Source organism: Ranitomeya variabilis, chromosome 1, assembly GCF_051348905.1.
Source record: "Ranitomeya variabilis isolate aRanVar5 chromosome 1, aRanVar5.hap1, whole genome shotgun sequence".
NCBI classification, from domain to species: domain Eukaryota; kingdom Metazoa; phylum Chordata; class Amphibia; order Anura; family Dendrobatidae; genus Ranitomeya; species Ranitomeya variabilis.
Window position 1 is genome coordinate 1,013,582,561 of NC_135232.1, and position 144,179 is coordinate 1,013,726,739.

General features: G+C 44.3%; 1 long non-coding RNA gene across 1 annotated transcript; it reads left to right on the forward strand.

Moving 5' to 3' along the window:
- Positions 1-27,805: 27,805 nt before the first annotated feature.
- LOC143783120 (uncharacterized) lies at positions 27,806-108,515 on the forward strand. Its single transcript, XR_013217100.1, has 3 exons — positions 27,806-27,895; positions 82,062-82,296; positions 108,340-108,515. It is a non-coding gene; the product is annotated as an uncharacterized LOC143783120 (long non-coding RNA).
- Positions 108,516-144,179: the final 35,664 nt, after the last annotated feature.

Below are 144,179 nucleotides of genomic sequence, written 5' to 3' on the forward strand. Positions count from 1 at the left end.
CGGCGGCTGTGGGCGGCTGTGCGTGGCTGTGGGCGGCTGTGCTGGGTGCGGCGACTGTGGACGGCTGTGCTGAGTGCGGCGGCTGTGCTGGGTGCGGCGGCTGTGGGCGGCTGTGCTGGGTTCGGAGGCTGTGCTGGGTGCGGCGGCTGTGCGTGGCTGTGGGCGGCTGTGCGTGGCTGTGGGCGGCTGTGCTGGGTGCAGCGGCTGTGCTGGGTGCGGCGGCTGTGCGTGGCTGTGCTGGGTGTGGCGGCTGTGCTGGGTGCGGTGGCTGTGCTGGGTGCGGTGGCTGTGCGTGGCTGTAGGTGCCTGTGCGTGGCTGTGGGCGGCTGTGCGTGGCTGTGCTGGGTGCGGCGGCTGTGCGTGGCTGTAGGCGGCTGTGCTGGGTGCGGCGGCTGTGCGTGGCTGTGCTGAGTGCGGGCGGCTGTATGTGGCGCGGCTGTGAGTGGCTGTGCTGGGTGCGGGCGGCTGTGGGTGGCTGTGCTGGGTGCGGCGGCTGTGGACGGCTGTGCTGGGTGCGGCGGCTGTGCTGGGTGCGGCGGCTGTGCGTGGCTGTAGGCGGCTGTGCGTGGCTGTGCTGGGTGCGGCGGCTGTGCTGGGTGCGGTGGCTGTGCTGGGTGCGGCGGCTGTGTGTGGCTGTGTGTGGCTGTGCGTAGCTGTGGGCGGCTGTGCGTGGCTGTGCTGGGTGCGGCGGCTGTGCTCGGTGCGGCGGCTGTGTGTGGCTGTGCTGGGTGCGGCGGCTGTGCTGGGTGCGGCGGCTGTGCTGGGTGCGGTGGCTGTGGTGGGTGCGGCGGCTGTGGGTGGCTGTGCTGGGTGCGGCGGCTGTACTGGGTGCGGCGGGTGTGGGCGGCTGTGCGTGGCTGTGGGCGGCTGTGCATGGCTGTGCTGGGTGCGGCGGCTGTGGACGGCTGTGCTGAGTGCGGCGGCTGTGCTGGGTGCGGCGGCTGTAGGCGGCTGTGCTGGGTTCGGCGGCTGTGCTGGGTGCGGCGGCTGTGCGTGGCTGTGGGCGGCTGTGCGTGGCTGTGGGCGGCTGTGCGTGGCTGTGCTGGGTGCGGCGGCTGTGCTGGGTGCGGCGGCTGTGCGTGGCTGTGCTGGGTGCGGCGGCTGTGCTGGGTGCGGCGGCTGTGCTGGGTGCGGTGGCTGTGCGTGGCTGTAGGCACCTGTGCGTGGCTGTGGGCGGCTGTGCGTGGCTGTGCTGGGTGCTGCGGCTGTGCGTGGCTGTAGGCGGCTGTGCTGGGTGCGGCGGCTGTGCATGGCTGTGCTGGGTGCGGTGGCTGTGGTTGGTGCGGCGGCTGTGGGTGGCTGTGTGTGGCTGTGCTGGGTGCGGCGGCTGTGGGCGGCTGTGTGTGGCTGTGGGCGGCTGTGCGTGGCTGTGCTGGGTGCGGCGGCTGTGCTGGGTGCGGCGGCTGTGGGCGGCTGTGCGTGGCTGTGGGCGGCTGTGCTGGGTGCGGCGACTGTGCACGGCTGTGCTGAGTGCGGCGGCTGTGCTGGGTGCGGCGGCTGTGGGCGGCTGTGCTGGGTTCGGCGGCTGTGCTGGGTGCGGCGGCTGTGCGTGGCTGTGGGCGGCTGTGCGTGGCTGTGGGCGGCTGTGCTGGGTGCAGCGGCTGTGCTGGGTGCGGCGGCTGTGCGTGGCTGTGCTGGGTGTGGCGGCTGTGCTGGGTGCGGCGGCTGTGCTGGGTGCGGTGGCTGTGCGTGGCTGTAGGTGCCTGTGCGTGGCTGTGGGCGGCTGTGCGTGGCTGTGCTGGGTGCGGCGGCTGTGCGTGGCTGTAGGCGGCTGTGCTGGGTGCGGCGGCTGTGCGTGGCTGTGCTGAGTGCGGGCGGCTGTATGTGGCGCGGCTGTGAGTGGCTGTGCTGGGTGTGGGCGGCTGTGGGTGGCTGTGCTGGGTGCGGCGGCTGTGGACGGCTGTGCTGGGTGCGGCGGCTGTGCTGGGTGCGGCGGCTGTGCGTGGCTGTAGGCGGCTGTGCGTGGCTGTGCTGGGTGCGGCGGCTGTGCTGGGTGCGGTGGCTGTGCTGGGTGCGGCGGCTGTGTGTGGCTGTGTGTGGCTGTGCGTAGCTGTGGGCGGCTGTGCGTGGCTGTGCTGGGTGCGGCGGCTGTGCTCGGTGCGGCGGCTGTGTGTGGCTGTGCTGGGTGCGGCGGCTGTGCTGGGTGCGGCGGCTGTGCTGGGTGCGGTGGCTGTGGTGGGTGCGGCGGCTGTGGGTGGCTGTGCTGGGTGCGGCGGCTGTACTGGGTGCGGCGGGTGTGGGCGGCTGTGCGTGGCTGTGGGCGGCTGTGCGTGGCTGTGCTGGGTGCGGCGGCTGTGGACGGCTGTGCTGAGTGCGGCGGCTGTGCTGGGTGCGGCGGCTGTGGGCGGCTGTGCTGGGTTCGGCGGCTGTGCTGGGTGCGGCGGCTGTGCGTGGCTGTGGGCGGCTGTGTGTGGCTGTGGGCGGCTGTGCGTGGCTGTGCTGGGTGCGGCGGCTGTGCTGGGTGCGGCGGCTGTGCGTGGCTGTGCTGGGTGCGGTGGCTGTGGACGTAAGTGGCGTAAGTAACAAATAGCTGTGGCATGAAGTGCCACAGCCTCATGGCACAGCAATTTGTTACTTGCGGAGGGTGAGTATACTTACCTGTCCCGTTCCACCGACGCCATTCCGGGCCATGAATATCCCTCTGCTCCCGGAATCGGCGCCTGCGCAGTCCGCGCTTTCCGGCGCCATTTTCTTGAAGACACATTGCAGTGTGTCTTCAAGAAAATGGCGCCGGAAAGCGCGGACTGCGCAGGCGCCGATTCCGGGAGCAGGGGGATATTCATGGCCCGAAATGGCGTCGGTGGAACGGGACAGGTAAGTATACTCACCCTCCGCCTCCTGGCTCGTCCCTGTTTCTCTGTTGGAGATCGCGGTGTGCGTTCAGCGCTTACGCATACCGCGATCTCCTGGGAGCGTCGCTCTGTGGGGTCCAGACTGCGCCGGCGCTTGCGCTTGCGCAGTCTATAAAGGCTTCGGGCAGAGTGACGCTCCCAGCGTTATATTATAGATTTCAAGGGGAAAACAGGATACCTGAAATCTATAGGTACCGTCACATTAAACGACACTGCAGCGATATCGACAACGATGCCGATTGCTGCAGCATCGCTGTGTGGTCACTGGAGAGCTGTCACACAGACCGCTCTCCAGCGACCAACGATGCCGAGGCCCCCGGATAACCAGGGTAAACAACGGGTTGCTAAGCGCAGGGCCGCGCTTAGTAACCTGATGTTTACCCTGGTTACCAGTGTAAATGTAAAAAAAAAAAACCCACTACATACTTACATTGCCGTGTCTGTCGTGCCCCCCGGCGTCCGCTTCCCTGCACTGTGTAAGCGCCGGCCCTAAAGCACAGCGGTGACGTCACCGCTGTGCTTTGCTTTACGGCCGGCACTGACACAGTCAGTGCAGGAAGTTCTGAGCAGCAGCGCGGACGCCGGGGGACGTGACAGACATCAGAGGGTGAGTATGTAGTGTTTTTTTTAACTTTTACAATGGTAACCGGGGTAAATATCGGGTTACTAAGCGCGGCCCTGCGCTTAGTAACCCGATATTTACCCTGGTTACCATTGTAAAACATTGCTGGCATCGTTGCTTTTGCTGTCAAACACGACGATACACGGCGATATGACGACCAAATAAAGTTCTGGACTTTCAGCAATGACCAGCCATATCACAGCGGGATCCAGATCGCTGCTGCGTGTCAAACACAACGATATCGCTATCCAGGATGCTGCAATGTCACGGATAGCTATCGTTATCGTTGTTAAGTCGCTCAGTGTGAAGGTACCTTATTGTAATTAAGGCGGGAGGTGGGTGTAAGATTATATACCTGAGAGGGACACGTGTCACGGTCACAGTAGAGCCCTGTATAGGCCCTGTACCAGATAAGGGAGGGAGTGGCATCGTCTTGGGGTAGTCTTTCTCCTGTCCGTGAAGCTGGCACTTGGGATCTCTCAGACTGCAGAATTTGTATTGTGTGGTTTGTGGCTGTTGTGGCCCATATTTTGTTGAGAAGTAAAATCCTGTTACCTGTTGAACAAGTTATAAAGAGAAGCTGGTTTGGTATCAAATCATGGTCAGTCATTTATAGCAGTGCCGTATCCCATTCTCAAACAATGACCGGCGTACCGGTCACTAAAATAGGACCCATCAGAGAAGTGTCATCTGTTCATACTATATGGAGGTGCAGGTCAGTTTTTTGTTCTATGCAGTTATCCATTGGAGGTTGTTACCTCCTCCTTTCTGACTCTGCACCCGACCCATCAGCCCAAGGGGGTTTATAATCAACTCTGGTTCCTACCAGCTTACTTTAATGTGCAAGTTTGTAACCCAGGAGAGGCATGTTTGCCCATTCACACTGTAGACTTTTATAGCACAAGAGAAGCATTTATTAGATGATAGGACCCATCAGAGAAGTATCACTTTGTCGCGGTTGATAGGCTCAAAATTGGCCAATTTATGCTCTAAGAACCTTCACTTTTGTAAGTAATTTAAAAAAATGTACTTTTTATTACAGTTTACTCAGCAATTATGATAGATTTTGGTTTCGCATGTGTATTGGTCTCTACAGAGTGCTGCTGCGTTCCTCCTTTGTGCAAGTTATGTATTCATTGCAGTAGGCAACTGTTCATACTATCTAGAGGTGCGGGTCAGGTTTTGTGTTCTAAACAATAATTGGTTGTATAACAGTTTTCATTAGTTTATGAAGACTAGGTGTGGGCTGAGATCATCCTGTAACTGTTGAAAGCAATTTTCAGAAATTACTGGATTGAAGTTACATAAAGTTATTTACGAGCTAGGATTCTTGTTATTCATTGCTTGATTTCCTCTTTGTGTGCCAACAAATCAGTGGAGGCTAAATCATTCCTGTGTACAGAATTTTTTGAAACGTGGCCAAGCTTGAGCAACAAATTTAGCATCCTTTAAACCACAAAAGTGGCCTGAATAAGACATACATTTACTCCAGTTGCTGACTGGAGTAAATATCTTACAGTAGTACATGTCAACTAAATGATGCACCATTGTGCCACAGGCTGGCTTTCTTAGAAGGATAAGAATGACAGCTACAGGGTCTTCTGCAGACTCTCAGTTGTTATGACAACCCATCTGCACCCTGTGATCATGGCAGAGGTGCACAAAGTGGAACAATGTGCACAGGTCGGTGAGTGTTAAATGTTTCTGTCAGACATTGACAGCAAGATTTAACAGGTTAACAAGCAACGACGATGCTTCACTCCACCTGCAGCTTTTAGAGGCACATGATTCCTGATTAAATCAGCCATCATGTGAAGGGAAAGATGCAAGCTCGGCTTGTGAACCTGCATCAAAGTTAGGGAGTCAGCTTATGACTTACTGGTATGTCATTTTTCAGAGGTTAAAGGGCATCTGACATCAGAGTTTTACTATGTAATCTGAAGACAGCATGATGTAGGGGTTAAAACACAGAATTCAACTATGTGCCCCTTATTAGTCTGTGTGCTGTTATTTACTTGCAATGAAGGTTTTATCACTAGGACATTATTATTGATGTGACTAGCTGGCCACATGAGCACTAGCTCATAGCGCCTCCCCTGTCAATAGACTATGTACATACAGAGCCTGGTGTGGGCAGGGTTAGCTTTCTCAGCTCTGCTGCATGTTAAATCTAAAAGCTGTGATTGTGTCAGAAAGTCTGCACCCAGTAAACTGAGTGATACATCATTAAAATCAAGTTCTCTTTGCCTTCATCATGCTGCTTTCAGATGAGATAGCAAAATCCTGCTGACAGATTAATTTTAAATAAGTTGTCACTATTAAACCAGTGTCAATTTTAGGATCAATGTTCTTTGCTCAATATTTTTTCAATACTTCTTTATAGCATAGGAAGCTTATTTTTTTCCTTGACAGAACATCAAATCACTAGATAAACATCAAATATTGTTTCCAAATATTCAAAACATGAGAGCAGCACCAGTGGTCCTTATTTCTCCAACTAAATTGCATAAGATTATTAATGTTGGTCAATCTTCGCCCATTATTAGTCACACAAAATACAAAGTAAAGATCTAACTCAATAGTAAAACCGTATGCCAGAAGTTTCAGTGCTCCCTCTATAATCCGGCTCTATAGATAAAGTTCTGTAAAATATGAAAAAGGTGTGAAATTCCAGATTGTAAGTCAAGTCTTTGAATCCTTTCTGTTATTGTATAGAACTTTGAATAAGGAGCCAAATGAAAGAAAGAGCTTATTATTTATGCAATGGTGCTTCATTATTGAGTGCAATCATTAGCATTAAAATGGTTGGTCACTTTATCTTGTTAGTGCAGCTTTACCCATAAAGCGCACACACATTTTTGTCCATAAAATGACTGCTGGTGGAGGAGCATTTGACCACACAAGTCCATCAGCGTCCTCCAATTGCATGACACTTAATAAGTAAATGCTGCTTTCCTATTGGAGGATACTAATGGACTGTCCTGGTAGAATGCACTGTACTAACTGCAGAAAGTGGCGAACCCCTTTAAATATGATTTTAAACTCTGTTGTGGCTAGTATCAGACAGGGTATGTACACAGAGAGCTGTTTTGTGGGCTGGGTTACCTAGTGACATAGTTTCCTGGTGACAGTTTCTCTTTAAATGGTATAAAGTGTTAGGTTTTTTTTAGCTTAACCCCTTCACCCCCAAGGGTGGTTTGCACGTTAATGACCGGGCCAATTTTTACAATTCTGACCACTGTCCCTTTATGAGGTTATAACTCTGGAACGCTTCAACGGATCCTTGTGATTCTGACATTGTTTTCTCGTGACATATTGTACTTCATGATAGTGGTAAAATTTCTTTGATATTACCTGCGTTTATTTGTGAAAAAAACGAATATTTGGCGAAAATTTTGAAAATTTCGCAATTTTCCAACTTTTAATTTTTATGCCCTTAAATCACAGACATATGTCACGCAAAATACTTAATAAGTAACATTTCCCACATGTCTACTTTACATCAGCACAATTTTGGAACCAAAATTTGTTTTTGTGACGGAGTTATAAGGGTTAAAAGTTGACCAGCAATTTCTCATTTTTACAACACCATTTTTTTTAGGGACCACATCTCATTTGAAGTCATTTTGAGGGGTCTATATGATAGAGAATACCCAAGTGTGACACCATTCTAAAAACTGCACCCCTCAAGGTACTCAAAACCACTTTCAAGAAGTTTATTAACCCTTCAGGTGTTTCACAGGAATTTTTGGAATGTTTAAATAAAAATGAACATTTAACTTTTTTTCACACAAAATTTATTTCAGATCCAATTTGTTTTATTTTACCAAGGGTAACAGGAGAAAATAGACCCCAAAATTTGTTGTACAATTTGTCCTGAGTACGCTGATACCCCATATGTGGGGGTAAACCACTGTTTGGGCGCATGACAGAGCTCGGAAGGAAAGGAGCGCCATTTGACTTTTCAATGCAAAATTGACTGGAATTGAGATGGGACGCCATGTTGCATTTGGAGAGCCCCTGATGTGCCTAAACATTGAAACCCCCCACAAGTGACACCATTTTGGAAAGTAGACCCCCTAAGGAACTTATCTAGATGTGTGGTGAGCACTTTGACCCAACAAGTGCTTCACAGAAGTTTATAATGCAGAGCCGTAAAAATAAAAAATCATATTTTTTCACAAAAATGATCTTTTCGCCCCCAATTTTTTATTTTCCCAAGGGTAAGAGAAGAAATTGTACCCCAAAAATTGTTGTGCAATTTGTCCTGAGTACGCTGATACCCCATATGTGGGTGTAAACCATTGTTTGGGCGCAGGGCAGAGCTCGGAAGGGAAGGAGCGCCATTTGACTTTTCAATGCAAAATTGACTGGAATTGAGATGGGACGTCATGTTGTGTTTGGAGAGCTCCTGATGTGCCTAAACATTGAAACCCCCCACAAGTGACACCATTTTGGAAAGTAGACCCCCTAAGGAACTTATCTAGATGTGTGGTGAGCACTTTGACCCAACAAGTGCTTCACAGAAGTTTATAATGCAGAGCCGTAAAAATAAAAAATCATATTTTTTCACAAAAATGATCTTTTCGCCCCCATTTTTTTATTTCCCCAAGGATAACAGAAGAAATTAGAGCACAAAAGTTGTTGTGCAATTTGTCCTGAGTACGACGATACCCCATATGTGGGGGTAAACCACTGTTTGGGCGCAAAGCAGAGCTCGGAAGGGAAGGAGCGCTATTTTACTTTTCAATGCAAAATTGACTGGAATTAAGATGGGATGCCATGTTGCGTTTGCAGAGCCCCTGATGTGCCTAAACATTAAAAACCCCCACAAGTGACACCATTTTGGAAAGTAGACCCCCTAAGGAACTTATCTAGATGTGTTTTGAGAGCTTTGAACCCCCAAGTGTTTCACTACAGTTTATAACGCAGAGCCGTGAAAATAAAAATTCTTTTTTTTTTCACAAAAATGATTTTTTAGCCCCCAGTTTTGTATTTTCACAAGGGTATCAGGATAAATTGGACCTCAAAAGTTGTTGTCCAATTTGTCCTGAGTATGCTGATACCCCATATGTGGGGGGGAACCACTGTTTGGGCGCATGACAGAGCTCGGAAGGGAAGGAGCGCCATTTGGAATGCAGACTTAAATGGATTGGTCTGCAGGCGTCACGTTGCATTTGCAGAGCCCCTGATGTACCCAAACAGTACAAACCCCCCACAAGTGACCCCATATTGGAAACTAGACCCCCCAAGGAACTTATCTAGATGTGTTGTGAGAACTTAGAACCCCCAAGTGTTTCACTACAGTTTATAACGCAGAGCCGTGAAAATAAATTCTTTTTTTTTTTTTCACAAAAATGATTTTTTAGCCCCCAGTTTTGTATTTTCACAAGGGTATCAGGATAAATTGGACCTCAAAAGTTGTTGTCCAATTTATCCTGAGTATGCTGATACCCCATATGTGGGGGGAACCACTGTTTGGGCGCATGACAGAGCTCGGAAGGGAAGGAGCGCCATTTGGAATGCAGACTTAAATGGATTGGTCTGCAGGCGTCACGTTGCATTTGCAGAGCCCCTGATGTACCCACACAGTACAAACCCTCCACAAGTGACCCCATATTGGAAACTAGACCCCCCAAGGAACTTATCTAGATGTGTTGTGAGAACTTTGAACCCCCAAGTGTTTCACTACAGTTTATAACGCAGAGCCGTGAAAATAAATTCTTTTTTTTTTTCACAAAAATGATTTTTTAGCCCCCAGTTTTGTATTTTCACAAGGGTAACAGGATAAATTGGACCCCAAAATTTGTTGTCCAATTTGTCCTGAGTATGCTGATACCCGATATGTGGGGGGGAACCACTGTTTGGGCGCATGACAGAGCTCGGAAGGGAAGGAGCGCCATTTGGAATGCAGACTTAAATGGATTGGTCTGCAGGCGTCACGTTGCATTTGCAGAGCCCCTGATGTACCCAAACAGTACAAACCCCCCACAAGTGACCCCATATTGGAAACTAGACCCCCCAAGGAACTTATCTAGATGTGTTGTGAGAACTTTGAACCCCCAAGTGTTTCACTACAGTTTACAACGCAGAGCCGTGAAAATAAAAAATCTTTTTTTTCCCACAAAACTTATTTTTTGGCCCCCAGTTTTGTATTTTCACAAGGGTAGCAGGAGAAATTGGACCCCAAAAGATGATGTCCAATTTGTCCTGAGTACGCTGATACCCCATATGTTGGGGTAAACCCCTGTTTGGGCACACGGGAGAGCTCGGAAGGGAAGGAGCACTGTTTTCCTTTTTCAACGCAGAATTGGCTGGAATTCAGATCGGATGCCATATCCCGTTTGGAAAGCCCCTGATGTGCCCGAACAGTGGAAACCCCCCAATTATAACTGAAACCCTAATCCAAACACACCCCTTACCCTAATCCCAACAGTAACCCTAACCACTCCTCTAACCCAGACACACCCAACCCTATTCCCAACCGTAAATGTAATCCAAACCCTAACCCTATCTTTAGCCCCAACCCTAACTGTAGCCCCAACCCTAGCCCCAACCCTAGCCCTAACCCTAGCAATAACCGTAGCCCTAACTGTAGTCCTAACTCTAGCCCTAACCCTAATGCGAAAATGGAAATAAATACATTTTTTAATTTTTTTATTTTTCCCTAACTAAGGGGGTGATGAAGGGGGGTTTGATTTACTTTTATAGTGGGTTTTTTAGCGGATTTTTATGATTGGCAGCCGTCACACACTGAAAGACGCTTTTCATTGCAAAAAATATTTTTTGCGTTACCACATTTTGAGAGCTGTAATTTTTCCATATTTGAGTCCACAGAGTCATGTGAGATCTTGTTTTTTGCGGGATGCGTTGACGTTTTTATTGGTAACATTTTCGGACACGTGACATTTTTTGATCGCTTTTTATTCCGATTTTTGTGACGCAGAGTGATCAAAAACCAGCTATTCATGAATTTCTTTTTGGGGAGGCGTTTATACCGTTCCGCGTTTGGTAAAATTGATAAAGCAGTTTTATTCGTCGGGTCAGTACGATTACAGCGATATCTCATTTATATCATTTTTTTAATGTTTTGGCGCGTTTATACGATAAAAACTATTTTATAGAAAAAATAATTATTTTGGTATTGCTTTATTCTCAGGACTATAACTTTTTTATTTTTTTGCTGATGATGCTGTATGGCAGCTCGTTTTTTGCGGGACAAGATGACGTTTTCAGCGGTACCATGGTTATTTATATTAGTCTTTTTGATCGCGTGTTATTCCACTTTTTGTTTGGCGGTATGATAATAAAGCGTTGTTTTTTGCCTCGTTTTTTTTTCTTTTCTTACGGTGTTTACTGAAGGGGTTAACTAGTGGGCCAGTTTTATAGGTCGGGTTGTTACGGACGCAGCGATACTAAATATGTGTACTTTTATTGTTTTTTTATTTTATTTAGATAAAGAAATGTATTTATGGGAATAATATATATATTTTTTTTCATTATTTTGGAATATATATATTTTTTTTTTTTTACACATTTGGAATTTTTTTTTTTAACTTTTTTACTTTGCCCCAGGGGGGGACAATACAGATCGGTGATCTGTCAGTTTGCATAGCACTCTGACATCACCGATCTGAGAGAAGTGCAGGCTACTTCACAGTGCCTGCTCTGAGCAGGCTTCTGTGAAGCCACCTCCCTCCCTGCAGGACCCGGATCCGCGGCCATCTTCGATCCGGGTCTGGAGCAGGCAGGGAGGGAGGTAAGACCCTCGCAGCAACACGATCACATCGCGTTGCTGCGGGGGGGCTCAGGGAAGCCCGCAGGGAGCCCCCTCCCTGCGCGATGCTTCCCTGCACCGCCGGCACATCGCGATCATGTTTGATCGCGGTGTGCCGGGGGTTAATGTGCCGGTGGCGGTCCGTGACCGCTCCTGCCACATAGTGCCGGATGTCAGCTGTGATATGCAGCTGACACCCGGCCGCGATCGGCCGCGCTCCCCCCGTGAGCGCCGCCGATCGCGCTGGACGTACTATCCCGTCGGCGGTCATACGGGCCCACCCCACCTCGACGGGATAGTACGTCCGATGTCAGGAAGGGGTTAAATAAACAAAATAGAGTTGCAGGATAAGCATTCACATTTAAGTATCCTTACCATATACCACAATCTGATATCATGGGGATTGTGAGTGTTCCGTATCATTGCAGTGGGATGTTATGAATAGTCGTTGGTCAAAATTTATCCAAATAGTATTAATTCTTACATAAATTTTTACTTAACCTCATAAAACCAGTAATTGCAAAAAATGGAAAGATTTATAATATATAGATTACTTTTTAGCCAACGGTTCCTTACTCATTAGTAGAAAAGATCCTACATATGCAGAATTCATTAAAATGCAGATTTCAGAGAGTATTTAATTGTTCCTGACACCAGTCTCAGGTTCACTCTAGATTTACATTTTTTCCTTTGAGGACATTGTACTCAGCAGGTTATTCTATGTAAAATGTTCCTAAATTATAAGTAGTTAGTGCAGGGTCAGAAAGAGTTTTCACATCAAATATTTAAGTTACAACTAAAAATTCCACCCAGAGTGGAAAAAAATCACTTTATTTTGTAGGCACATTTAACATTAAAAAGATGATGCCATAATAAGGGATAGTCATTACATTGAAATTTACAATAGGAATGTTTGAGTATTTCACTTAAAGTCATTTCAACAGAATGTAATAACTCAGTGTTCTAAGGTGTGATTGTGAATCACAAATATCAATTATCATGTTTTCTGTGATCTTGCAAATATATGCAGATGGGTATCTTAATTACATGAGCTTTTTAAAGTGAGATTTATCAGAATCCCTCCTGACAAAAAAAAGAATTAGCTTTATTGGCTGTGTTGCTGAGACAAAATATAGGGACTCTAACAAATGTTATCTGACAAAAACTTTAATTTGCAAGTAAGTCTTAAATCCTCTTGGGAAATGTCACTCAGATATTAAATACACACTCACAGTTTGTTTTTCCCAATTTATATTTTTAATTTCAAAAGTTGTCTTTCATGGAAGGCACCAAATTCTTCTTCCACCTTGATGTGGGGTTGACTATGAGTGGTAAGCACTAGATGTCATTGCATCGATCCGCTATAAATCGACAAAAAATTCTCAGGTCCTGGAAAAGTTGAACAATTTGCGTTTTGATTGTCGAATAATTCAAAAAAAGAAAAAGGCCAAGAACCATTTCCCACATTGTTGATATCTGAATCAGCCAAAAACTGCATTCATAATACCTGTGCAAGCTTTCCCATAATGTATATCAGCTATCACATCACTTAGTTTATTGCAGCCAACTAGTATTGTCTACCATAAGGACTATAAACAATGAGGGCAAGGAATGAAGTCACCATTTTAGTGTATTACAGCTTTGAAATAAGAAATTAGAGCACACAGCTTATTATTAGAGAGTGGAGAGATGATCAGATTGATTTGCAGAGGATCAATTTTAAAAATTCAGACACTTTGAGATTTGATTCACGTTTTGCAAAAATAAAAACTTTGCCAGCATCATTTCCCCAACTGATGAAGCATCAGAGAGCTGTGTTAATATCCTAGTGATAAAACATTCATTGTATGTAAATAGCAGCATTAGAGATGGGCCAAACTGAACAGTAAAGTTTGGCGTCCATAACGAACACCTTCTGTTCAGGCATGGACATCGAAAATGGACTTCACTAGGAAGTCCATGTTATTGTTCTGGTTTGGCTCCCCTAACCCCGGGAGGGGGGTGTTTGTCACGCTGTCACGTGCAGCATGGCAAACATGGCTTCAGATTGGTGGTAAAATCATCACCACTGGTCATACAGCCGTGTTCTTACGCTGTCAAAAGACAGCGTGAGCCTGGAGCTATAATCGGAGGTATAAAGTTTACCTCCGGTCATTGTTGTCGGATGATGGGACTACTGCTCCCAACAGCCAATGGCTGCTGCCGCTAATAACAGTGACAATAGGAGACTGTCCAGGCTGAAAACCACCAGGGAATGAGCTGCTGTGAGCTCAGCCTCAGTGACTAGCGGTATCGTCATTGAGGTTACTGTCGGTCACTGAGGCTGCATTCCCAGCTGCAAATTAACTATAGTGACCTCAGTGAGATTACCGCTAGCACAGTGAGAAAAAGTCTTACAGTGCAGAGACGAGTTCACTGCAGTTCAAATTCACTGCAGTGAAATTCTCCTGGTGAACTGCAGTGAACTTGCCTCGGCATCGTGAAACTTTTTCTCACTGTACTGGCGGTGATCTCACTGAGGTCACTGCAGTCCATTTGACGGCTGGGAATGCAGCCTCAGTAACCTGCAGTAAACTTGATGATATCACCGCTAGTCACTGAGGCTGTGCTCAGAGCAGCTCATTCTCCAGTGGTTCTCAGCCTGGATGATCACATCTTGGCACAGTCCAGGTTGAAAACTATTTATCCTACAGACAAGGATTACAGCATGGGACAGAATGATGGACAGGTGATGGATATGGTTGTTTTTTATTTTTGTTTTATTACCGAAGACGAGGACTTCGGTGGAATAGGTGTTAGGTGAGTATAACTGTGTTTTCTATTTTTAGATAAGAATGGAAAAGTATGCTTTGTTTAATTTCAAATAAAGGACTTTATTTTTTATTTACATTACAACTATAGGATTAGTAATGGATAGATGTCTAATAGACAGCTCTCCTTTACTAAGCTGAGGGCTTGATGTCACCAGACAATATAAAGGTGACATCAACCCCACAAATATGAATCACAATTGCCATCGCTGCAGGGCAATTGGGGGCCAAAATCCATGGCTTCTTTGCAACACCCCAGGAAGCCGGCTGTTACAGTGGTGTTGCTTTCCTTTCGGGGAGGGTGATGCCATGACTGGAAGTGAGGAGGATCCCTTTAACAGGTGGTACATACATGCAACATGTTCCAATTCCAGGTTAGAAGGGGAAGCTGTAGACCCGGTTTCAGGGGAGCTTCCCTAGATATATATTCTGGCTTGGAGGAGGAGTTAGTTAGTTCAGTCTGGAGTTTGAAACAGACAGTGAGTGGTAAGAGAGAGGAGCTAGGGCCATGCAGCCACATGGTGCAGCAGCTCCAGGCCAGAGAGGAGAAGCAGACAGTGTTAGATCTGTAGAACGTACCAGACAGAATGAGCACAGAATAATTAAGGAGCTGGAAAGGAGCTGCAACTAAGCTTCTTCTATGCTGAAGCACAGGAACCAGGCACCGGGAGCCCGAGGCTGTGTGGAACTGTATGTCCCATAGCAGAACCGGAGGGCAGAACACTCCAGATCATCTGTCCGCACCCACGCCTGAAGGTACAGACACTTACAGAGCCCGGAGTCATCTGATAGACACCTGTAAAAAGGCTCATGTTGCCTACCAAGCGGGTAATGTCTTAGGACAGAGAAAGAGAAAACGTTGTGTGGATCTTTAGGTAGCAAGTGACTTGCCTTAAAGCGCAAGAAGGAAGGCTTACAACCTCACCTGGAAAGGAGGATCTGTAATCACTTCCAGGCCAACCAGACCTCACCAACACATGTTACCAGTACCCTTGACTGTGGCTATGAATCACCAGTAAACAGGTAAAGAGACTGCAACCTTGTGTCCTCTGATTATTTCTGGCACCACACTATCCCTGCCAAATACACTGGGAGCCCTGGAGACCCAGCTTCACCTGTGGAAAGCCATACCATCTTTGCTGCAGTGCCATCACTCCCCAGAGGACCCCTTTAAGCAGCGTCGGTCATCCCTGACCGAACACCACAGGTGGTGTCACGAATATTCTTATTTCTAACAACCCCTTTAAAGACCTTCCCTTTTACTTGGACACCCATGGCCACAGACTGGGTCGCTGCCACCATGACCACCCCTTTAATTATGAACCCTGTACCGAGTACCGCTAGGCCCTGGTGGGCACTCCAAACTTGGCCTCACTATCAGGATGGACTGACCCAAAAAATCTGGTCCTGTGCACCATGGACTGTGTTAGATCGCTTAATGGCCGCCATTGTTGCACCACGGTGCGGGTAAAGAGCGGAGAAGATTTGCTGTCATGGGTGCATCTCAGGAATGGGCATGAAAGCTGGACCTGCCCACTGTAGAGACTTTAATGTAAAAAGGACATGTCCGTCAAGAGGACAGATCCCCCCCAGAGATGGCCGGCGGGAAAGTGGAGCAAGGACCGCCACGAAAGAGAGAGTAGAAAGGCACGGGAAAGCATGCAGCAGAGATGGCTGAGCACTACCCGATGAAAGCGATGGCAGACAGCAGTGGAGAGCCGCCAGAACCTGCTGATGGAGGAGTGGACTTCCCCGGACCGCTAGTAGAAGCTCCGGACCAGATGAAAGTATTGGATCCGGAGCTCCTCGGCGCAGAGATGGAGGAGCTGGCCCGACAACTCCTGCAGACCCAGCTGGCAGCAGTGACTGCATGGAAAGAGTCCCTGCTGAAGAGTGATGACCGCGCAGCACCAGACCTGCCACCAGCACTCACAGCCCCAGCAGAGGCGGAGAAAGAAACCCTGCAGAAAAGGATGACAACACCTCAGAAACCGACCCTGTCACCAGCGCTCTTGACCCCAGCGGAGGCGGAGAAGGAGACTGGTGTCATGATCTCTGCAGGCAGAGATCATAGCAAGCCTATAGAGGGACAAGCTCTCGGAAGATGGAACTATACTGACCATGAACTAAGCCTGCCGCGCAACTAGAAATAGCCAGGTAGCATTTCCTATTTATCGCTAGATGCCCAGCTCTGGCCTAAGACCTAAATAGCTAGCAGAGGGAAATATAAGACCTGGCTCACCTCTAGAGAAATATTCCAAAGAAGACAGTAGCCCCCCACATATAATGACGGTGAGTTCAGATGAAACAACAAACGCAGCAGGAAAATAGTCTTAGCAAATTTGAGGTCCGCTTACTAGATAGCAGAAGACAGATAGTATACTTTCATGGTCAGCAGAAAAACACTAACAAAACACCATCCAGAGATTACCTTAAACTCTGGCATTAACTCATAACGCCAGAGTAGCAATCCCTGATCAACGAGAGCTTTCCAGACACAGTAACAAAACTTCAGCTGTGAACTGGAACTAATAGGCAAAACAAAACATGGACAAAAGTCCAACTTATCTAGTAGTTGTCTAGAAGCAGGAACAAGCACTGAGAGGCATCAGATAACATTGTTGACCGGCAAGAAACCACCAGAGAAATGAGCTTAAATAGCGACACCCACTACTGATGGAATCAGGTGAAACAGGAAAGAGGATGACAAGTCCAATTCCACAAGCGGCCACCGGGGGAGCCCAGAATCCAAATTCACAACAGTACCCCCCCCTCAAGGAGGGGGCACCGAACCCTCACCAGATCCACCAGGGCGACCAGGATGAGCCCTATGGAAGGCACGAACAAGATCAGAAGCATGAACATCAGATGCATTGACCCAAGAATTATCCTCCTGGCCGTAACCCTTCCAGTTGACCAGATACTGGAGTTTCCGTCTGGAAACACGAGAGTCCAAAATTTTCTCCACAACGTACTCCAACTCACCCTCAACCAACACCGGAGCAGGAGGCTCAACTGAAGGTACAACAGGTACCTCATACCTGCGCAATAACGACCGATGAAAAACGTTATGAATGGAAAAGGACGCAGGGAGGTCCAAACGGAAAGAAACAGGATTAAGAATCTCCAATATTCTATAAGGGCCGATGAACCGAGGTTTAAACTTAGGAGAAGAGACCCTCATAGGGACAAAACGAGAAGACAACCACACCAAATCTCCAACACAAAGCCGAGAACCAACACGACGATGACGGTTGGCAAAACGCTGAGTCTTCTCCTGGGACAACTTCAAATTGTCCATAACCTGCCCCCAGATGTGATGCAATCTCTCCACCACCGCATCCACTCCAGGACAATCCGAGGATTCCACCTGACCGGAGGAAAATCGAGGGTGAAACCCCGAATTACAAAAAAACGGGGACACCAAGGTGGAAGAGCTGGCCCGATTATTGAGGGCGAACTCTGCCAATGGCAAAAAAGCAACCCAATCATCCTGGTCAGCAGAGACAAAACACCTCAGATATGTCTCCAGGGTCTGATTAGTCCGCTCGGTCTGGCCATTAGTCTGAGGGTGAAAAGCAGATGAAAAAGACAAATCTATGCCCATCCTAGCACAGAATGCCCGCCAAAATCTAGACACAAATTGGGTACCTCTGTCAGAAACAATATTCTCAGGAATACCGTGCAATCGGACAACATTCTGAAAAAACAGAGGAACCAACTCAGAAGAAGAAGGCAACTTGGGCAGAGGAACCAAATGGACCATTTTAGAGAAACGGTCACAGACCACCCAGATGACAGACATCTTCTGGGAAACAGGCAGATCTGAAATAAAATCCATCGAGATGTGTGTCCAAGGCCTCTTAGGAATAGGCAAGGGCAACAGCAGTCCGCTAGCCCGAGAACTACAAGACTTGGCCCGAGCACAAACGTCACATGACTGCACAAAGACTCGCACATCTCGTGACAGAGAAGGCCACCAGAAGGATCTTGCCACCAAATCCCTGGTACCAAAAATTCCGGGATGACCTGCCAATGCAGAAGAATGTACCTCAGAGATGACTCTGCTGGTCCAATCATCCGGAACAAACAGTCTATCAGGCGGACAACGATCCGGTCTATCCGCCTGAAACTCTTGCAAGGACCGCCGCAGATCAGGAGAAACGGCCGACAAAATTACTCCCTCCCTAAGGATACCTGTGGGTTCAGAATTACCAGGAGAGTCCGGGTCAAAACTCCTAGAAAGGGCATCTGCCTTAACATTCTTAGAACCCGGTAGGTATGACACCACAAAATTAAAGCGAGAAAAAAATAAAGACCAGCGCGCCTGTCTAGGATTCAGGCGTCTGGCAGTCTCAAGATAAATCAAATTTTTGTGGTCAGTCAATACCACCACCTGATGCCTAGCCCCCTCGAGCCAATGGCGCCACTCCTCAAACGCCCACTTCATGGCCAAAAGCTCCCGATTCCCAACATCATAATTCCGCTCTGCGGGCGAAAATTTGCGAGAAAAGAAGGCACAAGGCCTAATGACGGAGCAGTCGGAACCTTTCTGCGACAACACTGCCCCAGCTCCGATCTCCGAAGCGTCAACCTCAACCTGAAAAGGCAGATTCACATCAGGCTGACGCAACACAGGGGCAGAGGCAAAACGGCGCTTAAGCTCCTGAAAGGCCTCTACAGCATGAGGGGACCAATTAGCAACATCAGCGCCTTGTCTGGTCAAATCAGTCAGTGGTTTAACGACATCCGAAAAACCAGCAATAAATCGGCGGTAAAAGTTGGCAAAGCCCAAAAATCTCTGAAGACCCTTAAGAGAGGAGGGCTGAGTCCAGTCACAAATAGCTTGCACCTTGACGGGATCCATCTCAATGGAAGAGGGAGAAAAAATATACCCCAAAAAGGAAATTTTCTGGACCCCAAAAACGCACTTAGACCCCTTCACACATAAAGAATTAGACCGCAGAACCTGAAAAACTCTCCTGACCTGCTGGACATGAGAGTCCCAGTCATCAGAAAAAATCAGAATATCATCCAGATATATTATCATAAATTTATCCAGAAAATCGCGGAAAATATCATGCATAAAAGACTGGAAAACTGAAGGGGCATTAGAAAGACCAAAAGGCATGACCAAATACTCAAAGTGGCCCTCGGGCGTATTAAATGCGGTCTTCCACTCATCCCCCTGCCTGATCCGCACCAAATTATACGCCCCACGAAGATCAATTTTAGAGAACCACTTAGCACCCTCTATACGAGCAAACAAATCAGTAAGCAATGGCAATGGGTATTGATACTTAACAGTGATCTTATTCAGAAGCCGATAATCAATACATGGTCTCAAAGAGCCGTCTTTTTTTGAGACAAAGAAAAACCCAGCTCCCAAGGGAGAAGAAGATGGACGAATATGTCCCTTTTCCAAAGACTCCTTTATATATTCCCGCATAGCAGCATGTTCCGGCACAGACAAATTAAACAAACGACCCTTTGGATATTTACAACCCGGTATCAAATCTATGGCACAATCGCACTCACGGTGCGGAGGTAACGACCCAAGCTTGGGTTCGTCAAAGACGTCTTGATAATCAGAGAGGAACTCAGGGACTTCAGAGGGAATGGACGACGAAATAGAAACCAAAGGTACGTCCCCATGAATACCCTTACATCCCCAGCTCAACACAGACATTGCTCTCCAGTCCAAGACTGGGTTGTGAGACTGCAACCATGGCAATCCCAGTACCAAATCGTCATGTAAATTATACAGCACCAGGAAACGAATAATCTCCTGGTGATCCGGATTGATACGCATGGTTACTTGTGTCCAGTATTGTGGTTTATTATTAGCCAATGGGGTGGAGTCAATCCCCTTCAGAGGAATAAGAGTCTCCAAAGGCTCTAAATCAAAACCACAACGATTGGCAAAGGACCAATCCATAAGACTCAGAGCGGCGCCAGAGTCAACATAGGCGTCCGTGGCAATGGATGACAAAGAGCAAATCAGGGTTACAGACAAAATAAACTTAGACTGAATGGTGCCAATGGAAACAGACTTATCAAGCTTCTTTGTACGCCTAGAGCATGCCGATATAACATGAGTAGAATCCCCACAATAGAAACACAATCCATTCTTCCGTCTAAAATTCTGTCGCTCGCTCCTGGACAGAATTCTATCACACTGCATACTTTCTGGCGTCTTTTCCATAGACACCGCCAGATGGTGCACCGGTTTGCGCTCCCGCAGACGCCTATCAATCTGAATAGCCATTGTCATGGACTCATTCAGACCTGCAGGCAAAGGGAACCCCACCATAACATCCTTAACGGCATCAGAGAGACCTTCTCTGAAAGTTGCCGCCAAGGCGCACTCATTCCACTGAGTAAGCACAGACCATTTACGGAATTTTTGGCAGAAAACTTCAGCTTCGTCTTGCCCCTGAGATAGTGCCATCAAAGTTTTTTCTGCCTGAAGTTCCAAATGAGGTTCCTCATAAAGCAAGCCCAAGGCCAGAAAAAACGCATCCACATCGCGTAACGCAGGATCCCCTGCTGGCAATGAGAAGGCCCAATCTTGAGGGTCACCCCTGAGCAAGGAAATCACAATCCTAACCTGCTGAGCAGGGTCTCCAGCTGAACGAGACTTCAGGGACAAATAAAGCTTACAATTATTTCGGAAATTCTGGAAGCTAGCTCTATTCCCTGTGAAGAACTCCGGCAAAGGAATTCTCGGCTCAGATACCGGAGCATGTACCACAAAATCTTGTAAATTTTGTACTTTCGTGATGAGATTATTCAAACCCGCAGTTACACTCTGGAGATCCATTATTGTCAGGTGCACACAGAGCATACAGAGATTAGGAGGAGAGAGAGAAAAAAGACTGCAGCAAGGCAGACTGGAGGAAAAAAAAAAAAAAAAAAAAATTCCAGCAGACTTCTTATAACTCTCCTTTCTCAACCTGGGTCTTTAACACTTTATTGGCCGGTCAAACTGTCATGATCTCTGCAGGCAGAGATCATAGCAAGCCTATAGAGGGACAAGCTCTCGGAAGATGGAACTATACTGACCATGAACTAAGCCTGCCGCGCAACTAGAAATAGCCAGGTAGCATTTCCTATTTATCGCTAGATGCCCAGCTCTGGCCTAAGACCTAAATAGCTAGCAGAGGGAAATATAAGACCTGGCTCACCTCTAGAGAAATATTCCAAAGAAGACAGTAGCCCCCCACATATAATGACGGTGAGTTCAGATGAAACAACAAACGCAGCAGGAAAATAGTCTTAGCAAATTTGAGGTCCGCTTACTAGATAGCAGAAGACAGATAGTATACTTTCATGGTCAGCAGAAAAACACTAACAAAACACCATCCAGAGATTACCTTAAACTCTGGCATTAACTCATAACGCCAGAGTAGCAATCCCTGATCAACGAGAGCTTTCCAGACACAGTAACAAAACTTCAGCTGTGAACTGGAACTAATAGGCAAAACAAAACATGGACAAAAGTCCAACTTATCTAGTAGTTGTCTAGAAGCAGGAACAAGCACTGAGAGGCATCAGATAACATTGTTGACCGGCAAGAAACCACCAGAGAAATGAGCTTAAATAGCGACACCCACTACTGATGGAATCAGGTGAAACAGGAAAGAGGATGACAAGTCCAATTCCACAAGCGGCCACCGGGGGAGCCCAGAATCCAAATTCACAACAGACTGGCACCAGAGAAGCAGGTATGGAAAGTACCTCAGTAGCTGAGGAGACCTTGGTGGGACCTTTAGAACCCCCGTCAACCTTAAAACCTGGCCAGGTAGTTAGAGCAGTAACCTGGGACCTCATGGCAGACCTGGGGGGTGTACTGACAGACCCGCTGATACCCGAACCCTTGTCCCTGGCGGCATGCAGAAAGGAGGAAGCAATATACTGGTGTTATAATTATAGGGGATTACTCAGGAGACTCTTTGCATGGAACAAGACAACTACAGGACACAGTTTTATAAGTGGCAAAGTCTATATTATCACACGGTGATTCAAACAGGTGCAGAGAGAAACTCAAGTCCACAACACTTGGTGTAAATATTAAATGCAGCTTAACAGTCTATGGGAAACTTCAGAGGAAAATGCAATCACGCAGAAAGTCTATGAAGCACAATTATTCTTGAGGATACATGACACGAATAAGTCCTTGGTAGTCCAAACACAGATAGATATGCTTATAAGGCAGTTCAAATAATATCTTAGCACAACCAGGGAGGCCTGGGTAAAAGTCTCAGGATTAAGCAGAGCAGCAACAGCTTACATGTCCAGCAAATGCAGATGGAAACAAACACAAGCAGCCAGATGGAGGATTACTGGAAACCGATGTATGCAGCAGAAACTCAGAGCTGAGTAGCAGGATCTCCACACAGGTTCACAGGAGCAGGTGCAGGTGCAGGTGCAAAGCCAGGGAGTCATCAGGAGCTGGATGCAAGGCAGAATACTCTAGCACAGACTAAAGGCTGGGGTGGAGTTATATAGCAGGAAGACACAGTGCACATGAGACCAAAGACGCCATCTTGGAAAAGGGCAGTAATGCACAAAAGGTAATCAAAATGTTCAGAGTCCTGACAACTGGAGGCACCCAAAGACAGACCTTATGGAATTCCCTGAGGACGCCTAAGCAGGCGCAAACAAGTAGAGATTGTGGAGAAGGAGGAATACTGCCGTTGGCAGATACTGAAGTTAGAGTTGGAAGGGTGGGAGCACAGGGCTCAATGGGAGGCTATGGAGGAGCGCTACATGCTGGCCAAGGCCCGGACCCGCAAAGTTAGTCCTGCTGATCAGGGCCCGCTGAGGCAGGGCATTGTGGTCTCTTTTAATCTGAAAAAGGGCTGGGGATTTATCAGGGCGTCTGGAGAGTACTCGGAACTCTTTGCAAACTGCCAGGACATTGAGTCACACCTCTTAAAGGTACACCCGTACCGTGACCTTTACCCTGGAGATCAAGTGACATTCACCTGGTACATAGGTGAAAGGGGATGGTATGCCTTTAATGTAAAAAAATGCACAGGAGAGCATGCTGATTCAGATGTAGCAACTGAAACTAAAGTACAAACCCAGGCTACACAGACCCCAGTTTCTGGACTGTCTCCATTTAAGTCACCTGTTGTGACATCTGAAAACAACTGTTCCCAATCAGGAGGTTGCAGATCTGAGGATCTACCCTGGAAGAGGAAATAAGTAAATGAGGATTCAATGAGTTAATAATTAGTTTCCTGGTTAGAAATGTTTATTAATGTTTATCAATGTTTATTAAAGTTTAAAGGACAGTGAGGTAATGAATGGTGAATAACCTGAAACTTTCCATTGTAAATAATTTGCACCTCTTAAGGTGCCCCTTATTGGTTTTACCACGCACTGACAGCGTGAGTAGAACCTGTTTGTTCAAAGACCAAAAGAGAAAACGTTTGGCAAGGCCGAAGACAAGGTCTATATGTGTATGCCTTGCCTAAGCCTACGTTGGGGGTTTAGAACGGGTCCCCCGCATCATTGCAGTTGGTGCACAAGGACACCCTGTCATTTAAATGTTTGCACTTTTGATATGCTTAAAATGTTTGCACTTATGTAAATTTTGTTTAGCAATGTTTAAAGAAAAAGAGCCTCCCATAAAGGGAAGAAAAAGTTTTGTACCTGTTTAACCTGTTGAAATGCATTTCCAAAATGTTTGCACATTTCTAACCTGTTATTGTTTTTGTTTCTTTTCCCAGTCCAGAAGTACTGGATTTAATGGGGGGGGAGGAGGAATGTAACACCCCAGGAAGCTGTTACAGTGGTGTTGCTTGTGCAGCGCCCCCACTGCCGCAGGGCCGAGGGGTACCCGGTACCGGGCCTGTGAGTCTCTGCTCTGGGGTTGTCACGGAGGCTAGGCCCAGTCCGTGACCCTGCCGAGGGGCGTACAGTGATAGATATGATGGATGATGGTGGTGGTGAGGCTGTAGTGGTGCGGTGCAGTAAATAACGAGGACACCAAGTTGCAGTCTCTTTACCTCTTTACTGAAGATCTCTGGGTCCTCAGTCCAGAATCTGGATAACCAGGCTGCGCAAGTCCGGCCGGTCTAATGGCACCTCCAGAGTTCTCTTAGCAGGTGGAAATCTGAGCCTTCCTTCTAGCACTATGTGTTGCGGTCCTTCCCTGCTGTGCTTACAGAAAGTCCCCACAACTGTTGTGTCTGTTTCTTAAGTTCCCTCACAACTCGATTAGATGATGTTCTGCTAATCCTCCGTCCCTCCCTGATGTTCTGGTTGGGACGGCACCCATTTGACGGGTAGGCTCGGAGCTCTTCCGGGACCCTAGAGTCGCCCCTCTCCACAAGTTGCCCCCCAAGACTGCATAGGTGATTTAAGTTAGACAGCCCGCCTTAGACTGACTGTCCTGCCGCTGTTTAGAGTATTGCTTGAAGCTGGATGTTGAAATACTCTCTCGGCGTTCCGGCCACCGGTAGTGCGCCTCAGTAGGGTGTTGCCTCGGTCTTACGGCACGACCCCTACTGGTATTCTCCTATTGCTTGATCTCGTTTCTCACTCAGCACAATCTATCTCGCTTCTGATCCTTCCTTGGGCACCGCCGCTATCCTGAGCAGGCACGGTCCCGTTACGTTCGTTCAAGTTGCCAAGCCTCTGTCAGGATCCCACCCCTGACAGAGACCCTACTGTATATTCCCCCACAACACCCTCTGCCACAAGGTGTTGCCTGGTTCCAACCCAGTCAGCTTTCTGATCTAACTTCCTGCCTGACCCCCAGTTTACCCACTATGGTGGGGAGTGGCCTAGTGAATAGAACCCTTAGCTTCCCCCGGAGGCCCGGCTGTGAAATGTATTGGTGTCTGTGATACCTGATCAGATGAACTCCTTCAGTGCCATCAGACGCACCATAGCTCCCCATAGTGGCGGAGCCACAGTACTGCAACGACCAGGACTCTGGGGCGCTGCACTTGCCTTTCGGGGAGGGTGATGCCATGCCTGGAAGCGAGGAGGATCCCTTTAACAGTTGGTACATACATGCAACATGTTCCGATTCCAGGCCAGAAGGGGGAGCTCTAGACCCAGTTTCAGGGGAGCTTTCCTATATATATATATATATATATATATATATATATATATATATATATATATTCAGGCTTGGAGGAGGAGTTAGTTTAGTCTGGAGTTTGAGACGGACAGTGAATGGGTAAAGAGAGTAGCTGGGGCCGTGCAGCCATGTGATGCTGCAGCTCCAGGCCAGAGAGGAGAAGCAGACAGCGTTGCATCTGTAGAACATACCAGAGCTGCAAAAAGAGCTGGAAAAGAGCTGCAACTGAGCTCCTTCTATGTGGAGGCTGTGTGGAACTGTATGTCCCATAGCAAAACCAGAGGGCAGAAGACTCCAGGTCGTCTGTCCGCACCCACACCCGAAGGTACAGCAACATACAGAGCCTGGAGTAATCTGAGAGACACCTGTAAAAAGGCTCATGTTGACAAAATGTGGGTACTGTCTTAAGACAGGGAAAGCGAGAACCTTGTGTGAAGCCTTAGGCAGCAAGGGACTTGCCTTACAGCGCAAGACGGAAGGCTTACAACCTCACCTGGAAAGAGGGATCCGTAATCGCTTCCAGGCCGACTGGACCTCACCAACACCTGTTACTGGTACCCTGGACTGTGGCTGTGAATAACCAGTAAACAGGTAAAGAGAATGCAACCTTGTGTCCTCTGATTATTTCTGGCACCACACTATCTTTGCCAAATACACTGGGAGCTCTGGGGACCCAGCTTCACCTGTGCGAAGCGATACCATCCTTGCTGCAGTGCCATCACTCCCCAGAGGAGCGAATACCACAGCTGGCGTCACGAATATTCTTATTTCTAATAACCCCTTTACAGACCTTCCCTTTTACTTGGATGCCCAGGGCAACGGATTGGGTTGCGGCCACCATGGCCATCCCTTTAATGACAACCAAACCCGGTACCAGTACCCCTAGGCCCTGTCGGGCACTCCACCTTACCAGCCTAAGAATACCAGCTTTCAGCTGTCTGCTTTAGCAAGGCTGGTTGCCGAAAATGGGGGGGACCCCATGCCATTTTTTTAAAATAATTTTAAAAATTGGGAGTGGGGACCTCTCTATTCTTGATAACCAGCCTTGCTGAAGCTGGCAGCTGAGGGCTGCAGTCCCCAGCTGTGAGTTTTCTCTGTCTAGTTATCAAAAATACAGGGGAACCCAAGTCTTTTTATTTAAAAAAATATTTATTAACAGCTCAGGCACCGGCAGATGAATTCTCCCATCAGTCTCGGCCTGCTCTTGCTGTTATTAGCGACAGCATGTGTTTGCTGATGGAAGCGATAGTCCTATCAGCTGACACCAGTAACCAGAGGTAAACTTTATACCGCCGATAATAGCTGCGCACTCACGCAGTGTTTTGACAGTGTGGGAACTACGGATGTTTGACTGGTGGTGACGATTATACCACTCATCAGAAGCGTTGTTTGCTGCGCTGTCATGCCTAGAGTGAATGAGGTCCAGGTTCAGGTTCGAGTACTGTTCGAGTACTGTTCTACTGTAGTAGTCTCACTTTGGGAATAATAATACACATATTCAAGTGATAAGGAGGTGCAGTACCTGCAGAGTCTCTGTCACTTGGGACTTGATTTATCGGTGATATACTTCAGTACAGCACATTAAAGTGACATAAGTAGTGGACAACCCCTCTAAGGTTGTCAATTTAATAACCACAATAATACCACTGGGTGTGGCTGCAAGTTATTTTCCATGTGTGTGCTTACCAAGTAAAGTAGGAAAATAGATTAGAAGCAGCAGTCCAGTGGAAATTAGTGAATAAAGTGGTCTTTATTCATACTAATATATGCGACATTTCAGATTCTCATTTGAAGCCTTTCTCAAGCATAACACATAATACCTAGTGCACATATTTAAGTGCCAGTGCAATTAGAGCTGAATTGATTGCAAGTAAATATAAATAATGCAATTCATAGTGATTTGGATATACCATATTTTGTGGACAATAAGATTAACTTTTTAACCCAAAAATTTGGATAAGAGTGGGGTGGGTCTTATACTTTGAATGTTCCTTATAGGCCGGTTGTGGCTGTGGGAGGGAACTGTGGCAGAGGAGCTGGTCACAGGAGGCAGGAGCCGGTGATTGTGGCTAACATGTGTGCTCACTATTAAAAAAAATGAATATTCACTGCTCCCCACGCCCATAGTCGCTCTCACCTCTGTGCACGGAAGCAGGTGGCGAAAGGTGGGTGGGACTATGCTAGTGGGGAGCAGTGTATATACATTTCCAATATTAGTGCCTGTAGCTGTTGAAGAAGACAGGCAGCCCCCAAATTTAAGAAGCATCATTGTCAGAAGCTCCCTGTCCTCTCCAACAGCTACAGGAAACTTTCCCTGCAACCAGAAAAAATGTAATATCTGTCCATTTATAATGACCACGGATGGGATAAAGATCCCCAACTCACATCAGGACTACTAGATCCCGGGTACTTTCATCTGCATGACATCTAATGTGGTGTACTTAATTATTTGTACTAAATGTCCAACTGGGGGTCTGTATGTAGGACAGATAGGGCAAAAGATTAGAACAAAGATGAATTGTCATTGCCACACAATAAAAGAAAAAAGAATAGATTTACCTGTGGCCAAACAACATTTTTGTATCCCTGATCATAGTACCATAACCATGAAATTATTTGTATTAAAAGGTATCTTCAAATCCCCTGACGAAGGAACAGCGCTTCTGAAACGCGCTTCGGGGTGCACGCTATCAGGCATTTGGCGGTCCCAGTACAACTCCCCCATCTTTATAAGTAAGTGACTCTAGAAAGCATTTACATACTGCACTTTAACATAGCACCTTATTTTAAGCACATTATGCACTTTTTATGATCTCTTGGGGTCCGGATGATTTTTGCTGATTAAGTGGCTCATTGTATGCACTTTTCATTTGTTTTTCTGAATTTTTGAAGCACCTTTTCGTTTGTGCAATATGGTCTTATATAAAAAATATTGAGTCCTTGGGGGCATTAATTACTTATTATGATAGATAAAATGGAGTGACCTGCTATATAATTACCTGATACGTGCATATTGTCTCTCTCTCTATATATACATATGCACATTTATTAAATATAATGTTTGTATATTTTAAAGGTCTTTATTTTGTCACTGAATAAATAAATATATATATATTTTAAATAATTCCTGCTGTGTCGGTCCTGGTTCTGGTTCTGGTTGGAGTACGGTCCTTTTAAATCGTCTTTAGTGGGTACACTATTGTTTGCACATGTGGTGACCTCCTGGTATATATTTTTTTATATATTTTAAATATTTTTTTATGGTTACATACAAAAAAATTATTTCATAGAACTGTGGTGTCGCTTCTGTGGTTTATTAATTTTAAATCTCAGAGAGACATAAGGATCTGGCACTATAAACTTATGACAAATGTTGACACACTCTGTGCAGGAATGAAAGTGTTGCATGGATTTATGTCTTTCTACATCAACTAAGGAATTTGTTCCTCAGACCTTGTGGGGGCATCACAGCACAGAAACAGAACCCAAGCAGAGGACAATAAAACTTTCACACTCCTTATCTATGAACTGTTCCAAAATTTACGGCCACAACTGTTTATCTCTCTCCCATAATGATAGTTTTGCTTCACGTTACTTGTCTTACCTATTGCATTATTTCTGTGCCCTTTTGTATATAAATATGTGATTCTTCAGATTTTGTATTATTCTATGCCTGATGAACAGACCTGAGTATTCTCGAAAGAAAGAAATTTGTTGCGATCATTTCAGTTAGCCATTAAAAGGTATAAACCACTGAGGATTCAAATCTAAATATTTTTCTTTCTACTGGCTAACACGGGACAAAGATATATATCTTTCCCGTATTATACAACAGTAGTTTGCTAAGCTGATATTTTTGCCACCTGATTGCAGCTAGCAGAAAAACAGTTTGAGCTGGTGCATGAGATATCAGGACTCCCAGCACAGCAATCCTACACCTGTCCCTCACTCACCTCTTAATTTGAACTTAAATTCAAAGCTGTACATGCTAGCCCAGATCCTGGCTCATAAATAGTCCATGCCTGACTGCTTCTGTGTCATTATAAAGTTTCTACTATGGGTCAATTTATGCCACTTTTCCTGGTGTCTGCCAATAATTTTTGGAAATGTTTGGACTCCAAGTTGGGTTTCTGTCATGTGTGTTGCTTGAATTTTGCAGGTCTCTCTGAGTATCAGGCCTACACCTTTCACTCATCCATACTGATCAATGTTTAAGCTAGAAATGCTTGTCCAAGCCCTTTTACAGGCCCTGTCCTATGCATCCATGATGTGATATTATACTATTTGTTCTCTGGGTGAGTTGGGTGGTTGGAGAGTTGTGATGCAGGGGGAAATAAGGGTAATTTGGGTTCCACCTCTGAGTATTGTACTGTGTGTTAAGGTAGTGTTATGGAAATTTGGTTTGGGATGAATCTATCCCTGTGTGTGCTGCGGCCATTCCCAATCAGATATAGATGAGCGCTCAAGGAAGAATGACACTGTTCACGTGGGTGACAGAATAACATTCCACTATATCAGGCGGTTTATTGTTCGTACATGGTTTTATAGGTGCATACAGAAAAGAAAAGGGGTGGTTAGCTAACATACAATTAAACTGCTATATTATTGGTTGTATACTGTAAATACATAAAATATTCTGGCTAAGGCCTACCTAGCAACAAGCTGATTTAGCACTCTGAAAGTAGCTGTCACATTTCTCCTGCTATTTCAGCAAAAATCTAGACATTAGCTTAAGACATCTGATGTTGATTCCTGTTTTTGGTGTCTAGAAGGTACCAAGGAACTGTCTGGTTTGAGCTGGTCTGGCTCATGGGGTCAAGTTAAGCAATTGATTATAGTGTATATATTAGCTGTGGGTATATATGAGTATAAAGAGTATATATGCAAGTGAGATCTATTTGAAATGTATACATTTCCATCACAATCCCCCTTAGATATCACTTGCCCTAAGCCTAACCTCCTGTCACAACTCTTTTGTGCTGACGGTGAGCTGATGCATGCCTAGCGCATACACCCCACTTGGTACAGTCTTTCGGAAATGGGTGGTCAGGAGATCTGTCCCTAACGGGGGTTTGGCGCAAACATAGTCTCATATTCAAGAGCCTGTTCAGTCAATGACACGTATTCGTCATCAGGTTCGGAGGAGTCATCAGGCAGGCGAGGTAGAATCTGTATTCGGATAGGTTCAGAATCCAGGAGAATGAGTGGCATCAGATTTGTCGTCTCGTGGACTGTCTTTTCCATCATCCTGTGGATACAAGGGATTACACAGCAACCAGAAAATATCACAAGGACAAAAACAACAAGTATGGCTGCCCCAACCTGCGCTAGCATTCTTTGCCACCCACTCATCCACCCAAAGTATTGGTCCCAAGGATCTGTAACCCCTGAATTCTGTTTCAATTCTTCAGACAACTCAGTGAGTTTCTGTATTGCCACTGTGACTTTACCATTTGGGCCAGTATTGTCAGGGATGTAAGTGCAACAGGTGTCTTTGATCTTCTTGCAGACACCTCCTTTCTCAGCTAAGATCATGTCTAAGGCCATTCTATTCTGGAATGCCATGATGGAAGTGGGGCCCAACTGGTCCGCCAGACCTTTCAAAGCATCTCGGGTGCAGTTGACAAATCTCTGTTGATTATAATAGATGTAATTTATCCAATCAACATTTTTGTTTTCAGTTATTATCGGCAATAATGACTCAAATCCTGCCTTGACCTGGTCTCTGGCCTTATATTTATCAGGCACCCCCTAGGCACACCTATGGCATCTATATATACATGCGGATCAAAACTGCCTTTAGGAGCACTTTCTCTTTTTCGTCTCTTCACCGCAGTGCTGGGTGAGGACTCATGGGTGTAGGGAAAAAGGTGGAAGGGCATCAGGAGTTTTGCCAGAGCACATTGGCCTACCCAAAAACCTTCTAGTCTACTACGTATTTTCATATCACCACAGATCCAGTATATGTCACCCAGGGAAACCACATGATTGACTAGGTTAACAGTGGTGGTACTGTATTCTGAGCAGAACCCCTGGGTGAAGTTTTTTACATTTCTGCCAATCCCTGTGCGTGCGTAACAGGTGTAATTACCAGGGTAGATTGTTATTCCTGTCCCTGGGGGTGTAACTTTAGTCATGAGTGGGTACTTAGACTTCCAGTCTTCACAGGATGCAGAATCAGATGAGTTAGTGTATATACTGAGGAAACAGGCCTGTTGGGATTCTGGGATATCAAGTGGCACTGTGCCCAGGTGGGGTCTGACTCCAGCACATGCATAACAGCTGCTCCCATTATGCTGTTGGGCTGTATGCTTCACTCATTCTAGCCAGTAATTGGTTTCAGCATACCTTGTCTCTACTGCTAGAGTTTCCTCATAAGTTGGATTTGTCAGTATCATCACGTTACTGGGTGTCTGTTGAGTTACATTGGGCTTGTCAGCTATATTTGCCAGCTTGAATTTTCCAGAGTACTGAACGGGGGGATGATGCTCATCATTTGACTAAGTACTACTCAATACATAAGTTATGGCATCGCCTGGATGTGGATTTTCAATGCTAAGTATGAGTCGGTTGCATTCTCCCTTGGTGTTGCACCCTCTCCTATAGGCCTGCTTTGTAAGGCGCATGCAGTCAATTAGTGATTTACCATCTTTGTCTTTCCTGGCTAGGGCTGATGGGGGCTTGTATCCCCAACTTTCTCCAATGTTCCATGCTACTGTCCCCCAGTAATCACATTTGTCTCTCCAATAGTTATCCACAACACAAATATGCTGATTTTTATTTCCCATTTCCATTTTCAGTATACTACATCACAGTAATCAAACAGGTATGTGATTATGTGGGCTGAGGTATCAAACCAGAAAATAGTGTAGGCTCCATCTTTGGTGATGTCTCCCATATGCGGTGCACGGAGTGCTCCCACCCCCAGAACCTGTATCACGCAGAGAATATACAGGATAATTCTGGCGTAGGTGTGTCTTCTGGTACGGGAGCCTTCTTGCAGTGCAATGCGTGGATCCAAGTGGGTTTTCCCTCTACTTTCACAGAGGTTGGAGTCATCAGCTGCACTTTGAAAGGACCGTCAAATCTGGGGTCAAGCGTTCTCCTCACAAACTTCTTCACCAACACCCAGTCTCCTGGCTTCAAGCAGTGCATACCGGGGACCGATTCTGGATCTGGCAATGAAGTGAAAACTCGAGAATGGACATCAGCCAGTTTTTTAGTCAGTTGAATTATGTAAGCAGACAAAGTATCATACTGCATAGTCAACTGCTGGAGGAAGAATACACCCAACCTAAGGCTAGACACAAACAGAATCTCAAATGGTGACAGCTTTTCTGGGCATCAGGGAGTGTGCCTTACACTAAACAGTGCGATTGGGAGTGTCTCATGCCATGGTTTGCTTGTCTCTTGGGCAACTTTCAACATCCTGCTCTTAAGTGTCCCATTCAGTCTTTCCACTTTTCCGCTACTCTGAGGGTGGTAGGGAGTGTGTAGGCCTAAGTCTGACCCTACTGCTGACCAGATCTCCCGTGTGAGGTTTGCTGTGAATGCGGGTCCCTGATCACTTTCTATCACCTCTGGGACCCCATATCTGCACACTATCTCTGAGAGTAGCTTCTTTGCAGTAGTCTTTGCTGACTGGTTTCTTGCTGGGAAAGCTTCTGGCCATTCTGAGAACACGTCCATGACCACAAGGGCGTATTCAAAACCTCCACTTGGCGGCATCTGGATGTGGTCAATCTGGTTCCTCTGGAAGGGGTACAGTGGTCTGGCAAGATGATGTGTGGGAACTTTCTCCATTCTTCCAGGGTTGCATTTGCCGCAGGTCAAACAGCTGCTAGTGAATCTGGCTGTTAGGGTGGAAATCCCTGTAGCGAACCAGTAAGCACAGATCAGATCATCCATCTGTGTCTTTGATCTGTGTGTGGGCCCATGTGCCCATTGAACCACCATAGGGTGCATGCTTTGGGGTAAACAGGGTTTGTAGTCCATTGAGTATACCCTTCCTTCTTGATTTGTTGCCCCCTTCCGCATCCAGCTTTCCTTCTCCTCCTTTGGAGCTTGCTCCTGCAACTTCTTAAACAGGTCTCAAGACGTCATCTTGTCTGATGTCTTGTCCTCAGTTGCCATGTAGTAGCCGTCCGGCTCTATGACCTCTCCCACTTCTCCATATTGTCTTCCTTTGGCTGCTTCTTTGGCTGTCATATCCACCATGTTTTTGCCCCGTGCCTCTACTGTGTTCAGTTTTCCATGTGCTTTAACTTTTAGTACTGCCACCATTTATGGAAGTTGGAGTGTGTCCAGCAGGTCCTTAATGGCTCCATGATGCTTCACGGTTTTCCGCTTGCTGTGATGAAGTCCCTTGCAGCCCAGATGGGTCCAAAGTCATGTGCTATGCCTTGAATCGGTATATATGTTCGCAGTTTTGCCTTCTGCAATCTGGCAGGCCTTCGTCAGCGCTATCAGTTCTGCTTCCTGGGCTAACAGGCTAGGTGGCAGACTTCTGGACTACAGGGTTTCTTGATTGCTGGTCACTGCACATCCTGTGTGGAATCTTCCTTCATCATCTGCAAATCTGGAGCCATCTACGTACAGCATCAACTCTGGGTTGGTCAGTGGCTCATTTGCCATGTTGGGTAGTCCTGCTGTTTCCTGTTGCATGATGCTGAAGCAATCATGGTCATCAGTCCGGAGCAAAGCCAGATCCTTGTGAAAGGTATCACACAGATTTTGATCTGAAGGGTCCATATCCGCATCCTTCCTTGGGAGTGGGCGTAGAGTGGCTGGGTTGGGGACTGTGCATCTGGAGATGGTGACATTGTCAGGCAAGAATAGAGAGCACTGGAGATGAAGATGTCTGGCGGTGGAGAGATGTTTTGGCTGGGTATGGTTGAGGATTGTTGAGATGTCATGCGGAGCCAGGATTTCCAGTGGACAGTGGATGTCCAAGAATGATGTCAGAAGTCTTGTCCAGGAGGGCGTGTGCTGCAAATACTGCTCTAATGCAGGAGGGGGCTCCCCTTGCAACTGGATCCAAGTGAGCTGAAGAGTAGCCTAGAGGTCTCTGCTTTCCCCCGTGAATCTGCATCAGGACTCCTGTAGCATGACCTTTTTTCATCAGGTAGAGACGGAATGGCTTCTCGTAGTCAGATAGGCCTAGAGCTGGCGCTGAGACTACTGAGTCTTTCAACTTCTTGAACAAGCTGAAGGCTGCATCTGACAGGAGGAATGGGGTTGCATTGACGCAATCGTACAGAGGCTGCGTTAGGACTGAGGCAACAGGGATCCAGGTCCTTCAATACAAAACTAGACCAAAGAAGGCCTGTAGCGCCTTTGGAGTTGTTGGGGGAGCCATCTTCTCCACTGTGGTCTTCCGGCAATCTGTCAGGTGTTTCGTCTGGTGAGCAATACAGTGTCCCAGGAATGTAACTCGCTTCAGACACCACTGGACTTTGTTATTTGAGACCTTGCAGTGCTGCTCCACCAGGTAGAGTAGTAGAGACACGGAATGGGCTTTACACATGTCAAAGTCAGCTGCACAAAGGAGTATATCATCCACATATTGTAAAAAGGTTACTTCTGCATGTTCTTTGATCAATCCAGTTGGAGAGGACTGTGGACATTGCTTTGGTGAATTGTGAGGGGCTGTTCTGAGCCCCTTGGGACATCACCGCCCATGTGTACTGTGCCCCCTGGTGCGTGAAGGCAAACAGGAACTGGTAATCCGGGTGAAGGGGGACACTGAAGAAAGCATTAGCCAGGTCGATCACTGTGAAAACTGTGGAAGGCACATTTGAGAGCAGAGTGTGTGGATTTGGCACAACTGGTGGCTTCAAAGACCATAGCCTCATTCACAGCGCTCAGGTCATGCACCATTCTGAACTTGGCTGCTGTCCTTTTACAGTCTTCTTCTTGACTGGGAAAAGTGGGGGGTTGCGAGGTGATGTGAAGGGAATAATGACCCCTATTTCCAGGAAGACCTTCAGTTGGTCAGAGACAGCTTGACTCTGGGCGATGGACATCGGATACTGGGCCTTATGAAGGTATGGAGTGCCTGGCTGGAGTGATACCCCTACTGGGGCAACTTGAAGTTTTCCCACATCTTGTTGTTCCTTGGACCATAGACTTTCGGGTACACTGTCCAGTATCTTCTGAGGTAGGCTTGCATCGGTTATATGAGGTTCCTGTAAGGCCGCCAGCATGACTGACTCTCCTTGGGTCAAGGGTGAGGAAAGTATCATGGTGCCATCTTTCTGGAACACTATGGTGGCCTTCAGCTTCTGTAGTAGGTCACCCCCCAGCAGGTTAAGTGGGCAAGTCCTTGACACCACAAACTGGGACAGGATAGAGTATCCTGGCTGAGTGCACACACTCAGAGGGTTTGTAAGCTGAGAATGTCTGATTTGACCATCAATGCCCACGCAAGACACAGAGGATTCTGATAGGCAGGTAGGGTCAGGGAGTTCCGCATGTCTCATCACACTTCTGGCTGCACCAGTGTCCACAAGAAAAGATCTGACAATGCCATCCACTTTCAGGGTAATTTGGGGTATTGGTCCCGCAGATGGGGTTTTACATGTCAGGAGCGTGGTGTCTTGCGGACCTGGCTTGCCCCTGTCCTATGGAAGGGGTACTTCACTGATTTCTGTGCTGTTTCCTTGGCCTGTTCCTCTGGGCAGGGTCTTGGGTTGTGGAGGTGCTCTGCACTAGTTCCGGTGATGGCCCAATCTGCCACAGTTGAAACATTTTACACTTCTTCTGTCCCTATACTGTGGTTGCTCATCAGGGTCTGCGGCCACCATGAGAGGGGCCGTCTTCTGTACTCCTGGTTGGGACTCGATCCCCTTGGCTACTGTGAGCAAGGTGTCCATTGCTATTGACCTGTACTCGGGCCTGGCCACTATCAGTGGTTTCCTGACTGGCTCTCTTAGTCCATGGACAAAGGCCTGTGCCAACATTTGCCTGTGTATCTGGTCATGAATGGTGAAGCCCAAGTCTTGGAAAGCTTGCAGTACTCTGCCATGAAACTTCTCCACAGACTCTGTCTTTTCCTGGCTCATGTCATGTAAGCTGAGGGCCTGTCCAGCCAACCTGCCTTTGGCCCACTCTCTGAGTTGTTCAATCAGCTTCGTCCCTGACTCCCAGGTGTGTACATCTAAGTCTGCAGAAAGCTTGAAGTGTTCCTTCATGATTGGCCAGAATGCATCTCCTGCTTTTATTTCCATCACAGTCCAGAGATCATTCCAGGTAGCTGCATATGTCCGCTGGTTCTGCTGCATTCTTCTGTATAATGGCATGGGGTGCATCTCTGGGTCTGGAAGATTGTTTAGAATGCTGGTCACCTGACTTGGGGTGAAGGGCACTGGGGTCAAGGACTGGCTGATAATTGGTCTTAGAAGTTGCCTTTTTGTGTGAGGATGTCCCCTCCCCCTGCTGGAACTGTGGATTAGGCTTATAGTTCCATGATGGTGTAAATATGGGCAGCTCTGACCGATGTTGAGTTTGTACGTTGTCAGCAGGTGAGGATGTCTGCCCTCCCCCTCTGCATCCAGGCTTGAGCTGCCATCTGCCTGATGTGTCTGGGGGTTGCCTACTGTACTGTGGGTATTGTCACCTTCTTCCCCCAATATCATGACTGGCAAAGGCTGGACTGTGCTTGGGACATAGAAGGTGCCTTGTGCTGTCAGCACTGGATGAAGAGACACCTCACTGTTTGAATTGAGTGGTTGCCCAGCTAGCAGCAAAGAAGAAGAATGTGAAAAGGGAGGAGATTGGTGTGGCAGAGAAGAAAGAGAAGGTGGAGGTGAGAGGTGTGGAGAAGAAAGAGGAGGGGGAGAGAGAGATGGAGGAGAAAGATGAAAAGGGAGGAGGAGATGAAGGGTGCGGAGAAGAAGGAGGAGGTGGAGGAGAGAGGTGTGGTGAAAAAAGAGAAGGAAGAGAGAGAGGTGGAGAGGGAAGATGAGGAGGAGAGAAAGGTGAAGATTGTGATGAAGAAGGAGGAGAGGGGAGTAACAGAGGAGGGGGTGAAGAAAGGTGGGGAGAAGAAAGAGGAGGTGATAACAATGAAGAAGAAGAAGATGGAGAAGGGGACAAGAAGATAAATCCTTCCCCTTTGTGCAACCTGAGATGGCATGGTTGGAACAACGGTGCCCTCTCCCTGTAGGGATGGACGGGGTGTGCCACATGCTGCACAAGTCTCCCTATACATTGGATTCTGCTGAGAGCAAACTGCACATGTCCAATATCTGCCGTCCCCGTATGGGGGAGGCGCTGATGGACTAACACCTTTTCCCATCTTGTACACATAAAAATCACTTCCTGATTTGTTCACATTTCGTTCATTGCTTCCTAAATGATGTAGCTCTGCTGCCACCTTAAACCATGCATTTGCAGCGGGCAGCAAGTTAGCATCTGCTAGTTTCTCTTTCTTTCTTTTCAAAACATTATGCCATTCTGCAGCTTGGAATCTGCCTCCCTGATGGATTTCACATAATTTCATGAGCTGCCTGTAATTTTTCACATATTTAACACCTTCTTGTTCTGCCACTATCTGGGGGGCTGTTTTCTCATCAGGAAGTAAGAGACCCTCCTGCAGCTTGGCCACCTTATTCCCCATGGCAGAAAAAAAACGAAAAACAAACAAAAAAAGGAAAAAACAACAACAAAAAACTTCAAAAAGGTTGGTATACAAAAGAAAAACTTCAAAAAAGTTGGTACAAAAAAAGACAAACTTAAAAGTTTTAAAAGTTTGGTACAGAAGGAAAAACTTCAAAAAGTAAAACGTTGAAACAGCTCCTAACACTTCAGTCTGTGCTCAGATGCAGTCAGACACACACATTCCCCCTGCATCTCAGCAATAGTCATAGATACCACTCAGTTTTACTTCCTCAAAATTCCTACACTGTAGCTAACACTTATCTCAGAATGCAAGAACAGGCACCCGAGCAAAAACAGATGTGACAGTGTGATTAACAAGGGATAAACAAGATCGACCAAACAAGGCAAACCTTTACTTGTCCAGCACCCCAACCACTCCATATACCAGAACTCTGCCCTTCCCTAATAACCTCCCTCTCCAACACCACTGAAGGAGAGCTTACTCGCCTCTTTTCCAAATCACACCTCACCACCTGTGCACTTGATCCCATCCCTTCCCACCTGCTCCCCAACCTCACTAACACGCTCATTCCAGCCCTAACCCATCTCTTCAACCTATCGCTCTCTTCTTCTCTTCTGGTACCTTCCCCTCTGCCTTCAAACATGCCACCATCACACCCATCCTCAAAAAAACTAACCTTGACCTAACTGCTATGCCCAGCTATCGCCCCATATCACTGCTCCCGTTTGCTTCAAAACTCCTTGAGCAGCACGTTCATGCTCAACTTTCCTCCCACCTCTCATCTAACTCTCTCCTTGACAACCTCCAATCTGGCTTCCGCCCTCACCACTCCACTGAAACTGCCCTGACAAAAATTACTAATGACTTAGTCACAGCCAAAGCTAACAGACAGTTCTCCATCCTCCTCCTTCTTGACCTGTCCTCTGCTTTCGACACAGTCGATCACTGCCTACTGCTACAGATTCTTTCTTCCCTTGGCATCAAAGACCTTGCCCTGTCCTGGATTGCCTCATACCTGTCCAACCGCACATTTAGCGTTTCCCACTCCCACACTACCTCCTCATCCCGCCCTCTCTCTGTTGGAGTCCCTCAAGGCTCTGTCCTAGGGCCCCTACTTTTTTCCATCTATACCCTTGGCCTAGGACAACTCATAAAGTCCCATGGCTTCCAGTACCACCTGTATGCAGACGACACTCAGATCTACCTCTCTGGCCCAGATGTCACCTCCCTGCTGTCCAGAATCCCGAAGTGTCTGTCAGCCATATCCTCCTTCTTCACCTCTCGCTTCCTAAAACTCAATGTAGACAAAACCGAATTCATCATCTTTCCCCCACCTCACGTATCCCCCCTACCTGATCTATCTATTATGGCATCACGCTTTCTCCCGCACCTGAAATCCGCTGCCTCGGGGTAACTCTCGACTCTGCCCTGTCCTTCAAACCTCATGTCCAAGCTCTTGCCACCTCCTGTCGCCTCCAACTCAAAAATATTGCCGGAATCCGTTCCTTCCTCAGCTCACAATCTACCAAAACTCTTGTGCATGCTCTCATCATCTCCCGCCTCGATTACTGCAACACCCTCCTCTGTGGCCTCCCAGCTAACTCTCTTGCACCACTCCAGTCTGTCCTCAACTCTGCTGCCAGGCTAATACACCTCTCTCCTTGCTACTCCCCTGCTTCTCCCCTCTGCAGATCCCTCCACTAGCTCCCAATTCCCCAAACAATCCAGTTCAAACTACTAACACTGATCTACAAAGCCATCCACAACCTGTCCCCTCCCTATATCACTGAACTAATCTTCCAATATCTTCCCTCATGTAATCTTTGATCCTCCCAAGACCTCCTACTCTCCTCCACACTTATTCGTTCCTCACTCAACCGTCTCCAAGATTTCTCCTGAATATCCCCTATCCTCTTGAATTCCATGCCTCAACACGTCCGATTATCCACCACCCTCGGATCCTTCAGATGGAACCTGTAAACCCATCTCTTCAGGAAAGCCTACAGCCTACAATTACCGAGCCGCCCCCTCACCACCGCCAGAGCCGCCGCCTCACCACTGCCAGAGCTGCTGCCTCACCACCGCCAGAGGCACCGCCTCACCACCGCCAGAGCCACCGCCTCACCCCTACCTTCTGTCTCTTCCCCTCTATCCCATGGAATGTAAGTCTGCAAGGACAGGGTCCTCTCCCCTCTGTACCAGTCCGTCACTGTTAACCTGTTTACTGTAAACGATATCTATAACCCTGTATGTAACCCCTTTCTCATGTACAGCACCATGGAATTAATGGTGCTATATAAATAAATAACAGTAATAATAATATTTCCTTGCTAACAGCAAAAGGAGAAGTGTGGACAAGAGAAAAAACTTTCTTTTTCAACTTTATGCATTTAAAGCAACAGTATGTGACATGAACAAAAACAGATAGACAGACGTCTGGGAGAAATCGATGCCCTCTTTATTATCTTGTGACATGTGCCGGTTGTCCTGGAAACAGACAACTGTCAATCGCACTGAGCACGCAAATGCTCGGGCCGCCTGCGTGACAGAGGGGGTTCCTACCACCCTCCGGTCCGGTCATCCTGACTGGGTTGCTGGCTACGGGAATCTGTGATAACCCTCTAAACTATCACCATCCGAGCCTGAACACCTGGGACTACCTGTCACTCCTATGCACGGGAATCTGTGATAGCTTATCGAGCGATTTGACTTCCTGTCATCTGTTTCCCAGCAACCACAAACAAAACAGTCACTGTTCCAACTATCTCCTGGATCTACACAGACATAAAACACATACACGGCACACAGCAGATGCCTTGGCTTATATCCCAGGGTTTGGATACGGGTGTGGACTTTTTACACTACCTGGGAATACAGTGGTATAGACATGGACTGGGCACAGAGGACATTCAGGTAAGATGACAAGATTTTCTTACCTTACTCTAATGGAGCTGCAGTATCCATCCCTGAGCCAAGGCCATGGCTGGCACCCTCATCCTTCCGGTTAGCAGGGTCCCCGTGCATTTCTTCCACTGCCCCATGTGCAGGCGCCAGATATTATAGAAATTTGGTTTGGGATGAATCCATCTCTGTGTGTGCTGTGGCCGTTCCCAATCAGATATAGAATATATTGAGCGCTCAAGGAAGAATGACACTGTTCACGTGGGTGACAGAATAACATTCCACCATATCAGGCGGTTTATTGTTCGTACATGGTTTTATAGGTTCATACAAAAAAGAAAAGGGGTGGTTAGTTAACTAACATACAATTAAGCTGCTATATTATTGGTTGTATGATATAACAAACTTTGCACTCAAAATGTGAACAATAGGAGTTCCTTTTATTATGCATCCAGACAAAAAAGGGTTGTTGAACGTTTTCGGTCCGTCACAGGACCTTCATCAGAACATTCTTTGACATGAAAAAAATACACATAGAATTAGGAGAAAGGAAAAAAAAAACAACATAATGTCACATAATGCAAAATTCATAGATTAGACAACCATTTAGGTATTGGCATATAGCATTTACTTAAATATTTTCATAAGAAGCGAAAGCGAGTGGGTGATTAAATAAATTTTATCCAAAAGTACTCGGAGAGCCAGTGGAGGAACCATTCGTGCTGATACAAGTGTTTGTACAAGTGTTGTTATTGCTAAAACTGTTTTGAATCAACCGGTTTTTGGTAGCATTTGGTACAGATAGTGTTTTGATCAATGAAAATATTAATATCTAAAACATTTTCTCTCACTAAACTAAATGTGGGTGTAAATATCAAGCACTCTCCCTCCAATACGAATTGTGACAGAGCTGTGCAATAGCGTTAGTGTGCCGAGTCGGGCGGCGCCTGTTCTTTTATAACCCTTTGTGATGTCACACGGCCAGCCAATGACAGTAATGTAGCAAGCAAGATGGCAATGGTATTACAGTGGTATGCAGGCAATCCCATCATGCTTATTGGCTGCATAACAGGCGCCAAAAATGCAGGCCAGGGATTCAACTTTTACATAGCACACCGCCTAATACTTGCTGAGTAACGAGTACATTTGAGCACTGTGATACTCGAGTGATAACCGAGTATCACCCAGCATGTTTGCTCATCCCTATACTTGCATGGACTGATGCAACAGATAATCAACATATTACCAAACATCGATTGTTCAATTTGTCTCCCAAGGACACCAGAATAATAAGCTGTATTAGCTGATATTATAGGTACACAGCAGCCATTCAACAAATATTAATTGAAGAATCAACATTCAGGTTCATAAGAACAATGGCTTATGTCTCTTGACCTACTGGAAAATACATCCGGCATAATTAAGAATAAATTCTGTGTAACTATATTTCTCCCCCTTCTTAATTAGCCAGATGTGATATGCTTCCCATCATCCTTCTCCACTTGTCAGGGACTGTCCATCAAGATTTCTTTAAGCACAGACACAAATGTAAGAGGTTTCACCTTCATGAGAACAAAACTTGGTATCATCCAGTTTCCTCAAAGCATATTGAATATCTTTCTTGTGAACAAAGTGCACAATCCCCACTCTGTCCTTGTGTACATCAGCATAGCAGACATCTCCAGCTTCTCTCATATGATGTTTCAGATCCTGACAACTGCCAGATAGGGGAAGCCATTTTCTTCATAAGTTGCTGGAGCACAATCACATCCTGGAGGGCATCAGTGGAGTGGGCAGCCTGACAATCGAGCCAGCGGTTGTAGTGCTGTCGGAGTTGACTGCCAAATTCTACATAGAAGGCCCCCTGGCAAGACAAATTCCAGAACTTGGAGCAATATCTCCCAGGGGAGATAGTAAAAAGGGCCAACAGAGTGTCCTTAATATTCCAATAGTCCAGGCAGTCCTAAGGACCAAGCAACTGGAAAGCATCCTGTGCCCGACCAGTCAAACTAGTCCACAGGTATTTGGCCCAATCATCTGTGGGCACCTGGTGCATCAGAATCAGAGTCTCAGCTTTGCAGATGTTTATCAACCTCTGTGTTGAACTCATTAGTACTGGCATATCTCGGTAGAGGAGATGATTTCCTTATTGGTGGGCCATCATGGAGATAGGATCCGGCATTGGCAGTAGGGGTATTGGAACTGCCAAAACTGATTGAATAACACAAGTCCTCTCACTGCTTGAGGCTCTAAGTCTCAAGGATTCAACAATTCCTGGATTCAGGCTGCTTGGAATTTGATTCAAGACTACCATTGGATCCTGTATTTGGCAAGCAGTTTAGTTCCTCTGGGTTCACCTCTGTGGAGTTTTCATTGTTCTAAACATATTCTGGGTATCCTAATGGACCAATTCCATGTATCAAATCCGACCGAGTGTCAGTGGTCTGGTATTTGATCTATCAAAGCTAGCATAGCTCTTGTAATCTCCATTTCTTGTTGCAGCTGTTTATCACCTCCAGTCCACCTCCCAAGGCTGAGCTGGTGGGGTTGGACATGATAGCATCTGAAAACTGCAGTGCATGCCTCACCTATGGTCTGCTGGGACTGTCTATCTGCCTCCCTGGTTGTGGAGACCTTGGACGGTGTCTATGAACACCATTTCCCTGCAGCTCCCACGAAGCCACTGGGCTGAGTAGTATTTTACTGCTGCCAACAAGTGTGGATACATGCGAGTCAGTGGGTGTTCTTGTCTGCTGGCCTGTATGTCTTTAGAAAGATCGCATGCACCAATACTCATCCCACTGAACACCCATACAACTTCCCCGTGGGCAGAATGCATCTCAGACAACACAGTGTGAGGGTAACACACTATGGTAATATTTTGTTGGATAAACAACAGTCAATAACATTATAGTATAGTCCCAGCAAATACACAAGATGGTGCAAATTACAGAGTCTCACCGTTGGCTCACCAAGATTGGAGCAACTTTGGGGCTACTAGGACCAACTACCCCAACCGGTGGCACCCAGATTTTGGTGGGCACCCATATAGAGGAGGTAGCGGCAAGCTTAGGAAGCTGACAGTTAATTGGAGTATGGGGCTGGGTGACCAGTTTGTCCTAACCTGGGTACTTCAAACATCTCATGGGCTTTGGGATGAATAGTGGATCAAATCTGTATCCCTCCAGTTGGAGCCATGGTGCCTGGCTGCTGTTCTGTAAAGTCTCTCTGGACACAGGGCAGAACCCTCTTTTATAGTTCACAGCTCTTATTAAGGAATTTTTCAACAGGATTGGACAAAGGTGGCAGAAGCTCATCTCTCATTGTTCGAGAGTTCATAGTTTGCATTTTAATGTTTGCAGGACAACAAGCTGCATAGACTGATACAATGGGTAATCAACATATTATCAAACATGGATTGTTCAATTTGTCCACCAAGGATAGCAAAACACTAAACTGTAGGAGCTGATATAATAATGTTTTATACAAAGTGACTGCAGATGTTCCATTTTTGATCTGACAACCCCTTTAATTCAGAACATAATCTGTATAACTGGAATAGTTTTCAGGAAAACCTCAGAGGACCTGGCTTTTGAAGCCATCAAGGGGACATTAAAATGTAGCTGTGTGTTAGCCGTTTGATTAAAGCATCTGTAAAATATAACAGAATGCCTTCATACTATGTAAATGATGGCTGAGAAAGAAACATGAAAAAATATCTACACTTCACTACATTTCAAAAGGAAAATATGTTAGGATAAACAATATAATGCTCATCCAGCATTTGGATGGACTTCTGCAAGTCTTTTTCAGATGAATGAAAGAGTGGCAGAAATATTTGCATTACATTTGCAGCTTGTGAACATAACCTAAAATGTTTGAATTTGAGTTTAAATGAAACTAGTTAGGCCTAATTTTCGCACATTGGTTGTTGGGGGCGCACGCAATTTCAGGAAAATCAAGTTGGTCAAATGTACATGTATTTAATGAGATGATGTTTTAACAAATATTTGAGCCCATGGATCCATTATATGTCCATTTTGCAAGCCGGTGAGAAATTTCGCCATACGGATGTCACATGGATGCTTACATGCAAGAAAATAGCATCCTCGCACTGCACACGGATGACATACTGATCACTGGTCAGGTAACATTTCTGCGATTGACGTCCGTGTAAAATGGACAGATTTTTTTATACGTTGTGTGTGACTCCAGCCTAAAGGAGATCCCCCAACATTAAACATAATGGTATTTTACTTACTGATCAGAAGGGGTCTGATTGTCAGGACCTTGCAAATGTACAGGGGCAGCAGCATTTTGTTCCCCTCCACAGCAGCACTGCCATCTATCTGCAGTGTAGGGAAGTGCAACACAGCTCTGTGTATGTGAACGGAGCAGCTCCCTGTACAGCAGTGCCACTTTGACAGTAAAAATGATGAAGGAGAATTGACCCCATAAGTGAGCATATTTACACCATTGTGTAATAATTGGGAATATCCATTAAAAAAAAAAAGCAATATCTGCAGATTACTTTACCCTTTTTTTCCCTACAGTTGGATTTTTTTTTTCAATTTTTGCAAGGTTGTTTCCACCAATCTCTCCCAATGTACAGTCTGTTATGTCAATGCTGCAGTTTTTTACTCGAAACCAGAGGTGACTCCAGGTCACCAATAAGCTGCAACCTTAGAAGGAAGATAGACTTTTCAATGACTGCCCAATAATACGGAAAATCTGATGGTTCAGAACCTGTCCGGTCCCTTTTAGGCTGCATTCATTTATATCTTTAGTTTTAAAGCTGAAGTCTTAAACAGGTAAAGTTTTATTTTTATTCTACTTCCACATATGTAGCAAATATTTTATATGTACCTGCCTGAAATCGGCAGGGTAAGGAGTTCAGCAAGCTGGAAAGCCCACAAGGCAAATGTTAGGATTTGTTTCAGCTTTGTGCTATTGTGCTTTTTGGTAGTGTAGTGCCACCTGCAGGTAATTTTTCCTTACTGTCCTTACTGCAGTTTTATGAAAATTAATGTTCAAAATGTATTTTGTGATCACATCATGGATTTGTGGTTTGTTTGGCTATTTCCTTGCTGAAGGGGGCAAGTTTACCTTTCAAATGGTGCATCATTTGTGTGTGTGGGTGCAGTATGAACGGAGATACAAAAGAATCACCGAAAAAGAGTGGTTTGAAGTAATATAGGATTACTTTAAAATGTAATGGATCTAATGCACTTGTACCTACAGGTTTCAACAGAGTAAGGCTACTTTCACACTAGTCCGTCGGTACGGGCCGTCGCAAACCATCAGCACGACGTACCGAAGGACAGTGTGTTAATGTAGCACAACGTGGGCAGCGGATGTAGTTTTTCAATGCATCCGCTTCCCCATTGTAATGTCTGGGGAGGAGGGGGCGGAGTTCCTGCCACGCATGGGCGGTCGGAAATGGCGGACACGACGCACAAAAAAAGTTACATGTAACGTTTTTTGTACTGACGGTCCGCCAAAACACGACGCATCCGTCGCACGATGTACAGCAAGCGACGCTAGTGTGAAAGTAGCCTAAATCTAACTTTTGTTAATAGATACATTTAAAGCATTGCTATATTTAAAAAAAAGTTGTTTAGCATGTTTGTAAATATTTGAATTTAGATTTGTTTTCTCTGTGTTACTATAGTATTTGTTGAATAGATGTTGCTTTGACATAATCTTTAGCAAAACAGATTTTTTTTTCCTTTTGGTCTCATTAGTTTGACCCTCTCAAACTCATTTAAATTTTTACAAAAGTATACACGCTTTCTTTTAAACTATTTTGCCGTAAATATTTTTTAAAGTGGTTAGATTTTAGCTCTTGTCGAAGGTCAAGTTGAATGTCAACTCTATTCCTCTAAATATTTGTTCACTGCCAAAAAAAAAAAGAAAGTAAAAGTTAATTAACAGTACAATGGTTTAGATTTTCTTATTTCCTTCAAAGAAAATACACCTTCTTTCTTCATGACACCATCATTAGCAGGAGAAAAAAATGTCTCATGAAATGCATTGTCAAACAGTGACAGAATGGTTTAAATGTTGTTTTTTATTTTTGTTATATTCACACATAATTGCATGGTCAGAGTGCTACTGTCTTTTTTCACAAAAAGGTGGCTTTGTATCATGCACAATAGACATTTTCTTTTGTCTTTTGATATTTCAATCCACACGTGTGCTGCTTTCAGGCTGATACAATATGGGTTTTCCATACAAGCCAAAAAGTAAATCGTTGGAGTAACAGAATATATCTAATTGCTTTCTGCTAAATAAACATGGCAGTTTTTAATTACATTCCTAAGGGAATAATTATCTGCTTATGGCACCTTGAGTAAAATAATAAACATCTTTAATTTTCTAACATCAAGAAAATTCTCTTAAATATTTTTGCAGCAGGTAAAAAGTTTCACAAAATGGAACACCAATTAGTGATTGATGTTTATTATAAAACATGAACCATAACCTCATACATTGATTACTTCAGAAATGATTAAAAGTCATCAACTTAGGCATTAAAATAGAGATGACTAGTTCAAAAACTACTGTCACACTTCTGATTTACTTCAGGGTATTGTTCAATTTTTAAAAAGAGAAGTCCAGCTCAACGAACTTGTAAACAAACTTCTTTCTTTATTCACCAAAAGTGCTCAGCAGAGGGTAAAACAACATCAGCGTAGAGGTTAAATGATATGATTGAGGGTGCATAGCCACCTGAAACGCGTAGATGACACATATCTTGCAACTGTCTACGCCGATGTTGTTTTACCCTCTGCTGAGCACTTTTGGTGAATAAAGAAAGAAGTTTGTTCACAAGTTCGTTGAGCTGGACATCTCTTGTTTTTGATAGCTCCACGCCTTGACACAGCGTTTCCTGTGCTCCAAACACCTAAAGATGTCCATTACGGTGAGCTGGACTTTTTTCTACTTCAATTGTTAATTTTTTGCCTACTGACAGAGTGTATTATTAACCATTGATACTTACACATGTTATTAACATAAAGATAGTACTTCCAGTAAATGATTTGGAAGATTATCTTCCCAAGAACTGAAAGCAGGACATTTTATAAGCAATTTCCATAATTAGATGTTTCTTTTTCAGTGAGAAACATATTTTGTACATACATAATTTTATAGCTATTCAGTATGAAACATTTGCTGCTCCTTTTAGGGAAAATAAATTAAAGCCCCCAAATCAGAAGACTGTCAGCTTAATAGCAGCCATATCTCCCATACATATGAGTGCTCATTCTACTTTGTGCTCCTGTGTTCTGTGTGAAAAAGCCACTGTCAGACATTCCAGGCAGTGGCTTATCTAAGGGAGAACCAAAGGATCGAAAGTCCCAAATTGGACATGTCAGGTTTTTAATTCCTCCAACCAGAGCCACTGTTACACAATAGATTGTTTGCAAATGCAGGATCTAGTGATATGAGCTGGTTACTTGTGGGTCCTTATTAAGAGAACATTTGGAAAACGGCTTTGACTGTTTTTTTTAAGTTATTAACTACAAAGCTGAACTTTTAGTAGCATTCTAAAGTTAGGTTTCTTATTAAGTTTGTATATACACCTAAAGAAAACACTATAAAATGCAAGCCAGGGTAAAAGATAAAAAAAATATTTTATTTAACCACCAATAAAAACCAGTACATATAATTAAATATTAAACGGAGAAAAATACCACAGATGAGACAATAAGGTGGAAGCCTCAGACCAAAAAGTATTTTTTGTGACAAAAAAATGGGTAAATATGAGCTATATTTATAGTACCATAACAAAGTATAAAGGAATATCCCCTAAAAAACACATTGAACATATATGGAGAGTATCACATATTCATTATATAAGCATGTTGAAAATTTTACAGAAATTCCAAATATGCTAGCCTATCACACTAATGCAAATATCAATAAAAACAATAAAATTAAATGACTAATATAAAAAGTGCAAGAAAAATAAATAAAGCGAGTGCTTAAATTGATACTGAAAAATCTATAATACATATGTGCTGTTATGTCTGATATATAAAGTACAAAAATAGTGCAGATAAATATTACTAGTGTTAAAAGGGCTAAGAAGCCACCAGACAGGAAATTAATATATATAGATAATTCATCTATATGCAAACATGAATAAATAAAGTAAAGGTCACATTATAATATGAAGCTCATACCTAAAGAGTAGCCACAGGTCCGAGCGTCCACCACACCCGACCTACGTTTCGTATATAGATGCTTCATTCCGGGGCCATATCTTCCATACATTTGAGTGCTCATTCTACTTTGCGCTCCTGTGCTCTGTATGAAAGAGCCACTGCCAGACATTCCAGGCAGTGGCTTATCTAAGGGAGAACCAAAGGATCGAAAGTCCCAAATTGGACATGTTCCTTCTAGTTCCTCTGACCAGAACCGCCGTTGCACAATAGATTGTTTGTAGATGCAGGATCTACTGATATGAGCTGGTTACCTGTGGGTCCTTGTTTAGAGAACATTTGGGAAGCCGCTTTGACTGGGATTTTTGTACTAGTTACTAACAACAAAGCTGAACTTTCGGTAGCATTCTAAAGTTAGGTTTCTTATCAAGTTTGTCATGAAAATGCTGCCACCACAAACCAATACTGCCAAACATAAAGATTCATTGTGGTTTTGTACAGTACCAGATTGATCCCTACAATATGCCATGCAATCTTACATTTCATGATTTTCCTCACTGTATTTGTGAAAAAAAAATGATTGTGAGAAATGAAGGTACTTGACACTACAGTGTGAGACTATGATATGACAACTATTCAGGCCCAATTAGTTGGAAGATTTATTTTTGTTTTACTTTCTCTTATTATTACTTGTTAAAATAACTTGAAGTCATGTGAATAATGAATTAAATAACATATAACTAGGTTTATGTCAATCTTTATAACACTGAGCAAGGCAATTGCTGAAGTAGTTATAACAAGAGACATACATTGTCCGATTAAATGTGGTTATTATCCTATAAGTTTAGTTTTAAATTTATGACGTTGCATACAATGATACGATCACTAGCAACCAGGCAATCCCCACATGTACTTATGCTGGCTAACAGATGTAAATCATTCAGCTGCGGCAATTAAAACTAAATCTCCGAGCACTAATAAATACTCGGAGGACCCCCGAGCGTGCTCAGGAAATCTCGAGTAACGAGTATATTCGCTCATCACTAATCAACATGTTTCCTAATTTTGTTCTACCCAAAGTTTGATAGTTGAAGTTCAGTTGAGGTCATTAAACACACCCGTGGCCACCAAATCTTAATAATAAAAAATATTGTAACATAATTCATAAGTCATACAAAAAGAATAAAACTATTTCTTGCATGAACGCTTGTGTAAATATTAAAAGCTGCCTAAAACTATACACCTTAAGCAGAACATTGCACCATTCAGTATGTCTGTTGGAAATCTTTATTTCCAATAGACAACACATTTACCCTCATTCTTCAAGGATCACATGAGATTTTAATTGGTATTCGATTGTGTCCCACAATGATGGATAAGATATTTTCCAATTTCACCTTATAAGTTCTGGTATCCATCAAACTGCCACCTATCAAATCATCTGCTCTTTGTACAAATAGCTCAATTAGTCTTTATGATCCCTTTTGGGTTAATACATCATAGATGTTTTTTTTTTAAACTACTGCACTTTTCTGTGACTACAGTAATCATCAGTGTCAAATGAAGATATTAGCTATTCTGTTTATTTAACAAAATTAAAAAAAAGAAAAAAGAAAGTTATACTATCACAAATATTTTCTTAGACTCTATACTATGAACGTTAATGGCCGTGCTAAAGTTTTATAACTAAATGGGTTGTGCCATTTATATGACAGAGACTATAACAGATTGTATATAAAGCTCGCCCAGGCTGGTGTTCTACTGGTTGGGCCCAGTCCTGTTGTCTGCCCTTATTCACACTGAGGTCAACATTGACACATGGTAAGGATTTTAGTATTAGACAGTGTAGGACTGTCCCAATCAGAGTTACCTTGATGTGGTGGAATGGCTTTTATGCTATTTTTGATTAAAAACAGTATTACTAAAATCTCTGTGTTATTTAGATTCACATTTTGCTTTTTACTTATTTACAGCAGGGTTTCTGCTCATGTTTTCTCTTGTAGGTTTTATAGAGACTATAACATATGGAGTCCAAACTATTTAATTTTCTGACAGAAACTTGTAATTATGGAATTTACAGAATTTTGGATTGATGAATTTTGACAATTTAGCCCTTTTTGACAGTTTTTAGTTTTCTGACTTGACCTACACAGAGGCTACACACCCATGGAAAGGGTGAATTTGAAGCAAGTGGAAAAGGGTCTCCTGGTCAACTATACAGTCAGCAACCATATCTTATGCAAAAGGTTCACCAACAAAGGAACACAGACCTTCCTTAACTTACACCTCATCCCTGGTCTCAAAAATTTATAACAGTTCAGGAAAAATGTGTTCATTTTTTTAAAAGAAAATGTCACTAATGGAAATAAAACAATTTTGGTGTGATATTTTTTAACAATTTTTGCCCTTTCTCACAATTCTGATCATGGTGCTACTGGAAGCATTCACCCCAGATTCAGTCAAAATAAGAATTGAATTTCCCCCAAAATTTGAAACATGCATGGTATAAAAAATGGTTGCATGCAACGCGATACATTTTGTTGTATGAAAGTTTGCATTTTGTGCCCAAATATGGCAGGGATAGCTTTTTAGTGCACTACAAATAGTGGCAGGGCATCTTTAATTGAGCCTAAGCTGCTTGTCCTCCCACCTGATTCACACCTCAAAATTTCCCTCCATTCAGAGGGCTAGTACCTCAGCTTGTGCACCTACCACCATGACTCACCTCCCTGGCCTCATGTCACCCAAAAACAAAGGCTGACTGTTCATCTTTTGCAAAAACTGGAGCAAGTTGTTACAGTATAGCATGTTCCTTACCTACTTGGGATATTCTGCTTTCTACAGCATTAAGTTTTACAGCAGTGGAGGAAATAGCCTGAGCAGAACACTGAATGTTATGCTGACTTCTATAACTTCTTTATTTGTGCCCAGGTCTTTATCTGCACTATCTTCACCTCCTATAAAATGAATACCCTCCCCCAATCCCTAGTTTAAACACTCCTCCAACTTTCTAGCCATTTTCTCCCCCAGCACAGCTGCACCTTTCCCATTGAGGTGTAGCCCGTCCCTAGAGTAGAACCTGTAGCCAACTGAGACGTCAGCCCAGTTCCCCAAACCCCTCCTTCCTACACCAATTCTTGAGCCACTTATTAATCTCCCTAATCTCCTGTTGCCTCTCTGGTGTGGCACGTGGTACAGGCAGTATTTCGGAAAATACGTTGGAAATCCTTGCTTTCAGCTTGCAGCCTAATTCCCTGAAATCATCTTTAAGGACCTTCCACCTACTTCTAACTTTGTCATTTGTGCCAATGTGCACCATGACCGCTAGGTCCTCACCAGCCTCTCCCAGTAATCTGTCAACCCGATCAGCGATGTGTCGGACTCGAGTGCTAGGTAGGCAGCACACTGTTCGACGATCCCTGTCTTTGTTACAGATTTCCCTATCTGCTGCCCTAATAATTGAGTCCCCACTACCAGCATCTGTCTGACCTGTCACTCCTCCGGCTTTCAGAGGACATGCCTGGCTGCAGCAGTGCTACCCCTGTACTGGCACCCCCCTCATCTGCCAACTTAGCAAACTTATTGGGGTGTGCCAGATCAGGACTAGCCTCCCTGGCACTCTTCCCTCTACTCTGCTTTCTAACTGTCACCCAGCTAGCTGCCTCACTGTCCTGCAATTCCATCCTACCATCCCCCCCATCTATCCCATTGAGCATCTGCTAAGTTAACAGAAGACTCTTCTCCATATTGTCTATGGATCTCAGTGTTGCCAGCTGCACATTTAGATCCAGTATCTGGGCTTCCAAATGCACAATATGCTCACATCTCGCACAGCAGTATGCACCCTCGACTGGCTGCTCAAGGACTGCATACATGTGGCAAGATGTGCACTGGATGGCATTAGCAATAGTGGAGCACATTTCCTAATGGGGATTGCACCAGACAGAAACGTTAAATAAAAATAAATACAAAGTATTAATAAAATACAGATAGCAATTCAGTAATTCCTCCCTTGGAAACTCCCTGAATCCAAAGTCACTGAATCTCAAGTCACACTTACCGCCGTTTGCACTTACGCTCAGGTCACATTCAGCTCGTTCACACTCGCTAAGCTGAAGATTTAAAGAGATTTTTTTTCCCCCTCAGCAGCAATCCACCTTGCTGTTCAATGCACTTCCAAAAGGACTTGAGCCCCAACCAGCTGCCCCTTATAAACCCTTAATTATGAGCCCCCACCCTAAATTAACCCCTTGTGAATATAGCTATTCCCAATGCAGCAACGCACACCAATTCACACAGGTATTTGTTAAAGGTTTTCCAGATACCAGAACAATGCATCACAATTACAGAATCTGCTAAATCTTTATGAAGGTCTTTTGCAGTCAAGTGGGGGTTCTGATTTGCCTCTTTAGCAATCCTACTAGCAGCTGTCACTGAAATTTTGCTTGATCTTCCAGACCTTATACTGACCTCCACTGTTTCAGTTAACTGCTATTTCTTAATTACATTTTGAGCTGAGGAAAGGGTAACTGGAAAATGCTTTGTTATCTTCATATTACCTTATTCTGCTTTGTGGGCCTCCACCATTTTCATTTTCAGAGTTCTAGGCAGCTGCTTAGTAGAATGCATGGCTGCATTTTTTTGGCACAAGGTTAGAGGATGCTAGGTTTTTATAAAGCTGACAAATTTGCATCACTTGGGTTTTCCTAGCGATGACAGTGAATAAGTCATAACCATAACAGGCTAATTAAGGTCTGAAACCTTGGTCAAAATTATCTGGGCACACAAATCTTCTAATGGTGCAAAAACATTTTCATTGACCCATTTTCCTTTTTATACTTTTTATCATCATTATAAAAAAGCATGTTGTCATTCAAACATGGTGAACAAGTAGTTAGGCCAATGTTATCTAGTGCAGCAGCCCCTTAATATCCTGCAGCAATTTGATCATATCGTGTAGCCCAAACAATCAGGGGAGGTTTCACAGTCAGTATTTATTTTTTAATCAATGTACAGTATTTACCTCGCTTTGGCAGCACTTCACAGGCATGATCATTATAATATAAAAGGGCCAAACAAGGAACGGCATTTTATGCTTGTGTTGTGTAGGGTTAGGAGCTTAGAGCACACAGAATAAGGATAGAAAAATACCTAATGTGGTTGTGGTGTATTACTTCAGTGCTGACCAGTAGCATAGCTATGGAGGGGAGCAGCGGAGGCCATGACTCGGAGAGCCGACTAGGAGCCCCCTTAACTATACTGGCCTGTCCAGCATGCTGATCCAGTCAAGTTCGATAGAACAAGGAGACATGGTCTCTCTGCACTATTACTCTGCATTCTGTAGGTCGTAGGCTTAAAATGATCTGCAGAATGAATTGTAAAACTAAGGTATTATGACTGGAACTCAAAGACAAGTCCAGCAAGTGGCCTATGTTGTCCTGCATGGGAAAACAGAAAGCAGGCATCCATTTCTGCCAGAAATCATGGCAGCTTGGTATCTTCCAGTGGGGCTGAGTGCATACTATAGTTTCTTTAAAGGCAGCAGAATTTATAATCTGGTAAGTCAACGATTGCACCAATAGCAACTTTACAAGATGCAAGTTTATTTGGCAAGCCAGTGGATTACTTTGAGTGTATTGTTGTTTCTTTGACACACAATCAGCAATGGATATTTGCTGTTTTAATGAAAAAAGAGGAAGTTAAGGTGTACTTGGCATGCCACATGCAGTACAGAAGGATGATATTGATAATGGTGGTGAGGATGAAACTGAATAAGTGCTACAGGTGTGTGGTTTGATAGTGACTAGCATCAAGCAGAAAAACTTGATGTTTGCTATGATCGATGGCTTGCCTGACTAGTTTACGAGAGCCAGGACATACTCGGCTTATTTTTCTCCTGCAGAGCCTGCGGAGTGCAGAAAAATTGACAGATGGCAACATGTAAAAAACTCTCACACACAAGAAGCTCACACTGCATTTCAGGCATGTCAATCTTCTTCCAAAGATATTATGTGATTGCTCCAGAACTGACCTCAGGAAAAGCTGATTTGGCCCAATAAAATGTTTTTAACGTATGTCGCCTGGGCAATGTATCACAAATGCCAGTAACCGCCTCCCTCTCGGATGACCTCAACTCCTCATCACTTCTTTCTACTCCTCAGGTTTTGGCCAATACAGAAACATTACCTTCATTGTCATCCATGATTCGGATAACAGGAGCGTCACTGTGTGTGAAATTGCCATCCCTCCTTGCTTTCCCAGCCTGATTCTCACCCAGAGGTTTGCCCTGGTTTGTTAGGAACTATGGACTATGCCCATTCCACCTTGGCACGCAGAGACTGCAACCAAGATTGACATTAGATTTGTGTTGTTAATTTCCAAAATGAAAGGCTGACTGTTCATGTCTTTGAAAGTATCATCTGGAATAAGTTTTTCTGGTTTTGTTTGTTCTTTATCCCCCAGAGTAATGTGGGTTTGGGATTTTTATGGTAGGATAGAAGCAGGTGTCTTTAATAGAGATGGGCGAACCCAAACAGTAAAGTTTGTGGTCTGTACCGAACGCCTAGTGCTTGTGCACGGACTCTGAACACGGACTTCTCCAGGTAGTCTGTGTTATTATTCGGGTTCGGCATCTCGAACATTGGGTGTTTCCCACACTGTCATCTACATGATGACAGCTAAGATTAATACAGCCGGTCAGGCAGCTATCTTTCCCATGTTGTCAGTTGACAGTGTTAGCCAGCAAATGTGACCAGCAGTAAAAAGTTTACCGTTGATCACAGGCATTGGCTGATGAGAGAGCACTACTACCATCAGTCTACACATGATGTCCCTGATGACAGTGAGTGCAGGCAGCGCTGATGAGAGTATTTATCAGCCAATGCGAGTGCAATAATTAAATAAATTCTAAAAAAATCTTCTATTTTTGATAACCAGTGTGCGCAAAACTCTGACAACTGTGGGCTCCATCCCTCAGCTGTCATCTTTATCATTACTGATTATCAAGAATAGAAGTGTCCCCACACCATTTTTTAAAATTATTTAAGTCATTAAAAAAAGGTGTGGGGTCCCATAATTTTTGACCACCGGCATGCTAAAGCAGGGGGCCGGTATTCTCGAGCTGGTAAGGGGCCATGGACATTAGTTCTCCAGCTTAAAAATAACAGCTTGCAGCCACCCCAGAAAAGGCACATCTACTAGATGCGACATTTCTGGAGGTTTGCCCAGCTCTCCTAACTTGCCCTGGCAAGTGGTTTGTGGGGGTTGATGTCAGCTGTTTTATGGCTGCATCATCAAGTCCACGTGTTAGTAATGCATAGGCATCTATAAGATGCCTATGCATCATTACCCCCATAGTCAGATTGTAAAAGAGACACTGCCAGAATAAAATCCTTTATTTGAATGACACAGACTCCTTTATTTGAAATAAAATTTAAAAAGCAGTTATACTCAATTTACGCTTAATCTATTGAAGCCCTTGTCACCTGTAAAAAACTGAAAATAATAAAAAAAATAATACTAACCTTATGCCTCAACCATCTGACATGAAGATAATACAAGGCTTCAATAGATTAGGTATCAGATTTTTTTTTTCATTTTTTTTTCATTTAATAAAAAGTACAGTGAAATACACACCCAACATAGCCTTAGTTAACAGCCTCCAGATGTTCCAGCAACATAGTTTCCCATGAGATTTACAAGTCTTGCAGTTGCCGGGAGACCAGGCCACTGTGAACTCTGCTTACCTGAGTGCAAGCCACCAGGTCTCATGATAGCTCCAGAGCAGGACCGTTGAATGCCAGACTATCGGACTGGCAGACATCCATTAGTCCAGCATTGGCACTTGCAAAGAAAGAAAGACAGTTGCTTTGATGTGACCATACTGTTTCTGATAAAAAAATGATAAAAAATGTAGCGTTTCCACTGTAATTTTCATAAGCAGGAGAGGTTAATCAGATGGCTAAGGGCTGATATTAATATTATGGGAAATAGGGCAATATCCCTAAAGGTTCCCAGATATCATGGGGGACCCCCCTTGAAAAATTATGTAGGTCCCCCCATAATTTCAAACCAGGAAAGGCTAAACAGAGAGCTGTGGACTGATATTAAAAGCCAGAGAATGGGCCAGGGAAATTGTCTCTCCTCCCAGGCTAAGAACATCAGCCCTCAGCAGCCCCAGAAATGGCACATCTATAAGATAAGACAGAAAATAATTTTAAAAAATTATACTCGCCTTCCACCCATTGGATTGAAGCAGTTGTACATCATAAAAAAACAAAATAATAAAAATAATAAACATCTATATTCCTTACCGGTCCAAAGCAAAAATAAGTCATACTGCCTCACGCTGTAATCAATCTCTGCGATAACTTTTTTACAACCTGAACAGTGTAATGATGCTGCCATTCAGGCTGAAAACCATGGGAGAATGAGGTGCTGTGAGAGCAGCTTCAGTGACTAGCATTGATGTCATCGAGGTTATCGCAGTTCACTGAGGCGACATTCCCATCAACACTTCACTGTGTGCCGGGAACATCAACTGGGGTGACCTCAATGAGATCACCTTGAGCATCTTGAATTTTCTCATTGATTTCATCAAATTCACCATCCCAGCTTGCAGTGAAGTGTCGGTGGGAACGCAGCCTCAGAAACCTGCAGTAACATAGATCATGTCACCGCTAGTCACTGAAGCTGCACACACAACCTCATTCTTCCATGGTTTTCAGCATGAATGATCGCATCATTGCATCGTTCAGGTTGTAAACCATGTATCACAGACATGGTATACGATGCTAATCTTTGCATAGGACCAGTGAGTGATAGGGTTATATATGATTTTTCATTTTTTACAGGGGATAAGGGCTTTAATAGAATTGGTGTAAGGTGAGTATCAAGGTTAGATAATATTTTCTGCTTTTTTTTTTCAGAGGACAAGGGCTTCAATGGATTGGGATTAAGGTGAGTATTACTGCGCTCTTTTATTTTTATTTTCAATAAGGGCATCAGTGTCTTTCAAATTAAGGATTTTATTTTTTTTACTTTGGATGTGTCTTTTTTACAATCTGACTAAGGGGGTTAGAAATGCTGTGATTTTAATTACATCCAATCCATGAGATTAACTTGTCGCTGGTGGATGGTGTTAGGAGTCGAGTTCCCACTGCTGCACAGGGGGAATCTCGAACCATGTCTGCTGCGGTCTCTCATTCTGCATCAGCCGCAGTGGAGCCTGCTCAGCAGAGACGTTGGTCCCAGCGTCTTGCTCAGTCTCACTCTGTGCAAAGGGATACTGTTGCTTTTCCAGTTTCTGCCATTGAAGCCAGTGCTGGGCAGTGGCGAGCATATGCTTTTGGGACTAAGTCCTGCTTTTCCCCTTCTGAGCATGCCCAGGGCAAGATCTCCCATTGGAGATCAAGGGTCACATGCTCAGATACTGCAGCAGATCCCATTGGTCCTCCAGGAAGGTCCTGAAGGTGCTCAGCTTCTGTGGCAGCCTCCCATTGGTCCTTCTGGGAAGGTCCTGTACATGCTGCAGCTATAAAAGGTTTGCATGGCCGCACGGCCATGTGCTAGTATACTCTTGTTTATGTGTGTGTGTTGTGAGTGAAAGTCGTTCATTAATCATCCCCTCCATTGTGTTTGAATGCTCGCGTAAGGAGGATGATTGTAATCTAGCGCCCCCGACTTGTAACCAACACTGGTACACAAACAGCGTCTATTGCTGTGACCGCCAGTGCGGCGCCGTGCGCTATCACCGTGCTTTCCAAACCCAAGTCTGGGTGGTTAGTGGCGTCCGCCAGTGCGGCATCGCATGCACTCTCTTGCTATTAAATTATTAGTTTTGTTACGTGTGGTACTGCGGCCCTGTGACGCAACAGGGTTCACCTATTTCACACAGGGTGAAGCTAACTCATGTGTATCCTCATTGTACCACCATATAGTCCGTCATTGCTTAGCAGCAGGTTCCATCTCTGCACGGTGGACCCTGGGCTGCGAACGCACCTTATTCCTTTTCTCTAATTATTTGGTGCGTTCCGCTAGCCCTAACAGATGGGCTCACAATTTTTGGTCAAATTTTGCGCTAAGTATCTCATGCATTTTTTCATTAATTTCAAGAGCAATTATGCCATTCACACTTCATGTACTTCACATTGACCTTGCTTTAGTGCAATTTAGTGCAACTTTTTTCTTTATTTGCTATGTGAGATGTTTTTGGTATGCACTAGTTCAGACTAGTTCTTTGTTCAGTCAGTTTTCCATTACTTATTAATATACCAGTTTTTCTGACTTGGACACCCCGCCCTTCACCATGCTGTGATTTTAATTTCATCCAATCACACTTTGTTCCAACCTACCCATAAATATAGGCTTTACCGAGACATTAGCCAGAGTTTAGTGTTTGCATTAGGCAGTTAGGTTGGGGACCCATCCAATCCATGAGATTACCTGGACGCTGGTGGATGGTCTCACAATTTTTGGCCAAATTTTGTGTTAAGCATCTCTTGTGTTTTTTGGTAAATTTCAAAAGCCATTATGCTATTCACACTTCATGTACTTCACAATGACCTTGCTTTAGTGCAATTTAGTGCAACCTTTTTCTTTATTTGGTATTTGTTAAATTTGCTATTAGCCAGAAGATATCATCTCACTTGAAGGAGCTGGAGCAGTTTTACCTTTAGGAGTGGGAAAAAATTCAATGTCAAGATGTGGAAAGCTCATAGAGACATATCCAAAGCAACTTGCAGATGTAATTGCCGCAAAAGGAGGCTCTATAAAGTGCTGACGTGGGGTGAATAATTATGCCCACTGAAGATTTCAGCTATTTGTTGTTTGCTTCACAATTAAAAGAAAACCAAATGTTCAGAGTTCTAGGCATGTTCTTTGCACGAACTGATGCAAGCCCTAAAGAAAACCCTGAAATTCCAGGTTGTGAGGTAGGTAAACAAGAAAAATGCCAAGGGGTGAATACTTTGGCAAGCCACTGTATCTTAGGTTTTGTCTGTTTAATGGCCAGTTGTGACCATGCTCCTACACAGTGTATGTATGGTTTGGAGTACAAAATGGTATACTCCAAACCATTTTCTTCGGTTTTGCTTTAGGTTTTTGCACTCTGTGAATGCAAAGGTGTGGCCTCTTTTTCTTTGAGCTGTTCTTTACATTTCTATAGCTTTCCATGGCTGGGTGTCCACAGTTCAACCTCCTCATGCTTGGCCCTTGTTCACACTGATACCATTTTTGACACATGGTAACACATGGTAAGGTTTTAATACTAGAAATTAAGCCATTACTGAGTGGTATACCTTGGTGCTGGTGGGATGGCTTTTACTCTTTTTTTTAAATGAAAAACAGTGTTTACTATGTATCCTATGTTATTTATATGCATTATTGCTTTTTACTTACTTATAGCAGGATATATCTTCATTTTGTGTCTACCTTAGGTTTTATGTGCAGTTATCAGCAACAGCAGGTGAATGCTGATGAGAGTAGTAGTAATAGCCATTTTACCGCAGATTACAGCTGGTGGCTCATGCTGTGATCTGTCAGTGTGGGAACGGAACCACAGCTCTCTGACCAGCAGTGACTAACTTACCACCGATCAGAGCCACCAGTGTTTCTTGCCTTGTGACACAGAAGACAGCGTGATAAACAGCTGATATTCGGGGTGCTGACTCCGAACAGTAACACAGACTTCCGGAAAAAATCTGTGTTCAGGGTACATGCACAGATACTAGGTGTTTGGTACAGACCTCTTACTGTTTGGGTTCACCCATCTCTACCTTTGGTCATTGCTATAACTGATTGAGCATGCATTTTGCAAACAATGTAGGCAGGGTCCTGGATGTGATGACAGCCATCCATTTCCCTTTGCTAACATGGTATCCAGACCAATGAACACAGAGAATCAGGCCTGTATTTCTTTGGTAATCACCTTCTTCATCCATGTGAGTAGACAGCAGTGAGTATTCATTGCTTTTTAGTAACAGGCACAATGGCAGCAGCTGACGGCTTCCTGCAGCTGCCGGCTTTTCACGTGTGCCTGCTACTAAAGAGGATGAACATTCACTGACATCCACGCCCATGAGAGTGGAGGGCTATGAATATTCATTCTCTTAAGTGGGGGGCACACGTGATCGCCTGGCAGCTGCAGGAAGCCGGCGGCTGCTGCTACTGTGCCTGTTACTAGAGAGCAATGAATGCTTAAAGAACAAAGAGCAACTTTGACGACTATTAAAGAGAAATGAATATTCACTGCCAGCACAGTGAATATTCATTTCTCTTTAGCAGCGGGCACAGGCTTTAGCCACAGCAGCCAGCTCCTGCCTCCAGTGACCAGCTACTACGCTGCTGCCGCTCCTTCTCCATCCCCAGTCAAATGGACAGACCAAGCGTATGAACTAGAATTTGGAGACCTACCTCAGGTGTTTTATCTCCAAAAATCAAGAGGATTTGGCATCCTACTTACCACTGGCAGAATGTGCCATCAATAATCACCATCAGGAATCTACCGGCAGGTCATCGTTCTTAGTTGCATATAGTTACCATCCGCAGTTTGGAATTTTTAGCGGGGTAGTAGCTTATGGAGTTCCTAAAGAAGAAACTTTTTGCTTTATCACTCACCTCAGTGTGGTGGGGGATTCTGAGTAATTTGAATATTATAGGAGTCAGTTACAAAGGTATGGCTGACAGAAAACGTGTGCCAGGTTCGGACCTGAATGTGAATGACTTTGTGTGGTTGTCGACCAGGAATATCAGGATGAGGGTTCCTTTCTGGAAGTTGAGACCCAGATTAATTGATCCTTATAAAATAACCGCCATCATTATACTAGCAGCGTTTCGTCTTCAGCTACCTCTGGCTCTTAAAATCCACAATGTCTTCCACAGGTCATTACTCAAGAAATTTGTGGAACCTCTTGAGCTCTCACACCTACTGCCACCCCCAATAATGTTTAATGAAAATCTATAGTTTCAGATATCGAAGATTGAAGATTCTCGTCTCCAACGTTGTTCCTACAATATTTGGTGCACTGGAAGGGTTATGAGCCAGAGGAAAGGATGTGGGTCTCAGCATCAGAGGTAAATGCTCACAGGCTGGTTCATTTATTTCACGCTTCTTATCATGAGAAGCCTGGTCTTGAGTGTCTGGAGGCCACTCATAGAAGGGGGTACTGTGACAGGTGTGTCAGATGCTGCAGAAGGTCTCAGTGGTTGGCTTTGCAGACTAGTGGCCACCTCCCCCGGCTTTATTGGTGTTGATGTCACCTGAATCTGAGTGATTATAACTCCCAACTTCCTGTTGGGAGTTGTGGGTGTTGTGGGTGTTATTTTCTATTTGCATTTCCCTGTTAACGCTTGGAACAGTAGCTGTCGGTTATCGTCCTTTTTAGAGTTTGGAGTACATTGGTGTTTCTCTAGGAGTCTTCTCAATCTAAGTGTTCCTTTGTTTCAATTGTCTATCCAAGCTGTATTTAGCGATAGTGAGGATTGACCAGCGCTATCCTGTCCTCCCGGTGCAGGTCTTATTGCCAGGGTCAAGCAGGAATTAGGTATCCTGCTCGGTGATATGTGCAGAACCTATATAGGAATGATAGGACAGACAGGGTGATGATAGATCAGTCTAAAGGTCTCCACTCCCACCTTCCATAGTGTTTGGTTCCCCTTCCCTTATCCTTTGTGTTGCACTTAGTTTATCCTATACTGTGCGTGACACATACATTTGGGAGAGCTTTCACTCCTATATTTTGGAGGTCCCTCCCTCATTCAAAATTGTTAGCTAGATAGTGGAATACATATTCCTCATCACTTTACAATGCCAGCTAAAACATGCCCATTTGAATGTTCGTTCGACATCACCACCTCCTCTACTGCCATGTCATTATGCAGCCCTTGCTTGACATTTTCAGAATGCCAGATGGTGCCTTGCATCATGAATTTGGGAAGGGCCCTCAGGTGGCCCTGCATCTTACATTTGGGAGAGCTCTCACTCCTATATTTGGGGGGTCCCTTCCTCATTCAAAATTGCTAGCTAGATAGTGGAATACATATTTCCCAGCACTTTATAATGCCAGCTAAAACATGTCCATTTGAATTTTGGGCTTTGCCCGCCACCACCACCACGTCCCCTGCCATGTCATTATGCGGCCCTTGCTTGACATTTTCAGAGGGTTTGCAGGTGCCATGAAACATGAGTTTTGTGAGCTCCACAGTTAGTTTGGCCTACGGATCACAATGGAGCTGCTGATATAGCGGGTGAAGCCGCTGTAAGGTGAATATAACACCGGAGTTGAGGAAGCTGTATTCTCAATGTCAGTAAATTTGATTCTACCAGACACCAAAAGCATTACAGTTAAATTCTGAATACAGTGTTTGCAAGTGAGAGCCTGTATTGTGGTCATTCTGTCAAGCCTGAAACCCATGTAAGCAACATGTACAAGCCTTATTTTACTTGGAAGCAGCCTCCTCATGGGAAAGAGACAAGAGTGTCATTGACAATAGGTAGAGATAGGGAGTACAAGTTTCACCATTGTACAATGTGCAAAGTTTTAAAAAAATCACCCAAGGGGTCTGATCATACACGCTGAAAGAGGCCATGATGGGGACCTCACAATACATTTTGCAGTTTTTACAATAGGTGCAGATAGGGAGTACAAGTTTCATCATTGCACAATGTGTAATGTTTTCAAAAAGTAAAAAACATTACCCACGTGGCTCCCACCTTCACCAAACCTCTCAAATCTCCGGTCATGGTACCTGAGTCACATGAGGCCATGGAAGTGTCATGAGCGGGTTCTAAGTCCCGGACTGCTCGTGCACCCCAGGTTTGTCATGTTTGCCAGCAGACAGGATATCTTGCCACCAGATGTTCTCAGCGGTCGAGGAAACATCAGCGTCTAGTGGCAGTAGGTGGAGGTACACTAGACACGGCGATGTTTGCCTCCAAATTGTCCTTTAAGGGGACAATTATTATTGGCTCATCCTCCCACTCGGTAGAGCTCTGCGTGGATTCTGGGGCGGAGGGCAATTTTATGTCTTCTGCCTTCGCCCAACGTCACGCAATACCCCTGGTTATGCTTGCTCAAACAGTGATGGTATGAGTGGTGAATGGGTCGACACTGCCCTCACAGATAACAAACCAGACCATCCCTTTCACTCTGTCCATGTCGCCATCCCATCAGGAGATTATATCTCAGCTTGTCATTCCTGAGGGAATTGATGAGGTCCTGTTGGGGATAGCTTGGTTACGGTACCACTCTCCTCATATCGAATGGTCCTCAGGCAGAATTTTGGGATGGGGTGAATCTTGTGGGGGTAGGTGTCAGAGGGAGTGTGTTCAGGTTGCTACTACAGAGGTACCCACAGATCTATCCTCTCTCCCCAAGCAGTATTGGTCTTATGCAGACGTGTTCTCCATAAAAGTGGTGGAGACCCTTCCGCCCCATTGCCCCTATGACTGTCCTATTGATCTTTTGCCTGGTGCTGAGCCTCCTCGGGGTCGAGTTTATCCATTATCTCTCCCGGAGATGGAGGCAATGTCTCAGTACATTCAAGAGAATCTGGCAAGAGGGTTCATCAGGAAGTCAGTGTCACCTGCTGGGGCTGGGTTCTTCTTCGTGCAGAAGAAGAATGGGGAACTGCGTCCATGCATAGACTACAGGGGTCTTAACGCCATCACCGTTAAGAATAAGTACCCTTTGCCCTTGATATCTGAGCTCATCGATAGGCTTCGGGGAGCAAGGGTGTTTACTAAACTAGATCTGCGGGGTGCTTACAACCTGATTCGCATCCATGAGGGGGACGAATGGAAGACGGCTTTTAACACCAGGGATGGGCACTATGAATATCTGGTGATGCCCTTCGGGCTCTGTAATGCCCCAGCCATTTTCCAAGACATTGTGAACGACATCTTCCGGGATATGCTCACCACCTCGGTCATAGTCTATCTGGATGATATTCTCATCTACTCTCCAGATATTGACTCCCACCGGAGAGATATTTGCAAAGTCCGACCTCCTACGGGCAAACTTCCTCTATGCCAAGTTGGAGAAGTGTGTATTTGAGCAGGAGTCCTTACCTTTCCTGGGCTATATCATCTCCGCCCAGGGATTGGCCATGGATCCTGCCAAACTACAGGCTGTGATGGACTGGCAGGAACCCCATTCTCTTAAAGCGGTGCAGCGCTTTATGGGGTTCATAAATTATTATCGTCAGTTTATTCCGCACTTCTCGACTTTGGTAGCTCCCTTGGTTGCCCTCACCAAGAAGGGAGCAAATCCCAAATTGTGGTCTGTGGAGGTCTCCAAGGCCTTTAACTCCATGAAGTCTCACTTCGCTAGCGCTCCCATCCTACATCGCCCCGATGTAGATAGGCCATTTATCATGGAGGTGGATGCCTCATCTGTTGGTGCTGGAGCAGTCCTCTTCCAAAAGGATGCTCAAGGTCGGAAGCATCCTTGCTTTTTTTTTCTAAGACCTTCTCACCAGCAGAGAGGAATTATTCGATCGGGGACAGGGAGTTGCTAGCCATGAAGTTGGCGTTCTCGGAGTGGAGACATCTCTTGGAGGGAGCTCGTTTTCCCTTCCAAGTCTACACAGATCACAAAAATTTGGTGCACCTGCAGACAGCCCAGCGGTTAAATTCTCGCCAGGCCAGATGGTCCTTGTTCTTCTCCCGGTTTCATTTCACCCTCTATTTCCTTTCTGGGGAGAAGAACATTCGTGCCGATGCTCTCTCTTGCTCCGTTGTGTCATCTGTGGAGGAGGAAGAGGAGCCTCAGCTTATTGTCCCCACCGAGAGCCTCAGAACTGTGGCCCCGGTTTCTCTAGAGTCTGTGCTAGCGGGCAAGACTTTTGTACCATCCGGTTTGCAACCAGAGGTTCTCTCTTGGGCACACTGGTCCAGGGTGGGTGGACATTTTGGTTCCAAAAGTACATCTGAGTTACTGGTGAGGACATACTGGTGGCCGCATATGGCTCATGATGTCGCAGACTATGTTCGGGCGTGTGTCTCCTGCGCCAAAAATAAGTCTCCTTAACAACGGCCAGCTGGGTTATTATATCCTCTGCTGGTGGCAGATAGGCCCTGGGAGATGGTCGGGATGGACTTCGTGGTGGGTTTGCCTAAGTCTAGTGGCTGTACCGTCATTTGGGTTATCACCGATCATTTTTCTAAAATGGTGCACTTGGTGCCGCTTCCAAGGCTACCTTCTGCACGGGCCTTGGCAGCGTTGTTTATTAAGCACATCTTCCGCCTACACGGTATGCCAGACAAAATTGTCAGTGACCGGGGTCCCCAGTTTGCATCTCGGTTCTGGAGAGAGCTTTGTCATCTTCTCAGTATTGAGTGAAATCTCTCTTCTGCTTATCATCCCGAGACGAATGGGTTGGTAGAGAGGGCCAACCAGACCTTGGTCACATATCTGCGACATTTTGTCTCAGCCAGGCAGGATGACTGGGCATCCTTGCTATCGTGGGCAGAGTTTGCACTGAACAACGCTGTAGCCGACTCCACTGGACAGACGCCATTCCTCCTTAATTATGGTCAGCATCCGCGGGTACCTGTGCCCATGCCCGTGTCTTCTGCCGACTCCAGGGTGTCAGACTGGGCTGTGGAGGCACGGGACATTTGGGACCGCACTCAGGATGCCATTCGGGCCTCCAAGGAGAGAATGAGGTCTTCCGCCGATGCACATCGGCGCCCCGCTCCGACCTTTGCTCCTGGCGATTTAGTGTGGCTCTCCGCCCGTAACATCAGGCTGCGTGTTGAGTCCACTAAGTTTGCTCCTCGCTACTTGGGTCCCTTCAAGGTCCTCGAACAGGTTAATCCTGTGGTCTACCGTCTAGCTCTTCCTCCATGCCTAGGTATCACCGACACCTTTCATGTGTCCCTCCTTAAGCCCGTATACATGTCCCGGTTTTCTGAGTCATCTGCCGGGACATCGGGTTCATCTACGGACGATTACGAGGTGAATGCTATTTTGGGGTACAAGGTGGTTCGTGGCAAAAAAATTTATTTGGTGGACTGGAAGGGTTATGGTCCTGAGGGTAGGTCCTGGGAGCCTGCTGAGCGCATTCGGGCTCCGCAGCTCATTGCTGCCTTCGAATGTAGTGAGACCCAAGGAGGGGGGCCCATGTTAGGGGTTGAGTTCCCTCCTCTGCACAGGGGGAATCTCGGTCCATCTCTGCTGCGGTCTCCCATTCTTCTCCTGCCGCAGTGGAGCCTGCTCAGCGGAGACGTCGGTCCCAGCGTCTCGCTCAGTCTGACTCTGTGCTAAGAGTTACTGCTGCCTTTCCTGCTTCTGCCATTGAAGTCGGTGCTGGGCAGCGGCGAGCAGACGCTTCTGGGTCTAAGTCCTGCTTTGCTCATTCTGAGCATGCCCAGAGTAAGATCTCTCAGTGGAGATCGAGGGTCACATGATCTGATACTGCAGCTAAGGTCATTGGCTCCTTCAGGAAGGTCCTGTAGGTGCTCACGCTCTGGTGTAGCTTCTCATTGGTCCTTCTAGGAAGGTCCTGTACATGCTGCAGCTATTTAAGGTTCGCATGACCGCACGGCCATGCGCTAGTATTGTTCTTTGTTAAGTGCTTTGCGCCAGTGTGGTCACGAGAGTATGTGTTCAGGGACCCGGCTGAAATAAGCCCCTAGAATGCTGGCACCTCCGGCGAGGAGTTTGTGTTTGAATGTGTTCAGGGATCCGGCTGAAATAAGCCCCTAGAATGCTGGCACCTCCGGCGAGGAGTTTTGTGTGCATGCATGACCACTGACTGCTCTCTGTGTGGGCAGTTAGCCTGTGCCTCTGTGAAGCCTAACAGGGCACAGTGCTTTTCTTTCATGACTACTCGGTGAAGTAACTGAGTTAGTCCATACCGCCATATCGTGCCGCCGTTGCTAGCACAAGGTGTGTGCGCCTATCCATTATGATTGCATCTGCTGAACTAAAAACCCACTGAGAAAACACACTTGCAGCAGGGCTTGTCAGCACCTCCAACGTGTACAAGGAGTACATGGAGAGGCCGGGCAAAAGGTGCAGCTTGAAAAAACAATAGTTAAATGGCACTGAAGAATCTGGATGGACGCTGGTATGGTGACTTAAGTAGTCCTTCACAATCTTGGTAAACTTCTCCTCACTTGTCATAGTTACACCCACAGATTGTCCTTGCTGATGGGAGAGTTTCATGCAAATTACCCATTTGGTGGACTTTCCTCACCCTGAGTTGCACCTGATGTATGTGGTCCTCCCCTGTAATCCTTGTGGGTGAAAAGAACCAGTACCTCTGTCAGCACATTGTGTGAGGGTAATCTTTTCAGCAAGTCTTTCACAACGGCCTCCAGGCATGCATGCAATGAAAATGGCATGTTTGTCTCCAATATGAGAGGAGGAAATTTCCTCTTGTACCATGGGTCAAGAAAGGTGCACAGCCAATATTTCATGTTGGACAAAATGTGTTTCATGCAAGGGTCTTGGGAAAGGCATCCGGTCATGAACTGTGCCATATGTAGCAGACTACACAGGTTCAGTATCCTCACCGAGATGAATACTAACCATCCTCTCCTCATGAGAAATTGTCTCATCCTCCTCCTCAGGTCATCCATGCTGGACAGGCATGACGCTGGGATTGGGAGTCCCCTCTGTAGAGCAGACCAAAAATTCCTCCTCCCTCTCCTCCTCTTCCTTTTCCTTATCATCACCCAATGTGGCCTTAGAACATTGTGTGAGGCTGAACTGTGTGGTACCAGTCACTGTAAAATCTTGCTCCATAGCCACCTGATCAGCATTCAAAGCTTCCTTTTTGAGATTCTGCAGTGAACATTTTAATAGACAAATCAGTGGGATGATTATGCTGATAAAAGCATCATCAGCACTCACCATCTTGGTGTAGTACTCAAAGTTTTGAAGAACCTCACATATGTGAGTGATCCACATCCACTTGGCAGTTGTTATGTGGGGGGACTGAATGGTACTCTTGACAGGCATTGAGAAGCTGAAATTCAGATACTGCTCTCTGCTGCTCACTAAGCCTTGCCAACATATAAAAGGTCGAATTCCAGCATATGGACAGGTCACAAATCAGTTGGTGATGAGTCAAATTATAGTGCTGCTGCAGCGAATCAAGACCAGCAAAAGCTAGAGATGACTTTCGGAAATGTGCACTGACACAGCATACCTTGACAAGTAGGTTTGGCTAGGGTATGCTTTTAAAAACTGCAGTACAACCAAGTTCAACACATGGGCCATGCATGGAACGTGGACCAGCTTGCCAAGCTATAAAGCCACTACCAAGTTATGCCTATTATTGCACACATCCAGACCTGGTTGGAGGTTCAGCAGGGAGATCCACTGATCAGTCTGGCCTTTTATCCCTTTCAACAGTGCTGCTGCATTGTGAGCTTTATCATCTACACAGATGAGCCTCAGCAGAGCATGCTGCCACTTCACCAAGGCAGTGCTGCAGACCTCCCAGCTGGGGAGTGATGGGGAAGTTAGTCTCACTGAAGATGATAATGATGAGGTGGAGAGGCAGGAACTGGAATACAAGGAGACTGAAACCCTGATGGAAGTTGTGCCTGCTATTCTTGGTGTGAGTAAGATGTGTGATATCCCAGCCTTTGACTTGGTCCCATACTCCACCAGGTTCATCTAGTGTGTCATCAGGGAAATGTAGCATCCATGTCCAAAATAACTTGTCCATGTGTCTGTGGTTATGTGGACCATCCCTGTGAATGCGGTGGCCACAGCACGGCTGATATTGTGTAACATGTGCTAATGTATTGTGGGGATGGCACATAGGGAAAATTAGTAGCTGCTGGGAATCGAGTACCATGAGGCTCTCACTGCCAAGAGGTCATGGAAAGACTTAGTTCCCACAAACTGAAACGGCAACATTTCCAGGGCTAGCAATCTGGCAATGTGGTGTTTAATATTTGGGCCTGTGAGTGGGTGGATATTTCTGCTTCCTGTCAAACATCTGGGGCAGGGATAACTGAACGCTGCACTGGAACAAGGAACTGGATGTGGTTGTTGACTGTTATGTCTGTGAAATAGCAGGTTGTGGGCAGGATGCATCAGCGCCTGCTTCCTGGACAGCAGATTTGGAATGTGTTACATGTCATGGTTCCCAATGGCAAGGGAACGTAAAAAACACATAAGTAACGAACGAGCTCTCGGGTGATGGAAACTCGAGTTGACCGTGAGCTAAATCTACCACACAACTAACAGTAGCCAGGGAGCATACCTACGGCTTCCTATATGCCACGCGCCAGCCGGAGGACTAACTACGCCTGGTAGAGGAAGAAACAGACCTGGCTTACCTCTAGGGAAATCCCCCAAAAGATGATAGCAGCCCCCCACATGTAATAACGGTGAATTAAGAGGAAAAGACATACACAGTATGAAAGTAGATTTAGCAAAGAGAGGTCCACTTACTAGATAGCAGAAGGATACAAAAGAGGACTTCACGGTCAACTGAAAACCCTTTCAAAAACCATCCTGAAATTACTTTAAGACTCCTGTGTCAACTCATGACACAGGAGTGGCAATTTCAGCCCGCAAGAGCTTCCAGCTACAGAGAATTACAAAAACTGCAAACTGGACAAAAGGTACAAAACAAAAGGACAAAGTCCACTTAGTGATCAGCAGACTAGTAGCAGGAACATGCAACCGAAGGCTCTGGTTACAATGATGACCGGCAAGGAAATGACTGGAGAGCAAGGCTAAATAGGAAACTCCCAAACACTGATGGAAGCAGGTGAACAGAAGAAGCAAAGTGCAAACAAGTCACCAGTACCACCAGCAACCACCAGGGGAGCCCAAAAAGCGGATACACAACAGTACCCTCCCCTTAAGGAGGGGGCACCGAACCCTCACAAGAACCGCCAGGGCGATCTGGATGAGCCCTATGAAAGGTACGAACCAAATCCGAGGCATGAACATCAGAGGCAGTTACCCAAGAATTATCTTCCTGACCATAGCCTTTCCATTTAACCAGATATTGAAGTCTCCGTCTGGAAATACGGGAGTCCAAGATCTTCTCCACGACGTACTCCAATTCACCCTCCCCCAGCACAGGAGCAGGAGGTTCAGTAGAAGGAACCACCGGTACCTCATATCTCCGCAACAACGACCGATGGAACACATTATGGATAGCGAAAGATGCCGGGAGGTCCAAACGAAAGGAAACAGGGTTAAGAATCTCCAAAATCCTATAAGGACCGATGAACCGAGGCTTAAATTTGGGAGAAGAAACCCTCATAGGGACAAAATGGGAAGACAACCACACCAAGTCCCCAACGCGAAGGTGGGGACCAACACGACGACGACGGTTAGCAAACTGCTGAGTCCTCTCCTGGGACAATTCCAAATTATCCACCACTTGTCCCCAAATCCGATGCAACCGATCCACCACCGCATCCACTCCAGGACAATCCGAAGATTCAACCTGACCAGATGAAAAACGCGGATGAAACCCTGAATTGCAAAAGAAAGGAGAAACCAAAGTGGCAGAACTAGCCCGATTATTAAGAGCAAACTCCGCCAACGGCAGAAAGGCAACCCAATCATCCTGATCCGCAGACACAAAACACCTCAAATAAGTCTCCAAAGTTTGATTAGTTCGCTCCGTCTGGCCATTGGTCTGAGGATGGAATGCAGATGAAAAGGACAAATCAATGCCCAACCTGGCACAGACTGCCCGCCAAAATCTAGACACGAACTGGGTACCCCTGTCAGAAAAGATGTTTTCCGGAATACCATGCAAGCGAACCACATTTTGAAAAAACAGAGGGACCAACTCAGATGAGGAAGGCAACTTAGGCAATGGCACCAAATGAACCATTTTAGAAAAACGGTCACACACCACCCAGATGACAGACATCTTCTGAGAAACAGGGAGATCCGAGATAAAGTCCATAGAGATGTGCGTCCAAGGCCTCTTCGGAATAGGCAAGGGCAACAACAACCCACTAGCCCTAGAACAACAAGGCTTGGCCCGAGCACACACATCGCAAGACTGCACAAAAACACGCACATCTCGAGACAGGGAAGGCCACCAGAAGGATCTAGCCACCAAATCTCTGGCGCCAAAAATTCCCGGATGACCTGCCAGAGTAGAAGAATGAACTTCCGAGATGACTCTAGTGGTCCACTCGTCAGGAACAAACAGTCTACCAGACGGACAACGATCAGGTCTATCCGCCTGAAATTCTTGCAAAGCACGTCGCAAATCTGGAGAGACAGCAGACAAAACCACTCCATCCTTAAGGACACCAGCAGGTTCAGAATTCCCAGGAGAGTCAAGCTCAAAACTCCTAGAAAGAGCATCTGCTTTCACATTCCTAGAACCCGGTAAGTACGAGACCACAAAATTAAACTGGGAAAAGAACAACGACCAACATGCCTGTCTAGGATTCAGGCGCCTGGCAGACTCCAAATAAATTAAATTCTTGTGATCAGTCAAAACTACCACCTGATGTCTGGCACCCTCAAGCCAATGACGCCACTCCTCAAATGCCCACTTCATGGCCAAAAGCTCCCGATTACCAACATCATAGTTTCGCTCGGCGGCCGAAAATTTTCGCGAAAAGAACGCACAAGGTCTCATCACTGAGCAGTCGGAACTTTTCTGCGACAAAACCGCCCCCGCTCCGATCTCGGAAGCATCGACCTCAACCTGAAAGGGAAGAGAAACATCAGGCTGGCGCAACACAGGGGCAGACAAAAAGCGGCGCTTAAGCTCCCGAAAGGCCTCCACGGCAGCAGGGGACCAATTGGCAACATCAGCACCCTTTTTAGTCAAATCCGTCAGAGGTTTAGCAACGCCAGAAAAACCAGCTATAAATCGACGATAAAAATTAGCAAAGCCCAAGAATTTCTGGAGACTCTTCAGAGAAGTAGGCTGCGTCCAGTCGTAAATAGCCCGAACCTTGACAGGGTCCATCTCAATAGAAGAAGGGGAAAAAATATACCCCAAAAATGAAATTTTTTGAACCCCAAAAACACACTTTGAACCCTTTACACACAAAGAATTCTCCCGCAAAACCTGAAAAACCCTCCTGACCTGCTGAACATGAGACTCCCAGTCATCAGAAAAAATCAAAATATCATCCAAGTACACAATCATAAATTTATCCAAATATTCCCGGAAAATATCATGCATTAAGGACTCAAAGACAGAAGGTGCATTAGAAAGGCCGAAAGGCATTACCAAATACTCAAAATGGCCCTCAGGCGTATTAAATGCGGTCTTCCACTCATCCCCCTGCTTAAGTCGCACCAAATTATATGCCCCACAAAGATCAATCTTAGAGAACCACTTAGCCCCCCTTATGCGAGCAAACAAATCAGTCAGCAAAGGCAACGGATACTGATATTTGACTGTAATTTTATTCAGGAGACGATAATCAATACAAGGCCTCAGAGAGCCATCCTTTTTAGAGACAAAGAAAAAACCGGCTCCTAAAGGTGATGAAGAAGGACGAATATGTCCCTTTTCCAGGGACTCCTTAATATACTCGCACATAGCAGCATGTTCAGGTACAGATAGGTTAAACAAACGACCCTTTGGAAATTTACTGCCAGGAATCAGATCTATGGCGCAATCACAATCCCTGTGAGGAGGGAGTGAACCAATCTTAGGCTCTTCAAAAATATCACGATAATCAGACAAAAATGCCGGAATCTCAGATGGAATAGATGACGAAATGGACACCATAGGAGTGTCCCCATGAGCCCCCCGACATCCCCAGCTTAACACAGACATAGCCTTCCAGTCAAGGACTGGGTTATGAGACTGTAACCATGGTAATCCAAGCACCAAAACATCATGTAAATTGTACAACACAAGGAAGCGAATCACCTCCTGATGCTCTGGAGTCATACGCATAGTCACTTGCGTCCAGAACTGTGGTTTATTACAAGCCAAAGGTGTAGAATCAATACCCTTCAGAGGTATAGGAACTTCCAGAGGCTCTAAATCAAACCCACAGCGCCTGGCAAAGGACCAGTCCATAAGACTCAGAGCGGCGCCCGAGTCCACATAGGCATCCACGGTAATAACTGATAATGAACAAATCAAGGTTACAGACAAAATAAATTTGGACTGTAAAGTGCCAATTGAAATGGACTTGTCAACCTTCCTAGTACGCTTAGAGCATGCCGATATAACATGAGCAGAATCACCACAATAGAAGCATAACCCATTTTTACGCCTATAATTCTGCCGCTCGCTTCTAGACATAACTCTGTCACATTGCATTTACTCTGGCGTCTCTTCAGAAGATACCGCCAAATGGTGCACGGGTTTGCGCTCCCGCAAACGCCGATCAATCTGAATTGCCATTGTCATGGACTCATTCAGACCTGTAGGCGCAGGGAACCCGACCATAACATCTTTAACGGCATCAGAAAGGCCCTCTCTGAAATTTGCCGCTAAGGCGCACTCATTCCACTGAGTAAGCACAGACCACCTACGAAATTTTTGGCAGTATATCTCCGCTTCATCTTGCCCTTGAGATAGGGCTATCAAAGCTTTTTCAACTTGAATCTCCAAATTAGGTTCCTCATAAAGCAACCCTAAAGCCAGGAAAAACGCATCCACATTGAGCAACGCAGGATCCCCTGGTGCCAATGAAAATGCCCAATTTTGAGGGTCACCTCGCAGCAAAGAGATTACAATCTTAACCTGCTGGACAGGATCTCCTGAGGAGTGAGGTCTGAGAGAAAGGAATAATTTACAATTATATTTGAAATTCAAAAACCGAGATCTATCTCCGGAAAACACCTCTGGTGTAGGGATTTTAGGTTCAGAAATAGGAGCATGTATAACAAAATCTTGTAAATTTTGAACCTTCGTAGCAAGATTATTTAAACCTGCAGCCAAACTCTGGACATCCATGTTAAACAGCTAAGGTCAGAGCCATTCAAGGGTTAAGAGGAGGTAAGAAGCAGCTAGACAGCAATTAAGGGCTGGGCAGCAAAACTCTGAGGGAAAGAAAAAAAAAAAATTTCCCTTAAACACTTCTTTTTCTCCTGCTTCAGCCCAAACAATTAACACTTTGTAGGCCGGTCATACTGTCATGTTCCCAATGGCAAGGGAACGTAAAAAACACATAAGTAACGAACGAGCTCTCGGGTGATGGAAACTCGAGTTGACCGTGAGCTAAATCTACCACACAACTAACAGTAGCCAGGGAGCATACCTACGGCTTCCTATATGCCACGCGCCAGCCGGAGGACTAACTACGCCTGGTAGAGGAAGAAACAGACCTGGCTTACCTCTAGGGAAATCCCCCAAAAGATGATAGCAGCCCCCCACATGTAATAACGGTGAATTAAGAGGAAAAGACATACACAGTATGAAAGTAGATTTAGCAAAGAGAGGTCCACTTACTAGATAGCAGAAGGATACAAAAGAGGACTTCACGGTCAACTGAAAACCCTTTCAAAAACCATCCTGAAATTACTTTAAGACTCCTGTGTCAACTCATGACACAGGAGTGGCAATTTCAGCCCGCAAGAGCTTCCAGCTACAGAGAATTACAAAAACTGCAAACTGGACAAAAGGTACAAAACAAAAGGACAAAGTCCACTTAGTGATCAGCAGACTAGTAGCAGGGACATGCAACCGAAGGCTCTGGTTACAATGATGACCGGCAAGGAAATGACTGGAGAGCAAGGCTAAATAGGAAACTCCCAAACACTGATGGAAGCAGGTGAACAGAAGAAGCAAAGTGCAAACAAGTCACCAGTACCACCAGCAACCACCAGGGGAGCCCAAAAAGCGGATACACAACAGTTACACACGGGAAGAGCTAGTGGTTTCACCCTCAGACACAGATTTTGTACCCAGGCATTCCACCCAGCTACTTGGGTGCTTGGCTGCCATGTGCTTTTGCATGCAGGTGGTGCTCAGGTTGGCAGTATTCTTGCCTCTTCTTAGGTTGATATGGCAGTTACTGCAAATTACAGTTGTTTTGTCTGAAGGACTTTCAGGAAAAAACTGCCACACAGGAGAACAATGCACCCTTGGCCTGTTATCTAGCCGAGTGAGGGGGTGCTCTGTGAAACAGTTGACCGAGTTCTCCCTCTGGTCAAATCACCTCTTCTTGCCTGTTTTCGAGCTATGTATTTAACACTCTCTGCACTGCTGTGCTTGGTAGGCGAGCCACCGTTCCTGGTTGGATCAGTGGCCTCATTGACCAAGTCATCTTCCAATTCATCAATCTGGTCCTCCTTCTGAGTTGTCATTTTAGGCTGACCTGATGGCAACTGTGCATCATAATTATCCTCCACCTCTTCAGACATGAATTGACCTTCCCCAAACCTGTCTTTCCCCTGGCCGTGGGTGCTCAAATATTTACACATCACTGCATCATTGCACTTCCCCTCCTCATGACCCTCTTTAATGGTGCACATTTATATTTAGTGATGAGTGTGTATGCTCGCTACTCGAGTTTCTCTGAGCATGCTCGGGTGGTCTCTGAGTACTTCAGCGTGCTCGGAGAAAACCGAGTAGTGAGCACACTCGCTTATCACTATTTATATTATCTAAGTATTTAGCATTTACTTCATGTAATTTGAGAAAAGATATTTCACTTTGGATGACAAGACAAAGCTGATTGGTTACTACAGCTTTAGGTTAATGCTACTTACACATCACCGATTTTGAGATTTTCTTAGAATTTAGAAAATCCATTTCTGGATTTAAAGTGATGTAATGTAAGAGCTATGACTTTATTAAAATATTTCAACATGGTATCTTGTAATCCTGTATGTGACCCAGAATTTGAAAGAATATTTAAGTGTTTTTTTAAATTGACTGACAAATCCTCCAGCCTGAAAGTAATATCTCTACTAAAAGTGGATTAACACAAAATGCATTTGTCATTTTTGTTTTTTAACATTTTCAGCTGAGCATTAATACATTCTGAATAATATAATGTGAAAGTATATTCACACTGAATAGCACGTGCATGAAAAACCACCACATTTTGTGAACCAAAATTAAAAAACAGTGCCCTGAGCATGCAATCTGTTGAATTATTTAGACTACCAAAGCTATGTGTTGATGCATACAATTGAAGCCTCAAGCCAGTGGAGATGAATAAATTATTTATATAAAATAAATAGGACAATTAAATAATTGTTCAACTTCAACACATGCTTTGTAGCACTAGATTCATATATTGGGCTTGAAAATAGAGTTTTATTTCCTGCTTTAAGCGACTTACAATGTTTTTTTTAAAGAGGACCTTTCACAAATTTTTCATGTTCGACTGGAGACACAATGCAATAGTGGCTGCAGAGGTGAAAAAAATATTTTATTTTGTTTTTATTTTTTCGGCAGATACTTATCATTTTATTTAATTTTGTGTTGTTTCATTTTTGATTCAATAGATACTAGCAATTAACCCCTTTCCGACGTTGGACATAATAGTGCACCCACATTGGAATCCCTCCCTTTGATGTGGGCTCTGGCGCTGAGCCCACGTCTTTCCCGACACATGTCAGCTGTTTTGAGCAACTGTGTGATTAAGCCAAACTTGCTGCATGATTAATTTCTCACACAGTAATGCCATAAGTGAGGTCATAGGGGTTAAGCTATGTACTCCAGTGAACTTTTTAACAGGAGCTCAGCGCTAGATACTGACAGGAACATATCACTCCTGTCAGCGTAAGGTGCATGAAGCAGAGAGCGGTCACTAATGTGACAGCTCTCCAAATCATCCGAATCGTCGTGGGACATTATGGATTAGCTGCACCTCAGACAGGTGAGGGTTATGGTTGTTTCTTATTTCTATTTACAGAGGACATGGGCATCAGTGGTTTATTCTTAAGGTGAGTGTCATGGTTGTTTATTATTTTCTTGGTTTTTTTTTTACAGGTGACGAGTTCTTCATTGGAATGAGCATAAGGTGAGTATAAGTGTGTTTGTTATTTTTAAATAATTTCTAAAACAGTATGTGGACTTTTATTTCAAATAAAGGACTTTATTCTTGGTGTCTGAAATTTAAAATATGACTAAGAGGTTAGTAATGGAGACGCGTTTTATAGACACCTCTCCATTGCTAATTTGTGAGCTTGATGTGACCTGAAAATACAAAGGTGACATCAACCCCCAAATCTGTTTACCCAAGTTTCCACTGCCACAGGACAAGTGGGAAAAGTGAGACTAAGCTGCTGATTTGGCAAATCTTATTGAGGCGCCATTTCTGGGGCAGTTAAGGGCAGATGTTCTTTGCCTGGGAGGAGGCCCAATTTCCCTTTTATTACTACCAAACCACAGCTGTCTATTTAGCCTTTGCTGGCTTGAAATCATGGAAAAATCCTACGTAATTTTTATTCTGACGTCCTCACTATAAGAAAAATAGTAGAAGCTAACCAAACAGCTGTAAGCTGATATTAGTAGTCTGGGAACCTTTAGGGATATTGTCCTCCTTCCCAGAATATTAACCTCAGCCCTCAGCTGCCAACTTTCCCTCTGCTGCTTTTGAAAATTATGGGGTAACCCATGCCTTTTTTATTTTTTTTTTATTTAATAACAAGTAAAGTAAAATACATACCTAAGGTAACTAGTGATGAGCGAGTATACTCGTTGCTCGGGTTTTCCAGATGGTCTCCGAGTATTTATGACTGCTCGGAGATTTAGTTTTCCTTGCCACCGCTAGATGATTTATGGCTGCTAGCCAGCCTGTGTACATGTGGAGGTTGCCTGGTTGCTAGGGAATCCCCACATGTAATCAAGCTGTCCAGTAGCCGCAAATCATCCAGCTGCGGCAAGGAAAACTAAATCTCCGAGCAGTCATAAATACTCGGAGACCAACCGAGCGTGCTCAGGAAAACCCGAGCAAGGAGTATACTCACTCATCACTAAAGGTAACCTTAGTTCACAGCCTCCAGGTGTTCCAGCAGGTTACCTGAGTTCCATCAACTGGATCTCACGATAGCTTCTATGCCAGACTGTTGAATGCCAAAGTGCTGAGTGCTGGACTCGCGGGCGTTCATCACTCCGGCACTGGCACTTGTAAAGCAAGATAAACACTTGTTATGATGTGATATTATTGTTCTTGTTAATAAATTGAAAAAAAATTGAAAAAAAAACACATGGAGGGAAATTCAAAGCTGAGGGCTGATGTTAATATTCTGGGAAGGGGGGCAAAATCCCTTACGGTTCCATGCTATTAATATCAGCACACAGCTGTTTAGTTATCATTTACTGGTAAGTTTGCGGGATACCCCAGAAAAAAATGATGTGGGGTTCAGCTATAAATTGTAACCATCAAAGCCAAACACACTGCTGTGGGTTGATATTAATGGCCTGGGAAAGGGCTGGGGATATTGTCTCCCCATCCAGGCTACAAGCATCAGCCCTCAGCCACCCCAGAAATGGTGCATCCTTAAGATGTGCCAAATCTTGTGCTTTGCCCTGTGGAGATGGGGAAATAGAGTTCGGGTGTTGATATCACTTTTGTATTGTCAGGTGATATCATGCCCAGGGGTTAGTAGTGGAGAGGTATCTATAAGATGCCCCCATTAACTAACCCCATACTAAAACCTTTTGGAAATAAACACAGCCTGAATAAAATCCTTTATTTGAAATAAATGGTCGCACCGTTTTGCATGTTTATTTAAAAATAAAACAACATACTTACATTAATCTTAACACCCAAATTCCCAATGCCCTTGTCCCATCTATATATATAATTGTCTAAGGGTTTTTCCGTCTGTCTGTCTGTCTGTCTTTCTGTCTGTCTGTCTGTCCTGGAAATCCAGCGTCTCTGATTGGTCGAGGCCGCCAGGCCTCGACCAATCAGAGACGGGTACAGCATGGCGACGATGATGTCATAATGGAAATCCAGCGTCTCCGATTGGTCGAGGCCGCCAGGCCTCGACCAATCAGAGACGGGCACAGTATCGATGTAGATGTCATAATGGTTGCCATGGCGACGATGATGTCAAAAAGGATACCTCGACCAATCAGCGACGGGCACAGTCTGCCGCGAATTCTGGAATCATCATTGTCCATATACTACGGGGACATGCATATTCTAGAATACACGATGCGTTAGAATCGGGCCACAATCTAGTGTAAAATAAAAACAAAAATAAAAAACATATCCCTCAGCTGCCTGAAGTGCAAAGAAGCAAGAAAGGGTACTTCAATAAAGTGTTAGTTTAAGGGTGCGACCGTTCATGCAATCACATTATTTCAGTTCCTTTTTTTCCCACCTGAAAATTGTTTCTGTTTGTTTTTTAATTGAATTGAACAGATTATAGATGACATCAAAGGTGGAAAGGTTCTTTTTTATTTCATTTTATGCACAAGAAGAATACTTGGCATTGTAACAGATAGTAGAACATAGGTTTACAATTAGTGATGAGCAAAGATGCTTGGATAACATCTTATCAGATGCGCTCGAGTGTTATCCGAGCATCCGGGAGTGCTTGTGTATCATGCAGCCACATGGACATAAACATAATATATAAGCACGCCCAGATGCTCGGATAACACCTGAGGGTGCTCAGATAAGACATTATCCGAGCACGTTCACCCATCACTATTTACAATGCATCTTTTCAATAGTAAGATATTAAATTTGTGATTAATTTAACAGTGAGTAATTAACATTTTTATTAAATGTCATTTTATTTGCAAACTAAAAGGCATAATATTGTATCATGTTAGTATGTCACACTATGTGAAATGTTTTATGTGTAGAACAAGATATCAATAGCATAAAAATTTGTTGCCTAAACTCTACTGATTTTTTTTGCTGCAGCCTTGTGCTATATTTCTTTTCTATCCTGTTACATAGCAAATATTTATTCCAAAATAGTTTTTCATGTGAATAAATTGTTTGCAATGCTCTACTATTCTGACTAAATACAAGCACTTTTCAGATAAAGTTTTCAATTAAAATACATAAATATTCACTATGCCATAAACATGCAATTAGGGATGGGCGAATCTGAATGGTAAAGTTCGGGGTCTGTTGCAAACACCAAGTGTCCATGCACAGACCCCAAACATGAACTTCTTCAGGATGTCTGTGTTACTGTTCAGGTTTCACAGCCTGAACAAAGCTTGTTGAAAGCTTGTTGAAAGCTTTTTGATGAAACATGGGTCCTCATCTATTTTTGATAACAAGTGCAGGCAAAAAAATCAGCTGCAGCCCCCAGCTGTGAGCTTTATCTAGGCTGGTTATCAAAGTCCCCATGCAGTTTTTTTATTATTTAAATAAATTAAAAAAATGGCGTAAGGTTAGACCCATTTTGGATATCCAGACAAGCTAAAGAGGCTGGTATTCTCAGACTGGGAAGGGGCCATGGATATTGGCCCTCCCCAGCTTAAAAAAATTAGAGTGCACAGTCGCCCAAGAAAAGGCGCAACCATTAGATGTGCCAATTCTGATGCTTTGCCCAGCTCTTCCCACTTGCCCTAGTGCGGTGGCAACTGGATAATATTTGTGGGGTTGATGTCAGCTGTTTTATGGCAGCTGACTTCAAACCATGGGGTTAATAATAAAAAAGGTGGCCATAGCACCCCCCCATTACTAACCCCATAGTGAAATGTAATAAAAACAGAGACAGAGTAAAGTCCTCTAATTGAAATAAACACACAGACTCCTTTATTTGAAATAAAAACTCTCTGACCTTCTTTTACCCATTATTCATCAAAAATTCAAATAAAAGCAAATTTATACTCACCTTTCCTCCGAAAATCGAATAATGGCCATGTCCCATGATGATCCGGATGGTTTGGACAGCGGTCAAATCAGTGATGCGGCAGCTCTCCATGCCAGCCGAAACACACTAAGCAGAGAGTGAGAAGTTCTACCTGTGATCAGCGGTAACCTTAATGATGTCACAGCCGGATGTAGTAACAGCACACTATATTTTGTCGGGTGTATGATTGCCGAATAATAAAACAGTTTTGCAAAACATTGACTTTTTTTTATTTATTTTTTAATATTTTTTTGCTTTAATTTCCCCACCTTGACGAGAATTCTGTAACTCTAAACAGCTACTTTGCCAGGTAAGAAAAAAACAAGAAAAGAACATGAAACAATAGCATGCAGCATTGTCATTCTGTATCCTATTATTAAATTCGACTAGTAAAACAGGAAACACGCTTTCTCAGTTACACAAGCTTTGGTTTCATTGTTTTTCTTCATTAGAAAAATTACGATTTATTGAGTTTTAATTTCCCATTTTGTTTTTAGTGCATCAAGAATGAAAAAAAAATTGTTGTATATCAACATCAATCAGACTCTACAGGCCCAGCAATTCCCAAATCTGTATATTATTATCTGTCCCCTGATGATTCCCCTTGGAATGAAACGCGTATGGAGGTGGTCCTGAATACAAATAACCCATGGAACTGTGAAATCATCCCTTGGATTTCTGTCTAATGTAAATTAGAGGGACTCATTTTCCGTGAGGCATCGTCATGACTTGGTGAGACCATTCTATTTATTTATGTATTCCTCTCTGTGACAGCATAACACAGGTGATCATAAGGAGCATAATTAAAAGAGCCACCTTTTCCATGTGCATTATTACTGCTGCACAAGGTGGCTCTTCTAGCTACTAACGCCTGGGGGGTTTAAAGGTTCACTTTCAATTTGCTCCAATTAGGCCTCAGCCTACACTCTGCTCCTCCTGCTGACCCTGGGTTCCAACACCGCCAGTTGCTTCCTGGAAGTACTGTTTGCACAGAGAAAAACACTTGCTTCCATGTTAGTCGGGTTCAGTAACGTCAGCTGCTCCCCTGCTGTGTATCCGGCAATGTGTCCTGCACCGCCATGCTGACACTCCATCAGATATTAAACTGCCTCGAGTGCAGGCTTTGGCCTACACTTTGCACCTCCTGCTGTCCCTGGGCTCCAACACCACTAGTTGCTGCTTGGAAGTGCTGTTTGCACAGTCAACAGTTACTCCTCTGTTATTGGGTTTCAGTAACATCAGCTGATCCTGGGCTCCAACACCGCTAGTTGGGGCTGTAGGAAAACAATCTTGAATAGGTCCCCCTGGTTCCAGTTCCATCAGCTGGTTCTGGGCAGAGCCTTTGGCTTAGGTGCCTCCTTCTGGGTATCCGAGTTCCACCAACCTCAGTGTTGTGGATTCTGTTTGCGGGCTCCCTCTGGTGGTTACTGCTGGTACTGGGTGACTTTGGTGGGTTGCGGCCTTTGGTTTCCATCTGTCCATCAGAGGCTGGGTGTTTCCTATTTTACCTGGCCTTTCTGTCATTTCCCTTGCCGGCTATCAATGTGTTCAGATGTGCTCTGTTTGGTTCCTGCCTACCTGCTCCCAGATCTTTCAGGATAAGCTAAGTGCTGATTTTCAGTTGTTTGTTTTTTTTGTCCAGCTTGCTTAGAATGTCTCTTTGTTAGCTGGTTGCTCTAGTGGACTGAGGTTCTCCCCATGTGCCATGAGTTGGCACATGGGTTCTTGTAATCTCAGGATGGTTTTTTTGATTAGGGTTTTTTGCTGACCGCTCAGTCCCCTTTTGTGTCATTCTGCTTTCTAGTTTTCTGCGGGCCTCTATTTGCTAAAGCAATATACATCATCTCTATGTGTGTGTCTTCCTCTCATTTCACCGTCAATACATGTGGGGGGCATCTATACCTTTGGGGTTAATTCCTCTGGAGGCAAGTGAGGTCTTTGTTTTCTCTGCAGTACTAGTTAGCTCTTAGGCTGGTGCGTGGCGTCTAGAACCAACGTAGGCACGCTCCCTGGCTATCTCTAGTTGCGTTTGTCAGGCGTAGGGCAGCGGTCAGCCCAGGTTCCATCACCCTAGAGCTCGTCCGATATTTATTTTTACTTTGCTTATCCTGTGCTATCCCTAGCCATTGGGGATTCATGACACCTCAGGTGGTCCTTGGTAGTGCTTTCTGGCACGGGTACCTCCTGCTTAGTAACCAGGTTCCAGTACCGTCAGCTGGTTCTCGGTAGTTCCATTGGCTCTTGTACCTTTGGCTACCCATCCGGGTTCCAGTACCATCTGTTATGATCCGGTGACCATAGAGCCGCATGAAAACTTTCTCTGGAGTCGGTGGAACCTGTACTGACCGCAAATCCTGAACTAACACCGCAACTAGAAGTAGCCGTGGGGTGTGCCTAACAAACCCTAGACACCTCGACACAGCCGGAGGACTAAATACCCCTATGGATGGAAATAGGAATGCTATCTTGCCTCAGAGCAGACCCCCAAAGGATAGGCAGCCCCCCACGAATAATGACTGTGAGTAGGAGAAGAATAGACACACGCAGGTAGAAAACAGGATTTAGCAAAAGAGGCCACTCTAGCTAAATAGGAAAGGATAGGACAGATTACTAGGCGGTCAGTATTAAAACCCTTCCAAAAATATCCACAACAGATAATACAAAAAGTTCCACAATCTAACTAAAGACATGGAATGTATATCTGCCACTCCAGAGAATCCAGCAAGACTGAGAAAATCCTGACACAATCTAAGCTGGACAAGAAAACACAAAGAATAGGACTGAATTGCGAAGCACACAGCATGTGTGCCACAGGAAAAAAAAACCAGACACTTATCTTTGCTGATTTGGCAGAAAGACAGGAGGAACCAGGCAGAGGTCCACACCTCCCAACAACAATTGACAACTGGCAAGGACTAATCAATCCTGCACACCTAAATACTCCAGTCAGAATTGCAATCAGCAGACACACCTGACCAGGACTGCAACCCAGGGACAACTGCATTACCACCTACTACCACCGGAGGGAACCCAGAAGCAGAATTCAAAACAGTACCCTCCCCTTGAGGAGGGGTCACCGAACCCTCACCAGCGCCCCCAGGCCGATCAGGATGAGCCAGATGACAGGCACAGACCAGATCAGCAGCATGGACATCAGAAGCAAAAACCCAAGAATTATCCTCCTGGTCATAACCCTTCCATTTGACAAGGTACTGAAGCCTCCGCCTCGAAAAACAAGAATCCAAAATCTTCTCAACCACATACTCCAACTCCCCATCAACCAAAACAGGGGCCGGAGGATCAACAGAGGGAACAACGGGCACCACATATTTCCGCAATAAAAATCTATGGAAGACATTATGGATAGCAAAAGAGGCCGGAAGCGCCAATCGAAAAGACACCGGATTAATAATCTCAGAAATCCTATAAGGACCAATAAACCGAGGCTTAAACTTAGGGGAAGAGACCTTCATAGGAACATGACGGGAAGACGACCAAACCAAATCCCCAACCCGAAGCCGGGAACCAACACACCGACGACGGTTAGCAAAACGGTGAGCCTCCTCCTGAGACAACACCAAATTGTCCACCACATGAGCCCAAATCTGCTGCAACCTGTCAACCACAGAATCCACACCAGGACAGTCAGAAGGCTCAACCTGCCCAGAAGAAAAATGAGGATGAAAACCAAAATTACAAAAAAAAGGCGAAACCAAAGTAGCCGAACTAGCCCGATTATTAAGGGCAAACTCGGCCAATGGCAAAAAGGCCACCCAATCATCCTGATCGGCAGACACAAAGCATCTCAAATAAGTCTCCAAAGTCTGATTAGTTCGCTCGGTCTGGCCATTTGTCTGAGGATGAAATGCAGAAGAAAAAGACAAATCAATGCCCAGCCTAGCACAAAAGGCCCGCCAAAACCTAGAAACAAACTGGGAACCTCTGTTGGACACAATATTCTCCGGAATACCATGCAAACATGCTGAAAAAACAACGGAACCAACTCTGAAGAGGAAGGCAATTTAGGCAAAGGCACCAAATGAACCATCTTAGAAAACCGGTCACAAACAACCCAGATAACCGACATCCTCTGGGAAACCGGAAGATCAGAAATAAAATCCATAGAAATATGCGTCCAGGGCCTCTCAGGGACCGGCAATGGCAAAAGTAACCCACTAGCACAGGAACAACAAGGCTTGGCCCGCGCACAAGTCCCACAGGACTGCACAAAAGAACGCACATCATGTGACAACGAAGGCCACCAAAAGGACCTACCAACCAAATCTCTGGTACCAAAAATACCAGGATGACCAGCCAACACAGCACAGTGAACCTTTAGAAATCACTCTACTAGTCCATCTGTCAGGAACAAACAATTTCCCCACAGGACAGCGGTCAGGTCTATCAGCCTGAAATTCCTGAAGAACCCACCGTAAATCAGGGGAAATGGCAGAAAGGAACACCCCTTCTTTCAGAATGCCGACCGGTTCAAGGACCTTAGGAGAATCAGGCAAAAAACTCCTAGAAAGGGCATCAGCCTTAATATTCTTAGAACCCGGAAGATACGAAACCACGAAATCAAAATGGGAAAAAAACAAGGACCATCGAGCCTGTCTAGGACTCAGCCGTTTGGCAGACTCGAGGTAAATCAAATTCTTATGATCGGTCAGGACCACAGTACGGTGCTTAGCTCCCTCAAGCAAATGTCGCCACTCCTCAAACGCCCACTTCATAGCCAACAACTCCCGATTGCCGACATCATAATTGCATTCAGCAGGCGAAAACTTGCGGGAGAAGAAGGCACACGGTTTCATCAAAGAACCAACAGAATCCCTCTGAGACAAAACGGCCCCTGCCCCAATCTCAGAAGCATCAATCTCAACCTGAAACGGAAGAGAAACATCTGGTTGGCGCAACACCGGAGCAAAAGTAAATCGGCGTTTAAGCTCCTGAAAGGCAGAGACAGCCGCAGAGGACCAATTCGCCACATCAGCGCCTTTTTTCGTCAAATCAGTCAAGGGTTTAACCACGCTGGAGAAGTTAGCAATGAACCGGCGATAAAAATTTGCAAAACCCAAAAATTTCTGAAGGCTCTTCACGGATGTGGGTTGAATCCAATCATGAATGGCTTGAACCTTAACCGGATCCATCTCCATAGATGAGGGAGAAAAAATAAAGCCCAAAAAAGAAACCTTCTGCACCCCAAAGAGACACTTAGACCCCTTCACAAACAAAGCATTGTCACGAAGGATCTGAAATACCACCCTGACCTGTTCCACATGAGACTTCCAATCATCGGAAAAAATCTAAATATCGTCCAAATATACAATCAAGAATTTATCAATATAAGTCCGGAAGATATCATGCATGAAGGATTGAAAAACAGATGGAGCGTTAGTGAGCCCGAATGGCATCACAAGGTATTCAAAATGGCCTTCGGGCGTATTAAACGCAGTTTTCCATTCATCACCCTGCTTAATATGAACTAGATTATATGCCCCCCGAAGGTCAATCTTCGTAAACCAACTAGCCCCCTTAATCCTAGCAAACAAATCGGAAAGCAAAGGTAAAGGGTATTGAAACTTGACCGTGATCTTATTCAAGAGGTGATAATCAATACAAGGTCTCAAGGAGCCAGCCTTCTTAGCAACAAAAAAAAACCTGCTCCCAACGGTGAAGAAGATGGCCGAATATGCACTTTCTCCAAAGACTCCTTAACATAACTCCGCATGGCGGTATGTTCAGGCGCAGACAGGTTGAAAAGTCGGCCCTTAGGAAACTTACTGCCTGGAATCAAGTCAATCGCACAATCACAGTCCCTGTGCGGTGGAAGGGAACTGGACTTGGGCTCATCGAATACATCCTGAAAATCAGACAAAAACTCTGGAATTTCAGAAGAGGAAGAAGAGGAGATTGACATCAAAGGAACATCATTATGAACCCCCTGACAACCCCAACTAGTCACAGACATAGATTTCCAATCCAACACAGGATTATGTACCTGCAACCATGGGAAACCCAGCACGATAACATCATGCAAATTATGCAACACCAAAAATTGACAATCTTCATGATGGGCTGGCGCCATGTGCATGGTCACCTGTGTCCAAAACTGGGGCTTATTTTTAGCCAAAGGTGTAGCATCAATCCCCCTTAAAGGAATAGGGTTCTGCAAAGGCTGCAAGGGAAAACCACAATGCCTGGCAAACTCAAAATCCATTAAGTTCAAGGCGGCGCCTGAATCCACAAACGCCATGACAGAAAATGATGACAATGAGCAGATCAAGGACACCGATAACAGAAATTTAGGTTGTACAGTACTGATAGTAAATGAACTAGTGATCCTTTTTGCCCACTTAGGGCAGACTGAAATGACATGAGAAGCGTCGCCACAATAATAACACAACCTATTCTGATGTCTGAATCCTTGTCGTTCCGTTCTAGACAAAATCCTATCACACTGCATTGGCTCAGGACTTTGCTCTAAGGACGACGCCACAGCGTGCACAGTTTGACGCTCCCGCAAACGCCGATCAATCTGAATGGCCAGAGACATAGAATCACTCAGACTGGAAGGCGTGGGAAACCCCACCATAACATCTTTAACAGATTCAGAAAGACCCTTTCTGAAAATTGCCGCAAAAGCATCATCATTTCATTTAGTCAACACAGACCATTTTCTAAATTTCTGACAATACAATTCTGCCGCCTCTTGACCCTGAGACAGGGCCAACAAGGTTTTCTCCGCTTGATCCACAGAATTCGGTTCATCATATAATAATCCTAAAGCCTGAAAAAAGGAATCTACATTAAGCAAGGCCGGATTCCCAGATTCCAGGGAAAATGCCCAATCCTGTGGATCGCCACGCAGCAGGGAGATGACAATTTTAACCTGCTGAATGGAATCACCGGAGGATCGCGGTCTCAGAGCAAAAAACAGTTTACAATTGTTTTTAAAACCCCAAAATTTGGACCTATCACCAAAAAACAAATCAGGAGTAGGAATCTTCGGCTCTAAAGCAGGAGTCTGAACAATATAATCAGAAATATCCTGTACCCTAGCAGCAAGCTGGTCTACACGAGAAGCTAATTCCTGAACATCCATGCTGGCACAAGACTCCTCAGCCACCCATAAATAAAGAGGGAAGAGAAGACAAAACAGACTGCAGAAAAAAAAATGGCTCAACACCTTTCTTCCCTTCTTCTGAGATGCATTTAACTCATTATTGGCCAGTTGTACTGTTATGATCCGGTGACCTTGGAGCCGCATGAAAACTTTCTCTGGAGTCGGTGGAACCTGTACTGACCGCAAATCCTGAACTAACACCACAACTAGAAGGAGCCATGGGGTGTGCCTAACAAACCCTAGACACCTCGACACAGCCGGAGGACTAAATACCCCTATAGATGGAAATAGGAATGCTTTCTTGCCTCAGAGCAGACCCCCAAAGGATAAGCAGCCCCCCACGAATAATGACTGTGAGTAGGAGAAGAATAGACACATGCAGGTAGAAAACAGGATTTAGCAAAAGAGGCCACTCTAGCTAAATTGGAAAGGATAGTACAGATTACTAGGCGGTCAGTATTAAAACCCTTCCAAAAATATCCACAACAGATAATACAAAAAGTTCCACAATCTAACTAAAGACATGGAATGTATATCTGCCACTCCAGAGAATCCAGCAAGACTGAGAAAATACTGACACAATCTAAGCTGGACAAGAAAACACAAAGAATAGCACTGAATTGTGAAGCACACAGCATGTGTGCCACAGGGAAAAAACCCAGACACTTATCTTTGCTGATTTGGCAGAAAGACAGTAGGAACCAGGCAGAGGTCCACACCTCCCAACAACAATTGGCAACTGGCAAGGACTAATGAATCCTGCACACCTAAATACCCCAGTCAGAACTGCAATCAGCAGACACACCTGACCAGGACTGCAACCCAGGGACAACTGCATTACCACCTACTACCACCGGAGGGAACCCAAAAGCAGAATTCACAACAACCATCAGCTGGTTCTTGGCAGTGTCTTTTGCTCTTGTACCTTCTGCTCCCCATCCTGGTTCCAGTACCGTCAGCTGGTTCCGGGCAGAGCCTTTGGCTTAGGTGCCTCCTTCTGGGTATCCGAGTTCCACCAACATCACGTGGTCCTTGGTAGTGCTTTCTGGCACGGGTACCTCTTGCTTAGTAACCGGGATCCAGTAATGTCAGCTGGTCCTCGGTAGTTCCATTGGCTCTTGTACCTTCGGCTACCCATCCGGGTTCCAGTACCGTCAGCTGGTTCTCGGCAGTGTCTTTTGCTCTTGTACCTTCTGCTCCCCATCCTGGTTCCAGTACCGTCAGCTGGTTCCAGGCAGAGCCTTTGGCTTAGGTGCCTCCTTCTGGGTATCCAAGTTCCACCAATGTCAGGTGGTCCTTGGTAGTGCTTTCTGGCACGGGTACCTCCTGCTTAGTAACCGGGTTCCAGTAATGTCAGCTGGTCCTCAGTAGTTCCATTGGCTCTTGGACTTTCGGGTAGCCATCCGGGTTCCAGTTCCATCAGCTGGTTCTGGGCATTTTTTCAGCCTTCTTGTACCTTCTGCTACATTTCCAAGTTCAAGACCCTAAAGACGACGACCCTGAAGACCACCCCTAAGATGATGATGACACCAGAGACGACAACCCCTGAGATGACGACCCTGGAGACGGTGACCCTGAAGACCACCCTAATGACGACGACGATCCCGGAGATGACGACCCTGGAGACGACGACCCGGAAGACCGAGAAGCAGAAGAACAAGAAGCTGCAGAACAAAGAGCAGAAGAACATTAAGCATATGACTAAACATCAGAGCAAAAGATATTATCTAAATTATAAGCAGAAAAAGACTAAGCAGTGTATGGGGGTGAGTCCGTTCCTCCTCGTGGTGCCCCTGGAAAAAGCCTGCTGCTGCAGGCCTAACTGAACGCGGACAAATCCTGTTGTAACTCTTTTGTGACACGCAGAATGGAAGGTATAATCTTCAAACTTTTATAGATAACAACTACAGGAATGCCTGTCACAAATAAGAATATAATGAAGAAGTAGAATATGAAGAAGAATAATAGTTTAATAAAAAGAATATGAAGAATGTAACAAAAAAATAATAGGAAGAAGGTGTAGAAGAAGATGAATAAGGTGAAGAAGAAGTTGATGTCAAAGATGCTGCTGCTGAGGATGATGAAGAAGAAAGTGTCGGAGAAGTAAAAAAGAAGGTGAAGGGCATGGACGTAGTGAAATATCAATATCTGACAAAATAAAAAAAATCTTAACATAGTCAATATCTTTGTAACTCCGAACGTCTTAAAAAAACTTAAAATTCCTGCAATTCTATTTGATTGGGCTAAACCTCTATGCCTTTAATGTCTCCGCTACCTCCCCCAATACATCCTACATTATTCTTAATTGTTTTCCTTCATGTAGAATGAACCTACAAGGAAAGAAAGGGTTTATTTTAATTCCAAAATTTTGGTCCCATTGACTTGCATTGGTATAGGGTATCGGCATCGGCGATATCCGATATTTTTTGAATATGAGCCGATCCAATCCGATACCGATACTTTTCGATATCGGAAGGTATCGCTCAACACTACTGATAATGTGATGTGATAGCTGCAATGCATTATGGGAAAAGCCATGCAGCCATGCCTGATATAACATGAGCCCTGTCTCTGGCTCATGCAGTCTTCAGCAATAAGTGAAATTGGCATTTTTTTTGCAATCTGTTTAAATCGAATCACAAATTCTTCAAATTGTCCACAGCCTGCAAATTTCATGACAGCAGATCAATTCTTTCATCTTGGCATGGTGACTCAGTGGTTAGCACTGCAGCCTTGCAGCACTGGAGTCCTGGGTTCTAACCCCACCTTGGACAACATCTGCAAAGAGTTTGTATGTTCTCCCCATGTTTGTGTGGCTTTCCTTCTGGTACTCCGGTTTCCTCCCACATTCCAAAGACATACTGATAGGGAATTTAGATTGTGATGTGTGATGATAATGTGTGCAAAACTGTAAAGCGCTGCGGAATATGTTAGGGCTATATAAAAATAAAGATTATTATTGTTATTATCGATGGTATATTTCTGTGTAGCATTTCTTGTTATGTTCATTTTGACAAGGATTTAATAATTAGTTGTGAAAATAATTTTAGCAGTTAAATTTAGTGTTGTACAAAATTTATAGAAATATAAAAAGTTAAAATAGCTATGGATGATGTAATGAAAAAAATAAATAAATACCATAGCTAAGAATGTGGGATACCCAGGTACCAATTGATCAGTCAGCAGTACTACGAATCAAATGTTGTAGCATGGGCAATAGAAGAGCCAGCATGGTAGAAAAACACCCATAATGTGAAAAAATGTGGGAGATGTTAGCAGCACTAACTATTAGTGTTGAGCGATACCGTCCGATACTTGAAAGTATCGGTATCGGAAAGTATCGGCCGATACCGGCAAAATATCGGATCCAATCCGATACCGATACCCGATACCAATACAAGTCAATGGGACTCATGTATCGGACGGTATTCCTGATGGTTCCCAGGGTCTGAAGGAGAGGAAACTCTCCTTCAGGCCCTGGGAACCATATAAATGTGTAAAAGAAAGAATTAAAATAAAAAATATCGCTATACTCACCTGTCCGACGCAGCCGGGACTTCAGCGAGGGAACCGGCAGCGTTGTTTGTTTAAAATTCGCGCTATTACTTGGTTACGTGAATTCCCGGCTTGTGATTGGTCAGGTCGGCCATGTTGCCGGGACGCGGACCAATCACAGCAAGCCGTGACGAAATTACGTCACGGCTTGCTGTGATTGGTCCGCGTCCCGGCAATATGGCCGCCCTGACCAATCACAAGCCGTGACGTCACGGGAGGCTGGACACGCGCTCATTTTAAAATGGGCGCGTGTCCAGCCTCCCGTGATGTCACGGCTTGTGATTGGTTGCGCCGCGGTCAACCAATCACAAGCCGGGAGGCTGGACACGCTCATTTTAAAATGGGCGCGTGTCCAGCCTCCCGTGACGTCACGGCTTGTGATTGGTTGTGCCGCGGTCAACCAATCACAAGCCGGGAGGCTGGACGCGCTCATTTTAAAATGGGCGCGTGTCCAGCCTCCCGTGACGTCACGGCTTGTGATTGGTTGCGCCGCGGTCAACCAATCACAAGCCGGGAGGCTGGACGCGCTCATTTTAAAATGGGCGCGTGTCCAGCCTCCCGTGACGTCACGGCTTGTGATTGGTCAGGGTGGCCATATTGCCGGGACGCGGACCAATCACAGCAAGCCGTGACGTAACGTGGCCGACCTGACCAATCACAAGCCGGGACTTCACGTAACCAAGTAATAGCGCGAATTTTAAACAAACAACGCTGCCGGTTCCCTCGCTGAAGTCCCGGCTGCGTCGGAGAGGTGAGTATAGCGATATTTTTTATTTTAATTCTCTCTTTTACACATTTTAACATTAATGTTGTTGCGATACCCGATACCCGATACCACAAGAGTATCGGAATCCCGGTATCGGAATTCCGATACAGCAAGTATCGGCCGATACCCGATACTTGCAGCATCGGAATGCTCAACACTACTAACTATGCCAACACAGCTGACAGCAACTGTCCCAGGGGTAGTAGTGCCAAACGCAAGTCACAATTGGCCTCCTTGTCATGTTAGTATGTAAAAAGTATAGGGTGTTATTGAATGTGTGGCAAATAAGATATTTCAATCAAAGCAGGATGATATTACCTCTGACTATGTCAATATTAATTTAAGTCTGTGTTTTGCATAGAATTATTTGACTAATCACAAATGTAAATCACTGCTCTTGATGAATCAGGGTCTCATTGTCACAAACATTCAGCATAACAGCCAACAATGACTTTATAATATAGGGTCGAAACAAATCCTTGGCTACCTTATGCTTCAATATCTTACCCTAAAGACCTGGTAATTTTCCTCCTAATTGTTAATTTGGCCTTTAAATTATGCTAAGACATTTTACAATTTCAACCCATCTACTGATACTATTATATATTTTTTCTAAAGATTAATGTATATTTGATTTCACAAGTGCAAACGTAACTGCTGTACCTTCCAAAAAAAGAAGAAAAAACGGCTTGCACTCACCAGGTCCGACGAACAATTCTTATCTTTATTAGGACATGTGCAGTAAATCAGGGAGAACGTGCTGAATGTAGGATGACAGCTGTTTTGCGCACACCGCGCTTCCACTGATCCCAATGGCATAGGGGAAATGAGGTAACCATTTAAACAAATGCACAACCCTCCCACCTCATGACATCATACATAATCACTCCCCTCACACATCCCAGATACTCAACAAACTGTGAAAAAACCTCATTGTCACCATCCCAAATAATCAATATGTCATTGACATACCTTATGTAAAGCTTAATGTACTTAAGAAACTGGTTTTGAATGGAATAGATAAACTTTTCCTTGAAGACAGCTAAGAAGAGGTTAGCCAGGGTACAAGAGACCAATGTACCCATGGCAGTACCCTCCTCCTGTATATACCATGGGTCATCAAATTGAAAGGCATTATGGCCAAGCACAAAAGACAAAGTCTCCCACACAAAATCAATGGTGCCCTCATCTATAGGTGTGTGTGATAAAACTTCCCTGACCGCTGCCACCCCCATATCCTGGGGAATACGAGTGTAGAGACTTTCGACATCTACCGAGGATAAATTAAAACCTTCTTGCCATTCAAAACCTCTGATGATACGCAAAAAATCTTTTGTGTCCCTTACATATGAAGGTATGTCATGCAACAGGGGTCTCAATAACCAGTCCAAGTACCTAGAAAGGGGTTCAGTCAAGGATCCCACCCCCGAGATTATTGGACGACCCGGTGGGCTAACCAAACACTTGTGGACCTTGGGGACATGGTACCAGCATGGTTTATTGGGGAAATCAATTATCAACTTTTCCGCTTGTTTTTTTGACAAAACCGCTCTTTCAATATACCGCCTAAGAAGAGTCCGCAATTCATTGTTAAACCTCACAGTGGGATCCCCCTTCAACTTTCTGTATGTGGTTATATCGGATAACTGTCTTTTTGCCTCTGTCATGTAATATTCCTTGGTTAGCAACACAATATTGCCACCTTTGTTGGCAGGGCGTACCACCATGTCCGACCAACCCTGGATTTCTCTCAGAGCTTGCACTTCAACAGAATTCAAATTAGAGGGTAACGTGTGGTAAACCAATGCCTCCATGTCTTTACTAACGTGTGCCTCGAAAATTTCTATAGGACTACCCGGGGAGATAGATGGCACAAAGGTAGAACTGACTCCCCCCATAAATGGTTCCACTAAAGCAGGATTCCGGGCATCAGAGATGTTGGTAACAGTCGTACCATCAGTAAGGCTCAAAAATAAACATGTATCCCTCTGGATGTCTGAATCCTGGCTATCCATAGCCATAAATCCCAGAGGACCCACCCGACAAGGTACCTCCCCTGGGTTTCTGTCAGTGACCATTTGGTTCATGGTTTTAAATGACTTATACAGATGAATCTTTCTAACTGCTTTATATAGATCAATTTTAAATTGTACCAAATCAAAAGGCTCTGGTAAACAGAAACTAAGACCCTTAGAAAGAACTGAATGATGTGCTGAATTGAGGACATGACCGGTTAAATTAATCAACTCATTGGTCGGTACTAAACCTAAGTGATCGGTCTCCATGAGACCTGTTTCCTTTTGCAAGATATATTTTCTGCGCCTCCCCCCTCGTTGTGTCCTACTTCTAAAGGGATGACTGGTGATACGGCTGGGGTTAGAGAAACAGTGGGGTCTCCCGATGTTGCCCCTTCTTCATTGGTGCTGGAGTCCGAGTCCGTAGTTAAATAGTCTGTCTTATTTTTTCTCAGGTTTTTTTATCTGTAATTTTTTCTCACATGTCGTCGATTATTTTGCTGCTTACCAATCTTGTTCGCCTCATTAATCATGTTAGGCAGGCACACCATGGGAATATTAAATCGCTCTCATTTTTGGGATTAGAAAGGGTGTCTCTGCCACAACGAGATGGGAATCTAAATAGGTTGCTTCTAAGACGTGAGGCAATATGGATAATGCGTTCAAATGCTGTTGGCCCTATGGGCCTGAATGAAAGAATTGACATGTCCGTTTTTTTATGACCTGATTCGTTATTATTGATATTATTCCAGTGACCTTCCTCTTGTGTTTGTTTTTTGTTCTTTTTCTTTCTTCTTTTTTTCTCTTTAGATTAAGCTGTATTGTTTTTAAGCTATGTTTTAATGATTTGCATTCACATTTTGTATAAGGGGAGTGATTATGTATGATGTCATGAGGTGGGAGGGTTGTGCATTTGTATAAAGGGTTACCTCGTTTCCCCTATGCCATCGGGATCAGAGGAAGCATGGTGTGCGCAAAACAGCTGTCATCCTACATTCAGCACATTCTCCCTGATTTACTGCACATGTCCTAATAAAGATAAGAATTGTTCCTCGGGCCAGGTGAGTGCAAGCCGTTTTTTCTTCTTTTTTTGGATCGTAAATACTTTTGTGGCTATGCACCGTGAGTGCCCCTTCATGGATGAGTGGTTATGAGTACTGGAGCAGCATTACAGGGCGCACCATAAGAGGTTCGCATCAGGCAGCAGTGTGGGTGCTATGCTTTTTTTCTTTTTTTGGTAACTGCTGTACCTTCTGTGTGATCTAAATTAATTGAAATGTGTTAATAAAAACGCATTCATTTCCCATGTTTTATTGTACTGCACAATTCATACTTTAATTTTGAATTTACAAAATAGTAAATCAACAGTGTTGTCATTTATGTTTGCCATTAGTAAAAAGCTTCAAATATTGCACTACATATAAATGAAACCACTATTTCACTATTAAGACAAAGTAACAGAATCCTGTCCCTGAATTTAGATAAAGAACATATTTTGCTCCCTTTTTGATAAAGCATATTCATAGTCACATCCATTTTTATTACAAGGTATACCTTTTTTGTTACCGCTTTCATTATTTACAGAGCTATAACCCTGCACCAGTGATACACTGCACTGTCAGATTAATAATTCACCTGCGTATTAGAAAATTCTGAAATAGAATTCAATACAATGGACTGCATCTATTATAAAAATCACAGCAAACAAATAAGCAAGGCAACATAAAGGTTCTTTAAATATTCATTTCGCAAAATAGATCTTGCTCAGTAAGATGATTCAGAGAGTAGGTTTTATGTCTCCATTTAGTGTATGAAAGACTCAGATTTTTTTAAAAATTGTCTCAATAACATATTTTCTAGTGGTTTGTTAGCATAATTTACTATGATTATACCTATGACAGTTGTAAATATTTACTAAATTCATTGTTTTAACTCCTTAGGCAGGGTTCACATTGCATTACTGCAGTCCGTTCAACCATGCGTTAAACGGACTGCGTTAATGCTAATGCCGAAAAAGATTGCGTTGTGTGATGGCGCTAGTACAGATGCTCTATCTGCACTAGCGGTGATGGACCCGGAAATGCTGCATCCCGCGTCCGAGGGTCTGTCATAGAATGACGGCACATTGCTAGCGCATGCCTATTATGGCATGCGTTGGCGATGCGCCCGACAATAGGGGTTAATGGCAGCGCTAATGGACTGTGTTACACCGCGTTATGCGCAGGTGTAATGCAGTCCGTCTAACGGACTGCCATAGTGCAATGTAAACCCAGCCTTAGTGACAGAGCCAATTTTGTCCTTAAAGAAGTTGTCCACTACAATAAACTTTTTTCATAAATCTTGCTATTATGTGCCACTGAAAACATCTACTGTGTTTATTTTAGCAATATTACCTTTTATCATGCTGTAGCAGCACATCTTCAGTGCTGAATCCAGCTCTCATGGGGTTAATCGACAACTTCCTTTCTCCTGAGTTATTGTGCTCTAATACTACAAGTTCCATGATGCATTGCACTCGCCTGTAACTCTGCACCTGGCACACCCACTCCAAAACACACCCCAACCCCTCCCTCCTCTCCCCCCTCTATCTTCAAAAAGATTTGTGATGTCATTTCTGTCCAACCTCCTCTTTTACATTTGTCCAACCCACACTCCATTCCACACGGATAGATAGATAGATAGATAGATAGATAGATAGATAGATAGATGAATACATACAGATATATCTATATATCTATGTCTATTTCCATATGTATGTCCATATCCATGTTTCTAAACCCCTTCACCCCTGGAGCTTTTTTCGTTTATCGCTTCCTTTCTTTCCAGAGCCATAATTTTTCCATCAATATGGCCATGTGAGGGCTTATCTTTTGCGGGACAAGTTCTATTTTTGAACGACACCATTGGTTTTACCATGTCGTGTAACAGAAAATGTGAAAAAAGTCAAAGTGCGATGAAATTGCAAAAAAAGTGCAAATCCCACACTTGTTTTTTGCTTGGCTTTTTTGCTAGGTTCACAAAATGCTAAGGCTGTGTGCACACGTTGCGGATCTGATTGCAGATCCGCAGCATTTTTTGCCGAACAGAATTGCATCAAATCCGCAGTGTAGTGCACAACCAATGTTAAGGTACCTTCACACTCAGCAACTTTACAACGAGAACGACAACGATCCGTGACATTGCAGCGTCCTGGATAGCGATCTCGTTGTGTTTGACACGCAGCAGCGATCTGGATCCCGCTGTGATATCGCTGGTCGGAGCTAGAAGTCCAGCACTTTATTTGGTCATCAGATCGGTGTGTATAGTCATGTTTGACAGCAAAAGCAACGATGCCAGCAATGTTTTACATGGAGCTAACGACCTGCGAGAACGATAAGTGAGTCGCCGTTACGTCACAGGATCGCTCCTGCATCGTTCTAGAGCTGCTGTGTTTGACGCCTCTACAGCGACCTAAACAGTTACGCTGCGGCGATAAGCTCTTTGTCTATATCGCTGCAGCGTCGCTGAGTGTGACGGTACCTTAAGTCTATGGGAGCCGCAGACTTGTTGTGCACATGCTGCGGAAAAAGCCGCACCAAAACGCAGCTTTTTTTTCCGCAGCATGTCACTTCTTTTGTGCCGAACTGCAGCGTTTATGCACCCATAGATTTGCATTGAGTCGGGCACATCCGCAGCAAAACCGCAGATATAAAAAAGATCTGCAGTTTAGATGCGGATGTGGGTCCGAGAAACACTGCAGTTCGGGAGGAGGGAAGTGTGTGGGCGGTGACGGTGTGCGTGTATGTGTGTGCGGACGGGGTCTGCGGGCTGTTCGGTTGTGTGCGGCGCTGTGCGGGACTGTTCAGGTGTGTGCGGGGTCTGCGGGCTGTTCGGATGTGTGCGGGACTGTTCGGATGTGTGCGGCGCTGTGCGGGACTGTTCAGGTGTGTGCGGGGTCTGCGGGCTGTTCGGGTGTGTGCGGGACTGTTCAGGTGTGTGTGTGGCTGTGCGGGGGGTCTTTTGGGGTATGTGTGCAGGCATCATCCGATGGGACTACAAGTACGCAGCATCCAATCTGCAGCTAATTCGGATGTAATCCGGACAGTGGACACGCAAACTACACTATCCATACATCTATCAATAGATATATCTATCCAGATATATCTATAGATAGATATAGGAATAGATAGATGTATGCATCTATAGATCTATCTATATGTAGATCTGTCTATCCATTTCATCTATCATCTATATGTCTATCTATCTGTGTGTAATTGAGTGTGGGTTGGACAATAATGACATCCCAAATCTTTTTTTTTGTTCAATAATACATCTTTATTTAGCTTTCAAAAATGCATACAAAAACGCCCAAAAAACATGCAAAAACTGCAACAAAAACCGCAGCAAGAACTGCATCAAAACGACACAAAAAACCCGCATCAAAACCACGGAAAAAAATGAAAAAAAACGTGAAAAAAATGCATCCAAAACGCAGCGGAATTTCTGCAAGGAGATGCAGATTTTGTGCAGAAAATTCTGCACCCAAATCTGCAACGTGTGCACACAGCTTAAAACTGACCTGTAGTGTTGAGCATTCCGATGCTGCAAGTATCGGGTATCGGCCGATACTTGCTGTATCGGAATTCCGATACCGGGATTCCGATACTCTTGTGGTATCGGGTATCGGGTATCGCAACAACATTAATGTTAAAATGTGTAAAAGAGAGAATTAAAATAAAAAATATCGCTATACTCACCTGTCCGACGCAGCCGGGACTTCAGCGAGGGAACCGGCAGCGTTGTTTGTTTAAAATTCGCGCTATTACTTGGTTACGTGAATTCCCGGCTTGTGATTGGTCAGGTCGGCCACGTTGCCGGGACGCGGACCAATCACAGCAAGCCGTGACGAAATTACGTCACGGCTTGCTGTGATTGGTCCGCGTCCCGGCAATATGGCCGCCCTGACCAATCACAAGCCGTGACGTCACGGGAGGCTGGACACGCGCCCATTTTAAAATGAGCGCGTCCAGCCTCCCGGCTTGTGATTGGTTGACCGCGGCGCAACCAATCACAAGCCGTGACGTCACGGGAGGCTGGACACGCGCCCATTTTAAAATGAGCGCGTCCAGCCTCCCGGCTTGTGATTGGTTGACCACGGCGCAACCAATCACAAGCCGTGACGTCACGGGAGGCTGGACACGCGCCCATTTTAAAATGAGCGCGTGTCCAGCCTCCCGTGACGTCACGGCTTGTGATTGGTCAGGGCGGCCATATTGCCGGGACGCGGACCAATCACAGCAAGCCGTGACGTAATTTCGTCACGGCTTGCTGTGATTGGTCCGCGTCCCGGCAACATGGCCGACCTGACCAATCACAAGCCGGGAATTCACGTAACCAAGTAATAGCGCGAATTTTAAACAAACAACGCTGCCGGTTCCCTCGCTGAAGTCCCGGCTGCGTCGGAGAGGTGAGTATAGCGATATTTTTTATTTTAATTCTTTCTTTTACACATTTATATGGTTCCCAGGGCCTGAAGGAGAGTTTCCTCTCCTTCAGACCCTGGGAACCATCAGGAATACCGTCCGATACATGAGTCCCATTGACTTGTATTGGTATCGGGTATCGGTATCGGATTGGATCCGATATTTTGCCGGTATCGGCCGATACTTTCCGATACCGATACTTTCAAGTATCGGACGGTATCGCTCAACACTACTGACCTGCCATTATGATTCTCCAGGTCATTATGAGTTCATAGACACCAAACACGTCTAGGTTATTTTTTATCTAAGTGGTGAAAAAAAAATTCCAAAGTTTGCTAAAAAGAAATAAAATAATTGCGCCATTTTCTGATACCTGTAGCGTCTATATTTTCTGAGATATCGTGTCGGGTGAGGGCTAATTTTTTGCGCGCCGAGCTGACGTTTGTAATGATACCACTTTTGTGCAGATACGTTTTTTTGATTGCCCGTTATTGCATTTTAATGTAGTGTCGCGGCGACCAAAAAAAACATAATTTTGTCTTTTGGTTTTTTTTCTCTCTATGCCGTTTAGCGATCATGTACATTTTTTTTGTTGTATTGAAAACAGCTGACATGTTGCAGCTTTGAAGTGGGCTCACCGCCGAAGCCCACCTCAAAGAGGGGGATACTGCCAGCTGACGTACTATTCCGTCAGCTGGCAGAAAGGGGTTAATGAACAATATGTTTCAGTTAAAAAAAAAAAATTAAAAAAAAAAAATGGCGTGGGCTCCCATGAAATTTTCTGCGCCAGAGGGGGAAAGCCGACGGCCGGGGGCCAATATTTGTAGCCTGCTATGAATATCAGCCCGCAGCTGTCTGCATAGCCTTTACTGGCTATTAAAATAGGGGGACCCCACAAAAAAAATTGAGGTGGGGTCCCCCTATATTTTATAGCCAGAAAGGCTACGCAGACAGCTGCGGGCTGATAGTCATAGCCTAGAGAGGGGCTATGGATATTGGTCCCCCCGGCTACAAATACCAGTCCGCAGCCTCCCCAGAAATGGCGCATCTGTGAGATGCGCCAATTCTGGCACTTAGCCCCTCTCTTCCCACTCCCGTGTAGCGGTGGGATATGGGGTAATAAGGGGTTAATGTCACCTTGCTATTGTAAGGTGACATTAAGCCGGGTTAATAACGGAAAGGCGTCAATAAGACACCCATCCATTATTAATCCAATAGTAAGAAAGGGTTAATAAAACACACACACATTAGGAAAAAAGTATTTTATTATTCTTCATTTAACCATACTTACCATACTTCAGCGCCTGCAAAAAACGAAAAATAATAAACCGTATACTACCTGTCTGCCGTAGTCCAATTAATAACGAGTGTCCCACGATGATCTCCCCTATAGAACAGTGACATTGCGTGATGTCACTGCTTTTTAGGACCCTCAGTGACACACTGACAGGAGACAAAGGCTCCTGCAGTGCATCACTGAGAGGCTACCTTAGGACAAAGTCTCACTTTATGGCAATTGCTGCCTGTGCCTCACACTATTTTAGGGACTATTTTCTCACAGGGGCGTAGGAATACATTGTGGGGAATACATTGTGGAAGGATACCTTCCCTCATTGTGTTCCTGGAGCCCCTGGAGAGTGGTCGCATCAGCTGATGCTCCTGCTCTCCACGGGAGATCGTCGAGGGACACTCGTTTTAACTGGATTTCTGTGGATCAGGGAGTATAGTGTTTGCTTATTATTTTAATATTTTTTACAGATGACAATGGCTTCGGGGATCAAAGTGACAAGTGATGGTGAGTATGTACTCTATGTTATATGTACTGTATGTATGTATGTATGTATGTATGTATGTACGTACTGTATGTGGCATGTCACATGATGTCACATGTTGCATGTCATTGCATGGTGCATGTCGTCGCATGCCGTCACATGTCACATGGTGCATGTCGCATGTCACATGTTGCATGTCGCATGGTGCATGTCGCATGATGTCACATGTTGCATGTCATTGCATGGCGCATGTCGCCTGCTGCATGTCGTCGCATGCTGCATGTCATCGCATGTTGTCACATGTAGCATGCTGCATGTGGCATGTCGCATGGTGCATGTCGCATGATGTCGCATGGCACCTCCTGTCGCCTCCAGCTCAAAAATATTTCCAGAATCCGTCCTTTCCTCAACCCACACTCTACCAAAATGCTCGTGCATGCCCTAATCATCTCCCGCCTCGACTACTGCAACATACTCCTCTGTGGCCTACCTTCTAACACTCTCGCACCCCTCCAGTCCATCCTTAACTCTGCTGCCCGTCTAATTAATCTCTCTCCTCCCTACACTCCTGCTTCCCCTCTTTGCAAATCCCTTCACTGGCTCCCAATTTCTCAGCGTATCCAGTTTAAATTACTAACACTGACCTACAAAGCCATCCATAATCTTTCTCCTCCATATATTTCCACACTAATCTCTCAATATCTTCCCTCACGTAATCTCCGGTCCTCCCAAGACCTCCTCCTTTCCTCCACGCTTATTCGCTCCTCACCCAATCGCATCCAAGACTTCTCCCGAATATCACCCATCCTCTGGAATTCAGTGCCCCAACACATCCGGTTATCCACTACTTTTGGATCCTTCAAAAGAAACCTGAAAACCCATCTCTTCAAAGAAGCTTACAGCCTGTAAAGACTACACGGCCACCTCAACACCACTGGAGCTACTGCAACCCTTGACCTACTGTCTCCTTCCCCACAATCCTGTAGATTGTAAGCCCGCAAGGGCAGGGTCCTCTTCCCGCTGTACCAGTCTGTCATTGTTAGTTTTGTTTACTGTAAGTGATATTTGTATTTTGATGTAACCCCTTCTCATGTACAGCACCATGGAATTAATGGTGCTATATAAATAAACAATAATAATAATAATAATAATAATAATGGCGCATGTCGTCGCATGGCGCATGGCGCCACATGTTGCATGCTGCATGTCATTGCATGTTGTCACATGTAGCGTGCTGCATGTGGCATGTCGCATGGTGCATGTCGCATGATGTCGCATGTCATTGCATGGCGTAGCATGGCGCATGCTGCATGTCGTTGCACGGCGCATGTCATTGCATGCTGCATGTCGTTGCATGTTCTGTATGTGTGTTCTAGGTATGTATGTACTGTATGTATATGTGTGTTTTTTTTTTAACATTCAACACATTAGCCGGATGATGGGACTACTACAGTCCCATCATTGGCTAATGTGTCACTCACTGTCACTGTAGCAGGCAGGGCCCGATGGGACTTGCAGTCCCATCGGACCATGCCTGCACACAGAGACAATGCTGCCGCCACCACCACCGCACAGCCACACTCCAGCACCTTCGGTTTCACCCCCGCCGTCGCACCGGCCGGCACCGGACGCCGATGCACCGGCCGCCGCCACGGGACCGGCCGCTGCCGCAATGGCCGCCGCCACGACACCAGACGCCGACGACGCTCCGGCCGCCGCCATGGCACCGGACGCCAACGCACCGGAAGAGGGTTGCATTGACAAGACAATCCAACACAATGGGCAGCACTTTGAACACATTTCATAAGTGTTCATAAACTTGTAACTAACTCATGAAATAATAAAGTTGCATTAAAACCAAGTACACCGTTGTTTTTCTTGTCAAATTCTCAATAAGTTTGATGTGTCATATGACCCTCTTCCCATTGGAAAAAATAAAGTTGCATCCAAAATGGCCAACTTCAAAATGGCCGCCATGGTCACCACCCATCTTGAAAAGTTTTCCCCCTCCCATATACTAATGCGCCACAAACAGGAAGTTGATATCACTAACCATTCCCATTTTATTTAGGTGTATCCATATAAATGGCCCTCCCTGTACATATATTTATATATTTCCATGCAATGCAGCTATGACTACTTGTGTCATAGCTACTGAGCCAATCATAGATTATAATAGAGTTCTATAGTAATCTATGCTGATTTGAGTTGAATCACAGGTTTTTAATGCTATGTGTTACTGGTGGCATAGCGGAAACAGAAGTAGTCAAATTAAAATTACAATGCAATTCTGGGATGTTCAATATTGGATGTGCAATATGCATAAGATTTTGACCCTTGTTCAGCAAAGAGTTTTTTCGATATCTTTGGTGTAAAATATTTTGATACAGTGCCTTGCGAAAGTATTCGGCTCCCTGGAACTTTTCAACCTTTTCCCACATATCATACTTCAAACATAAAGACACCAAATGTAAATTTTTTGGTGAAGAATCAACAGCAAGTGGAACACAATCGTGAACTTGAACGAAATTTATTGGTTATTTTAAATTTTTTTGGAACTTCAAAAACGGAAAAGTGGGGCGTGCAATATTATTCGGCACCTAGCAAAAACATACAGGAAAAAAGTATATGCAGAAATCAGGGATCACCAAGAAATAAATATATGAAAAAATCTTTATTGTTGAACAATATACAGTTTAAAAACACTTAAAATAGTCCCAAACATGGACCAAAAACAACACGATCCAAAATATAAAGTGTAATACTCTCTTAAATGTGTACGTGTAATAATCCCTTAAATGCATAGCATATGAGTATCCAACCTGATACGCAAGGAAATATAACCTATTTGCTACACCTATATGCTGTCAGCACAATAGGTTTGTCATGCCACAGAAACCCTTAATAACAATTTCCTAATAAAATATTTACCAAATTTGTCATCATGTGGCATGGCACTAATTAAGAAAAAACAGCATAGGGAAAAAGAACAGGATACTCAGTCCTACTTCAGATCATCCAGTCGCCCCCCTGTGCAAACAGTCAGGCTGAACGGGTCCATGGAAAAAAAAAATCAAACTTTTTGGCAACAATGCCAAAAGATATGTTTGGCGTAAAGGCAGCACAGCTCATCACCCTGAACACACTATCACCACTGTCAAACATGGTGGTGGCAGCATCATGGTTTGGGCCTGCTTTTCTTCAGCAGGGACAGGGAAGATGGTTAAAATTGATGGGAAGATGGATGGAGCCAAATACAGGACCATTCTTGAAGAAAACCTGTTGGAGGAGTCTGCAAAAGACCTGAGACTGGGATGGAGATTTGTCTTCCAACAAAACAATGATCCCAAACATAAAGCAAAATCTACAATGGAATGGTTCACAAATAAATGTGTCCAGGTGTTAGAATGGCCAAGTCAAAGTCCAGACCTCAATCCAATCGAGAATCTGTGGAAAGAGCTGAAACCTGCTGTTCACAAATGATCTCCATCAAACCTCACTGAGCTTGAGCTGTTTGCCAAGGAAGAATGGGCAAGAATTTCAGTCTCTCGATGTACAAAACTGATAGAGACATACTCCAAGCGACTTGCAGCTGTAATCGGAGCAAAAGGTTGCGCAGCAAAGTATTAAGTTAAAGGGGCCGAATAATATTGCACGCCCCGCTTTTCAGTTTTTGAATTTCCACAAAAATTTAAAATAACCAATAAATTTCATTCAACTTCACAATTGTGTTCCACTTGTTGATTCTTTACCAAAAATTTACATTTGGTATCTTTATGTTTGAAGCATGATATGTGGGAAAAGGTTGAAAAGTTCCAGGGAGCCGAATACTTTCGCAAGGCACTGTATCAAAATATTTTACACCAAAGATTTCAAAACTCTAAGTTACTCATACATTTTACACCTTTTGGCATATTCATGCTAATCCCTACCAGATCTACCAAAGTGGGTTGAGCAGGAAAAGGATGGGGCATGGCAAAGAACTTCTTACAGATTCCTCAAAACTTGCTCCACTTTAGTGATGTAACTTGCACCAGAAATGTACTCTGTCCCTAGTTTCATTCCCAAAGAGGCACATGCCAGTAATAAAATGCACCTAAATTATTAAATGAATTAGGAGCAATTACTCCTACCCGCCACTTCATTGTACTGTACCCTTCAAACATAAAAGTAGCAAAGTTGTGGATGGCTGTGAACTACATTGTAAATATATATTCTGAATCTAAAAGACATCAAATGCACCAACAGTAAAATACTGAATTTTAAGAGACAGGATTTTTTTTTTTAATTTCTGGTAAGAATGTACACTGTATGTAAAATATTTAACTCCTAGAAACAATTTTCATCTCCATAGGAGTTTGTTCAATTCAGTTGTTTACAATGTAGTTTGTGTCTATTTAACCCCTTAACGACCGCCGATATGCCTTTTAACGGCGGCCGCTAAGGGTACTTAAACCACAGCGCCGTTAATTAACGGCGCTGTGGAAAAAGTGAATAGCGCCCCCCAGAGTCGGATTTTCTCTGGGGTCTCGGTTGCCGAGGGTAGCCGAGACCCCAGAGAACATGATTCGGGGTTTTTTTACCGACCCCCGAGTTGCGATCGCCGGTAATTAACCGTTTACCGGCGGTCGCAACAAGAAAAAAAAAAAACGCGATTTGCCGTTTAATTTCACATCGGCACATCGGATCGATCACATCGGAGGACAGAGAAATGTGGTCCCCAATGGCCCCCAATAGCCCCCCGATACTTACCTACCTCCCCCGGTGCTCCTCGTGGCTCCCGATGGGCGCCGCCATCTTTTTTCCGGGAAAAAATGGCGGGCGCACGCGCAGTGCGCCCGCCGCCCGGCACCCGGAAGTTCTTTGGGGTCTCGGCTGCTGGGGGTAGCCGAGACCCCAAAGAACATGATTGGGGTCGGTTTGCACCGACCCCTGTTTTGCGATCGCCGGTAATTAACAGTTTACCGGCGACCGCAAAAAAAAAAAGCGATCTGTAATTCTCTGTCCTCTGATGTGATCGCACATCAGAGGACAGAGAAATAGGGGGATTCGGGGACCCTAACATACTCACCCGGTGTCCCTGGGTCCTCTTCTGTCTCCTCCTGCCGGCCGGCTTTTTCCTTATGGCGGGCGCATGCGCAGTGCGCCCGCCATCTGCTGCCATCTGCTGGCCGGCAGGAGAGACGAGTTGGGGCTAAAATTAGGGTTAGGGTTAGGGTTAGAGTTAGGGTTAGGGTTAGGGCTAGGGTTAGGGTTAGAGTTAGGGTTAGGGTTAGAGTTAGGGTTAGGGTTAGGGTTAGGGTTAGAGTTAGGGTTAGGGTTAGAGTTAGGGTTAGGGTTAGGGCTAGGGTTAGGTTTAGAGTTAGGGTTAGGGTTGGGGCTAAATTTAGGGTTAGGGCTAGGGTTAGGGCTAGAGTTAGGGCTAGCATTAGGGTTAGGGTTAGGGCTAAATTTAGGGTTAGGGCTAGGGTTAGGGCTAGGGTTAGGCTACTTTCACACTAGCGTTTTTTGGCTTCCGTCGCAATGCGTCGTTGGAGAAAAAACGCATCCTGCAAAAGTGCTTGCAGGATGCGTTTTTTTCTCCATTGGCTTGCATTAGCGACGCATTGCGACGGATTGCAAACGTAGTCAGACATCCATACTCTGGGAAGGAGTTTAAAATTCGAGGATTTTTCACGTGCAGTTCAGCCTACGTAGTTTACGTAATTAAATGCCCTTGCGGCTTACTGTACGTAGGAGAGACGACACAACCCATTAGAGATCGTGTGTCCAAACACAAATCCACTATACGCTGTAATAATCTCTTACTACCATTACCCCACCACTTCCACACATTCTGGAACATGTCCCCACACAACGCAGGGGGGGTAACAGGATACTTATGCTTAAAAAACGAGAGGCATACTGGATCCACTGTTTAGACACACTGTCCCCAAAAGGACTCAACAGGGAATATGAGTTGTCCGCTTTTGTCTGAAGACGCTATTGATCTGGTTACTATTATCTCAGTATGTTTTCATAATGTTTTATGACATATGTAACATGACATGTTGGATTGACATCTATTTTTATCTTTTAGAATCGTCTATATTAAGGATGTCTGACACAGCATGAATCTGCACCGGATCAATCACTTGTCACTATGGCACTATGCACCACGGACCACCTAGAGATCCATCCTGTCTGTTGACACCTGTGTTGTGTATGTTCCATCATCTTCACTTCTATGCAACACCGTGTGCCTCTTATGGCCTGCATGTTACCCCATACGATACAAATACAGTTACAACACACACTGGAGCACGCCCCCACCCTTTTATTCCCACCTTCTTTCAGGTCCGCCCATCTCATTTACATTACAACAAGGTGTCAGCCTTGTACATATAATAATACCATTGTCCACATGCCCGCATAGCAGCCATCACTACTTGCAGCTTGCATACTGCCCACAGCGTAATGTCTAGCGATTCTGCTAGATACATTACCGTTGTTACTGTGGAACGCATCCACACTGGCTGACACGCACGGCCATGTCCTTCCGGTCTGGCCGTTCCCATACAGCGTCACTTCCGGTTACAACGCGTGCACATGATTCATACCCAGGGATATAAACAGTACCGCTCCCTCATGGTTACAGACAAGCGGTGGATACCGTGTCTGCCAGGAACGCATTTTCCTACAGCGGCTCTCCTACAGGTATGATGTGCCTTTGGACCACCACGACCGTATAACCGGTAACCCACTTTTATGTAACATCTAGCCCCCTCATGTCTTTTTCAGCCGGCACAAATCTCAAATAGGTCGCCCTGGGAGGCCATCACTTTACATCTGGGCTACGTTACCTGAGGTAAATACAAGATAGGTGGGATGTCCCCAGAATTGATATGGCCTTATACTATGTAGACACACCTACATTCCTCTCTGATATTACCATTACCATTCATCACAGGTCCCTATTCGTACAGCAACATTTGCTTCCACAAGCGACTATTTTTGTGAGTACCACCATGCACTATCAGCTATACACTCACGTCTTACACAGCTGTGAGTGATTGTCTTCCTTTATCACGCCATTACAGGCAACACGCAATATCTGCGTCCCGACTATTGGAACTGTCCACACACCTTGATAAGATACAGCACGGTATGTGTTTCTTCCGTTATGTCTTTCTCACATTTGGTTGGTAGATTGCCATGCCCAGCGAGAATATTGTGCTCGGTTATACTCTCATGGATCTTGTAATAATTTACAAATATGGCTCTGTTCTATGAATTGTATATACTTTATTTTGTTATACGTATTGGGTGTTATCTGTACACTGTATTATACTATATTTTTGTTTTCAATTTTTAATGTTGTAGTGACTGATGAAAGCCTAATATAGGCTGAAACGTTTCCAGTGCTACTACAGTACCAATAAAACCTGAAAAAAAACCTATGCTTAAGTTGAGTGCGAGACTTCTTCTACTGTGTGCTTTGGCGGACCGTCGGCACAAAAAAAGCTACATGTAACTTTTTTGTGCGACGTGTCCGCCATTTCCGACCGCGCATGCGCGGCCGGAACTCCACCCCCGCCTCCCCGCACCTAACAATGGGGCAGCGGATGCGTTGAAAAAACAGCATCCGCTGCACCCGTTGTGCGGCGCTTACAACGCTAGCGTCGGTATGTCGGCCTGACACACTGCGATGGGCAGAGTACGATGCTAGTGTGAAAGTAGCCTTAGGCTTCTTTCACACTTGCGTCGGTACGGGGCGTTCGCAATGCGTCGGCCCGACGTACCGACGGACGTTGTGAAAATTGTGCACGACGTGGGCAGCGGATGCAGTTTTTCAACGCATCCGCTGCCCAGTCTATGTCCTGGGGAGGAGGGGGCAGAGTTACGGCCACGCATGCGCGGAAATGGCGGACGCGACGTACAAAAAAAAGGTTACATTGAACTCTTTTTGTGACGACGGGGCTAAAGTTATGGTTAGGGTTGGGGCTAAAGTTAGGGTTAGGGTTGGGGCTAAAGTTAGGGTTAGAGTTGGGATTAGGGTTAGGGGTGTGTTGGATTTAGGGTTTTGATTAGGGTTATGGTTAGGGTTGAGATTAGGGCTGTTTTGGGGTTAGGGTTGTGATTATCATTAGGGTTGTGATTAGGATTATGGATCGGGTTGAGATTAGGGTTAGGGGTGTGTTGGAGTTAGGGTTGGAGTTATAATTTGGGGGTTTCCACTGTTTAGGTACATCAGGGGGTCTCCAAACACGACAGCCAATTTTGCGCTAAAAAAGTCAAATGGTGCTCCCTCCCTTCTGAGCTCTGCCGTGCGCCCAAACAGTGGTTTACCCCCACATATGGGGCATCAGCGTACTCGGGATAAATTGGACAACAACTTTTGGGGTCCAATTTCTCCTGTTACCCTTGTGAAAATAAAATCTTGGGGGCTAAAAATCTTTTTTGTAGGAAAAAAAATATTTTTTTATTTTCGCTACTCTGCATTATAAACTTCTGTGAAGCACTTGAGCATTCAAAGTTCTCACCACATATCTAGATAAGTTCCTTAGGGGGTCTAGTTTCCAAAATTTGGTCACTTTTTGGGGGTTTCTACTGTTTAGGTACATCAGGGGCTCTGCAAACACAACATAACACCCACAGACAATTCTATCAAAGTCTGAATTCCAAAATGGCGCTCCTTCTCTTCCGAGCTCTGCCGTGTGCCAAAACAGTGGTTTACCCCCACATATGGGGTACCAGCATACTCAGGACAAATTGGACAACAACTTTTGGGGTCCAATTTCTCTTGTTACACTTGTGAAAATAAAAATTTGGGGGCTAAAAAATCTTTTTTGTGGGAAAAAAAAATATTTTTTATTTTCACTACTCTGCATTATAAACTTCTGTGAAGCACTTGGGCATTCAAAATTCTCACCACATATCTAGATAAGTTCCTTGGGGGGTCTAGTTTTCAAAGTGGGATCACTTGTGGGGGGTTTCTACTGTTTAGGTACATCAGTGGCTCTGCAAACGCAGCATAACGCCCGCAGACCATTCTATCAAAGCCTGCATTTCAAAATGGCACTCCTTCCCTTCCGAGCTCTGCCGTGCGCCCAAACAGTGGTTTACCCCCACATATTGGGTACCAGCATACTCAGGAGAAATTGGGCAACAACTTTTGTGGTCCAATTTCTCTTGTTACCCTTGTGAAAATAAAAATTTGGGGGCTAAAAAAATCTTTTTTGTGGGAAAAAAAAATATTTTTTATTTTCACTACTCTGCATTATAAACTTCTGTGAAGCACTTGGGCATTCAAAGTTCTCACCACATATCTAGATAAGTTCCTTGGGGGGTCTATTTTCCAAAATGGGGTCACTTGTTGGGGGTTTCTACTGTTTAGGTACATTAGGGGTCTGCAAACGCAACATAACGCCCGCAGACAATTCTATCAAAGTCTGCATTCCAAAATGGCGCTCCTTCCCTTCCGAGCTCTGCCGTGCGCCCAAACAGTGGTTTACCCCCACATATGGGGTACCAGCATACTCAGGACAAATTGGACAACAACTTTTGGGGTCCAATTTCTCTTGTTACCCTTGTGAAAATAAAAACTTGGGGGCTAAAAAATCTTTATTGTTAAAAAATATATATTTTTTATTTTCACGACTCTGCATTATAAACTTCTGTGATGCACTTGGGCATTCAAAGTTCTCACTACACATCTAGATAAATTCCATGGGGGGTCTAGTTTCCAAAATGGGGTCATTTGTGGGGGGTCTCCACTGTTTAGGCACATCAGCGGCTCTCCAAACGTGACATGGCGTCCGATCTCAATTCCAGCCAATTCTACATTGAAAAAGTAAAACGACACTCCTTCTCTTCCAAGCTCTGCGGTGCACCCAAACAGTGGTTTAACCCCACATATGGGGTATCGACGTACTCAGGAGAAATTGCACAACAACTTTTGTGGTCTAATTTCTCCTGTTACCCTTGTGAAAATAAGAATTTGTGGGCGAAAAATCATTTTTGTGAAAACAAATGCGATTTTTTATTTTCACGGCTCTACGTTATAAACTTCTGTGAAGCACTTGGGGGTTCAAAGTGCTCACCACACATCTAGGTAAGTTCCGTAAGGGGTCTAGTTTCCAAAATGGTGTCACTTGTGGGGGGTTTCCACTGTTTAGGCACATTAGGGGCTCTCCAAACGCGACATGGCGTCCAATCTCAATTCCAGCCAATTCTGCATTGAAACAGTCAAACGGTGCTCCTTCACTTCCAAGCTCTGCGGTGCACCCAAACAGTGGTTTACCTCCACATATGGGGTATCGGCGTACTCAGGAAAAATTGCACAACAAAATTTGTGGTTAAATTTCTGTTTTTACACTTGTGAAAATTAAAAAAAAATGGTTCTGAAGTAAAATGTTTGCAAAAAAAAGTTAAATGTTCATTTTTTTCTTCCACATTGTTTCAGTTCCTGTGAAGTACGTAAAGGGTTAATAAACTTCTTGAATGTGGTTTTGAGCAGCTTGAGGGGTGCAGTTTTTAGAATGGTGTCACACTTGGTTATTTTCTATCATATAGACCCCTCAAAATGACTTCAAAGGTGATGTGGTCCCTAAAAAAAACATGGTGTTGTAAAAATGAGAAATTGCTGGTCAACTTTTAACCCTTATAACTCCCTAACAAAAAAAAAAATTGTTTCCAAAATTGTGCTGATATAAAGTAGACATGTGGGAAATGTTATTTATGAACTATTTTTTGTGACATATCTCTCTGATTTAAGGGCATAAAAATACAAAGTTTGAAAATTGCAAAATTTTAAACATTTTCGCCATATTTCCATTTTTTTCATAAATAATCGCAATTAATATCGAAGGAACGTTACCACTAACTTGAAGTACAATATGTCACGAAAAAAAAATCTCAGAATCAGCGGGATCTGATAAAGCGTTCCAGAGTTATAACCTCTTAAATTGACACTGGTCAGAATTGTAAAAATTGGCTCGGTCATTAAGTACCAAATTGGCTCCGTCACTAAGGGGTTAATATAATTATGTCCCTCAAAACAGCAACACTGTCTAGCTTTAATATACAATTTATTATGTCAGGTATTAAGTAAATCGATTCTGTATGATAATGGCAAGATTTTTCCCCAATAGTGCATTTTATGATTAGGCTTTTTTTGCTTTCAAGCTCATTTGTTAGAACAGCTTGTAGCTAAGCAAACAATTTCACATGCACAAAATGCACACACTCAAAAAGAGAACAGTTATTTTCATTTTATCTTTATAAATGTTTCCATGCTTTTTTCATGATAGGAACTATCTTCAATTTTAACTTAACTTAAAATGAAATAACACATTTAAGACTAAAATGGCAATAAAAGACACTACTGACAGCAAAATAGGGCAGATGTTGCAGTTGCAAATTATTCACTGAGCTGTATTAGGTTGAGCTAGGTGACAAGTTTAGTTACACAATCAATTGTAGCAATCTATGTTTTGCTGAAAAGGTAACTTTGAGTAAGAGAACAACTGGACTTCACACTACTTTCAGCAACAGAGGATGCCTTTAATCTGTCTAGGAGACTTTAGAGTATATGACAATGCATGAAAAGTATTCACGTTTGAGAGTCCTCAGTGGTTGATAACTTGTAATGGCTAACTGAAAAGATGATAGCAAATAGAAAGTTTTTGAGACTTCTCAGGGTTTTTCATCAGCCATAGCATAGACAGAGTGACTGCAGACTTTTCATTTTATACTACCCATTTAAAGGGTATTTGTTATGTTAAGGGACTTTGTCTGCCATAACTCCCTAGCAGCACACCTGTTGTCTAGGGGTTATATTTGATTCTGATCTTTCCTTCACCCCCTGTATCTGATTGCTGCTTAATCATGTTACCTTCATCTCAAAAACATCTCCAACATTTTTTTTACTTTTGATTTGGCAAAAACCTACTGTTGTTTTGATTCATTTACGTCTTGACAACTTCAACTCTATTCTAATTGGACTTTGTCATACTAAATCTCTCTCTAATCTATTCCGAATGCAACATCCAGGGTCATATTTCTCTCCAGCTGCTACATTGATGCCTTCACCCTGTGCCAGCCACGGCACTAGTTGCCCATCCGCTACAGAATACACTATGAATTTATCACTCTCACCTACAAAGATCTCTACAGTTCTGCATCACCACATACAGTATCTCCTCACTAATCTCTGTTTACCACCCTACTCATACTCTCTGTTGTGCTAATGATCTAAAAACGAACATTCTCTATCATTCATACCTCACACTTCTCTAAGACTTCTCTCGTGCCATGCCGGTGCTCTGAAATGCTCTATGACAGACAATTCAGTTTATTTCATATATCTTTATAATGGTCAATCACCTCACTAATATGACTGCTCTTTGTCTTCCCTTCCTAATTTTCTTCATAAATTTGGTCACTTGTATCACCTGTTTCCACACCTTCGATATACTCAATAACACTTTGTACCTGTACTTATACAGATACTGACTGATGACTGGTTCATGCAGCATTATTTGAATGTCCCTATTTATTTATTATACTGATGGCTTGACATACATGACAAGCTCACTTTCAGAAGCAACAACAGTAGAACAATATAAAATAGAAGAGCGCAATTTTTATGTACAGAAAATCTAGCACTGGAGTTAGTGAAAACATTTATTTGAAAGCAGCAACTCCATCTTTTTGTATCGGTTTGCATGTGTATCCCTGCAGATGTATCCTCCTCTCTTCTTCTGCCCCCCTCTCCTCTCCACAGGCTTCCTTGAGCAGTATGTAACCCTCAGAAGAGTGATTTTGGAAGTTTTTCAGGATTATTAATTGATGATGCAGGGAATGGGAAGGATCACTGTCTATTAACCAGAGAAGTGGCATTCTTTACTGATTAAAGGGGTGGTACAAAGTCCAAACTAATTAACACCCTGAATCTCCATCTATTTAGTATTATAAGCTAAACTATTTTCTAATGTACTGGAACTAAAAATCCCCTATCCTTCAACGACTGCACTATGTCACTGCCTTTCTTTTTTTTTCTTCTCTTCCTTTTTGATAACACTTTGAAAATGTATATGCATGCTGGGATACTCAAACGAAGAGTCATCAGAGGGCAGAGGCTTCAGTCACTTCAGCAGTCACTGCTTCCTCCCTGAACTGATGCTCATCTGAGGGGCTGGGCTAATCCCTGCTGTGTGATGGTGTGATGTGCATAATGACAGCAAGTGCTCTGTTGTCAGCTCAGATCAGCAGTAATGAGCCAGCACCTGAATATCCTGTGTGCAGGGCCGGCATTAGGGGCAGGCAGACCAGACAGCTGCCTAGGGCCCCTTCTCCCAAAGGGGCCCCCAGCTAAAGGCACATCACACAGCCGCTATGGGGCCCCTGTGAGGCAGGGGGTCCGCCTGCCGCCAGCGCTGACTCTCACGCTACTGCCGCATTGAACTATAACTGCGTACAGTTCAAAGCAATGATGGAGGAGAGAGCGTCAGCTGACACTCCCTCTCCCATCATTCCCCCCTCTGCCTCTGACACTGCGGGTGCACGATGACGTCATTGCGCACTCACTGTGTGCCAAGCAATGCAGCCACTGAGACAGGAGCAGGGAGCAGCGTGGGCAAGAGGAGAGGTGAGGATTGTGTGGGTTTTTTACTATACCAGTGAGTACTGGACTGTCGGGCCATTCTCGGGGTGAGGATATGTGGGCTGTGCTATATACTATGCGGGCTGTTATATACTATGTGAGCTGTGCTGTATACTACTGTATGTGGCCTGTGCTATATACTATGTGGGCTGTGCTATATACTATGTGGGCTGTGTTATATACTATGCAGGCTGTGCTATATACTATGTGGGCTCTGTTATATACTATGTGGACTGTGCTATATACTATGCGGGCTGTGCTATATACTATGCGGGCTGTGCTATATACTACGCAGGCTATGCTATATACTATGCGGGCTGTGCTATATACTATGCGGGCTGTGCTGTATACTATGTGGGCTGTGCTATATAATATGTGGGCTTTGCTTTGTACTATGTGGCTGTGTTATATACTATGCGGGCTGTGCTATATACTATGTGGGCTGTGCTATCTACTATGCGGGCTGTGCTATATACTATGCGGGCTGTGCTATATACTATGCGGGCTGTGATATATACTATGTGGGCTATGCTATATACTATGCAGGCTGTGCTATATACTATGCGGGCTGTGCTAAATACTATGTGGGCTGTGCTATATACTATGCAGGCTGTGTTATAAACTGCAGGCTGTGCTATATACTATGTGGGCTGTTCTATATACTATGCGGGCTGTGCTATATAATATGTGGGCTGTGCTATATACTATGTGGCTGCGTTATAAACTATGCGGGCTGTGCTATATACTATGCGGGCTGTGCAATATAATATGTGACATAGAAGTATTGAGGCAAGCATATTATAAATATATTTTAAGATGACGTGTCTCCTATATGAAATAGAATCTAATATGCAAAAATGGACTAATAAGGATCAGCTGCAAAAAATGCAACATAAAACAACACAAGAACAACAGCCATAAAGATCCTAAATGAATAATTTTATTGAAACATCATTACAAGAATAACAATGAACAGGTATAAAAGCATGGGGAAATGACACTCAGGCCACGGCCGGGCCAAAAAACATGACCAGGTGTCCACGCACGGACCAGGTCAGCAGCAAAGGTGCAGCATTGTAACAGATTATATATTGCACAAGCCCATAAAAATTACAAGACCATGCTTGTCAGTGAATATTAGTATCCTGGGCAGTGCACTATTGCAAACAATAGACATATTAGGGATGTACATATTTTAGCTGCACACCCGGTGCACGCACAGAACAAATTGTGCAAGGTACTTGCCTATCAAGCGTACCAAACTATGCCTACACATAAATATGTATATTTATATTATGGGTAGTGCAATGCTCAAATCGATTGCCATATCCAAACATACATACCTAAGCTGCACGACCGGTACACACACTGGACCACCTGGCCGGACCCCAACGCGCGTTTCGGAGCTGCCGCAACGCTCCTTCCTCAGGGGGTGAGAAAAATCATGACGAAATGTGTCTTATATAATAATATGTGCAGGTGAACTAGCCGCACCTGAACATCAGCGGCACAGACCGCCCCCATCATGGCCGCCGGCAACAAGGAACACGCGAGGCCCCGCGTGACCAAGCGTCGGACGGCAAGTGGAAGCGTTCATGCCGCAGAGCAACAGGCGCATGCGCACAAAACAAAAACATGCAAAGATGCCATATTGAAAAAGGGAAAAACAATAAGGGCACAGGAAATATGAAGCAAGGACTGGAATAACGTAAGATGTACAAATGAGGGCAAAAGACTAAACAAAGAATATGACACAAACATAAAAAATAAGAAATAAACAATACAATAACAAACCAATGTATAATGACAAGTGACACCAGACATAACATATCAATACAAAATGATAAACCCACGTAAAAAAATATATATATACACCGACATAAATACAATTTGCAATAGTCAAAATAAACATAGATGTACAACACAACATATATATGTGCATATTACTGCTGAATAAAGAATCCAAAAATTAATATGCCCCACAGAAAAACAATACAACAAAAAATAATAAAATAATACATAATGTCCAGTATGAAAATAATAACAGCAGCCAAAACCGAATGTTGACACGTAGCCGCAAGAACGAACTTGATAGATGGATCCATACATATTCATGAATATTCCAAAGTTCAAGATTATTTCAATACTAGACAGGAACAAATATGACAATGAGCACATAAAAAAAAAAAGACACAGACACAATAAAAAACGAAAAATGTTATAAAATTATAATAAAATCAAATGGCCGGGATATGGCACAAGAGGCCACATGATGCACAGCAAAGAAATGGATCACAAAAATGGGGCAAAGGAGATGTTCTCGTTCAGACCATCCGGATGGATGGTCCGTAGAGTCCACATCCACCTGGTTTCTAGTTGGGCCAGGCGTTTAGAAAGGGCACCCCCCCTAATACTAATGTTAAGGAGATCAATGCCTCTAACCCTCAGCAGTGTTGCATCGCAGGAGTGGAAGTCCCTGAAATGCCTAGGCAGTGTTTTAAGAGTAGTAACATCATCACATTCAGCCGCCGCCAATATACCTAGAACGTGCTCCCTTACTCTAACTTTAAGCTGTCTCGTAGTTAAGCCAATGTATATCAGGCCACATGGGCACATGGCATAATATATCACGTACCTAGAGGTACATGATATATATTTTTTGATGGAATAGATCTTAGTACCATCCGAGCTAGAGAAAGTGGAGCACCGCTCGATATTGGGGCAGGCGACGCATTTGCCACAGGGTGAACATCCACTCCGCGGGACAGCACTGCTGAGGAATGTAGTCGCCGGTTGCCCAACATAGTGACTGCGAGTGAGTTGATCTTTTAAATTTTTAGCCCTCCGAAATGTAAGTGACGGACAGGCTGGAAGAAATTTCTTCAGAGTTAGATCCGCCTGCAGAATTGGCCACGCTCTCCTTAATGCTGCCCGCATATAATTATGTTGGGGATGAAAGGATGTGATAAATCTGATCTGACTGTCTCTCGTGGCTTTTTGTGTTCAAAGGATCCTTCTACCTACAGATCCAGGGGACAGCCATGGGGGCGGCCTTCGCGCCCTCCTATGCCAATCTGTTCCTGGGTCTGTGGGAGAGGGACATATTCCTGTCAGACAAACAGGGGTCGATTGAGCGTGTCCTATTGTGCAGTGCTGTCCCGCGGAGTGGATGTTCACCCTGTGGCAAATGCGTCGCCTGCCCCAATATCGAGCGGTGCTCCACTTTCTCTAGCTCGGATGGTACTAAGATCTATTCCATCAAAAAATATATATCATGTACCTCTAGGTACGTGATATATTATGCCATGTGCCCATGTGGCCTGATATACATTGGCTTAACTACGAGACAGCTTAAAGTTAGAGTAAGGGAGCACGTTCTAGGTATATTGGCGGCGGCTGAATGTGATGATGTTACTACTCTTAAAACACTGCCTAGGCATTTCAGGGACTTCCACTCCTGCGATGCAACACTGCTGAGGGTTAGAGGCATTGATCTCCTTAACATTAGTATTAGGGGGGGTGCCCTTTCTAAACGCCTGGCCCAACTAGAAACCAGGTGGATGTGGACTCTACGGACCATCCATCCGGATGGTCTGAACGAGAACATCTCCTTTGCCCCATTTTTGTGATCCATTTCTTTGCTGTGCATCATGTGGCCTCTTGTGCCATATCCCGGCCATTTGATTTTATTATAATTTTATAACATTTTTCGTTTTTTATTGTGTCTGTGTCTTTTTTTTATGTGCTCATTGTCATATTTGTTCCTGTCTAGTATTGAAATAATCTTGAACTTTGGAATATTCATGAATATGTATGGATCCATCTATCAAGTTCGTTCTTGCGGCTACGTGTCAACATTCGGTTTTGGCTGCTGTTATTATTTTCATACTGGACATTATGTATTATTTTATTATTTTTTGTCGTATTGTTTTTCTGTGGGGCATATTAATTTTTGGATTCTTTATTCAGCAGTAATATGCACATATATATGTTGTGTTGTACATCTATGTTTATTTTGACTATTGCAAATTGTATTTATGTCGGTGTATATATATATTTTTTTACGTGGGTTTATCATTTTGTATTGATATGTTATGTCTGGTGTCACTTGTCATTATACATTGGTTTGTTATTGTATTGTTTATTTCTTATTTTTTATGTTTGTGTCATATTCTTTGTTTAGTCTTTTGCCCTCATTTGTACATCTTACGTTATTCCAGTCCTTGCTTCATATTTCCTGTGCCCTTATTGTTTTTCCCTTTTTCAATATGGCATCTTTGCATGTTTTTGTTTTGTGCGCATGCGCCTGTTGCTCTGCGGCATGAACGCTTCCACTTGCCGTCCGACGCTTGGTCACGCGGGGCCCCGCGTGTTCCTTGTTGCCGGCGGCCATGATGGGGGCGGTCTGTGCCGCTGATGTTCAGGTGCGGCTAGTTCACCTGCACATATTATTATATAAGACACATTTCGTCATGATTTTTCTCACCCCCTGAGGAAGGAGCGTTGCGGCAGCTCCGAAACGCGCGTTGGGGTCCGGCCAGGTGGTCTAGTGTGTGTACCGGTCGTGCAGCTTAGGTATGTATGTTTGGATATGGCAATCGATTTGAGCATTGCACTACCCATAATATAAATATACATATTTATGTGTAGGCATAGTTTGGTACGCTTGATAGGCAAGTACCTTGCACAATTTGTTCTGTGCGTGCACCGGGTGTGCAGCTAAAATATGTACATCCCTAATATGTCTATTGTTTGCAATAGTGCACTGCCCAGGATACTAATATTCACTGACAAGCATGGTCTTGTAATTTTTATGGGCTTGTGCAATATATAATCTGTTACAATGCTGCACCTTTGCTGCTGACCTGGTCCGTGCGTGGACACCTGGTCATGTTTTTTGGCCCGGCCGTGGCCTGAGTGTCATTTCCCCATGCTTTTATACCTGTTCATTGTTATTCTTGTAATGATGTTTCAATAAAATTATTCATTTAGGATCTTTATGGCTGTTGTTCTTGTGTTGTTTTATATAATATAATATGTGGGCTGTGCTATATACTATGTGGCTGTGTTATATACTATGCGGGCTGTGCTATATACTATGCGGGCTGTGCTATATACTATGCGGGCTGTGATATATACTATGTGGGCTATGCTATATACTATGCAGGCTGTGCTATATACTATGCGGGCTGTGCTAAATACTATGTGGGCTGTGCTATATACTATGCAGGCTGTGTTATAAACTGCAGGCTGTGCTATATGCTATGTGGGCTGTTCTATACACTATGCGGGCTGTGCTATATACTATATGAGCTGCGCTATATACTATGAGGGCTGTTCTATATACTATGCGGGCTGTGTTATATACTGTGCGGGCTGTGCTATATACTATGCGGGCTGTTATGTACTATGCGGGCTGTGCTATATATTATGCAGATTATGCTATATACTATGTGGGCTGTGTTATATACTTTGTGGGCTGTGCTATATACTCTGCGGGCTGTGTTAAATACTATGCAGGGTATGCTATATACTATGAGGCTGTGCTATATACTATGTGGTCTGTGTTATATACTACTAGACTGTGGCCCGATTCTAACGCATTGGGTATTCTAGAATATGCATGTCCCCGTAGTATATGGACAATGATGATTCCAGAATTCGCTGCAGACTGTGCCCGTCGCTGATTGGTCGAGGCAACCTTTAGGACATCATCGTCGCCATGGCAACCATTATGACATCTACGTCGATACTGTGCCCGTCGCTGATTGGTCGAGGCCTGGCTGCCTCGACCAATCAGAGACGCGGGATTTCCATTATGACATCATCGTCGCCATGCTGTGCCCGTCTCTGATTGGTCGAGGCCTGGTGGCCTCGACCAATCAGAGACGCGGGATTTCCAGGACAGACAGACAGACAGACAGAAAGACAGACAGACAGAAAGACAGACAGACAGACAGAAAGACAGACAGACAGACAGACAGACGGAAAAACCCTTAGACAATTATATATATAGATGTGGACTGTGTTATATACTATGGGGGTATATTATATTCTTTTGGGGGAGGCTGTGTTATATACTATGTGTCTGTGTTATATACTATTGGGGGTATATTATATTAAATGGTGGAGGCTGTGTTATATACTATGGAGTACATTATTTTCTATGGGGGAGGCTGTGTTACATACTATGGGTGGATGGATTATATTCTATGGGGCTACATTATATTCTATGGGGAGGTGGGCTGTATTATATTCTATTTGGGGCCACATTATATTCTATGGGGGGCTATTGCATCATACTCTATGAGGGGGCTACATTATACTATATGAGGGGCTACATTATACTTTATGGGGGTTACATTATACTATGTAGGGTGGTTGCATTGTACTCTGTAGGGTGGCTGCATTATACTCTGTGGGATGGCAGCATTACACTATATGTGGGCTGCATTATATTGTATCGAGGACTATGGGAAATACATTATACTATATGAAAAATTATGGGGTACATTATACTATGGGAAGTGAATTATACTACTTGGATGACTATGGCGGTGCATTATGCTGTATGGAGCACTATATGGAGTGTATTATACTATTTGGAGGACTCAGCAGTGTATTTTAGTATATGGAGGACTATGAGGAGTGTATTATACTATATGGAGGACTATGGGGCATATTATGTTATATGGAGGACTATGGGGCATATTATGTTATATGTAGGACTATGGGGTGTGCATTTTACAATATGGAGGACTGTGGTGCACATTATACACTCACCGGCCACTTTATTAGGTACACCATGCTAGTAACGGGTTGGACCCCCTTTTGCCTTCAGAACTGCCTCAATTCTTCGTGGCATAGATTCAACAAGGTGCTGGAAGCATTCCTCAGAGATTTTGGTCCATATTGACATGATGGCATCACACAGTTGCCGCAGATTTGTCGGCTGCACATCCCAAAGATGCTCCATACAAGGCAGGATGGATCCATGCTTTCATGTTGTTTACGCCAAATTCTGACCCTACCATCCGAATATCGCAGCAGAAATCGAGACTCATCAGACCAAGCAACGTTTTTCCAATCTTCTACTGTCCAATTTCGATGAGCTTGTACAAATTGTAGCCTCAGTTTCCTGTTCTTAGCTGAAAGGAGTGGTACCCGGTGTGGTCTTCTGCTGCTGTAGCCCATCTGCCTCAAAGTTCGACGCACTGTGCATTCAGAGATGCTCTTAGGCCTACCTTGGTTGTAACGGGTGGCAATTTGAGTCACTGTTGCCTTTCTATCAGCTCGAACCAGTCTGCCCATTCTCCTCTGACCTCTGGCATCAACAAGGCATTTCCGCCCACAGAACTGCTGCTCACTGGATTTTTTTTCTTTTTCGGACCATTCTCTGTAAACCCTAGAGATGGTTGTGCGTGAAAATCCCAGTAGATCAGCAGTTTCTGAAATACTCAGACCAGCCCTTCTGGCACCAACAACCATGCCACGTTCAAAGGCACTCAAATCACCTTTCTTCCCCATACTGATGCTCGGTTTGAACTGCAGGAGATTGTCTTGACCATGTCTACATGCCTAAATGCACTGAGTTGCCGCCATGTGATTGGCTGATTAGAAATTAAGTGTTAATAAGAAGTTGGACAGGTGTACCTAATAAAGTGGCCGGTGAGTGTAATATATAGAGGTGTATTATACTAAACAAGCAAAATGCTGCATATTCATCGAGTGATTGGATTGTTTATGCCAGAACAAAAATCATTGTTCTCAGCAGCACATCGTTGGTGTAAACTGTAGATATGCTGTTGATAACATGATACTGTATGGTGATCTGTTAGTGATCCATTAGTGATCATTCTGTCCCCATTATTCTTTCTCAAACAGTGGAAAGAGGCCAGGAAACAAGCATTGAATGATTTCAATGTTGTCGATCACACTCATTTAGCGGCCTGAACTCAGCGCATGTAAATACAACCAAAATGCTTCTGTGTAATGTGCAATATGTTAGCATTTGGGGCCCATTTTAAACTTTGCCTAGGGCCCCACTTTGCCTAAAACTGGCCTTGTCTGCATGCAGAGACTAGCGCTGCCTCTGCAAGTAAGATCAGAATGCCAAGTATTCTAACAATGCTTTCTGGTGCCTGCTCTTTACTGTTGATCTGAGCCAGCATCAGAGAGCACTCTGTCATTGTGCACATTATGCTGATACTAGCCCAGCGCCTAAAATGAGCGTCACTGCATAAATACGCAGTGTCAAACCCACCACAAGTACTGATCGTAGGCACATACCCTCAAAGTATTTTTTTTTTTTTTTTTACAAATTTTTAACACCCTTCCCAACCCTTTTAAATGCAGTAAAATGGTTGCTGCCATTTTGCTGGATTTTCTAAAAGCAAATAAAAAAAAAAAAAATCAGGTTCAGATTTTTTGTGAGATTTAAGTCAAATCACATTTGCTCTTTCATCTATGAAAACATTCTTATTATTATTATTATTACAATTAGAGAAAAAAATTATAATAATATTACATTGTGGAAAGAAAATACTTTGTGGTTCACTATAACTATCTGAGGTAAAACATGACAAAAATTTCTACCATAATTTCAAACACTTTTATTTTTTTAATTTAATTTTAAAGGCATATTTACAGTCATGGTTGAAAGTTTTAGCACCCTTTTAATTGTTCCAGAAGCATTTCTCCCAGAAACTTATTGCAATTACACATGTTTTGTAATAAACATGGATATTTTGCTTTTGTGTATTGGAACAGCCTAAAAAAGAGGAGAAAAAAAGACAAATTGGACATAATTTGACACAAAACCCCAAAATGGGCCAGACAAAATTGTTGGCACCCTCAACTTAATATTTGTTTGCACACCCTTTGGAACAAATATCTGCAATCAATTGCTTCCTACAACCATTGACCAGCTTCTTACAACTCTCAAGTAGAATTTTGGACCACTCTTCTTTTGAAAACCGTTTCAGGTCTCTCAAATTTGAAGGGTTCCCTCTCCCAACAGTTATTGTAAGATCTCTCCACAGGTGTTAAATGGGATTTAGATCCGGACATATTGCTGGCCACTTCAGAGATCTCTAGAGCTTTGTTTCCCATCATTTCTGGATGCTTCTTGGAAGATGTTTGGGGTCATTGTCATTAGAAGACACATGACCTAGTATACAAACATAGCTTTCTGACATTTTGCACTACATTGTGATGCAATATCCTATGGTAATCTTCAGATTTTATCATGCCTTGTACACAGTAAAGGCATCCAGTGCCAGAGGCAGCAAAACAACCCCAAAACATCTTAGAATCTCCCCATATTTGACTGTAGGTACATTGTTCTTTTCTTTGCAGTCCTCATTCTGTATTTGGTAAACAGTAGAATGATGTGCTTTAGAAAAAAAATTGATCTTGGTCTCATCACTCCACAAGACAATTTCACAGAAGGATTTGGGCTTACTCACATACATTTTGGTGAACTACAGTTTAGCTTTTTTATGTTTCTGCATCAGCACTAGGGGCCTCTTGTTTCTCCGGTCATCTCTTTTCATTTCACTCAAAAGTTGACAGACAGTTTGCTCTGACACTGATGCACCCTGAGTCTGCAGGACAAGTTAAATTTCTTTGGAACTTGATTGGGGCTGATTATCCACCATCTGGACTATCCTGTGTTGCAACTTTTCATAAATTTTTCTCTGTTGTCCACGTCCAGGGACATAAGCTACAGTGCCATGGGTTGTAAATGTCTCGATAATGTTGCACACCAGGGACAAAGAAGCATCAAGATCTTTATAGATGGTCTTGTTACTGTGAGATTGTTGATATTTTCCAACAATTTTGGTTCCCAATTCCTCAGACAGTTCTCTTTGCTTCTTTCTGTTCTGCATGCTTAGTGTGACACAGACACAGATACATAATGCAAAGATTGTGCTAAGTTGTCCTTTTTTATCCAGTTTCAGGTGTGAGTTTCATATTGCCCACATATGCTACATGTGAGTTTTAAAGAGCATCATATACTTAAAATAAAGTTGTTTGCCCACAACTTTGGAAAGGTGCAAACATATTTGGTTGGTCAATTTTGGGTGTCTTTTGTGAAATTATGTCCAATTTTGTCCAATTTGCAAGTCACAGGAAAGGTCCACCTAACCACAGACACATGGACAAGTTCTTGTGAACAGGGAAGATACATTTCCCTGATGGCACAACCTGGGTTGGGTTAACCTGGTGGAGTCTGGGACAGAGTCAGAGGCTGGGACATTACATATCTTACCCACACCAAGAATAGCAGGCCCATCTTTCATCAGGGTTTCAGTGTCCTCGTATTCCACTTCCTGTCTCTCCTCCTCATCCTCATCATCCTCAGCGGAACTAGCCTCCCCATCACTCCCCAGCTTGGAAATCTGCAGCACTGCATTGGCGAAGTGACAGCACACTCTGCTGAAGCTCATCTGTTTAGCTGGTAAAGCTCACAACGCAGCCGAGCTGTTGAAAGAGATTTAAAAAAATAGACCGATCAGTGGCTCTCCCCACTGAACCTCCAACCAGGTCTGGTTGTGCGCAATCATGGTTGTAACTTGGTGATGGCTTTAAAGCTCGGCAAGCTGGTACACATTCCATGCATGGCCCACGTGCTGAACTTGGTTGCACAGTGGTTTTTAAAAACATACCCAGACTTGTGTGACCTACTTGCCAAGGTACACCGTGTCAGCGCACATTTCCAGAAGTCATCTCAGGCTTTCACCGGTCTAGGTTCGCAGCAGCAGCACTTTAATTTGCCTTGTCACCAACCGATTTGTGATATGCCCACACGGTGGAATTCAACCTTCCATATGTTGGCAAGGCTTAGTGAGCAGAAGAGGCCAGTCTCTGAATTCCAGCCCTCAGCCCCCACACATAACAACTACCGAGTGGGTGTGGATCACTGACCTTAGTGAGGTTCTTCAAAACTTTTAGTATTGCACCAAGATGGTGAGCGCTGATGATGCTATTATGAGTGTAACCACCTCGCTGCTCTGTCTATTAAAACGCTTGCTGCAAAATCTCAAAGAGGAAGTTTTGGATGCCAATCAGATGGATATGGAGTAAGATTGTACAGTGGCTGATACCACACAGCCTCACACAGTATTCACAGGCCACAATGGATGATGACAAGGAACAGGAGGAGGAGAAGTATGAGGAGGAACAGGAGTGTTAGCTCTGCGCTGCAGAGAGGACAATCAATCCCAGCTTCATGTCTGTCCAGCTTGGATGGCTTGAAGAGGAGGAGGAGGATATGTGTCATGAGGAGAAGAGGATGGTTTGTGGTTTTCCTGGTGAGGCCACTGAACGTTTGACTCTTTGTAGTCTGCTACATATGGCACAATTCATTTCCAGATGCCTTTCCCAAGACCTTCGCGTGAAAAACATTTTCTCCACCATGAAATACAGGCTGTGCAATTTTTCTTGACCTACAGTACAAGGAGATATTTGGTTTTCTAATGTCAGAGGCAGACGTGCCATTTTCAGTGCATGCATGCTAATGGGTCGTAGTACAAAACTTGATAAAAATATTACCCTCAGACAACACTGGTGGCAGAGGTATCTGCTCTTTTCACCCACAAGGATTACAGGGGAGGGCAACGCACACCAGGTGCAACTCGGGGGGAATGTTGACCAACTGGGCCATTTTCAGGAGACCATCCTATCAGCAAGAGCTATCTGTGGGTGTAACTATAAAGAGGAATGAGAAGTTGACCAAGATAGTGAAGGACTACTTAAGAGATTATATCAGCGTCCTTCCTGATACTTCAGTGCCCTTTAACTGCTGGTTGTCCAAGCTGCACGCCTTGAAGGTCCTGCCATGCCCAGCCATGAGTGTGTTATCTGAGCGGATTTTTAGTTTGTCGGGTTCAATCATAATGGATAGGTGAACACGCCTGTGAACGGAAAATGCCGACAGGCTGACTCTTCTAAAATTGAACAAGGGCTGGATTTCCTTTGACTTTGTAAGCCCTACAGATGACAGCAACATTATGTAAATTCAGGTCAAATTTTTTTTTACCACTCATCCAAAACCATTTTGTTCAGAAAATCACCTCCTCCTCCTCCTCCTCCTCCTGCTTCTGCAACAAATACTTAGTGTTCATCTATGTATAACACATGTGGGTAATGTTCTGTGCATTTCGAAACCTTTGCACATTGTGCAATGGTGAAACTTTTACTCTATCTCTTGTAATAACTGCTAAGTGTATTGTAAAGTCCCCATCTTTCAGCTGGTCTGAGAGATACGCCTTAGCTATTTTTTTAAACCTTTGCACATTGTGCAATGGTTAAACTTGTACTCTCTATCTCTACCTCTACCTCTTGTAATAACTGCTAAGTGTATTGTGATATCCCCATCATGGCATCTTTCAGCTGGTCTGAGAGAGACCCCTTGGCTAATTTTTTTTTAAACCTTTGCACATTGTGCAATGGTGAAACTTGTACTCTCTATCTCTTCCTCTTGAAATAACTGCTACGTGTATTGTTATGTCCCCATAACGGCATCTTTCAGCTGGTCTGAGAAAGACCCCTTGGCTATTTTTTTAAACCTTTGCACATTGAGCAATGGTGAGACTTGTATTTTCTATCTCTAGCTCTTGTAATAACTACTAAATGTATTGTGAGGTCCCCATAACAGCCTCTTTCAGTGCGTATGATACAGACCCCTTGGGGTAATTTTTGGAAACCTTTGTACATTCTGCAATGGTCACATTTCTACTCCCTATCCCTACCTCGTATAATAACTGCAAAGTGTATTGTAATGTCACAATCATGGCGTATTTCAGCTGGTCTGAGAGAGACAACTTGGCTATTTTTTTTAAACCTTTGCACATTGAGCAATGGTGAAATTTGTACTCTGTATCTCTAGCTCTTGTAATAACTACTAAATGTATTGTGAGGTCCCCATAATGGCCTCTTTCAGTGTGTATGATACAGATCCCTTAGGGTAATTTTTGGAAACCTTTGTACATTGTGCAATGGTCACATTTCTTCTCCTTATCTCTACCTCTTATAATAACTGCAAAGTGTATTGTGATGCGTCTTTCAGCTGATTTGATACAGACCCCTCGGTGTCTCTTTAAGTGTGTATCTGGAAGCCTTATGTTGATTTTTGGGTCTGCACATGGACATTTTGGAACATGAATACGTGCTCCACACACTTCTTCAGGTTTCAGCCTTACACAGAATATGAATATGAGTAATGAAACATGCTCTCTATATCTGCTGCTAGTTCGAAAATCTTACCCGCACATCTTTATAAAGGGAAATTCGACATAATACCTCTGTCAGCATATGCCTTATAATCCTCATAAACGCTGCACACCAGTAGGTGGGCAGAACACCTGGGTACAAAATCTTTGTCTGACTGTTAAACCACTGGCCCTTCCTCTGTGTTAAGCCCTTCCCAATCTGCTGTCCTGGAAAGAGACGCAGAAGCTTTCTGTCCACAACCTGCAGCTACATAGACACACCAGTCAGCAACCACGTCCAGTTCATTGTTGCAGCGCAGCGTTCAGTAGTCCCTAGTCAGCATATATGTCTGTTCACAAATTGTTTGTTAGATAGGGCATACACATTCGTTAGTAATTTACATTGTCCGGAGCTGGACAAAGACCATTGCTGAGTTTTCCAGGATCATACTTAAGACTTATGTCTCTTTGCTAAACTGTTGCTTACCTTACATTTTCTCAATTTGGGTCCTTACAAAAAAATGGTGGTGGGTTATTGGCCAGTTTCGGTATATTTTAAGCACTTCTAAGAGACTGGGTTAATATGCTCCACAGACCTATTTAGGCCACAGCCTTACACATATTGGAGCATGGTCACTGCCATGCTAAGGCCTTTACCTGAGCTCTGTAGCACTGCCTGTCACCTGAGTAATACACTCCACAGACCTCGACACTATCTGGGACATATCCTGTAATTACTCCATTGTTGCTCAAAACCATGCAAAAGATACATTCTAAGTTCATCAAAAAAGAAAATCCAAGTACTGTGATATCATAAACACACTTAAAGAAAATCAACTATATGATCTGAAAGCAAGTGACTGCCAGAACATACAAGGATAACCACTTACAAAAGAATTTTGCTTAAAAAAAATTACAATATTTTATTATTATACTTAACATTGTCAACAATGAATTCCCAAAAAATTACAAAAAAATTAATAAATACTATGATGCCTCTTGTGTCAAGGGAGACATGCCAGAAAAAAAACATTTATGCACAAGTAGTATAGTCTAATCCTATTGGGACAGCCCCATTCATATATTCCCAATGCCTAAAAGTCTAATAAAATTGTGGGTATAAGAATTGAATCATATATTAAGAAAGAAGTTGTTTATCTGTCTCCTTAGGATTAAAGTGTCCCAAGTACTACTGCGGGCTCTGGCACTGCCTCCCTACACCAAGGTACATTCTACCTGGTTGTGTAGTTTCCAGAAGAAGTGCGCAGGCTTGTGCCGATTGATCAATGGCACTCCTGTCTCTTTCCCTTAAGGAGGCTGGTACCAAGTAAAATGAGGCTTGTACATGTTCCTGACGTGTTTCAGGCCTGACAGACTCAAAATAGAGGTGCTCGCTTGCATACACTGTATTCAGAATTTAATTCTAATGCTTTTAATGTCTGGTAGAATCCAGCTGCATGAAATTGATCATATAGCTCCCCAAAATCCTGCATTATATTCAGAGAGTGAAATATATACTCGCGCTAAGGAACAAAATGCATTAATTAAACACTAAAAATATTAAATACCTGGTGAAGGTGATACTTGATTATTTAGTGCTGAGAGAGGTCGAGTCAGTGGTATATAGAGTCAGACTACAATAAGGAAAAAGAGGGATGTTTAGTACAGTTGTGATGTGCCGAAGCACTATGTGGCTTCTGAAAAATTCTAGTGTCCCTTTAGAAAAAATGTTTCAAGCACTACCAGGATGCGCTACTCAATAGACATAATGTCTGTGAAGTAAAAGCAATGTCCTTTTCAAAATGTCCTCTAAAAATTGTCCTGTAAAAACACTTAGTACCCCTTCAAACTGTGAGCTATCCACAAAAAAACAAGTGCTACAAGTACCACGATGATCATTTAGTACCTGTGGTAGAGGTACAGGCGTAGATTGTTCGGAACCTGTCTATGGACACTTTGCGGTAGTGGTAGAGATGGTTTAATTAGCTTATAGCCCTTGATGTTCTTGCTTGTCGGCTTGCAGGTGGGTTCCGTGAGCGCTGTCCCGGCTGGTGACAGATGTTCCCTCATCCTCATGCTGAAATTCCGAAATGCGTTGGTTTCTTGGCTCCCACTGTGATCCGTACTTACTCCAGGGGCACCACACAATATAAGGAAGAGGTAAGATCAGGAAGAGATTGCAATACAGTCCCTAGTGATATGCAGACAGAAATAGTAATATATAAGCATATGCATGGAGTATATAGCAGGGTTTGCTGTACATGCGATACTGGGTGGTATTCTGTTAGAGAAACAAATCAAAACACTATAGTAAATGGAGCGCCCCCAGACGCAGGGCCACTGGGTACTTGGTACCTGGCCTCTCTGTCTCGGTTCTGGGGTTGTCACGGTGGCTAGACCCGGTCCGTGACCCTGCTAAGGGGAGTCCAATAAAAGGTGTGATGATGGTGCGTGGTGTAGGTCGCAGTGAATAACGAGGACACAGGGTTGCAGTCTCTTTACCTCTTTACTGAAGGCTTCAGGATCCTCAATCCAGAGTACTGTTAACCGGGCTGGCTGAGAAAGGCCGGTCCGAAGGCACCTCCAGAGTTCCCTTTGCAGGTGGAAATCTGTGCCTACCTTCTAGCGCCTGTGTGTTGTAGTACTTCCCTGCTGAGCACCACGGGATAGTCCTCACAACTGTTGTGTCTGTTTCTGATGTTCTTTCTCACAACTTATATCTGTTCTGATGTTCTTCTACGTCCCCCAGATGATATGGCTAGGACGCACCTGTATGATGGGTAGGCCTGGAATTCTTCCGGGACCCTAGTGACGCCCCTCTCCCACAGTTGCCCCCTATGTCTGCTTAGGTGATTTAGGTGAGACAGCCAACCTATAATTAACTGTCCTACCGTTGGTTTGAAGTAATGCTTGGAGCCCAATACTTCCTCGGTGTTCCGGCCACCGGCTACGCGCCTCAGTAGGATGTTGCCTCAATCTTACGGCATGACTCCTACTGGTGTTATCTCCCTTTTGCTGTGATCTCGTTTCTCACTGCTTCACAATAAACCTCGCTTCTTGTCCTTTCTTGAGATACCGCCGCAATGTCGTGCAGGCGCGGTTCCTTAACGTTCTGTTCTGTTCGCTAGGCCCCTGTCAGGATCCCACCCCTGACAGAGACCCCCCTGAATCTTCTCAAGCAACCCCTTCTCTCACTCGGTGTTGCCTGGGCAAAACCCAGTCAGCTTCTCCTCTCACTTTCTATCCAACCCCCAGTTTTACCAGATTGTGAGGAGTGGCCTAATGCATAGTACCCTTAGCTCCCCCTGGAGGCCAGACTGTGAAGTGTATTGGTGCCTGTGATACCTGGTCAGGTGAACTCCTTCAGTGCAATCAGACGTACCATCACTCCCCTTAGTGGCAAAGCAATGTTACTGCAACGACCAGGTCTCTGGGGCGCTGCACTCCCCCCGGTTAAATACAGTACTCCTGGACTGGGAAGAAAACAACAATACATATCAGAAAAAGACATACAAATTTTTAAAATGCTTTGAACAAGTACAATTTTTAACAGTGCTTCCCTTTATGGGAGGTGAGGACTCTTAAACGTTACAAAACAGGAACATGGTTAAATATTTTAAATAACAGATTAGAAATAACTTCTCTTACCCAGTCGGGTATTATACTTAAGTGCAAATTCTGAACAATAATTTAACTTCTCCTTTAAGGACGTATAAGCTGGATCCACTAAAGGCTTACTATAAAACTCTATAATATAAATTAACTTTCTGTCACTTCTCTTTTCTAAGTGCAACACTTTCCTACTGACTCTCTGATTCGTCTAATGCAGGACCGCCTGTCTATCTGCCCAGGCCTACTGCCTCTATCTCAATTCACAGTATAAGATTGGTCAACCATCTCTCTATGGTTTTCAGGAGGACTCCCTAACCTCTACAGGTTTGTTTTTCCCTGAAATGAAGCTTTCAGTCCATTCCTGTCCCCAGTCTTTTAATAACATTATTAAACATTTGCGATAACTAACTAACTAACTACGCATTACTTGCCACATACAACATTATTACTGTTCACTTTCTTTTAAGGCAAAATTATACATTAGGTGCAACTAGTGAACTTCCCCTTTAAGAGGGAACCAAGTCTCTTTGAGGTAGTGCAACTGCTCAAGTTGCAAGTCTGTCTACAGCAGGAACTCCTGTGCTGTTTCCAGGAACAGTTTCGTCGAAAAGAGTTCCTTTTCTTGTAAAACCAGTAGGGGGCACCCTTAATAAGGTGCGAACTATTTACAAGGCAGTTTGTGAACCATTCACCGTCCATGATTCGGCAGTCTTTTCAAAATATGGGGTGCAAAAGGAGCAAACAAAAAGAAGTAAAACAATAGGGATCCCGGGTCAACTAAGGGATCCCTTTAAGAGTAACCCTGGTCGGGTTTTAGCAGCAACAAAGGGACAAACAATTAAAAGAACTATATACAGTTTGTAGAACTTTAAGGCTTCATTCTGACTGATCAGGAGGTGGCCTCCTCCCGGGCCTTACCTGGCAAGTGGCCCTTGGTGGTCTGGGAGGGCCCGATCCTCGTCCAAGCAACAGCGGCGCCCCTCTTTGGGCCACCCTTCTCAGGCAAGAATGGGCGCGACCCATAGGCACACGATGGGTCGGGAAATTCTGATGGTCCGCACCGGAGGGTTCTGCCACCTTTTCTGCAGTGGGTACAACCTCCGGAGTCCCAGCAGCGACCTGGAGAGTGGGGCACCGCTGAACGCCCTGGGCCGTCCAGCTGACTTCCCTCTGCCACCGGGTGTAGGTCACAGCATCTCCGGGTTCTAAGTCGCGGTCCACATCATACTTTCCACCGCAATGCTCCACTTCCCTCCGGTCGATGCGGACATGCAGCGGCTCTCCGATCTCCTGGATAACTCCCCTTCCTTCCCGGGAGTTGAAGAAAACCACTACACCCCACTGCGACGGTGGGACCTCCACAGCACCCGTCAGGTTGACCAGGGCTGCAGGTTGGGGCCTGTTCCTCCAGGCTGCCATCAGGCGCCATAGGTGCACTGCAGTCGGCAGGATCCTCAGGTCCGGTGTCTGCTGCTCATGCTCTGCCGGCGTGGCCCGGAGGTCTGCTGCGTTCGGGATGGATAGAGCGGGGGACACTGGAGACAGGCGGATTTCCGTCGGCTGGCCCAACCGGGAGGTCACACGGTCGTCGGCTTCCCGGCGGCGTGCTAACTGCCGGGCCTCGACCACAGCCACCCACTCCTCAGATGGCTGCCAGGTGGGTCTCCCCATCGGTAGCTCCATGAGGGCCAGTCCTTGCAGCGACAGCGACTCCGGGGCTGCAACGGGTGATGCAGCCTCGTGCTGGGTCGGGTCATCCCCATGCGGTGCTTCGGACATCGCCTTCTTTGTCCCCTCCTCTGGGTCTTCTTCCCACTCTCTTTTCCGGGGATGGCCCCGTCTCCGTGGTCTCCACCCTCCAAAGAGGATGAGAAGGCGGACCTCAGCCACTGACGGACACGTCCTCAGGATGCAGTAATATTTAGACTGGACGGCCATTGTCTTGCGCGTTCTCCAGCTCGTTCACGTCCACTTCACGCCCTTCTTCTTTTCCTGCGCTCTTCCCAGCACTGCAATGGCGGCGATTTTGGTGGGAAATAGCAATACTCAGTCTTTGCAATAAATCACGGTTCAAGAACAATTCAATCAAAGTTCCAAGGCACACATGACCTGTTTCTTCAGGCTTAAGTAGATCCTGTTCGTGACGCCAAGTTTGGAGCGCCCCCAGACGCAGGGCCGCGGGGTACTCGGTACCGGGCCTCTCTGTCTTGGTTCTGGGGTTGTCACGGTGGCTAGACCCGGTCCGTGACCCTGCTAAGGGGCATCCAATAAAAGGTGTGATGATGGTGCGTGGTGTAGGTCACGGTGAATAATGAGGACACAGGGTTGCAGTCTCTTTACCTCTTTACTGAAGGCTTCAGGATCCTCAATCCAGAGTACTGTTAACCAGGCTGGCTGAGACCGGCCGGTCCGAAGGCACCTCCAGAGTTCCCTTTGCAGGTGGAAATCTGTGCCTACCTTCTAGCACCTGTGTTTTGTAGTACTTCCCTGCTGAGCACCACGGGATAGTCCTCACAACTGTTGTGTCTGTTTCTGATGTTCTTTCTCACAACTTATATCTGTTCTGATGTTCTTCTCCATCCCCCAGATGATATGGCTAGGACGCACCCGTATGACGGGTAGGCCTGGAGTTCTTCGGTAGGCCTAGTGACGCCCCTCTCCCACAGTTGCCCCCTATGTCTGCTTAGGTGATTTAGGTGAGACAGCCAATCTATAATTAACTGTCCTGCCGTTGGTTTGAAGTAATGCTTGGAGCCCAATACTTCCTTGGTGTTCCGGCCACCGGCTACGCGCCTCAGTAGGATGTTGCCTCGATCTTACGGCATGACTCCTACTGGTGTTATCTCCCTTTTGCTGTGATCTCTTTTCTCACTGCTTCACAATAAACCTCGCTTCTTGTCCTTTCTTGAGATACCGCCGCAATGTCGTGCAGGCGCGGTTCCTTAACGTTCTGTTCTGTTCGCTAGGCCCCTGTCAGGATCCCACCCCTGACAGAGACCCCCCTGAATCTTCTCAAGCAACCCCTTCTCTCACTCGGTGTTGTCTCGGCAAAACCCAGTCAGCTTCTCCTCTCACTTATTATCCAACCCCCAGTTTTACCAGATTGTGAGGAGTGGCCTAATGCATAGTACCCTTAGCTCCCCCTGGAGGCCAGACTGTGAAGTGTATTGGTGCCTGTGATACCTGGTGAACTCCTTCAGTGCAATCAGACGTACCATCACTCCCCTTAGTGGCAGAGCGATGTTACTGCAATGACCAGGTCTCTGGGGCGCTGCATAAATATGAGTCACAGGGAAGGTATATCCCTTGAATAATTGCTACTTATTGCGCTAATTAGTTTAACCAACAGGCTGGATAAAAGCACTAGATTGGTGTGAACCTGGAAAAAACACAATCCAAAATCAATTTAAGTCAATGTGGGTTAATCTCTAGAGTTTCATGTGTGAATATCCATACATTCACTGCAACACACCCCAAGATGAATCACATTTGTAAAAACAGCAAGACAGCTTACCCATAATAGAATTCTGCTGCAGGAACCAGGGGAGGATCCCTTGTGATGGTGTTTCGCATTAGCTTTATTACAACAAGGTCAGGTCTTTTTTCTGATCTTTTATCTTTTTATATTGTATATATACTGTTATAAATTGTATCAAAATATTTCAATAACAATTGTAATTTACTTATTGTCTCTTTGTAGGTTATATATGGAGATTACTTAAATTATATATCCAATATGTCCCCTACTTGGGAAAACTAAAGAGGGGATCGCATGTTGTATTAACATGATATTAGTAACTTACTTTACACCTTTATATCCTGTGAATGTAATAATAATCTGTGAAATAGCCTGCTGCTCTTTAGGAGCTGATCACAGTGGGAACCATCAATAGTTTCAAAGAAATCTTGGAATTTTTTTCTTAGAAGAAAATAACATGAATGCTTAAGTTTTAGGAGATTCTTGTTCTGAATTTTGATCAACTCAATCAACATTCAGGGTCAGGTTGGAAAAATGTACTTTTCTAGATCAGATTGGTTCATGCAATATGGCGGTACTTATACAGCATTTCATTTCTTCTCTCCCAACCTTCATTTGAATCTGATGGACATGTCTATTTTTCAATCATACTATGTAAGTGCTTTATCTAAATAGTATACCGAATATGGGATCCAGTGTATGATTTATACCCCTTTAAGTAAAGTATATGCCATAATTTCCCTTTTATAACTAAAAATTTCTTTTAACTATGTGCCAAAATAATAATACTAATGATAATGAGCCCTATGCTTTGTGCAATTTTTCTTTTTTATTTGCTTAATCAGGATACTGAAAATAAATTAATACGTGATTGGTGAAGTGTGGTATTTAATATATGGCAGATGCTTTTAGAAGCTTACTGCTTAAAAAATAAAGTATTATTCTTTCATATTGATGGACCTACCCAACCATATGAATACATTTCCATTTTTATTCAGTTTAATTCTGCTGATTGCTACCAACACAATGAAGTGTTAAGAACAAATGCAAATTTGCCTAATTTTAATATATGTTTAAATTAAATTAAATGATAGAAACAGAAAATGTGGGAAAGCAAACTAATTCATTCGTGTAGGCCCCAAAGCATAGAAACCAGCCAAAAGGCCCAATGCCAGTAACTGTAAAATAGTTTTGCAAGTATGGCTCTATTAACTGTATGGGGAATGTAAACTTTTAATCTAACAAGTTAATTCATTTTCATGACAGTGTTATATGTTACCTACATAATTACTAAAAGGTTCTTCCTCTACTTTCTTATGAATGGGTCCATTGAGTAATAAAATAAAATGCAATACTCACGTGCTGGACTAGTACCGCTCCTCCACAATCAGTGGAGTCTGCCGGCATCAACATGTGGTGTGATATTCACGTGACAGTTTCAGCCAATCTGCAACTACTGATCAGCTGCATCATTCACATTCCATCTGATCGGAAGAAGCGAAGATGTCAGACTGGCGAGGGACACAGCAACAAGTGACACAAAGCATATGATTTTCCTAATCTTCACCCCTTCACAATATTTGCATACACAGCAGCTAGCTGACATTTACTGTAGACAGAGGTGGGGAGAGGTGTGGAGATTTACATACCCAAACTATAACCGTGCTCCATTGTTTTCTAACTTCTGTTCACCAATATTTTGCTTCATTTTGGCTTAAAGGGATATTTCCATCTCCAAGATCCTATCCCAATATGTAGTGGGTGTAATAATAATAACATTAGCAAATACCTCCAATTATAAATGTCGTATAGTTCTTCTGATTCACTATATCGCTTATCCCATGTGCAGTTGCTCAGGTATTCAAGGCTACAATCACTAACAGCTAACTAAGTATAATTATATAAGTGGTTGTAACTATGGATACTTAAACTACTACAACGTCCTGCACATGAAGTAAGTGACATAGCTAATCAGAATAACTATACTACATTTCTAATTGGAGGTATTTGCTAATATTATTATTATTATTACACCTGCTGCATATTGGGATGGGATCTTGGAGATGGGAATACCCCTTTAAGAGTAAATATGCCTGTCCCTATAATATTTTGTCTTTATTTAGAGGGAACATATTCACATGACTGAGCTGCTTTTAAAATGTGTAGAATTACATGTGCGCTGTTATTATAACCATATTAGAGTATTTGGAATTGCCAATGTTATATCTGAAATCATTCAATATAGATGAAATATAATAAACTGATATGCTTGTTTATAATGTCATAAACATCTACATAACTCTAAAGTACATATTATTTGACTGGTAATCGCTTTAAATCCCAAGACCACTAACCCTACTCCTGTACAACTAAGGATAGTATCAGGAACATTATGAGAGATATAACCTTCACTATGTATAAAAAGTGCAATGTATTGCGGCATATTTAATAAATTGACAAAAATGAGCGTAAGCAAGCATGCTCCAATTTCGAAATAAAAAGCAACATTGATGATTAAACATTTCACAGTAAAAAAAAAAGTAATCTTTGAAAGATGTATTGTTTTCTATGCTAAAAATAGACTATCTTTTGCTATTTTTAAACATTTTTTTGAAAAGTAAAATAAGTAGTTGTTTTCAGATAATGCACCTATAAATGTAATAAAATAATATGTCTCTTATGTTTTGACCAATCGCGAAATTTTGAAATGTCTGCATGAAACCATAAACCTAGTCAACCTTTTTCTCCACATGTCCTCTATGCATAGGTTAAGGATTTATTACCATGTAATACTAAGAAGACGCAAACCTTTATGACTCTTGTAATATTTTGCAGGAAAAAAACGGCATTGTGCCATTTTCCTGCAAAATTAAGTTCTGTCATGAATTAAAAATGAAGGATGATATTCTAATAAGTTGAAGAGATGAAATTTCTGCTTTGAAAAGCAAAATCTTCTCCCAGAGAAGCTGATATCAACTCAATTTTCTATTTAATTTTCAAGCATAAAACAGAGATCCCATGCTTCATTGATACTAATCACTTGTGGTTCTGAAAATTTTCAATTTACGTTTTACTACCAGTTGTTACTGCAGGTGGTTTTAAACTATGACTATCCACATTGCTATTATTCAGATGATTAAATTATAGTTAGCTTCATTAAGTTATCCAATTTTAAATTGCTTTATCCTAAATTGAAGCAGATTTTGTCTCTTGTGTTGTGCGTTCAATTTTATTTTATTCTTATTTTATAAGACTTTCAATTTCTTATTACTTTTAGGACATATCTCCTTTAATTGAATGAAATCCCAAAGCATATCTGAGAATTTCTGGATAATGATCTATGTCATTAGGAAGTCTTTTTTCACTGTGGTGGGTAATCTAAATATTATATCTTCACCGACTAAAAATCATTTTGTAATGATGCATGTATTATGCAGTCTTTGTGGAATGATACACTAATTCATTGCATTTTCCAAAAGATAATTCTGCTCAACCATTTAATTCTCTTGTGCACTTACCTTTTTAACTGTGCATTTAATTCTTAGCTAATTGACATCAATATTTATGTATTTCAATTAGCTGTTGTTTTATCTACTTCCATGTTATATAATTGGAACCATTAGATTATCTCCCAGAGGTTTTTACATTGTATTCAAAGGAAAATGAAATATCCAAAGTGTTTTACCTACATTCAAAGTAAAAGGAGACCATACTGATAGCTGAAAACACAATACATTTTTAACAAGTAAAATCACTGTTTTTCACGTAGATTGTTAATGATAGTTTTTATATTTCTGTATCGTCCATTAATTTCAGTGAAATTATCTTTAGAGCACTTCTTTTGTTAATATTTATTTTGTTTGTTGAGTTTGCAGTGTGATCTTCATGTATAATATTCAATAGAAAGCTATCTCAATTGTTATTATACAACCACATCCTAGAACCTATTAATTATGAAAAAAGCGTAAAAAAAAAGACTTACTGTACTTTTCCAGCAAAAGTAGAGTAAACAAGCAGTTAAATTATTGCATAATAGACAGTTAACATTTAAAAAAAAATCACAAAGGCTTTTGTCATGATAATGTGAATAACAGGAATGAAAAGAGTATAGGGGAGGCGGCACAATACTTTAGAATCACTTTTATTTGTTGGGTATTCATATTAAAAATACTGTGATAAAATAATTGGCATAATGAATTCACTGACGCTTTTCTGGAAGAAAATTGCCCTTAGTCAAAGTCTGCTTCATACTGACATGAAAAGAGTATTTACAGTGCTGCTCACCATTTTTGGCACCCCTTCATTTGTTCATAAACTGTAAAATATCTTCAGAAATAAATGGAAATATACCAAAGTTATATCCTCAAGATTTTTTAATTAGTGGTCCAAAGTAATACAACAATAAAACATTGTTTTTCAACTTACATGTTGCAATTTCAAAGGAGAAACAGAATAAACAGCATGTGCAGCAATAAAGGCACCCCTAATTAATACTTTAACATTGATGACTGCCTCCAAACATTTTTTGTAGCCATCTATAAGCTTCTTGCACTTCTTAGCTGATATTTTCTCCCACTCTAACTTTGCTGTTTGTTCAAGCTGTTGAATGTTATTATTATTATTTATTTATATAGCACCATTAATTCTGTGGTGCTGTACATGACAAGGGGTTACATACAAATTACAGATATCACTTACAGTAAGCGAACTAACAATGACAGACTGATATAGAGGGGCAAGGACCCTGCCCTTGCGGGCTTACATTCTACAGGATGGTGGGGATGGAGACAATAGGTTGAGGGTTGTAGGAGCACCGGTGTTGGTGAGGCGGTAGCTTCAGTAGTGGTGAGGAGGCAGCGGGGTCATTGCAGGCTGTAGGCTTTCCTGAAGAGGTAGGTTTTCAGGTTCTGTCTGAAGGATCCGAATGTGGTTGATAGTCAGATGTGTTGGGGCAAAGAATTCCAGAGGATGGGGGATATTCTGGAGAAGTCTTGGAAGCGGTTGGGTGAGGAGCGGATAAGTGTGGAGGAGAAAATAAGGTCTTGGGAGGACTGGAGATTACGTTAGGGAAGATATAGGGAGATTAGTTCAGAGATATATGGAGGAGACAGGTTATGGATGGCTTTGTAGGTCAGTATTAGTAATTTGAACTGGATACGCTGAGGGAATGGGAGCCAGTGAAGAGATTTGCAAAGTGGGGAAGTGGAGGAGTAGTGAGGAGAGAGATGAATTAGTCAGGCAGCAGAGTTAAGGATGGACTGGAGAGGTGCAAGGGTGTTAGCAGGGAGGCCACAGAAAAGGAGGTTGCAGTAGTCAAGGCGGGAGATGATGAGGGCATGCACAAGCATTTTAGTAGATTGATGGTTGAGGAAAGGATGGATTCTGGAGATATTTTTGAGCTGGAGGCGACAGGAGGTGGAGCGAGCTTGGATGTGCGGTTTGAAGGACAGAGCAGAGTCAAGAGTTACCCCGAGGCAGGGGACTTCCGGTATGGGGGAAAGCGTGATGTCGTTAATTGTGATAGATAGGTCAGGTATGGAAGATCTATGAGATGGAGGAAAGATGATGAGTTCAGATTTGTCCACATTGAGTTTGAGAAAGCGAGAGGAGAAGGAGGATATGGCTGATAGACACTCAGAGAGGTGATGTCTGGTCCAGAAAGGTAGATCTGAGTGTCATCAGCATAAAGGTGGTACTGGAATCCATGGGACTTTATGAGTTGTCCCAGGCCAAGTGTCTAGATTGAGAAAAGTAGGGGTCCTAGAACAGAGCCTTGGGGGACTCCAACAGAGAGAGGGTGGGATGAGGAGGTAATGTGGGAGTGGGAGACGCTGAATGTGTGGTTGGAAAGGTATGAGGAGATCCAGGATAGGGTGAGGTCTTTGATGCCAAAGGAGGAGAAGATCTGTAGTAGGAGGCAGTGATCAACTGTGTCAAAAGCAGAGGACAGGTCTAGAAGGAGGAGTACAGAGTATTGTCCGTTAGCTTTGGCTCTAAGTAGGCAATTAGTGATTTTGGTCAGGGCTGTCTCAGTTGAGTGATGGGGTGGAAACCAGATTGTAGATTGTCAAAGAGCAAGTTAGATGAGAGGTTGGAGGAAAGTTCAGCGTGGACGTGCTGCTCCAGGAGTTTGGAAGCTAATGGGAGCAGCGATATTGGGCGATATCTGTTGGGTCGAGGGACATAGCTGTTGGGTCGAGGGTTGGCTTTTTAAGGATAGGCATGATTGTGGCATGTTTGAAAGCAGAAGGGAAGGTGCCAGAAGATAGTGATAGGTTGAAGAGGTGGGTTACGGATGAGATAAGTGCGGTGGTGAGTTTGGGGAGGAGGTGGGATTTGAAGGGGTCAAGAGCACAGATGGTGAGGTGCGATTTGGAGAGGAGACAATAAAGACCCCCTTCAGTGATCTTGGAGAGGGAAGTTATGGGGTTTGGGCATTGGTCTGCTATACAAAGGGGTTGTGGTGGTTGAACAATGAAGACTTGCCTTGTTTGGTCGATCTTTTTTAAAGTGTGTGGCAAAGTCCTCAGCATAGATGAGGGAGGTTGGAGGGGGCAGTGGGGGCAGAGGAGGGAATTAAAGGTTTTGAATAACTGTTTGGGGTAGTAGGATAGGGAGGATATGAGGGTTGTGAAGTAGGCCTGTTAGCAGAGGTGAGAGCAGATTTAAAAGCGAGTGTTGCCTGTTTGAATGCAGTGAAGTCATCTTGCGAATGTCTTTTCTTACAATGCCGCTCTGCAACCCTGGACAGTTTCTGGAGCTTTTTAGTGGTGTTATTGTGCCAGGGTTGTCTATTGATATGTCGCACTCTGCCATGAATGAGAGGGGCGACTGTGTCAATAGCTGATGCGAGAGTGGCATTTTAGAAAGCAGTGTCTGTGTCGTGGAGTGAGTATATGGATGTCAGTGGTAGGATAGAGTCAGAGAGCGTGTGGAAGTCTAGGTGTGCAGGGCTTCTGGGGGTTGCGCATGTTGCTGGAAATGGGTGACTGGTGAGGAGGACAGCGATGAGAAAGTGAGCAGATGGTGGTCAAATAGAGGGAGAGGGGAGGTGGTGAATTTAGATAGAGAGCAGAGTCGGGTAAAGACCAGGTCTAATGTATGTCCGTCTGTGTGGGTGGCAGCGGAGGACCACTGAGTAAGTCCAAAAGATGAAGTAAGGGACAGAAGTTTGGAGGCTGTTGACTGAGGGGTATCAGTGGGGATGTTGAAGTCCCCATGATGATGGTGGGAATGTTAGCAGAGAGAAAGTGAAGAAGCCAAGTGGAGTATTGGTCAATAAAGGCAATGGCTTGGCCTGGAGGTTGGTATATGACAGCCACTTGGAGGTTGGAGGGAGAGTAGATGCGGACAGAGTGGACTTCAAAAGAAGGGAGGATAAGGGAGGGTAGAGGTGGAATTGGGTTAAAGGTGCAGTTAGAAGAAAAGAGAAGACCCACTCCTTCACCATGTCTGTTGCCAGGGCGAGGGGTGTGGGTGAAGTGGAGGCCACCATAACACAGCGCAGCAGGGGAGGCGGTGTCAGAGGGTGTTAGCCATGTTTCTGTGAGGCCAAGGAAGGCAAGCTTGTGAGAGAGAAAAAGGTCATGAATCGCATGAAGCTTATTGGAGATTGAGCGGGCATTCCAGAGTGCTCCAGAGAGAGGGAGCAGGGGAGTGGGCGTTAGGGGCACGGGTTTTATGTTGGAAAGATTGCGGTAGTTCGTATTAGTTAGGGAGAGATAGGAGGGGAGAGTGAGGCCATGTGCACACGTTCAGTATTTTTTGGGTTTTTTTCGCTATAAAAACATGATAAAAATGTGAAAAAAACGCGAAAAAAACGCTTACATATGCCTCCCACTATTTTCTGTGTATTCTGCATATCTTGTGCAAATGTTGCATTTTTTTCCACGAAAAAATCGCATCGCGGAAAAAAAAGCAACATGTTCATTAAATTTGCGGAATTGCGGGGATTCCGCACACCTAGGAAT